This window comes from Rattus norvegicus, chromosome 18 (genome assembly GCF_021556685.1).
Source record: "Rattus norvegicus strain SHRSP/BbbUtx chromosome 18, alternate assembly SHRSP_T2T, whole genome shotgun sequence".
NCBI classification, from domain to species: Eukaryota; Metazoa; Chordata; class Mammalia; order Rodentia; family Muridae; genus Rattus; species Rattus norvegicus.
Window position 1 is genome coordinate 78817365 of NC_141551.1, and position 144179 is coordinate 78961543.

Here is a 144179-nt window from a genome sequence, read left to right on the forward strand (position 1 = left end):
TCATGGAAAGCTTATGGCCACGTGGGGACATCACAGGTTATTTTCTTTCTTCAACCTAACCTTCTGCTTTTTCACATGTTCCCTGCCAATCTGGATGGTTTGAAAACAGCCTTGTGTTCACTTATTGTATGACAACTACCCCCCCCCGCCCCCGGGAAGGCCACCTGCTTGTCATGCTCACCCAGCTACCAGTGACTCACCGTCTTCCAATTGCCACCGCCAGCTTTCCTGTTTGTTTAATGATCCCGTCTTATTTATACTTCCCTGCTCCTAACAACCCTGGAAGATGATACGAAGGAGCGAGGGTGACCAGAGTGAGCCTGCAGCAGACATCCAGGGCGGTCCTCCAGAAGCACAGCACAGCATCCAGGGCAGTCCTCCAGAAGCACACACTTGCCCTTCTGCCTCTTAGAACCCACAGACTAAGGGACACGTTAGAGAGTCTAGGAACTGGCTCCTATTGAATAAATACTACATGGTGATGGCAGCAAGCAGGAGGAAAGTAAGTATGGTGACAATGACAGTCACAGTGGTCTATCGGAGACTGGGCTATGCCCTGTCTATCAAACTCCCCCACAGCAGCCATCTTCCCGGGAGACCTGAAGGAACAGCCTTGAGCTGTGAGGTGACAAGCCTCCTTTTTGTAGCCTAACTGCTTATGTGGCCCTGGCACAGACCACCAGCAGATTCCTTGTCCACTTTCACATCCTACCTTCTAAGAATCGCGACTCTTCGTCACAGCATGGATAATGACACAACAGCATTTCTTGGGAATCTAAAATATGCCCAGGAGCTCCTAACAGCTTGGGTACCTTTTCCCCTGAGCCATTTTGTACCACATTTGTTTTCTTGTCCATATACAGATTGGAGAAGTCATAATTCTCTGTATTATATATTTTATCCAGTAAGTTTTTTTTAAATATTCCATCTCCCACTAAATTGAAACAGATACACTTCAAAACCGCGAGTATTTCTACTTCCTGCAGCAGTCTTCCTAGTTACCTGTCTGACTGAAGGAATGGCTCTGACTCTTCTTTGAAATCTCCTAACTAGGTACTGTAAATATATTTTATACCTGATACATGTTCCCTGAGAGACACAATGAAAAAAATGAATCACTTCCATTTTCGATTCTCTGAGATATAGAGCAAGTGCTTGTAAATGAGGAGTTCGTGAGGACTGAAAATAAATAACCCCCAAACACGTAAAGTTGTTATTTTTAAAGCTTAAAATAATATATATATATATATATATATATAAAACTTTCCCGTTCTATGTGTATGGATGGACAACTGTGATTGCAGTGCCCAATGTGCCCAGGAGAGGGCTCCCTAACCCCTGGGACTAAAGGTTTGGAGCCTCCATGTGGGCGTTGCAAATCAAACGTAGGTCCTCTGGAAAGACAATCCGTGCTCCTAACCACTGAGCGTCTTTCTGGCCTCAGGCTTAAGGCAGATAATTAATCACGTCAGTGAGTAAACCTTTGCGTCTGAACAGGATGGTGAATTCCTTGCCGAGGGCTGGCATCTGAGTTAGCCTGCGTCTCTGACTGCACGGCACCCAGCCATTTTTCGGTGTGCAGCTTTTCTGAGGGGGATCCCGGATCTCAGAGCGGTGTCCTTCAGTCACCGCCTTTGCCCAGAATGTCAAGCCTTCCTTGAGTTAAGCACAGCTCCCTCCTTCTATGGTGAACATTTGAGATCACATATTTACAGTGTGGTTGCTGGCTGGTGGCCTGACTCCTCCACCTTGGAGAGCACATCTTTCTCTTTGATGAATCCTGCCTCCCAGAGCCAGGACACTGATTGTGTGCTCGATAAATTCACGAAATGGGTGCTGTGTAACGAATGAGCAAACCCCCCACCTCCTCATGGCTGTGAGATGGTAGGTAACATGCCAATACAACAAAAGCCTACAGGACCTCGCCCCTGTCATCCTTGTCTTACTCAGGATAAGGAAGCATGGAGAGGAGATCGAGTCTCTGAGCTGAGGTGTATCTCGTAGGGGAGAGAAAGAAGTTAGCTCAGGCCTGTTTTCCTGTGTTGAGGGAAAGTCTGGTTCTCTATTTGACACCCAGAGAATAGTCAGAATCAAGGGACCCAGCCAAAGCCTGGAGGCAAAAGCCAAGCCATGCAAGGTGTATGCCTGGCCATCAGGGGGCGCTCCCTGGGCAGAAGCCGTGGTTGCTAGGCAGCAGGAGGCTGTTAGTGTTTTGACACTGCATTGTATCCGGAGCCTGATGTGTATCTTAGGTTAAAAAGCAAAAGCTGACTCCCCCGAACAGCATCTAAGAAACGTGACTCGCTAGCTCATTTGCTCTTCGCTTTGGGACTCGTTAGTATTTGGTTTGTGCTACTAACCATAAGCACGAGATCCAGAGGCTCCCTTTGATGCTTTGATGATTTTGGCAACACCAGACATTTCTTCACCCGGTCGCCTATTTCACCGCAACGTCCTCCCTCACCAGGAAGATTTACCTCAACTTCAAGAGAACTGTATATAATTCCCGTTGCCTTGAGGAACTATGCAAAAGTATTTGTTTTCCCGAGAAATCAATTTTTAATTTCTTTTTCTTTCCCCTTCTACAGAACATTTTCAAGGCTAGAGACTAGGGCCCCTGTGAGGAGTCAAATGCAGGATTTTCGAGGCTTATAAAACCGAGGAGCCCTGAAGAAGGCCATTGAGTTTTAGCTGTGGAAAGTACCTAATAAGCACGATCTGGGGGGATGTTTTTTCATAATATTTTTATCTTTATGGTGAGTGACAGTGACGGCATGTCCAAAGAAAGTGTGGAAGTGGCGGGATGTCAGCGGCGCGGTGTCAGGGAGAAGTCTCTCTTTGTCAGAGGAAGCGGTTCGGGCGCCTGCATTAGACCTGTTATGATGTCAATGCAAATGCGAGTCCCATTACAGTCGACGTGAGACGTCTCCCCTTGCTCTTGTCAGTTTCAATTAGATGCTTGATGTTACCATAATGCAGTGTCTTCCCCTCCCCCACACTTAATGTACTTAAATCCGAAAGTTTCCACTTTAAGAACCGTGCTATTTCCTAATGGCACTCCACAATGAACCCATATTAAAAAGTAATACATTTTCCATATAGAAAGGAATATAAAGTAAGTTCCATAAAAGTACACCACACTTAGATTTTAAAGTATATAACATTAAATATATTAAAAGCACATTGTGTCATGCTATATATATTAAATATCATGAAAAAAAGCCGGCCTTGCAATTTATTTTAAGTACATGGGAACTGCATTTAATAAAATGTTTAAAATATAATTTATTACTGTAACAATTTATTAATAATGATAACTAAATGCTATTGAAGAGGTTATTCGTTTAAGAATGGTTTGTCAAAAGAAAAGATTTTTCTACTCGAAAGATAAGGGCAAATAGTTGGAAAGGTGTGCATTTTGCCCTTCTCGGTAATTTAACAATTCTAAAAGAAGTGAGCGCATTAAAAAACCTTTCCCATAACTGCATTTTTTAAACCACCCTGACACCAGTGGAATCTTATTCCATACATAAACCCATCCATTTATTGTACTGAGCACCCTGTGCCTACATAGAGTGGCCCAGATAACGTCACTTGTCTTCGCGGTGAGCAGGGCTTCCTGAGGTAAGTGATAGTCAGTTTGCGCTGGAGCCAAGGTATAAATATTTTGCATATTGCATAGCATAAACAGCATTACACTTCCTCCCGTGGGGGTGCCGCTGCTCGCCGAGTGTTTGTCAGAGCTCAAAGCCACGGTGCGGATGTCAGATCTGGAACATGTCACTTTGAGCTCACACTTGTGTTTACTCCACCCAGACTGGTCTATAGAAAGTCCCGTAAGCTGAGTGCAACACACACAGAAGGTAATTTGTGTCTGACAAATGACAGATCTGTGCTCCAAAGCCAGGCAAATGTTACATACATTAAAGGGGACTTAAAAAAAAAACCTGGGAGAGAAATAACATACGCATTGACAAATAGATTCTCAGGCTCTTTCAAGAAACAGGTACTTAAACCAGAGCAAGGCCATGGTGAGTGGTTTCCTCCAGATAAACTGGAACCGGCTAGAACATTCTAGGAGCGGAGCACAGTTATCATGTGAGCGATGGACTGAGCTCTCTCGTGACCGCTTTGTCTGTTGAGGAGAGTTCCTGTCTCTACAGGCATTCTCTACAGTGTAATGGTCAGACTCAAATGGTGCTCTCGGGCCAAACGATGTGAACATTTCATAGCCTGGGTTGCCGTTCTTCTTCACAGCTCTCTCGGTCCCATGTGTGAGAACAGAGAGGGGCTGAGAGAAGGCTGCACTCAGTAGGAGGAATTGGGATAGAACTGGACTGTCTGATCGGCAGCTTGCTTGGCTGGGCTTTCCTGGGGTGTAATGAGCACTTACTAGCAAGAAGCAAGGGGCTGGTGTGCCAGGACGAACACACTCTGGGCTCTTCAGTTGAAGAAGGGCAGCTTTGCCACGGTCACTCCATAGGAGCGGGAAAGCCTCATGCCCTGGAGCAAAGATGTTTCCACAGAGAAACTCCACATTTTAGTAGGTGGTTTACTGGCTCTCCGGGGTAGGATGGGAGCTTGATGTGAAAATACATGCCATGATTTAATTTGAAGAGCATTCTTATCCGGGGAATTTTTTTTTTTTATATTTTAAAAATTTGTCTGTTTGATCGATTGACTGACTGATTGATTGACTGGCTGACTGATTGATTGATTGGTTGAGACAGGGTCTCAGGAAGTTGTTCAGGCTTTCCTATACTCTCTATGTAACCCACAGTAGCTTGGAACTCTTGAGAATACACTTCAATCTCCAAGTGCTGAAAATCCAAACACACATCACCACCTTCAGGTTCATGAATATTTTTTAATGAAATATTCATTTACTTACTTTTATTTCTCTCTCTCTTTTTCTCTCTCTCCCTCCCTCCCTCTCTCCCTCTCCCTCTCTCTCTCTCTCTCTCTCTCTCTCTCTCTCTCTCTCTCTCTCTCTTTCTCTGTGTGTGTGTGTGTTTGTGTGTGTGTGTGTGTGTGTGTGTGTGTGAAGGCCAGGGCCTGGGTGTGATGATCAGAGGACCATGAGTTATTTCTCCCTTTCCACTATGTCCTGGGATTAACAAGGGTCTTTAGGATAGCAGCCCTCACCTCTGACTCACTAAGCCCCTGTATTAGCCCTGCAGATCTGTTTTCTTCCCTTCACTAGCAAGTCAATAAGGAGTGGATAAAGACATACAATGCAATGTTATTTGTGATGAAAAGACTGGAGGTGTAGCTGGAGAGACAGCTCAGTGAGTCAGAGGACTTGTTTGGCAAGCATAAGGATCTGAGTTTGGGTCCCCAGTACTCACAGAAAGAGTCCTGTGACTGTGCATGCCCGAGTATGGAGAAAGCGGATCCTTTAGGGCTTGCTGACTAGCCAGACTGGCTCAAAACCAGCAAGCGCAGGCTCAGCGAGAGACCCAGTCTCAAGTAAGTGAGGCAGAGAGCAATAGAGGAAGACACCAGGAGTCCTCTTTTGGCAAGAATGGATGTGCACGCCTGTGCACACATGTACAGGGAATGTAGCTGAGACATGCTGCAACCCATATGGTACTTGGAAACCTGATTTTTAATATTGATAATAAGTGTCACTCACAGAAGACCAGATACTGAGCAGACCTATAGCTAAGGAAGAAGCAGAGACGGGCGGGACTTCCTGGGGTTAAGGCCAGGAGGATGAAGACCTCTAGGTATATTTCATCTTAAATTTGTGGGATCGATGCCACACAGTACATCTGAACTGAGTATTTATGAATTCTAGCCCAATAGAGGCTTTGTGTGCATCTCTAGGTGTGTTTTATTTTAAGCAATTTTGGAAAATTAACCTGTTAGGATTAAAGTAACAGCTGGCTCAAGTGAAAGTGTAAGTTCTTTGGGTCAAATTGATTCAAAAGGCTAGCAGGTAGAAATCACTATAGGCACACCTAGACCTCAGGCCAGACACTGCCCACATCGTCTCTCGATTCACTCTCCCTCACACAGGTCTGTGTGGATTCTTCTGGAAACGTTTTATAACATGCAGTTCATGAGCAATAGCCTCCTTCTGGGGCTGAGGAGGCAGCTCAGTGGGTGAAGTGCTGGCCTTGGAACCTAACAACCTGAATTTAATCCCCAGCACCCGCAGAAAAACCCTAGAGCTGAGGAGGAGACACACAGGTCTAGGAGCTTGCTGTTCTGCTTTCAAACTTCATGGTGAGCCTTGGGTCCCAGGGAGATGCCCTGTCTCACAATAAGGTGACTTCTGAGGATATGAGAGTTTGACCCGTAGCCTACAGACATACACACACACACACACACACACACACACACACACACACACACACACACACACACACACCCTTTCCTCTCTCTTCTCCATCTACTCTCCCACTTTTCCCTCCCCTTGTCTTTCTCCTGCTTAGACTCCTCCCTTTCTTCCTTTGAACCTTCCTTTGACAGTTGGATCCAAACCATGAGTGTCAGTGTTTCCTCCCAAGGTGAACTGACTGCCTTCCTCACTGGGATCTGTCTGTCATCTGTCTGTCTGTCTGTCTGTCTGTCTGTCTGTCTGTCTGTGTCTCTCTGTCTCTCTGTGTCTGTCTGTCTGTCTCTGTCTCTGTCTCTCTGTCTCTCTGTGTCTGTCTGTCGGTCTGTCTTTGTGTCTGTCTGTATGACTCTGTGTGTTTGTGTGGGTTGGTTCCCATGGCTTTGTTTCTCATCCCTGTCAGAAGGAACACGGGACTTCTCTCTCCTATTTCCCAGCGGTCAGTAGTGAACCTCGTTCACATCCTGAGGTCTACTCATGTGTCTTGGGACAAGGGCGACACTACTATCACAGTGGTTATGCAACTCCTGAGAACAGAGAGTAAAGGGCTCCTGGATCCTGGTCACACAAACCACATCAAAGGAATATCAAAGTAATGAATGTGGATGGAATTTTATAGGCAGCCCAAAATAACGAACCTACTCGTGAGTAAAATTACCATCGGACTGAGCATGGGGTCTCCAGGGGAGGAGTTGGGGAAGGACTGAAGGAGCTGAAGGGAATGGCAACCCCATAGGAAGAACAACAATGTCAACCAACCAGACACCCCAGAGCTCCTAGGGACTAAACCACCAACCAAAGAGTACACAAAGAGGGACCCATGGCTCCAACCGCATATGTAGCAGAGGATGGCCTTGTTGGGCACCAATGGGAGGAGGGGCCCTTGGTTCTGTGAAGGCTCCATGCCCCAGTGTAGGGGAATGCCAGGGCGTGTGTGTAGGGGGGGAGTGGGTTGGAGTGGGGAGCACCCTCACAGAAGCAGGGGGAAGGAGAATGGGATAGGGTGTTTCTGGAGGGGAAACAGGTAATGGAGATAACATTTGAAATGTAAATAAAGAAAATATTCAATAAAAAATGCCTTTGGCTAACCCATGGACAGCAGCAAGTTACACAGAGCACTGCAAGAACATCATTCAGGTAGAGGAAGCACAGCCTCTCTGCGTCCTGTGACTAGGTGTGGCGTTTTCACAGGGCTTTCTCTACTCTTTGTGCTTACAGTGTAAATGTTCCCTCTGAATTCAAACACAACTCTGGGTGCTTATGAAATTGCTAAGGCTCAGAAATTTGCAAGATCCACTAATCACCCCACCCTGCCTCCCACATACCCCTGAGTTAAGAAATTCATGAATGATTACCAGGAAGAAGAGAGGGCCTTGCAGAGCTGCCTTCTAGTTGTTCACAGAGCTCTAGGGAGCCAGCTGTCAATCACCACGAGCGCTGGGCTTCCTGGTGATGCAGCTGCCTCTTCACAGATGCGTCAGTGAGGCATTTCAATAGACCGGCCATTTCACTACCCGGGGCTGGTTGGAACTGTTACATGGTCTGTAACTAGTGCGCTCTCTGCGTTGCAGGGACATATCTGTGGAACTGTGAAAGGCAGCCTGGTTCCTGGTTGAGCTAAGGCTAGAAACTCCAGTGACCCTGAAGGGATGGTAGGCGTTTCGCCTGTCTCCTGGGAAACCAGGCCCCATCACTAGCCGCAGCCCTCCATAGATTTGTGGCCATTACTCATGTAAGGGCAACACCCCAAGCCCCTCCACAGGTAGAGGACCGGACTACAGGTTGCATAGGCTCAAGACAGATCTCCAATATAATGAGGCACCTAAAAGCCTGGAGGCTTAGCCAATGACCTTTTCCTCCCAGACACTCCTCCGTGTAAAAGGTATTTAATTACCCTGAGAAGTGGGGTACAGTTTTACTCATCTACTTTCTGCCATGACAATGTATGTTTTAAAATCATGAACTGGTTCTTTTCATCGGGTTCTGCCATGGGGAGCCATAGAGAAAGCCTTCGCCTATAGAGCCGCCATCTTATCTCCCGTAGAAGACCTCTCCACGCTTCCAGCCACCTCCACCACCAAGCCTTCGGCCTACATTCATCAAGCCAAGGACTCCCCCGCTAATGGGACCAGCTGGAGATTCCCCTTTTCCCCCTTCACCCAGGGCTAGATCCCCACTCCTTTCTCAGTTCTTTCACGACTTCCCACAGCCCGACACCTGCCCGGCCAATGGTGTGGGGCAAGCGCGGTGAAACTTCCCGTGTCTGGCCTACAGTGGCCGTGTCCTGTGGCGGAGTGGACGTGGGACCCCAATCATCCTACACATATCCTCCCAGGAAAGGTAACACAACGGCGTTTGTTTCTGTGCTTTTCACAGTGATTCCTCATTACCTGGTCCCATGCCACTGCTTGGAGATTCGTCACTGGGGCTCACAGTGACTGTGACCTTAACCATACCAGGCGCTCTGGCTCTGTGACTGCTCCCCTTCAGCGGTCTTTAGAATCAGGTGAGCTGCCCTTCCCCACCATTGAGCTCTGACCTAAAAGTACACAGAGAAGGGTTACTCAGGAGGAAATAGAAAAGTGCTGTTTTCTCTCCTGCCTCAGTAAAAGTCACTATAAAAGCTTAGCTGCTTAACCCATCGCTCAGAATCCCACAGCTCCGACGGTCAGATGCCTAGGTGGGTGCTTCTCTCTGCACCCAGTCTTGCCAGGTACTGGCTAGCCAGGGCTCCAAGCTGAATCTTTGAAAATACACCTCAGGATCCTTTGGTTTGCCCCAGGGTGGAGACATCCGTCTCCTTGCCAGGTAGTTGTTGGAGCCACCTCTGTTGGTCAGTTGGCTGTCCCTTCAATAGCACTGTACCCTCTCAACCTACCAGGTTAACTTGTCTTTCCATTATCTCTGTGCCTCAAGATACTGAAACTTCATGTAGTTAAGAACTCACAATGGATAGATGGATGGATGGATGGATGGATGGATGAATGAATGAATGAATGAATGAATGAGTAATAAATTTTAGTTAAAATAAAGCAGTTACATGGTTGGATACCTTGGATGATACAACACAGTATTTTTATTTTGGGGTATATCACCAAAATCATGTTTTATAAGCCCCTTCGCCGGACGAAACATTGAGTTTCCAGGGATTATGATGTGGAAATCTCCTGGGGATTGCTCTGCTTACTGCAGGATGCTCGAAGCAATAAACAGTATCCCCGAGAGACATTTAGGTTACTTATTTTAGGGAAGAATTATATATTAATGGAAAAGCTTGGTAACGTTCAAAGCTACTAAGTTACCTTGTACAAACAGCTTTCTAAGAATGGATACATAGAACACCCCCGTGGTAACACAGATAGGTCGATCTAAAGCAAGGGATTTGATAAGCTGTTTTTGATCCAGTGGTTGAGCATTACAGACCATGAATGAAGCCACATCTACTCAGGCACACTACAGGCCATGTAGTCTCTCTGAGACAGTTCCCATGAATTCTCAGACTTCCTCAGCTACCCTCTCCTTTATTTAACCCGGCTACGGCTGGTTTGAGGACACTGATATTGTTGTTGCCTATTCATTAGACTAAACGTTTTGACTTTCTCAGGAGTGTGTGTGTGTGTGTGTGTGTGTGTGTGTGTGTCCTGTTGGTATGTAGTTGGTATATTATGCAGAATGTTGATACGTGGCCATTTTGGATGTGTCACTAGGGCCCAGACCTTCGAAGCCTGCTCTGTTGTTGGCTTGGGTGGTCATTCTGCACAATAAGGCATCTACGTCCATCTTCCTGGCTGCAGTCACTTATTTGCTTCCTCTTCAGTGGGTTGAGGAAAGTTCTCTTCAGAGTCTACCAGGGCTCCCAGAGGTCATCAGGGTATTCTGAGGTGTGCTTTACATGTTTCACAGGGAGCATCCTCAGGACTTCATAAACAGCAGGTGAGGTGCACACCTGCAGAGAGCTCTTGATATGCGTTTCCATATACATATTTATAAGAGCATCAGGAGGGAGGGATGAATACACAGCTCCTCTTCTTAAATGCAAAAATGTGGCACTCAATCTACATATGAAAAAAGTTCTAATTATAAAGCGCTACTAAGGTTTATATACTTTCCTAGGAGAAAATTTTCTTCATGGAAAGTAAATTAGGAGGAGACTTGGGGCATTTCAAACCTCACAGAACATGGCAACCATCACCTTGACAAGTGTGTAACTGATAACATTTTGCTGTTTTGGAAGAAATAGCTGGGCATAGGGGAAGGCATGATGAAATTGTTTGAAATCTTTGTAAGTTAATTAGTTTTATCACAAGGTACACATAGTGAGAGAGGCTCAGAACACAGCAGTCTTAGATTTCCATTCTGTGACATGATATATTTGAGGGCTTAGGACACAGCAATTTCATGTTACTCTGAACTGATTTTGATACAGCTATCCTGACAGCAAGTATTTATCAGGTTTTCAATTTAAAATGTCCAAAAAAAAAAAAAACAACACAAAACATTATTTTGAGGGTGTGGATTTGACATGCTAAAACAGTCACAGACATTAATAGAATTATGGACTCAAAGAAGCCTGCCCAGACACCATTAGGGCAGTTAGGGACTTCAAGACCAGACACCACAGGGACAGAGAGAGCGGACAAGTTTCTCCCTGTTTCCCAAGCGTTCCTTACCAGGGGCCTTGACACCACGCTTCTTTCCAGACAATGATGGAAGAACGACAGAAACTCTTGACCACGCAAAAGCTAACCGTGTAAAAGAACATAGCAAACTTAAGGGATATTTGAGTCATACAACTTACGAAGAAAAGAAACACAGTTTCTCTGTCAATGCTGTTTGTCACAATGCGTCCGGTGCTCTGAGTTTTGATGGCTTCCAGTGCTGTTCTGTTTCTGAGATTTATACCTTTGAAATAAAATTTCAGTGTACTAAAGTACAGTAAGTTTCATGTCATGTGTGTGTGTGTGTGTGTATATGTGTGTGTGTGTGTGTGTATGCTCACATGATGTGCTTATGTACTTATGTAATTATACAGATATATAGATGGTCTGAAAATAGGAGCAAAACTGTCTAGGGGAATAATAGACACAAGGTTGAGAGTGAGGAGCAAAAATGGAGAAGGTAGCAAGAGCAGTATAGTGTATTCTGTTCGAAGGACTTTAGTTACCTGCATGAACATGGCTTGATGCTTGTAACCCTGCTTAGTGAAACAGGAAAGTAATGGGATGGTAAGTATGCAACATGCAATAGCAAACACACACACATGCACACATACATGCACACACACATACATACATGTACACACACATATATATACATACACACATACACACATACACACACATATATACACATACACATACACAAACATATATATACACATACACACATATGTGCACACATACATACATGCACACGTATACACACATACACACATATATACACATACACATACATATACACACATACACACACGTACACACGTACACACATATACACACATCCACAGGCATATACACATACATATACAAACATACACACACATATACACATGCATATACAAACATACACACACATACATATACACATATACACACATACACATAAATATACATGCACACACACATACATATATACACACATATACACACATACACACATATACACATACATATACACACATCCACACATATACGCACATACACACATATACACACATCCACACATATACGCACATACACACATATACACACATCCATACACATACACACACACACACACACACACACACAGACACACACACACACATGCAATGCTATCTCAGCATTTAAAAGTAGATTGCTCCCTGCCTTGAAGAAAGGTGCACACATGACCGGGCCATCCGAGGATCTGCATTAGCTAATGCCCATGAAAAGTGATGGTGGCTCTATTGCACCCCTGCAGGACACATACAGCCCCAGCACACAGGTCCTGAGAACCTAGGTCTGTGCTCTCTCATACCGAGCTGCACTGTAGCATGGCTGTCACTGGGCATTTGTACTTTTGTGGAAATCGAGCAGCTAACGCTGAAGGATGAAGGAATTTGCTACCAGGCACAGGCCCTTTGCTTTGTTCTAACTTCAGGTTCCTTTCCGTGCTTAATTTATCCACTGACTCGTAGGATCATGTTTTCCTCTTCTCCTTTATCCTGTTTACCCTACCTCTGAAACACAGTTCCTTTTAAGTTTCCCTTCCCACATGCTGTAGATCAGCGATGACCAGGAAGGCACTGTACTGATCTAGTCCTGGAACCCTGAGGTGGTCCATCCAGCCATCCCTGTTAACTAGTCGTACTGTCTGGTTTTGTGTCAACTTGACACAGGCTAGACTCATCTGAGAGGAAGGAGCCTCAGTCGAGGAAATGCCTCCATGAGATCCAGCTGTAAGGCATTTTTTTTTTCAATTAGTGATCACAATGGTCTCTGCATCAGCTCCTGCCTCCATGTTCCTGCCCTGTCTGAGTTCCTGTCCTGACTTCCTTCCTTTGAGGATGTGCTGTGGAAGTGTAAGCAAAAATGAACTCTTTCCTCCCCAGGTTGCTTTTTCCTGGTATTAGTCACAGCAATAGAGCCCCTACCATGTACTACATGCAAACCTGGTCCCCCGAAATGTCATAAGAAGGCATCAGGTGCCAGGGACTGGAGTTTCAGATGGTTGTGTGCCACCACGTGGTTCTGGAGCTCAAAGAGGGCACCTCTGTAAGAATAAGTGTTCTTAAGCCAATACTCCAGCTGCGTGTGTAGATTTTGACACAGGTCTCCTTATGTCGGTTGGAACTCATGAAGCCAGGGCTAGTCTTGAACTTGCAATGATTCTCCTGCTTTTCTTCCTGAGTGCTAGGCTCTGGCCATTTTTGCTCATTTGGAACAACAGCTTATGTCACACAGCCCACCCGACTCCTGTCTTTGGCTCTGAACACCCTTTGCTCAGGTTGGGAAATCTCATGTTCCTTCAGATCAAACGACACCAAGACTGACTTGGCACAGCTGCAATCCACCCACGTGTTTTCTAGAGCAGGCTCTCCCTCTTCAGAAGGCACAGAATTGTGACAGCTGTCACTGACATACATACATAATGGCATTATTATATAAGGTGGAGAGTCACATTTATGTCCCCCCATACCTCCCCACAGCTCTGCCCAAGCCTGAGTCAGTTGGCACCAGTTGGTACCTCCTCAACACTGTTCCTCTTTACAGGAGACCTGCATGTCTTTTACCCTCTTCTCACGAGTCTAGTTCTCAAGGACTCTGATAAGATTGGTTCTGTGAATGTCTTCTTGAACTGCTCTGTAAATTATAAACAGAGATGAACAGAGTGAGAGTCAGGCCTTCTGAAAAACGTTTGCTTAAACGGCTTATGGGTGAATGACTCCCGCCACCCTAAATAAAACTCCTCAGTGTCACCAACATAGAATCCTCCACTGCCTAAGTTACTTTTCTAGTCACTGTGACTGAATACCTGACAAACACAGCTTAAGGAAGGAAGGTTTATCTGGACTCCCAGTTTGTAAGGGTACAGTCCCTCACCACAGGGAAGCATGGTGGCAGGGGCGTGTAGAGCGGTTAGTCACATTACATCTTCATTTAGGAACCAGAGAGAAGTGAAGGGCTCACCCGTCTTCCCTCTTTCCCTTCTCCATTGTATTCAACCTGGTCCACCTAGGGATGGAATGGTGCCAAGCATTTCAGCGTGGTCCTTCCCTCTGCCATTGATCTTCTTTGGTAACCTGTTACCTCAGACCCAGAGCTGTGTCTCCTAGGTGATTTTAAGTCTAACCGAGTGGAAAATGAGGACTAGCTGCCGTGCCCGTGCTGCTCACAGACGCTGGGTCAGAAAGGCTGTTTAAGAGCTGGATTGAGCCTCAGAGGAAAAAAATGTGTGGCAGGTGTTTTGTCTAAAATTGGTGTTCCAGAAACGGGGAAAGGAGATCCAACATTAGGAGCTAATATTCAAATAGATGTCTCTCTGCTTGGAGCACTGCTTGTTTGGGTTGTGGGGGAGGTGTTGGTTTTTCTTACTTATTTCAACTCTCTAAGGCTCATAATTGAGATTCTCTCTCTCTCTCTCTCTCTCTCTCTCTCTCTCTCTCTCTCTCTCTCTCTCTCTCTCTCTCTCTCCCTCCCTCCCTCCCTCCCTTCCCCCTCCCCCATCACATCATGCATATTCAGTTCAACATGAAGAAGCAAAGGGAAGCCAACTCTACCTCCTTTATTTCACTCATCTTCCCACAAAACACATACTCAGGAGGACACTAGAATGGGAAACAGATTCTTAGTGCTTCCTCTGCCCACACACATCAGATTTCCGTGTCTCTGCCTTCACGTTCTTATTTTTTAATTTCTACAAACTTATGCTCTTTCCCAGCCTGCTCCTTAATGATCTGGTCTGATTTCTAGTTCTTTATGGCCTCCTAATTTGCATTTCAGATCTCTGATGGGTCTACCCTAATTAAGAATCCTCTAAGGGAACTTAGCAACTCCTACTGTAAAAGTGTCCCAGGGTGAGCCGGGTCAGAGGCAGGCGCCTACGAGATGCCAATTACTTACTCCATGAGAATCTTTATTAGGCCCAGAAAGCAGCATTTGAGAAATCACAAAAACCTAAGCTCCTGGGATTAACGAGACTATAAAATGGGAATAAAGGCCGGGGATCACCCTTGGAATGGCTGGTGCTCTCTGTCCATTGGTCTGGTCATCAGGGCCAGCACTCCCTCCACCCTCAGGGGAAAGACTATCATCCGATGGGAGAGCCACTTGTTGTGGTGGACTCCCAGAAGCCTCTTGGCTCGCACCAAGGACTATGTCAGGAATAATGAGTCCCTTGGTGCCGACGAACAAAGTGACAGCAGCTAATGAGGCAGAACAGGGGATGTGATGAAGCAATGACATTTTTTTTGAAGTCAGCAATCTGAGGCGGGGGATCAATAAGTGCTTTCCAGGGTTAATTCACCGGCCACACCACTGACATGCTATTAGGGCTAGGGATGAGCTCGGGGCTCGAGATGGGGGCTTCATCTAGATAAGTGTCCAGAGTGTGAGATACTTATTTCAATAATCCCAAGCATCAAGGCATTCATCCTAACTGCCTCCACGGGGGACCCGGCACCCTTCCATCAATTAACTTTGCCCAGCCTGCAGCCACCTGAAACATCTCCCGGCTTGGATGCTTGGATTCTCTTCTCCCCGGCTGCAACGACAGCAGCTTTTATCCACCTGCGGTTATGCGGGCTTCAGGGTTGGGTGGTTTCTATTTCTATTTGTTTGGGGAAATGGCAGCCAGGAGACTCATTCAAGCCTATAATGGATATTGTATTATATCATAGGGTCGGGCCGAGAGCAAATCAGATAAAACTTAGAACAACTGGGCTTTTTCTTTTTTTTCTTTTCCAGAGAATCACATCCTCGTGACATTTAGTCTCTGACCCTTATTGTGCCTCAGTTTATCTATCCGTCATGGTCTCAGCGAAAGCTCTGACAGTCATCTTACTCACCGAACCCTGGACGCTAACGTAGGCGTCGTCAGTTAAAGCACATGACACCCAAGGTAATTGGGCTAGAGTAGATTGGGTTCTGTTTTCTGCTCAGACCCTTTGTAACCCCCCTACTCTTTGATCTCCTAATGATTCCTGTGGCCTCAGAGACTCATTGTAGTACTTGCTACAACATCTTTAAGTGTTGGGATAACCGGCGACATCCCCAACTATAACATACAGGTGGTGGGATGACTAATCTTAATCATAAACTTGATCACATCTGAAATCAACTACATCTAAGCAGCCAGGCACACCTCCGGCTATTCTTCAGCTGCTCATTTGAGGTCGGAAGAGCTACCAAGAGTCTGAGTCACACCTGCTGGTAGCAGCCCACGTAAAAGGTCTCGGAAGGAGGAAGTTGAATTTTGCCTGCTCACCTTCACTCTAACTGACAAGTTCATCTATCCTGCAGCTGGAGCACTCCTTCACTGGTGGTCCTGGACCTGCCTCTTTGTGATTCCAACTTATACTGAAGACGAGCTGAGACACGCGGCCTCACGTACTACTGAGCCACAATTAAATTCTTGGCTTTTCTGTCTGGAGAGCTATTGTTGGACTAACTGGATGACAGCCTATAAGTTGCTTTAATAAACAATATATATATATATATATCTGTAAAATTATATTAAAAATGCTGTCTTTTACCCTGCACTATGTTTGGCATGGCAGTGCCCCAAGACATCTGTTGGAGTCTTCATCTCAGTCAGCAAAGCGTCTCACCCACTAAGCTCCAACTCATATCACACTGCCTCTAGCTACTCTCTGAGCCTGGCAACAATCTCTCTACCCATCTAGTTCCCAAGGCAGGTTGCCACCATGCCAGACAAATACATCCTAATTCCGTGGCGGCCCAGTGTCTCCAACTACCACACACTCTCTTGAATTCAATTAAATCGCCACATGAAAGAACACACAACACAATAACCTCTGATCCAATTGATAAGATAGAATTGCCCACCTAGACATACAAAGCCCTGTACACATCCATCCCTTAAGAATATTCATAACAACCTGTAAATGTGCAGAGAGGAATCTTAACATCCACCTCCATGTTCTCTTGGCTGCTCCTCTCCCCTTTTGGTCCAATCTCCTCCTCCTCTCTAAAACTTTTCTCCCGCCCATCCTTCCTTCTCAACCAATGACAGACTTCATCCTATCTTGTACCTGCCTTCTCCTGTATAATGGCATCATCCTACATATATACATAATTTATATTCATTTTATGAGTTCTGTTTGCCTAAAGAACCCCAACTAATAACATAAGTGGCAACATAACATTGCATAGAGGAATCTAGGTTTAAATGGTTTAAAAATGGTTTAGATTTAGTCTTACAACACACACTGTGATCCTTCAAGCTTGTGAGACACCGGGGAAGGGTGAGGAGAGTTCTGTAAGAGAAAAATTAAACCTACCACCTGACTTCGAGAATAAGAGAAAAATACCTGGCATCCTACACAGACTTTCTGAGCCACTCAAGAGTAAGACGTATATTGAAAGCCGTCAAAAATGGAGATTAATAATAGGCATCTTTACTCCTTTAGAACAATAATTCACTGAACTTTAAGAGTAAAAAGAGAGGGGAAACACTCTGTCTCAAGCTAGCCAGCACTTTCAATGACTGTGACATTTCCTGCAAGCAAGCACTGAGAGGGGCCGGTGGAGAAGTCTGCTTGTCAACACAGGCAGACAAACAGGGAGGTTGTTCTAAACAGAGGGATTTTTAAAAGAAGCATCAAGTCTCTTATCCAAGTTTATTGAGTTAAAAAACCTTAAATATGTAATTTATATCTACATATATCTCTATCCCTATATAATTATAGGTATAGACATATGGAGAGAGAGAGACAGACAGACACACACACAGGGAGTGGGTAGAGAATAGCTTAGTTACAAATTAAACTATTTAAAGAACTATCAACTATTATTTTTATATCTTCACAGATGCATGGGAAGCCATTATGCTTGATCAGATAGTTGTACTGCTCCAGGATATGAATGAACACCCTGTGACAATTCTTTTGGAACTAAGGCTATGTTGGGCCCAAGTTAGATGATTCGTTTTCATCAGCTTTTCCCGAACATCCACAGTCAAATCGCTTTCAACTCATCAGAACTATCACTGGGTGGAGACGTAAGGCTTTGAGGGTGAGCAGGAGGTGAAAATTCGAGACTTCCCGACTTAGACTTGCAATAGGGTAACAGTTTTGTCTGGTCAGGCACAGAAGCGGACAGCCCTGATGACAACAGCTGGACTTTAAAGAATGGTTATGAACCCGTAGGGTCATAGACCTAAACAGCTATAACTAAAAACATTGCAAAACACTATTAGAATTGTTAGAAAAATAAGTACCTAGGAGAATTTAAAAAAAAAGGTAAAAATTATTTCATTACATAGCCTACCTATAAAGCAAGGTGGTTATAGTATACAAAGAATGGCCAGCAATGGAAGCTGGAGGGGTTATTAGTTATGGTACTTTTGTAAAAATGGATTAATGGAGCCAAAGTAGAGTCAAACACATTCATCCAATGGCCATGTTCAAATAAACATGAGGAAGACGAGTTGTCCTTTCTCGTGGGGTGTGTGTCAAAGGCTGTGATGGCCGTCTGGTGTCCTCCTGACCTTTAGTGTGTCTGCATGGTGGTGTATTTGCCAGGCAAGGCCAGCGTACGATGGTAATGCCATCTGGTGCCATGGAGCTACGAGTCAGAAGAATCCATTCGATAGATCATAAGGGAAAGGCTGTTGGAATTACACACCACTGCTGGGAGCCTTAAAACGAGCCTGAGCAGGACTGGGTTTGATAAAGAGCGAATTGTGCCTGGGAAAAGAGCATCGATGAGATTTGCAGAAACTGCTTCCATGGAAGCAAATCCACCAGACTCTTCTACAGGGTCACCTTTATAACCATGGGAAATAGACACAGTTCCTGGCTTTCAAGGGGCGGTGTGGTTATTATGGGATGGCCCGTACTGAAATCTGTTCAAAAGTCGGATGTCAGTCAGGACTCAGTGAGCCTGGATCCATGGCTGGGCTGAGTTAACCGAGAGTGTTCAGATCCGTAAGAGGGGGTCCCTGAGATGCTTCTTACTTGGGGTTACGAGGGCCTGGAAGGGTGGAGTGCTGCTTTCTATCTGTAACAAGTGTTAAGTCTTCTGACTGCATTCTGTGTAAAGGAATAAAGCGTTTAGAAATGCAGATTTAATGGCGCATTCCCAGGGACTTGGGGGAGGGGGTTATCTGAGCTGGTAAACAGACAAAAGGTCTCTGGCTTCGAGGTTGATAAGAAGGCTAAGCGTTGGGCCTGGTATTCACCCTCACACCCAGACCTCCTGCCATTCTGCTGAGGGGGGATCTGGCTGCACTGCAGACACAGCCTTCCAGACCCTTCCAAACATTCCTAAATCACTGCCTGCCACAGTTACCATCCTCAAGGGCCGAATTTCATCCTGAAAATTGGTACCAGGCCACCTTGGCTGATGAGCTTGAGGGGTATCCAGGCAACCATTGTATACTGTGATAGCACGGATACGCAGAAAGGATGTGCTCACACTGCCTAGAGCTCAGGGCCCTGCCATAGGCCAGAGTCCAGAAAAGTCTCACCTCAAATTGACAGATTCTATCTGAAGATAATCTCTCTCACCATGTCTGATTAGCACTGTTTGGTGGGACCTCATCTGATCTGCTGGATCGAGCTGGGCCTGCGATCTGTGAGCCCAGGCTTGGGGCAAGGAGCAGGGCTTGTCCGTACATTACAATGAAAACCATTCTTTCAGTCCAGTGTCTGCCAGCTCCTCTCCTGCTCCGGTCGCTTGTCCAAATGCTTGCTTCGTACCAGCAGAGCAGTGAGCTCAGCATCGATGTGAAGTGCACAGGCTGGCCTACTTCCTCCTGCCGGTGGGCGGTTGAGAGCGAGTCACGGCATTCATCGGGAATACCCTGGGTGGTGGCACTGAACTGGGGTCCTCTCGAAACTTTCGAGGTGGCATCCTAACCCGTGGTGGCCCTTCGATGGAGACAAGGTTGTTGTAGAGGAGAAGTTAAAAGGAAACGGCCCTCAAGGCCGTTGCGTTAGTAATGTGCCACAATGCTTAAAACAGATTTGGACATGACTCGTAGTAGAGACATGGAGACCAGGCAATCTGCAAGTCAGAATGCCCGAGAAAGCCTGTGACTCCTAAATGAAGGTGTAGCATTTCTTATTCACAGGCTCAGAGGGGTTTACTACACCCATACCTCAACAACAGACCAAGGCTCCAGGATCAGAACACGCACGGTCCTGATATTTAGGGGTTTCTGGGTATAGACTCAAGAAAGGGATATAACATAGCAAATGCTATGGGTGGGATTGTGGTTAGCAAAGTTCTAAGGCTGAAAACCTGGTTCCTAACGCTGCAGAAAGAGACCTGCTTTGGTTAAGCATAGGCTTCTACTTCAAGGGAAGACGGTGGGCACGCAGGTCTCGGGGGCCAGAAAAGAGACATCGCTTTGCCTTAAATTATGATTGTGTGCTGTGTTGTGGATGAGTTTTCAGAGAGAAGAGAGAGAGGGAGTAGAGGGAGAGAGGGGAGAGGGGGAGGGGGAGGGGCAGAAGGAGAGAGAGATAAGTTGGTAGCACAAAGGCTATGGCAAAGCTGGGTAGGTCAGATGGAGCTAACAGCTGTGGAAATGGTGGAAGGGGCTCTCGCTGTACATGAATGGACCAGAGAGTTTCCTAAGTCACACAGGGTCCTAGAGAGGAAAAGGTCCTAAGGTCTGAATCCAGATCATTTGACAGATGGGGGTGAGGGGGTGCCACTGTGGGAGCCAAGGAAGGCTGTGGGTGACAGTTTCCATGGGGAAACCTCCATGGCAGAGTCAGCAGTGCTGGGCCAGGGGCATCCGAGGAGGAGGAGGTGCTGACTGGAAGCTGCCCGTATAGGCTTAGAGCCAGAGAGAGAGGCTTGTGAGTCACCACACAGCGTCGGACAGAACGTTGTGGAGTGACAGGCAGAGAAGACAAGCTGTCTCTATCACTCTTGAGGGTTGAAGGGACTGTAGCAAGGCATATTAGGTCCCAGTCTCCTGTTCTTTTCCTACTTCAAATGCGAAGATTCTGCCTGACCGCCACTCCCAGTACTTACTAAGGCTCTGAGACTTTGGGGCCTCTTTGATAGATTCTGGGGTATTACCCAGTGGCAAGAGTGGCCCAAGCATTCCTTGATGTTCAGGAGCAACTCCAAACCCTTTTTAGAATACCAACTGGGCCTTCTAGACTCATACAATCTCAGTGGAATTTCCAAAAACAACCGTGCAGGCAGCCTGTGAATGCAGAACCACTTCTGGGTAGTTCCCATGGATGTGCCCGCTCCTGTCCATACAGCAAAGGGACTAGTCCCACACTGGCAGGGTCTCTACATGGCCTGGACTTCTACTGGTAGAAGGAGGTGCAAAGGCAGGTCAGGCTGTGCCTCTTGGGCTCTAGGGATCCTCCCTAGGGACACTCAAGGCCCTGCTTATTCAAATGCAGAGTTTCATTCCTGCAACTCCTGAGGGCTGTGCAACCTTGCAGAACCGGGGAGAAGGCACTTAGCATATTTCGTATTTATAGAGAGCCTCTCCACCAACAGGCTTGCTTCACGGGGTCTCATTTCATTAATCCTCACAGCAGGGTGTGGATGGTGGGTAAGAATTGTCAATTTTACCTAATGTGGGGGCAGAGCTGCAAGAGGCTAAAAGACTTGCCTAAGGCTGTTGGATGAGTCAGTTTCCCCATGCCTAGGCGGCCCTGATTTCCTGACTCCTGCCCACCACCTCACACTTCCCTTCAGAAATAACATCGTAAAAAGTGTACTAAATCTGAGCCGGAGATCAAATCGTCGTGATGCTCAGCACACCACTTAACCTTTCCCTGCCCCGATGTCTGAATCCATAAAATGGGGCTAATAATCCCTGCCTTCTACCTTGTCATCGGAATATTATGAATATTAATCTCAGTGATCAAAGTCCTTGGGAAGAGCTGCCACATAAATTCAAGGTTCGGGTTAAGATCAACTACTTGTATATTATTCAATGATTAGAGAAACACACCGGTTTCATATCACAGGAGAGAGCTCTGACAACAGGAGTAAGATTTTTTGTGTCTACATTTTATATATCCATGTGGAATTTTTTTCTTCTTATGTGCAAGTACATGTAAGTGTGTGTGTGTGTGTATGTGTGTATATGTGTATGTGTATATGTGTGTATGTATGTATGTGTGTATGTATGTGTATATGTATGTATGTGTGTACGTATGTATGTGTGTATGTAGGCATGCATGCATGTATGTGTATATGTATGTGTAATGTATGTATGTATGTGTGTGTACGTATGTATGTGTGTATGCATGCATGCATGCATGTATGTATGTGTGTATGTATGTGTGTATGTATGTGTATATGTATGTATGTGTGTGTACGTATGTATGCATGCATGTATGTATGTATGTGTGTATGTATGTGTATATGTATGTATGTGTGTATGTATGTGTATATGTATGTATGTGTGTATGTATGTGTGTATGTATGTGTATATGTATGTATGTGTGTACGTATGTATGTATGTATGCATGTATGTATGTGTATATGTATGTATGTGTGTATGTATGTGTATATGTATGTATGTATGTACGTATGTATGTGTGTATGTATGCATGTATATATGTATGCGTGTATGTATGTGTGTATGTATGTGTATATGTATGTATGTATGTATGTATGTACGTATGTATGTGTGTATGTATGCATGTATATATGTATGCGTGTATGTATGTGTGTATGTATGTGTATATGTATGTATGTATGTATGTATGTATGTATGTGTATGCACCTGTGTGTGTGTGGGGCACTTGTGTATGTTAGAGGACAACTTACAGTGTGGTTTGTAGGCGCTGTTGATCTTGGTTTGTTTGTTTGGTTTTGGTTTTGGACAGGGTCTCTCACCAGGCTGGAACTTTAAAATAACCTAGGCCACCAGGCTTGTCTGATTGCAAGTGAGCTCCCACGCCTGTTTTTATTTTAGATTTTAACACGGACACTGAGGACAAGCACTTTACAGCTGAGCCTCCTCCCCGGGTGCGACATGGTGCTAACTTCCTATAATTGTATGTAGGCATGTTAAAACGTAAAAACGTATGTATTTATGTTTTTAAATGCCCAACAGTTTTCTAAAGGTGTCTTTCCAAGCCTTTTCTTTCCTGCAGATGATGGCAACTCTTTAAGATGCTCTCGCACTTATGAGAAGATGGAAAGGCCTTGCGGTTTCGTTCTCCTGTGCTTGGCATTTCTGTTCAAAGTCCAATATCCCCCGGACCCACAGAAATGGTGCTGAGACTCGGATTTATTTCCTCTTCCCAATCTGGTTTAGCTCTCCACATGACTAAGAACAGTATACCCCAGAGTTAATAGTGTCTGAGGTGGGGTGTTTGCCACTTCTGTTTGAAATCAAATGTCTGATCTTATCTGCTGTGACAGCTTTAGTGCCCCTCTTCTCTGACAAATTTTTCAGTTGGGAGGAATGCAAACACTGGCCTTGGTGCAGTTACAGGAAGGGCTAATCCAAGCAAGCTCATATTGGCAGCTTGATTTTTAACGAACTGCAGAGCCCTAAAGTAGCCACTTGCTAGGAGGAGGGGAAAAAAACAGAATAAACAAATCTCTATGGACTCTTCCAGCACTTCCTTATCTGTCCTGGGACCTGGCATAGGAGAGGCACAGAGAAATTTTAGTCTAGCAGCATCACCACTGACCTGGGCATTGAGCGTATGTGTGGCAGTGGGTAAGCAGGAGAGAGAGCTGAATTATAAGCATCCCTGCAACTTAATTTGAGTTACCTGGGCTGGAGATTATTTCCAGTATTTGCAAAGGCTGGATTCTATGCTCCTTTCTGGGAACACAGTGCTGTGAAGACATGTTTGCTTAGCATTTGTGTATAGGCCTTATGCACAATGATATTCATTGACTTGAGATGCACTGAGCACCTGACCATCCACTCTCTAAGACAGTGGTCGGTTCTCTCAACCTGTGAGTCAGGACTCCATTGGGGGTTGAATGACCCTTTCACAGGGTTTACGTGAGACCATCAGAAAACACAGATATTTATATTATGATATATAACAATAGCAAAATTACAGCTATGAAGTAGAAACGAAAATAATTTTACAGTTGGGGTCACCACAGCCTGAGGGACTGTGTTAAAGGGTCACCGCATTGGAGAGGTTAAGAACCAGTGCTCCAAGGAAAAGCAGAGCATAAATCACTGTAGAGTTAGAAGGAGTAGCCTACACAAAGACCAGACCTATATGGTAAAAAGTATGGGATTATATTGTATCTGTAGACTGGAATAGTTTAAACTGATTCCTTTAAAAGGTTATCATTATTCTATTTTATGTACATGAGTGTTTTGCCTGCATGCCTATCAGTGTGCTGTAGTGTCATAGAATCCAGATAGTGTGGCAGACTTACTAGAACTGGAGCTACATACTGTTGTGGTCTACCATGTAGGTGACAGACAGTTGTGAGCTACCATGTAGGTTCTGAGATCCAAACTTGGGTCCTCTGAGCAACAGCCTTGCTCATAACTACTGAGTCATCTGTCCAGCCCCTAAGCTGACTCTCTTTTGGTTGAGGTAAAAATTTGTATGTATAGAGAAAATTGGAAAAAAAAATACGTCACAGAAACTTCTGAGTGTGACTTATGCAGTAGGGAAAATTGAAATTCTCCCCAGATAGTATGAAAGTTTCTAGTTGAGCATAATCTTTAGTGAACTGTAAATACTGTAAATATTAAATGAAACTTTGAAAACAAAGTTGTCTGTGGGCTGAAATATTAAAGCTCCCTGATGACGTTCGCTCTCTTGGTAGTGTGATTTACTTCATGAGTGGCCAAATTACTGGCTCAGTACCTGCAAAGCCAACTGTTTGATTTCTTTGGGAAGGAGACACGGTAGGTGAGTCATGGGTGGCTCACTCTCTCTGTGGATCCCAGTCTCTAACTGACCTTCCTTTTCTTGGTAGGGACATCTGGTAGACCTGAGAGTCTTGAGATTTTATTTCCAACAGATAAGCTTTTTTCCTCCTTTTGTGTCAGTGACTTTGGCAGCTTGTCCCTTCTTGAAAACTCTTGGTTAAAGTAATGAGTAAATTCCAAAGTCCTTGATTATTTTTTAATGGCTGCAAAATGACTCTCTTCCTCTAATTGAATCACATCCCATGTCAGACTAATTGGGAACTAGTCCTCTCCCGCTTGTCATCCTTACCGGCCAGCAGAGTTAGGCTGCTGCAGTCTGCTCTGCCCTCTTTACTGCTCCCACTCAGACCCTCACTTCTGCCATCACTTAGAGTCCATTGCCTCAAACTCTGGGTCTGTGGTCTCTTTGGAAAGGTCAGGCATTGGCCTCAAAGGAGGCTCTCCCTGGCTCCTTTCACACGCAGCCAGCTCAGATGGACCTCCCTGAGAAGTACATCATGCTTAGTTGATCCTTGGTTTGCTAGTAAACAAATCCATTAAGCTACCCAATAGTTGGGAGTGTTTCAGGAGCCAAGAGGCTCCCTTCTTGTGTGTGTGTGTGTGTGTGTGTGTGTGTGTGTGTGTGTGTGTGTGTGTAAGAAACCATTGATTAGTGGGCTTTTAGATTTATACTTTTTATAAAATGGTGGCTTCATAGTGAGATTTTTTTAACTAGAACATGTACTCCAAACATGTTAACTCCCCTTTGACCATCTCCTGTTCCTCTCCCACCCCAAATATCCTCTCTTCATCCTAAATAGTCCCACTTTTATTTTCATTGCATTTACATGTGTGCGTGTGTACTCAGGCGTGTGTGTGTGTGTGTGTGTGTATGTGTGTACTCAGGTGTGTGTGTGTGTGTGTGTGTGTGTGTGTTATCTAGGTTTCCCATATGCAAATGTGTTTGCCTTTCCCAGTCTGGCTTATGTGTGTGATGCTCTCCAGTTCCATGCATTTCTGACTTAGTTTCACTCTTTGCTGCTGAATAAAACTCCGTTGTGTATAGAAGCAATATTTTTTTTATTCATTTGTTGTTGATAGTCACCTTCGGTGATTCCATAGCTTGCCTATTGTGGCCACTGATTAATAAATAAAGTAAACTGGTGTCCGGATGCCTCAGATTCTTTGGGTATTTTCCCAGGAATGGATTAGCCAGGTCATTCAGTGGAACTACTTTTAGCTTTCTGAAGAGCTTCCATTCTGATTTGCATATTGGCTTAACCCATTTACATTCCCACCAGCAACTTAGAAGCGTTCTCTTTCCCACGACCTCAGGAGCGGTTCTTAATGCCTTCCTCCCCCACCATAGGTAGAGCAGAAGGAGGGCTGTCCATCTGTTGAGAATTTCCAGTGTCTCCTGGTGCGGATCCACCCAAACTCCAAGATCTGGTGCTCCTACCATGCAGGTCCTGGGATGGATCTCAGGTCCCCAGGCCTGGCCGCATCGCAGAGGTAAATCACCACCAACCCTTTATATTGACTCTTTGCTCAACTATTAGTATCCTGATGGCTTCCTTGCCTTGACTAAGAGATTTTGTTTGGCAGGATCCTAGTTCTTAATGCCCCTCCTGAGATCTCCCCAGCACAACCCTCATCTCCACAGTCTTTTGCCAGCCTTGCACCAGGGTGTTTCATCCTTGACTTAGAGATTTTATTTGTCAGGATCCTAGTTCCCCAATGGCCCTCCTGAGATCTCCTCAGCACTACCCTTATCTCCACGGTCTCTCGCCAGCCTTGCACCAGGGTGTTTCATCCTCAATTCAACCTCTCCAAGCTTAGATGCCAAATATTTTGTAAGACTCATCAGTACCCTTGCTTCCTTTTCTCTCAGAAACCTGGTTAGCTTGAGCCTCTGTCACACTCATTCCTGGCGATGAGTCATCTGGCCACGCAAACTCTGGTTAAAGCCACAGTAAACTTGAGGGGAGGGCTCACAACTCCATATGATCCCTGTTCCCCAATGTCGCTTTCACAATTTAAACCTCCCTATATCTCTTGTACCCCACATCATGGCCCTGCCTCACAGATCAGAGAGAAAAGAGGGATTTTTGTGGGTAAGTGACTGGGTCTCCCTGTAACAAATGTTCATTCATTGCTGAGGTACTTTTTGCGTAAGAGGGGACTGAACCGAGTCCATCTGCACCTGTGTTTTTCCTTCTCTCCCAAGACCTCTTTTCCTCTGTAGGTCCTCTTTTCTTCATTGCTATCTCCTTCTTCACAGGCAAGACTTCTTTACAAGGTAGAGCCTTCCCTTGACAACCTGTCTCCTTCACCCTTCCTCTGGCTCACATACCTCCCTAGTCAGTATCACTGCATCTGGTTCTAGACTCCACTTTCCCTTCAGCCTATACCATGAAGACTTTTATCCTCACACTGTGCAAACTCACCACCTTACAGAAAGCTTGAGCTCCTCTTTAGTTCTCAGAGCACATGGCCCTTCAGCCGTACTTAGTGGGGCTGACCATCTAGAGATGCCCATTCTTCCCTTGAGCTTCCAGACACCTCACTCTTTGGATCACCCCCATGTCTGTGATCTCAGCTCCTGCTATCACTATGCTTGGATCTCACTGCCTTGCAGACCGCTCACTCATACCACAGGTTCTCGGGTTTCTTTTGGATCACTTCTGCTTTTTCATCTGTGTACGTAGGATGGCATCCTAGTCCACCTTTAACTCCTGACTCCCAACATTATATCTCAAGCCACAGTGGCCGATCTGTTCTCCAAACAGTGGAGGGGCTCTGTAGCTTCACCAGAGCCTCTGTGTGATCCTTGCCTAAGCCCTCACCACACTCATATTCTGACTCCATCCATTCTGTGACTATATCTTCATCATCTTTTGTTTTTGACCAGCAGTCAAAGGATCAGTCATATGATAGCAGTGTCTATACCTTCAAGTGGCTCCCTAGGGTGAAGGGAACAACTGTGAGGCTTCATCTACCCCTCAGCGAGTCACTTGAGCTGTAATGTTCATGGATCTGTAGACACATGGCCTCTGGTATTTCTTTCCACTGTTTCAAATGGCTCCTCTACCAGCTGTGCTTGCTTGTTCGTTTTTCCTTCTCCTGAGGAGATCCTACCCCCAGGTCTTCCTTCTACAGGTGGTGCATGTAATGCCCCCAGCTTGAATTATCCACCACCTCCCATCCTATCAGTCCATTCTGTGTCTCCTTAGCCACTTTCTGAAGCTGTAGCTTGATTGGGTATCCATTAATCACCCCTTTCACTAATATGTAGCTTCTCGCAGGGTGGGTCTCTGTTGCTTTGCTCACTTGCAAACTACATCCTTGAAGCCTGATACAGTACCTGGCATTGGTTAGGGACACAACAGTACACATTAACCCATGCACCGTCTCCTCTTTCTGATGAGGACATTGGGTTTGGAGACACCTGGAAGGTTTTGTGTATTAATGGATCTTGTCTAATCATTAAACATGGGCATTCTTCTGAGGTCAGCAGAAATAACATCTTTAGGCGACAACACGAACAGCAGTTAAAACTTCCAAACAGAACTTAATCTAGAGACGGTGTTCAATTCCTCATATCTGTGCTGGAAATGTTTATATTTTGTATTTAGATAGCAGCTCTGCAATATAGATTAGGAGGACTAACATAGAGCTCTGGGAATACCACGTCTCCACAATCACTCCAGGTTTTGAAGTTAGTTTTGACTCTAGGTCTTATTTTGCTATTTTGGAAGCTGAACTAAGTCATGTCTTGTCAGTCTTTCCCCGACTGCCTTGTCCTATCAGCAACTGTATTATTTACTTACAAAAACAGCTTGCAACACTCTCCTGTCAGTCTAACACTATAGAGGGAACTCTGGAATTGAACAACAAATTCAGCAGAATGTTGCAAACTAAAGGCACTGACTTAGAAATGCCATTTTGTGGTAGGATTAGCCCTTCTGGTTTTAGCTAATTTTGTAACATTTGGTAAATTTCCAAGTTATTCTGTATCAGAACACCTACCTACAAACTGAAAAAGTATGTAAAAATAAATATTTATATACCAGAGAGGGCAGTGCTCTAATTGATCTGTAGAGTTGTAATACTACTTTGGTAATAATACTTTTGGTAACTATTGTTATCTTCATTGACTTTTATGTTTTGATAGGGCTTACTGCTGAATGAGTAGCATGATTCTTTCTTATGTTTTTTAAAAATATATTATAAGTTTAGATAGATTTGAATAGCTACTGAGTTTTCTAAAATAGGGTTTAGTTCCAGTGTGTGATATGTAGAAAAACCTTACAGGGTAAAAATTTGTCTGTGTTGAGATTTATGTGGTCAGACACTCCCAAGTGACTTCTGAGAAAGGGGTTGAGGGCAGCTTACGCAACGTATCTCATTCTTCTGAGCTCTTGGTATATGGCCATTTTTGTAGCCCCATCACTACCTATGTTTCTCTCTGCACCAAAAAGTAAAGTCTTTTGTAAAAATTTATTTTGTGTATGTGTGTATATCTGAAGTGTTTGCCATTTGGGTTCAGGTACCCATGGTTGGCAGAAGAGGGCATAGTACCCTCTGGAGCAAGAGTTGCAGGCTAAGGGCTGCTTTACTTGTGCTCAGAACTGAACTAAGTTCCTCTGTAAGAGCTGCAAGTGTTCTAACTGCTGAGGCTTTTCTCCAGCTCCAAACAGAAATCTTTTTAAGGTAGGCATATTGCTCTTGTTAAAATATACGTAAAACATATATTTTATTGTTTGCTTTATTTATATGATTGTTTTTAGCTGTAAGCGTAGTGGCCATTTAGAATTGTATACCCACCACTATCAACCAAGTGAGGAACTTCTTACCCCTGCAAACAGACACTCTATCCATTCCATACCAACCGCTTGCTGCCCCCGGCATCCTGCCTCCTCCCTCCATCTGGAGACCTCATGGTGATGGACTCTCACAGCACAGCTCAGTGTGTGGCTGACATCACTGGTGTCTTCCTGGCTGACCTGCTCTGTGGAGGTGTTTGTTTTTGTTGCTACATTAAGAAGATTACGAGTGAAAGGAGAACACAGAGTAAAGACTCACAGAGAACCCAAGTCCCCATAGGATTTGTTAAGGACTGTTCACAGTTCTTCCTTGTGTGAGACACACATCAGGACACACTCTAACTGAAGTCTCTGTTCCTCAGAACCTTCTTGAAAACTCCTGGATGCTGTCAAGTGGCTTCACACAGCCCTTCGGCCTGCAGGATTTCAAGTGCTGGCTACATCTGCTATGCTGTTTGAAGGCTGGCTGTGAGCGTGAGGTAGCCGCGGAGATCCTGGAAGCACAGCACCTTCAGGGCTTCTAGACTCCATACCAGTCGCAGAGGTGTATTGTAGAACTCTGTCCCTTCAGTAGGTGTCTTAGGGTTTTACTGCTGTGAGCAGACACCGTGACCAAGGCAACTCTTATAAGGACAACATTTAACTGGGGCTGGCTTACAGGATCAGAGGCTCAGTCCATTATCAGCAGGGCAGGAACATGGCAGCATCCAGACAGGCATGGTGCAGGAGGAGCTGAGAGTTCTACATCGTCATCTGAAGGCTGCTAGCAGGATACTGACTTCCAGGCAGCTAGGACTAGGATATTATAGCCCATGCCCACTGTGACACAGCTACTCCAAAGGGGCCACACCTTCTAATAGTGCCACTCCCTAGGTCAAGCATACATGAACCATCATAGTGGGTGATTGGACACACAGCTCAGAATGATCATGACCAAACTCCCTGCACCACCTCTGCGTGGTCAGCATGTACATGTCACTATCCTGAGCCAGCTGGCAGGGCCATTTTTGTGTTTTTTTTTGGTTGTTTTTTGTTTTTTGGGTTTTTTTTTTGTTTTTGTTTTTTTTTTTGTTTTGTTTTTTTTTTCTTTTGTTTTTTGCCTCTGCTGATACCAACTCTCCAGGTGAACCTTCTCTTACTTGGCTCCTCTGGAGGCAGGCATGCAGGACTCTGGACTTCTACCCTCTGTAAGTAACACATGCCTTTTCTTTCTGTGTGAGGCTCAAGTTCTTTATCCTTCCCCAGTTTCAAAACCTGGAGAAATGGGAGGTTTATATCAATCTGTTATTGTGATAAAGCATCAAGACCATGGCAACTTACAAAAGGGATTGTTTTCTTGGCTCACTGTCACGGTGGAGAGGCATGGCAGCAAGTGGCAGCAGGCAAGAGAGCCTGAGCAGAGAGTGGAGAGCCCACACATCTTGACTCCTAAGCAGGAACTGGAGAGAGCTGGTATGACATGAGTCTTAGTGTTCTCAAAGCTCTCTAGTGACAGGCTTCCTCCAGGAAGGACCTCAAACAACTGAGGACCAAATGTTCAAGGGCCAAGACTAGGGGATATTTTGCATCAGCACATTACAAGGCTCCTCCTTCCTTCCTTTAGTGAATGAGTCAGAAGCCACCTCCAGACTGTCTTCCATCTGTACTTTCTGAAGAGGACTACAGTCACTACAGGGTGACCAGATTTGTTGTTGAGGCTGACAGGATAGACTCCATTCCTCCGCGGTCTGCCAAGCCCTTGGGTTCCCATGTTCAGACTTTTTAAAAACTAAACCATGTCCAGACTGCCTGTAAGGGAACTCTCTAGAAATATCCCCTAGCATCACAGGCAGGGTAGATAAAGAAACCGGCTGACGGACGGATCAGACCCAGAAACATGGTCAGCAGCAGGCAGGTTGCGGGAGTGCTGGACCACAGGGTTCCAAACAATTCCTCTCTGTTGGTGAGTTTTCAGAATTGATCTACAGAGCAATGCTGACAGTAGATTTTCTGCCAGCAATAAAGGTGGCTTGATTCACAGAATAATTACTGTATGCAAATGAGTGTGATTCTCCTCTGCCCTTTTATGGATGACTCTGCCCTGCCATTCATCAGGGCCACAAATTTCACTTGGGAGGAGATGGATTTAAAGAGACAGGCGCCCCTGGAGCTTTGTGGTGAACTTACTAAATCCACGCTAAGTGTCTTCATAAATAGAAGCACATATGCCGAGACGAGCTCCTGGGCTTTGACATTTTTATCTACGTATTGTTGCTTGGAAAATGGGGAGGTACTCTCCCCTGAGCCCGATGCTGGAGCAGACTATCGGGTCCTATGAACCCAGGGGGCTTCACTCTTCAGGGGCACCTCTCGATAAAAGAAAGTCAAGAGAAAGAGTTCTTTCTAACAGGACTGCGATCCGGACACAAAAGAATACAGGGAGTCTGAAATAAAGTGAGCTGTGCTTGAAGCTAAAATGTTGCGATGGAAAGCACAATGAAGCCAGGAGTGGAAACAAATCGTTAAAGCGCTGGCCTGACTGACAGGGCTGGGGAGATAGCTCAGCGGAGAGGATTACTCGCTGCCTTTGCGGAGAACCAGGGTTCAGTTCACAGCACCCACATCGATCAGTTTACTGATCGCTGCCCCTGTAGCTCCAGTCCCAAGAGATCCGGGGCCCTCTCTTGCAATTACTAGACACCCATGTGCAAGTGTGTATACTCACACACATAAATAATAAAAAAATTTTTTTCTAAAACAAAACAGAAACTATCCCCTGTTTCATATAGTTGGCCTTGATGCTCCGAGACCTCGGGATGATGCACCAGGCAGATTTCCCACATGGGTAGGTCTGTGTGCCGTATGCCTTCTGCGTGCTTCGCCGTCCTTAGAAACCGAGCATACCGTTAGACCTGAGAGACTGCAGCATGAGAGCCCTTAAGAACCTGCAGTACACGGCATGTTGCTACTTCCCAGCAGCTTTTGCCTTTGCTCCCCACATGCAATGTTTATCCACACACATCTCTCATGAGGTGGGGGTGAAGAGGGAATGCAACAGCCTCATCTGTCGCTGCTGTCTTGTTACTCATGTTGTAACAGTGTATTGATGTCAGGACATGCCAAAACCACGGTCTTTCCCTGTCAACCCCAGAATAAAGAAGACACAGCAATGTTCTCATGTCCACACAGAGCATACACCACTGGAGGCCCTCACTCCCTTTCTCAAACAAAGGCCAATTAGTATTTAAATGTTCTCAAAGTACCAAACTAGTGAGCTGGATTTCTAGGATTTCCTCATGTCCCTGATACTTCACTTCTTCCCAGCGACTGACTTGAAGAACTTGGGTTGCTTTGAGATCAAAGAAAACGTGACAATGTTTCAATCTGGCACAGTCCCCAGTTATATCCTTCAAAGTAAAAAGAGTCTTTCTATCCTTCAGAAATTAGAAGACTGAGTAACGTAACTAGGTGGCCATTTATTTTTATCTGCAACTTCTCAAACCCATTGTGATATGACACAAAAGCCAGAATGTTCAAAGGAGATGCATTGTATGACTCCAGGATCAGTGCAGTTTCAAGCTTGTGTGTGGCAATGGTCACCTATATGCACGGTGGATGGATGAGCGAATGAGTGAGCGCCCCATACTCCCTTTAAGAACTACCATCAAGGGGCTGGCAAGATGGTTCAGCAAGTAAAGGTGTCTGACCACCAGAGTGCGATCCCTGGGACCCACAGGCGGGAAGAAAGCATCAACTCTGTCAAGCCCTGCAACCTCCACACATGGCTGTGACACATGCATGTGCACACACAAACACAAATAAAAGTGTAATAAACAAATTTAAGGAGGCATTCTCAAGAAAGCTCTTGTTCAGTGGCAGACATTCCAAATGGCATTTGCACGATGTTCTTCCTGTTCATCGTGAAAAGACAAATGTGTACTTCCTGTTTAGTTGCGAGAGACTAAATGAAGTCTAAGGCAGTAAAGGTGCAGTTGGCTGCAGGGGGTCGCAGGACTTCTGTCCAGATGACAGTCGTTACTCCAGCTGGCAAGAATGGTCTGTGAAGCATGAGGGTCAGAGCTCTGATCCCTGGAAGCCATGCAAACACAGAGAGGGTAGGGGTGGCTTACCTGTAATTCCAATCTCAGAAGGTGGAGAGAGAGGATCTCCAGGGCAAGCTGGCTAGCACGAGGAGCCATATCTGTGAGTTCTGGCTTTCACTGAGAGACCCTGACTCAATGCATAAGGTAGACAAGCAATCAAGGTTGTTTCCTGGAATCAGCCCCCAGTGTCCACAAATAGGCACACATATGTGCGTGTGCATTTAAAGTCATGTATGCCCGCACAACTGCACATATGCACAGATATATATATATACATATATATATATATATCCTCTACACACATAAAGAAAATAAATCCTAAGAGTTAGCATTGCTAAAGTGCACAAGGACGTAACCCAAAGCAGTTGAAGAGGAGGCAGTGTCCAGGCAAGGTGACATAAACAGCATTAATTCTCCACGTGTCCATTATTTTAACTTTTGAAAATGTCTGCTTTGTTTTTTATGGGCTGAATTTTTCTTGTCTACCTTATCATATCACTAGAAAATTAATTTGATTTTTAGCGTTTCTGAGTAATAAAAGGGTATTTTGAGTGATGCCTGTTAAATCTCAACACTGTGAGGAGAAATAATGAATCCACAGTTGTCCAGTTAAAGCAAGTTTTATTTAATATTGGCTAAGTAGATGGACACTGGCCAGGTCCTTATGCAGGATTCCCAGAGAATGGCACCAAGCTAGGTCAGTCAGGTCTCTGTAAAGGCCAAACCCAGAAAGCTTCCCACCTTTCACATTCGTCCAGTTGGGGGCAATCCAGACCTCCTTCCTGCCTACACATCTCCTGCCTACCTGTGATCAAGCACATCCTATGCAACTGGGGATTAATTGCAGGGAAAACACACAGCTTGTTATCTTATGTGAACGATGGTCCCCAGCATGCCAGGAGGTTATCTGCCCTTGGGCTTGCAGGTTAACTTTAGCCTTTACACACCTAAGTCAACATCATAGACTGAAGAAGAGTCTGAGTGAGCACCTCAGGGATTGACAAGGGCATCCTGGGAAAGTTTTCACTAGACTGGAGAACAGCATGGTAGGGTTCAACAGGTGGCCAAAGACATAGGAATTCTACACTTTGTTTACTTTTATAAATATTTGTGTGAGAGAGCATGCATGCTCATGTGTCTGAATGTCATTATACACTTGTCACTGCGTGTGGACACCAGAGAACCACCTTACAGTTTATAAACGTTGAACTTGTGTTTGTTCTGGGGACTAGGTCTCCCACTAGCCTGGAAATCACCAAGTAGTCTAGGGTGACTGGCTAGAAATGTCCGCGAATCCTCACATCTCCATTTCCTTAGGCAGCTTTCTTAAAGGGATGCTTGGCTTTGTTGCAAAGCAAAAATGTTACCAACCGAGCCCTCTTCCTGGCTACAGTAACTTTTTAAAATACACTCACTGGAGCCTGTGACATTATTATCCTTCATGCTTGGTCAGAGTTGTTATGAGTACAAAGTCCGGCCTTTTGCTTGCTCACTTTCTCTTCTCTCACCCCCAAAGGTAGCCTTGCCTGTAGTGAGTGTTTGCAAACCAAGCTTACCACAGTATCCCTCAGCTAGCACAAGAAGCATACAGAGGCTCAACTTGAAGATTAAGCTGGCATTCATGGAGATGGCCAAAAATATGAGACTAAATTGCCACAACTTCTGCAGATATCAGGAGGAGGATTATAGCATGGAGGATATCTGGCTGGTGGCCTGGAGGATAGTTTCTAAGAAGCCAGCATGAATCAGTCCTAAGTCTGGTAAAGGTAGGCTTCCAGATGGGCTGGCAGCAAGAAGGAATGTGTAATTCTTTTCACCCTTGGAGAGCCAATCACATGACCTAATGACTTCATCTCACTGGTTCATGAGCCCACACCTAAGTCACCCCATTTAGGTTCTGTCAATCAGAGGATCTGATTAGAGACTCTAGGGAAGTTTTTAACTGTATGCTCTTCACAGTTAAAGATCCAAGAGCTCAGCTTCCTCTCTCAGACAACAGGTAGAGGTACCATCCATGTTGTTGCCCACCCTTCACATCCAACGATCACGTTTGACACTCTTGGGTGTATATGACCTAAGACCCCTGGTGGCATATGCAAGAGAATTCAGCTTAGCACAAAATCATAAATGTAGTTAAAGAATTATAGATGTGTATTTATATTTGTTTATTTAATCAACTGTATGATTCTACAGTGTACACTTTGCAGGTGACAGGATCAAATCACAAAGTCATGAGGTTAGACACTACTGTTAGATACCACATTCCCATCTACCTGGCTTCTCTGTTACTTCTTATAGAAAATAACAACACATGTCTATCTCTTGATAGTTGCTTTCACCAAGTGACTTGCTTTACCCAGTGAGCTGTGCAGAGGCAGTGGGCTTCATATTGTCCCAGCCCTTCAGCAGCCAGCTACATTGCAAACACCAGCACCTAATCCACTAGAAAGGCACCGTGAAGTCATTAAGGCAGTGCACTTGACAGTCTAGTGTGCACTAAATAACAGACTCCTCTGTCCCTCAGTGTCACCCACTTCCTGACAGGATCTGTTGACTTGAATCCAAAACCTGTCTAGACTCTACCTATCTCCCTTTATTACTCCCAGCTCAGCCAATATACCAGTATATCCCTCACTATACCAATGTATCTCTCAATATACCAGCATGTCCCTCAATATAGCAACGTATCTCTCAATATACCAGTGTATTCCTAATATCTAGTGTGTCCTCAATATACCAGTGTATTCCTCAATATTCCAGTGTATCCCTCAATATAGAATTGTATCCCTCAGTATATCAGTGTATCCCCCAATATACCAGTGTATCCCTCAACATACTAGTGTGTTCCTCAACATACCAGTATATTCCTCAGTATACCAATGTATCCTTGTACTATACAAGTAGCCCTTGCCCACAGCCCGCATCTTTGTTTTAGTTTGTGCCTCTTAATAATTTTATGCACATAGATGCTGGAATGATTATGTTAAAATTCAAATCAAGTCCAATCATCTTGGTGCCCTCCTGTGGTTTCCTATTAAACTTAGAAGAAGATTCAAACTTCTGCCCATGGTGCCTGCCACCCCACGTGATCCCTTCTGCCCACCTGTCTCAGCTTCCCATGTGCACTTTGACCTCACTCACTGCCCTCTAGAAATGCCAGCCTCGGTGTCAAGTCCCCAAGCTGTCACCTCAACCTTTCATCCTCTGGATCTGGAGGTTCAAATATCTCCTCCTCTGAGAGACTCTTTCTGACCAACTAGCTAAAGGGACTTCCTAGTCATCAACATACTGTCACTGTGTGCAGCGTCTCACCTGCTTTTGATCTTTCAAATATTGATGTTTTACTCACTTTTATACACACTTTTAGTCGCTAGCAAACATCCCAGTGAGGCAAAGAGGCCCAGGCCGTTGTTGGACAGCATCAAATCCTACAAACTCAAGTTCCTTTGGGTCAATTTAACATAGCATGAATTTAGTGTTTCCACCTTAAATTCACAGCTCCCTTTTCTTTACATTTGGAATGGCTTGATATTTCATAATATTTCTTATTGGCCTTGGATTTTGCCACCACAGGATTTTACCTGCTGTCGAAATTATGTCTAAAAAGAAGGCAAAGAAGTCACTCACTCTCTTACCAAGGCAAACCTTCCAGCAAGTTCCAGACAAGGGAGTCTGCTGTAGAATGATCAGAAGTTTCCAGCTAGTCTGGGCTCCACAGTAAGTTTCAGGTCTGCTGGGAGAATAAAATAAGACAAATAAGATGGGAGAGGGGGGCTTTAAAATAAAATCTTTCAGTAAGTTTGAAATTGGAGGCTATTAGCATGGAGAAAGATACTGCCAACGATATCATAGGAGAAACTGGTTCATTGCCCCTCCGCCGTTCGTAGGCTGGCAATGCGTTTTACAAGCTACACAGAGACGGAAGGCTATGAGGTATGCACCGAGGTAATCATAAAACTTGCCAATTAAATGAAGCTTGATCCCTCTCAAGGTCATTAAAAGTGATCACTTCCTACCTTGACAGAAAACTGTCAGGAAATTTATTAGACCCCCGAGACTGTCAGCATTCTACAAAGGTGGCAGATCTAGGCATTGGAAGGGATGTGTCAGAAGTGAATGGGTGGGGCAGGCCCCGCTCTCACGTCCAGGTCCACAGGGCTGTGCTCACAGGCGGTCTTCTGGCCAGGTGGTCTAGCTTTTTAGCTTGTTTTGCTTTGTATTTTTGGTTTTGTTTTTAATAGCAATTTGAACTGGAATGGCTGCTGTTTGCCTGAAAGTTTCAGGCAAACTGCCAGTGTTTTTCTTCACAAATTAGAATTGGCAAAAGCCAGAAGCCTGCTGGTTCTGCTTGGTCCTAACTCATATCTCCTCTCACAGATCTACCGTTCTCCCTGCCTGATCTTTTGTCTTCATCCTGTATAGTGCATGTATTAAAGTCCCAGGACTTTGCACTGTATACATAAGCAAGGACTTCTAGTAGTGATGCGATTCCAAAGAATTCCAGGAATCAGAGGTAGGAGATCCAGGATAACTCTGTACAATCCATGAAATTCCAGTGCTGGAGAACATCCCAGATAGAGGCTTTCTCCCTATCTCAGATCATCTGTCCACGCTGCCTCTGCCTTTGCCCCCTCCCAGTCAAGAAGCTTCAATTCTGAGCCAGAGATTCAGTGTTTCCAAAGATTCCCACTGTTCCTTAAAATGGTCAAAGGATTTCAAATAAACAAACTGAGACATAGCACCCGAGAAGAGCTAAAAGGAAACAGAATATCCCTTCAGTCAAAATCTCCTGCAGTATCTTGCACAAGGCTTCACGACACATGACAGGTAGGAGTTGGCATGCCTTATAGCTAGTCAAAAATAAAATCTGCACTGTGTGAACCGCCTTTGGAGAGGAAGAGCACGCGCACACACACACACACACACACACACACACACACACACACACACACACACACAGACAGACAATAGCAATGTCTGCTGCAGACCCACTGGATCTGGGATCCCTAAGACAGTACTGATTAGGAGTGGGAAGGGAGTGAGTCTTGGTGGCAGCAATTGCTATTAGAGATGTTAAAAAAGGGAAACGTTACAAAGGGGGACATATCTTTGTGCTAAACATAGTTTAGCACATTGTATCATTTGCTACATTGTAACTTCTCCTTGGTGGGGTTGGGGGGCGGGTGCATGAGATTTCCATTGGACAGATTATTTTGCTTCATTAGGTAGATTACAGGAAGATGTTTATGAGTTGGATGACATTGATGAACGTATGCCAGCAGACAAATCATGTCCACTCAGCTAGTGGTGTCATCAGAGCAGGACATGAAGTTATCAGTAAAGAACACTATGTTGAAATGATGGCCACTGCTTGAAAGCAGGAAGTTCTAGGGATTGAAATAACCACTGCGTTCCTTAGTCCTCATCACTCCTTTAGTAATAATCTTAACGTGTCATTTTTCTGTTTGCTCCTTGACTTCCCTACACACACACACACACACACACACACACACACACACACACACACACACACCACCTAATTTTTAGTTTTGCTTTTTTTTCTTTTGTAAAGAAGTTGCCCCGAAAGAAACAGTGTCAACTTGAGTTGGTGCCTGTCACTGCCTCCCCTCGCATGCCTGGTAATTAAACTGTGACTGATTTATTGACTGACAGCCAACAAATCCCAACCCGGTTTTTATGATATACACACTTCTTAGGGCTAAATTCACTCAACCAGCAACCCAGTCAGAAGGTGGGAACCAGCCATGAGGGGAGGGGAGCAGGGCAAAGCAGGATGAAAATACTCAGGGAGGTCATCCTTAGGAGAAGAGCACAGAAAGAAAAAGAGTGTGAAGGGCAGAAGGGACAGGAGAAAGGGAAGGGCGAGAGACGGGGGCAGGGTGGAAGCAGGGATGGGAAAAACTCAGGGCAACATCTTTTTCAGATCTAGAGTTCTGGGCAGGCAGTAGAGCTGGTAAACGTCATTTCTTCAGCTCTCCTCCCAGATTCATTGGAAGCGCCTCACGTACAAAAGCGCTCTGAAGGGGAACATGAGGCGATCTTGCAGCTAATATTACAGTCGAGTTGCAATTTTACCTAAGGGAAAGCAGCTTTATTAAAAGTCATGACTGAATTGCATGACAGGTGCCAATATTCTGCACCCTGACAGATGTGTCAGCTGGCGAATGCCGCTTCCTGTCAGCCGTCCCTGGATGGAGCTCCCAGCAGCACCATTTGTCTCTCTTCCAGGGAGATCACACATGCCCTCCGTTTGCCTCCAAGCTGCATCGAGCTGCTTGATATGTGGAATCTTCACAATGAGACTTATTAAAAGACAGTCCATTATTTTTATTTAGAGCATTTCCAAAACAAGCAGAGCGCGCACACAGATAATTTAAAAACCTCATGGCAGGTCATCTCCAGGCCAGTGTGGCTCAATTGGAAATGCATAAAACTGTGGCGTCTCCTGTCTTCTCACCCACAGATACCCACAGACACACACACACACACACACACACACACACACACACACAGAAACACACACATACACACAGACACACACACAGACACAGACACAGGCACCCACAGACACAGACAAATATATACACACACAAACAGACACACACAGACACAAACAGACACAAATACACAGACAGACAGACATGCATACACACACATACAGTCACACAGAGACAGACAGATATACACACAGACACAGACACAGACAAACAGACACACACACATGCATAAACACACACAGAGACACAGACAGACAGACACAAATACACACAAACGCGCAGAGACAGACACATACATGCATACATACACATACAGACACACAAATACACACAGACACACATACATACACCCACAGACACAGACAGACAGACACAAATAGACAGACACAAATACACACAGAGAGAGACAGACACACACATGCATACACAGAGAGAGAGAGAGATGCATACACACACAGATACAGACAGACAGACACAGTGACAGACAGACACACACACGCATACAAGCATACACGCATACACACACACGCCACAGTGCATAGGGACAGGGTCTGAGTGCCATTTAACCCTTAACCAATAACCCTGACAGTCAGCACACTGGTGTTTCAATAAAACATGACTCTTTTCAACATGAAAGATTAACCCTGCTCCTTTCTCCCTAACTCTTTTTTCCTTTCTTCTCCTTCTCCCCACCTTATTTTTTGCATCCTTCTGTTTCCTTGCAGGTGGGCTTTCTCCCTGCAACCGTAGATGTAAACATGACTGGCTGTATTTATGGGGCCTTTTTTAGCCTCCTGTTGGTTTCAAATACAAAGAAAAATGGTCTCTCTTGCTTGTGCCTTGTCTGATCAGCCAGAGAAGCCATAGACTATCGCTGAACTCTGAGGGAAGATGATTTCCTGTGGATATAGGAGAGTTCTGGTTGAAAAGGGGTCTTGAGCATTGTGACAGGTGGTGGTTTCTGTCAACAGGACCTGAGAGGCTCCAGGGAGGGCAGCACAGACAGGCCAGCACTTGGGTTGTCAGACTACACGCCATGGTGGTAGTGGTCTCCTGGTGTTCATGTGTTCAGGCAGGCCAGGAAGTTTTCCCCTTGTGGTTTTAGCATATAGAATGGTGTAACAGTGAAGTCCTACCATGGAGTTCCATGCCTTATCCCAGTGTACATGGAGGAGCTTATCCTTCCCAAGCCAGAGGTGATGTTCGGTAGGTAGACATAGCCAGTGTACTTGGTTCTGGAGAACACAGTGTATTGGAGAAATAATATTTCTAGTCAACCCAGACCTTGTACACACACCTCTGCAGAACCCAGCAGGGTGGCCAGAGAAAACTCCCCATGGCACGGAATTCTGTCTTTCTGGAGCCACTAGTCGGTTGCTCCACGGGCCTTCTATCAAGCTACCACATGACCGTAATATTATAGCAGTGAAGAACAGGAAGACCCTCTGGCCTAGGGCTCTCATCATAAAACAGCACATGACCCTGAGGGTAGCTGTCAGGAGCAGTAGTGAAGTAGCCCACCCCGTGACCAGGCGCCTCGCCGTACTGCGTACTTACTGAGTGTTTCCTGTGATGGAGCGCTAAGGCACTCGCAGCCTCCAAAAGGGCACCAAGATTTTTAAACCAAATAAGTGTATTTTTTGACACAGGGACTAACCTTCATCATGAACTGGACTCATACAGGAAGAGCAACTCTCATCTGAAGAACTGACCTTCATCGGGGAGGATGTCTGGGAGAGCATTTTCTCAATTGCTAATTGTCATCAAGGGCCCAGCCCAGTATTGGCACCCAGCCCTCTAGGCCTAGGTCTGTATAAGACATGTACCTGAACAGAAGTCCAAGAGCAAGTCGGCAAGCATTATTCCTGTATGGTTTCTGCTTCGGCTCTTGCTTGAGTGCCTGCCCTGACTTCCATCAGTGCTAGGGGGTAGCCTGGGATTATATGAGGCAAACAAACCCTTTCTTTCTTTCTTTCTTTCTTTCTTTCTTTTTTTTTTTTTTTTTTTTTTTGGTCTGGTGTTTATGACAGCAACAGTGAGTAAGCTGAAATATCCTCCATTGTTTTTCTTAATAGTTACTCGATTTACATACAGCTTCTGCCAGGCCTGTTACATAACTGCTCCATATTTATTCTGCCAGGGAGTCTGTTCTGCAGCTCTTCTCATCGCTCTCCCTGCGCAGCCATGATGAATACGTTTGCTACTTTCGGTCTGGCCAATTACCGAAGCTTCTCGTTATCCCTCCACTCTCCCCTACCTGTTGCTTCAGTTTCGTGGACAGTTTATAGGAAGCGAGGCCACTCTGGGAGCTCTGCTGGCTGGGAATGGCGTCTTCGTTGTGTTTGGTGTAATGATGTGACCAGCTAGAGTGAGGTCATCCTGTGTGATGTCACCAGAGAAGGAAACAACACAAGCGCCGATGCCCATTCCCTCAGCCTTGTGAGGAACGACCACCATGTATATGTCCTCCTCACGATTGCGGCTCCTCTTGCCTGACTTTCCAGGTCACCACGCTGGCCTTTGCTGTGGTGACCTTCACCAGGTCTCTGCACCATGCTCTGTTATCCAATGTTCTGCCTTGCACACTAACTACACTGAATAGCTTTCTTCTGTTCTGCTCCAATAGAAAGCTCCCAGGGAAAGGCTCATATCTTCTTTTGTTATTTTTTAACATATTTTAAAAAATATGTTAAAGACCTTAGTGAACCTTTGTCAATATTCCCCAATACAGCAGACTCTCTTGCCTCCACACCCCTCCAAGCATAAAGTCCACAGTGACACAACGACGTCTGAGTGAACTCTCATACGCTGGAGGCATAATAGCAATTCTGTAGAACTTGTTCTCTGAGTGGAAAGCTCACTTGCTTTGGTAGACTCCCCGCTCCCCGCAGTCCTCTAAGTATATCCAAGCCTTTCTTCTTCTTTAAAAAGACATCTATTTTTACTTTATGTTATAAGTGTTTGTACATATGTATGTGCACCGGGTGCCTGTCTGATTCTTGTCAAGGTCAGAAGAGGGCATCAGTTACCTTCAAACTGGAGTTAAAGGTGGTTGGGACAGGTCCTGTAGATGTTGGAAACCAAACCTGGCTTTTCTGTGAGAGCAGCCAGAGCTCTTGAGCTCTGAGTCATCTCTCTAACCCCAAGCCTTTTCTTCTTAAGATCTTTATTCCTCTTTTTACCACAGTGTTGCCTTCTTCATAATAAAGTTGAATGGGTACATTCTCCATTGTGCTACTAGATATGAAAGACTGGAAGGTACGAGCTGGCATTTCTAACTCTATCTCTCTTGGATCACATATCAGCAACACAAGGCCTAACTGAAGGTGGCTATACCACATATACTAACGGATGAGAAGACGTGTCAATCAACCATGCCATTGAAAACAGGCTTGTAGCATCCCACAGCAGGTAGGATTGCATTCCTCTCCAATTAAATCCAACTCTTGGAGAAAAGAGAAGCTAGAGGTAAAAGTTCTTAATTCATTCTTTGTAGCACCTTTCCTGGACTTTCAATAGATACAACATTTAATTACTCCCAAGTTCCTTCTTTGAGAGACCGTGAGCACCTGGACCATCAGAGCTTTTACAGCTGAACATTCTGTAAAACATCCAGTCCAGAAGAGTACTGAGGAAAAGAACCCCTGAGCAAACAGAGGTGGACACTGAGTGCAGCCCTGTGGGCTCATTACAAGGGGGTTGTCAAGCTAAGACTGTCTGAAAAGCGTGTGGGCCTCTGTGACAGGCAGGAAGTGTGTGAGGACTTATGCCCAGTTTAGCTCACTCAAGCCAACAGCACGATTTGTTAGACAGGCGCCGGGGACCCCAGAACACCGTGGCTCAAAGTGAATGATTAACACGTTTTTCTTGAGTTCCTTCAGGAAGTCATTTTATTCATATTTCAAGAACAACCAGGCGTTCCACAATCCACATTCTCTTCTTTCTCTAAGATTTATTCCTTGGCTCTATTTTTAAGTCACCTAAAATACTTTTAAGTGCTGAAAGCATTTCTTTTCGGGTCAGTCACAGAACCGCACTGATCCGAAGTTGCTTTGAGAGTGCCAGCATCTCCCACTCCTTCAACTGCATTTCCCTTCCACATCCTCCTTCAGAATTGTGAGGAGTCAGTTCTCTTTATTGTCTTAAAACTGAGAATCCCCATCTATGCCTCTGTCACAGATGGTCAGGAGGAAGAATCAGGAAATGGATAAACTTATCTTAAAAGGGAAAAGGTTCTTTCCCCTCTGATTAGGTGAGACTTGTATTCACACTCTAGTTCCTAGATATCTCACAGTGTTTATAACATCCTGTGTCAAAAGGTTGGACAAGAAAGAGGGCATGGGGGGAGGGCAGGAGAAAGAAGGGGAAGGGAGAGGGAGCAGAGGGGGAGGCAGAGAGAGGCAGAGAAAGAGCGTATCTTCCCAGACTCACAAGGCATTCTTGAGGTCAAGACCCTCCTACTGACTGGTGATCTAGGATCAGTGATGCAAATGCAGCTGTGTCTCCTAGGTCAGGCAAATGCAACTGTGTCTCCTAGGTCAGGCAAATGCAGCTGTGTCTCCTAGGTCAGGCAAATGCAACTATGTCTGCTAGGTCTAGTAGGAAATCCCCACACAGTACAGCAAGTTCCTCAGCTATGCCTTTACAACAATGTATCAGCAGTTGTTGAAGAAGACACACCAGAGTACTAAGTTACGGCTAAGAGCAGACTCTACCACTCACTATCAACCAAACCATTCCATTGCTGAGCTGTTCGTTCTTAGAGGTCCTGGTTATGACCCCAAAGTCAGTGAAAAGAACCAGCTTTGGCCATATCATTATTCCCCTGAACTTCTGCACATGTTGGCAAACATCCTGTAGCATCAATACTGTAAAGCAAAGTTGCAACAGACCCGGCATTGTGTTTGCAAACAAAGTTGGAAAAAAAAATCTGAACCCTGAATAATTCTAACAGCTACTTTTCAAAGTGGAAAGTTTAATGCACACCCCTATCCCCGAAGGCCACAGTCCTGTGCTCACTGTGATTTATTCCTCTTTTGTTTGGAAAGTTTAGCTGATGTTCATGCCCCCACCTCCCCCATTCCTGGAGATTTCATAAAGGGCACAGCTTTGTAAACTGTGGATTGCAAAGGCCAAAGGGGTTACATAACCGAATATGGGGGTGTTTACACATTGGCAAACACTGAAAGATTTCTGAATTAATTCACATTCAAATGCATAATGAAGCTGATATCTATCAATCAATCAATCTATCTATCTATCTATCTATCTATCTATCTATCTATCTATCTACCTATCATCTATCTAGATATATCACAACCTTACTGCTGCCTTGCGTCTAAACACTCAATGTGATCGTTTAGCACTGTGCGTGCCACTATAACAGTCAATGCCAGTAAAGCCTTCCTGAAATGCCTAGGCTCAGAATCAAGACTCCTGTGTGTCATGAATATGTGCCGTGCACACAGTTTCCTGTGCTTCTAGAAGCATGATGTTCTAGTTGCCAAAATGAAAACAATGACAATATTTTATCATTTCTCAGCACACTAGCATCAAATTGGACTGTGTTCAAATGTTTGATTTTTTAAGGGTTGCCGTTTCAATCTTTAATTTTATTTTTGAAAGTTAAGTGGAGTTAGCCTTGGGATTAGGCCAATATTTCCAACAGCTTCTGAAAGGATACTAAACATACTCCTGCCATTTCGTGAAGTGTCAATCCCAGCATCGAGACTTATAAGATAAAATATTGATCAAGAAGCTGGAGAGACGACTTCACTGCTCTTGCAAAGGACCTGGGGTCAGTTATCAGCACTTACACAAGTGTTCGCAGTCACCTATAACTTCCAACCCCCTCTTCTGTCCTCCTACGACTCGTGCACACATGTAGTTTAGATATACTTAATGCAGTTTCATATTCACATACATATAAATAAAAACATCAATAATAAAAAGAAAATACTGATTAACTCTGGGAAAGGGTGCGCTGCATTTTTCAGCATCAGATAGTCAGCCAAAACTTAATTCTTCGTAAGGAAATATACAAGTACGTCCATCTTTTTAATATGATTCTTAGTTTGATTTCTATCGCTGTGTTAAAGGCCATGACCAGAAGCATCCTGGGAAGGAAAGGCTCTACCTCACTTGACAGGTTACAGTCTCTCAGACCAGAACCTCAGAGTAGGAACCAAAGGCAGGAACTGAAGCAGAGACTAAGGCAGTGTGCTACTTACTGGCTCTTTTCCCATGGCTGGCTCAATGTGCTTCTCTATACAACAGGCTCTGGGTCGTATACTGAAGAAGAGGAAGTGTTTGTTGAGAGCTTGACCCTCCCACACCAGTTATTAATTAATAAAATGCCCCCACAGACTTGCCTACACGATAATCTGATGCACACTCTTTTTTAAGTTGAGGTTCCCTAATCTCAGATGGCCTTAGCTTGTGTCAAGTTGACAAAAAAACAAACAAAAAAAAAACAACAACAACAACAAAAAAAACCAAAACCAAAAACAAACAAACAAAAAATCCCCTAACCAACACAACATACAAATTAGGTTTTTTATTAGTAAGTGATGGAATTTAAGTGTATATTTGTGCTAGCTAGTTTAACAACTTGATACAAGCTAGAGTCATCTGAAAGAAGAGAATCTCAATTGAACAGTGCCTCTATAAGAGCCGGCTGCAGGGAATTTTATTAATTAGTAATCAATGGGGTGGGCCCAATCCATTGTGGGTGGTGTCATCTCTGGGCTGGAGGTCCTGGATTCTAAGAAAGCAGGCTGAGCAAGCCTTGGGGAATAAGCCAGTAGGTAGCACCCCTCCATAGTTTCTGCGTCAGCTCCTGTCTCCAGGTTTCTGTCCTGTTTGGGTTCCTGTCCTGACTTCCTCCAATGAAAAACAACAATGTGAAAGTGTATGCTGAATAAAATCCTACTTTTTTTGCAACCTGCTTTTGGTCATGGAATTTCATTAGAATAATAGTAACCCTAACTAGGACAGTGCCAAGGGATTACTTTAAAACACATTTCTTTACAATTTATTATCAGACGTTTTTATTTGCTTACCTAGTTTTTATACCTTTACTCCTGGGGTCATGTGAAATCCTCTGGGATGAATAGGAGTTGTGACTGAAAAGGACTATGACATCCAAGATTCTCAAGACAGGAATGGAGGGCTTCCGTGTGTGGTCTCAATCTGTCTTGTGGGTAAATCAAACGTTAAGTCTATGCTGAACTTCGCTACTTTTCCATCCCAGTAGAAACTAAGTCTGAGTCTATCATGAATACATGTGGTGGGGGAAATCCATATAGCTTCATGGTGCCTCCAATAGTAGAACAATTTTCCTATTTAATAATCATGGAGCCTACGTAAGCCAGTCCACATGGGTGTGTACTCAAATTCTGTCTCATGTGCACACATGTTTTGAAGCTGTGGTTTCTCCTGTGCATAGGAAACGCCGTCCGTCCATGTTATGGTGACTAACTCAGAGCCTAGCAGCATTGGCTGGTAGAGTGCAGTCACCATACCCTCAAATGAAGACACCTTCAGTTCACAGCTGTCTTAGGGTTTTACTGCTATGAGGAGACACCATGACCAAGGCAACTCTTATAAGGACAGCATGTAATTGGAGTTGGCTCACAGGTTCAGAGGTTCAATCCATAATCATCAAAGCAGGAGCATGGAAACATCCAGGCCGGCATGGTGTAGGCAGAGGTGAGAGTTCTACATCCTCATCTAAAGGCTGCTATGAGGAGGCTCACTTCTAGGCAGTCAGGATGAAGGTATTAAAGACCACACCCACAGTGACACACCTACTCCAACAAGGCTACACCTCCTAATAGTGCCACTTCCTGGGCCAAGCATATACAAACCATCACAACGGCCCCGCAAGGACAGGTGACCCCTCTGCAGTCCGACGTGAAGTGTTTTGCAGTTTCTTTTGGAAGAGCTCGTGGAGGGAGACTACATTTTCTTCTCTGATAGCTATTTCCCCTGAAAAGCCCATCGGAGAGGCTGTGAAGTCTACAGTGCAGAGTCCCAAGAAGGAAGTGGGACTGTTCACGTGTGGCAAAGTAGACAGTATAAGACCAATGTTCTTCCTAGGGGGTCATAGTCCCTGTAACTAAGTGTGATGCCCGGGTCTTCAGAGATGTGACACAATAGGATCTGAGAAGCCCTCAATCCTCCATGGAGACAGTGCAGAGCCAACTGAACTGCACAGTTAGCTCAGAGTCTAAGTTTCATTTGAGCTAAACTGATGCTCTCCAGGTACCCAAGAATGTCAGGGGTGGGTAGTATGTATGCTAAGGTTAAAAACGAACTGCGTTATTGGGTGAGGGCTCCTGTTACCCTTCCCAGCTGTATCTCTTATGGTCTTCCAGGCTATCGGAGTCCTAAGGCGCATGCAGAGATTATTATAAGACCACAGGTTCTATCTCACCGAGGGAAAACAATAAGCTTTTATTGCCTGGGCTACCGAATCTTGTTTAAATGGGATAATTAAAATGTATGCATGTTTCCATGTAGTTTGGAGCCTGGGAAAGAAGATATCTTTCTTTCTAGATCAATTTCCATAGATGGAACTGATTAGCGTGACCATAGTGACATTGACATTGTGGTCTGTTCCACTCTCTATCTCCCTCCCCTCGAAGCCCTTTAGAAAGGATCCTGTTTAGTGATACACACAGGCACCCATCGTACCCTCTCACACGTTCATTATGGTTTAGGGGTCTAACTCAGGCCATCTGCTCTTTCATGAAAAGTGATAGCTTTTAGATTCCTTTAATGTAGCTACTTATGAAGGATCATAGGTCTGTATAATAATTAGTCTTTTCCTACTAATTGGTGACAACTTGAATCCCCTTTTAACTGAGCATCAAAATGTTTTAAATATTAACTAGGCTTCACAGCCTCTCACTGTGATTTGTGCCATGTATTTGTGGAAGAAACGGGTCAACTGGTCAACCGAAGCAGAGCCCGAGAGGAGATTGTGCAGGATTATGGGACCTGTCACTGCCAGCCACGTACACAGGTCACCAGTGCCCAGACCCAAGGCCAATAGAAAGTGGCTGTTCCTAAACTTCAGTATTGTGTTCTATGGGAAAAACGCCTTGACTCTAAACACGGAGAGTGCTGCCTTTGATTCTTAAAAGTCAATTCATTTAAGCAGCTCGTTTGGCATTTTGCTGGTTGGATCCTCCAGTGGTCGGCAGTGAGTAAACCACTTCAGTGCTGGAACAGTGTTGAATACACCTACGTCATGTGCTTAGTTTAAATTTGAAATGAGGTACGTACCAGTTGGGGAAATTTGTCAATACATATATCCATCTCATTGCCTGTAGTAGTTATCGTCTTAATAGAACGTACCCATGTGCTTATTATTATATTTATACTTGATTACCGTAACAAGTTATATTAAAACAATTGTTTAAATTAGTGAAATTTAAATATTGTAATTATTAAAATCACATGCAATGAGCATGCAATTTCTATACAATTGTTAGTTGATATAACACAAATTTTAACATGAGGTCACTGTTAGCTTAGTGTTTTGTTACATTACTTGATTTCTCTCTGGCTCATGGACTTGGGTGAGTCAATGCTAATCATGAGCCACTTTAGGGAAACCCAGAAATCAGTCTGAGAGGCTCCACAGAGCTTACGGGTGACACGCAAAGACCCTGTGTCATGTGTAGTGGGAATGCTGCTGCTAACAGGCATGTCAGGACACTGTGCCCTTCTCTCTGTACCATTTCAAGGCAATGAAATGTTTGTCTAACTGGTCTTGGGGTAGCTATGGGATGGGTTGGGTAGTGCCCTGAGAGGTAGTGTTTCCTGCTTCTTCTTTTAGATAGATAGATAGATAGATAGATAGATAGATAGATAGATAGATAGATAGATAGATAACAGTAGGTCTGCTTGCTGGTCACTTCCAAGGTGAAACTGGCCTTGAGTTGGGTTTTGAATAGATATGCAGGGATGTGCAAGTGTGGTGTGAGGGTTCAATCTGACCGACTGAATCATCCTCCTTGGTCCACACTCAGTCTGTGAGGTGAGCAAATCCCAGAGCACGACTGAAAGGAGCCAGGAGAAGCAAGCATTCCTGGGTAGCAGGGGTCAGGACAGACGAAAGCCTGAGTTTCCAAGGAGGAATGTCATAGTCAAATGCAGGGAGTCAAGAGACCTCAAAAAAGCAGGACCACAGTCAGCATAGAAAACAGCCCCCATTCCCCATGCTGTTGTTCTCACTGTGGAGTGACTGGGACACTGGGCTGCAGCCCGCCACTTCTTGAATACATACTTACAAAGCTGGACTCTGATATATTTCAAGGGGCAGGTGTCCTTAGCATTGTGTCAGTGGTTCAAGTCACCTGACCTGACCACTGGAAAACAGAATCTCCAGGTCTCTTACACCTGGCAAAGACAGGAAAGCAAAAGGCACTGACAGAGAACTCAGACCCATGAGTGACAGGAGTCCCCACCTGGTCAACATCACTGTCTTATGACACATTGGTCATGGATAAAGTCACTTGATGCCAATCCTGATAATATGAGTTTGGTTCCCAGGACCTACCTGATAAGAGGAGAAAACTGGATCCTGCAAATTGTCCTCTGACATGTATGTAAACTATGGTTCGCATGGATAAGCGCACAAAAGTGTATGCATGCACACATGCTCACACATAAGTAGATAGATAGACAGACAGACAGACAGACATTTCAAGATATTAGGGGGGGAGAGAGAGGAGACGGAGAGAGGGGAGAAGCCATGGCAGGTGATGTTAAGATTCTGCTCTGTGTATTTACAGGTTGTTATCAATGTTCCTAAGGGATGGATGGTACCGGGCTTTGTACATTTAAGTGGGCAATTATATCTTACCAATTGGGTCAAAAAAAAAGATATTAGGGAAAAGACCTCCCCTGCTCAGAGCACTCTAAATTTAGGTCACTTTGTCTATATTTTCATTTAAAAGCATATTTCCCTATGAAGCCTGCTCCTTTCTCTTCGTGGCTATCAGTTAAAATTTCTTTTTAAAAAGTTCCTTCCACCCTATAAGCCACCACTTCTGTCTGGCTACAGTTTGCCTTTTATGTCTTCTGTTTTGTATTTCTCAGGAGAGAGACATGTCTTCATGGGCAGTTCATCCTTAGCCATGAATTCTTTTAGCACTGCCAATTTACACCTAACTGAAGTCAGACAGCAAACAGTGGCAGCAGCGTGTCCAAGAGGAAGACTCCCAGGTCGAGACCTGTGGTTTTGGATTTCACCTCCCTGCCTATCTCTGGGCTTGGGTTTCTGCGGGCCTTACAGTAAAGGTAATAGTACTATTTACAGGCTTTATAAAATGTAAATCAGCAAATGTATCTAACATATCAGTGTCTGACTCCGATAACCACATAGTCAGAGAATCCTGAGCCTCAAAAAGATAATGGCTGAAAAGCTGGAGATAGTGTGAGATGGAAATGAGACATTTTTAGACTGAATAAGGGAGAATGCGTTGTTGAAGAAGCAAGTTATTATTGTTTTGAATGAGAATATATTTGTCCACATAACTGTATTCTTATCCAACTCCAAACTTCCATAGCTTTATTAAAATCTTTAAGACATCACTCCCAGACATGGCAGCAAAAACAGAAGGAGAGATGGACTCAGATAGGGCTTTGGCACAAGAAAAAGAAGATTCTTTTCAGCTCACAGGGGCCAAGAGGACTCTGATGGCTCCTCAAATATCTAAGGGAGAGAAAGACTTAGGAAAGCAAAGGTACAATGGTCAATTCTAAGTGTTGGTCATCACTGCCGCGATCTCCACAGTGATAAGGTACGGTCTGTGTGAGGTCCCTGCTGCAACTGTAACAAATTAACTGTGAATGCACTGGGTTAAGCAGTACATAGCCTATCTTAGTTAGGTTTCTACTGTGCTAAAACACCATGACCACCAGCGAGCTGGGGAAGAAATGGCTTATTTCACCTCAAAACACACAGGTCATATTCTATCACTGAGGAAAGTCAGGCCAGGTATTCAAGGCAGGAGCCTAGAGACAGGAACTGAAGCAAAGACCATGGGTAGGTTCTCTTACAGACTTACCAGCCTGCTTTCTTTCTTTTTTTTTTTTTTGAAAAGAGATTATAATATTTATTTCTTTTTTTTTTTATTAACTTGAGTATTTCTTATATACATTTCGAGTGTTATTCCCTTTCCCGGTTTCCGGGCAAACATTACCCTCCCCCTTCCCCTTCCTTATGGGTGTTCCCCTCCCCACCCTCCCCCCATTGCCGCCCTCCCCCCAACAGTCTAGTTCACTGGGGGTTCAGTCTTAGCAGGACCCAGGGCTTCCCCCTACACTGGTGATCTTACTAGGATATTCATTGCAATCTATGAGGTCAGAGTCCAGGGTCAGTCCATGTATAGTCTTTAGGTAGTGGCTTAGTCCCTGGAAGCTCTGGTTGCTTGACATTGTTGTACATATGGGGTCTCGAACCCCTTCAAGCTCTTCCAGTTCTTTCTCTGATTCCTTCACCGGGGGTCCTATTCTCAGTTCAGTAGTTTGCTGCTGGCATTTGCCTCTGTATTTGCTGTATTCTGGCTGTGTCTCTCAGGAGAGATCTACATCCGGCTCCTGTCGGTCTGCACTTCTTTGCTTCATCCATCTTGTCTAATTGGGTGGCTGTATATGTATGGGCCACATGTGGGGCAGGCTCTGAAGGTGTTCCTTCAGTCTCTGTTTTAATCTTTGCCTCTCTATTCCCTGCCAAGGGTATTCTTGTTCCCCTTTTAAAGAAGGAGTGAAGCATTCACATTTTGATCATCCGTCTTGAGTTTCATTTGTTCTAGGGATCTAGGGTAGTTCAAGCATTTGGGCTAATAGCCACTTATCAATGAGTGCATACCATGTGTGTCTTTCTGTGATTGGGTTAGCTCACTCAGGATGATATTTTCCAGTTCCAACCATTTGCCTACGAATTTCATAAAGTCATTGTTTTTGATAGCTGAGTAATATTCCATTGTGTAGATGTACCACATTTTCTGTATCCATTCCTCTGTTGAAGGGCATCTGGGTTATTTCCAGCTTCTGGCTATTATAAATAAGGCTGCGATGAACATAGTGGAGAACATGTCTTTTTTATATGTTGGGGCATCTTTTGGGTATATGCCCAAGAGAGGTATAGCTGGATCCTCAGGCAGTTCAATGTCCAATTTTCTGAGGAACCTCCAGACTGATTTCCAGAATGGTTGTATCAGTCTGCAACCCTACCAAAAGTGGAGGAGTGTTCCTCGTTCTCCACATCCTCTCCAGCATCTGCTGTCACCTGAGTTTTTGATCTTAGCCATTCTCACTGGTGTGAGGTGAAATCTCAGGGTTGTTTTGATTTGCATTTCCCTTATGACTAAAGATGTTGAACATTTCTTTAGGTGTTTCTCTGCCATTCGGCATTCCTCAGCTGTGAATTCTTTGTTTAGCTCTGAGCCCCATTTTTTAATAGGGTTATTTGCCTCCCTGCGATCTAACTTCTTGAGTTCTTTGTATATTTTGGATATAAGGCCTCTATCTGTTGTAGGATTGGTAAAGATCTTTTCCCAATCTGTTGGTTGCCGTTTTGTCCTAACCACCGTGTCCTTTGCCTTACAGAAGCTTTGCAGTTTTATGAGATTCCATTTGTCGATTTTTTTTTTTATTAACTTGAGTATTTCTTATATACATTTCGAGTGTTATTCCCTTTCCCGGTTTCCGGGCAAACATCCCCCTCCCCCCTCCCCTTCCTTATGGGTGTTCCCCTCCCAACCCTCCCCCCATTGCCGCCCTCCCCCCATAGACTAGTTCACTGTGGGTTCAGTCTTAGCAGGACCCAGGGCTTCCCCTTCCACTGGTGCTCTTACTAGGATATTCATTGCTACCTATGGGGTCAGAGTCCAGGGTCAGTCCATGTATAGTCTTTAGGTAGTGGCTTAGTCCCTGGAAGCTCTGGTTGCTTGGCATTGTTGTACTTTTGGGGTCTCGAGCCCCTTCAAGCTCTTCCAGTTCTTTCTCTGATTCCTTCAATAGGGGACCTATTCTCAGTTCAGTGGTTTGCTGCTGGCATTCGCCTCTATATTTGCTGTATTCTGGCTGTGTCTCTCAGGAGCGATCTACATCCGGCTCCTGTCGGTCTGCATTTCTTTGCTTCATCCATCTTGTCTAATTGGGTGGCTGTATATGTATGGGCCACATGTGGGGCAGGCTCTGAATGGGTGTTCCTTCAGTCTCTGTTTTAATCTTTGCCTCTCCCTTCCCTGCCAAGGGTATTCTTTTTCCTCATTTAAAGAAGGAGTGAAGCATTCACATTTTGATCATCCATCTTGAGTTTCGTTTGTTCTAGGGATCTAGGGTAATTCAAGCATTTGGGCTAATAGCCACTTATCAATGAGTGCATACCATGTATGTCTTTCTGTGATTGGGTTAGCTCACTCAGGATGATATTTTCCAGTTCCAACCATTTGCCTACGAATTTCATAAACTCGTTGATTTTGATAGCTGAGTAATATTCCATTGTGTAGATGTACCACATTTTCTGTATCCATTCCTCTGTTGAAGGGCATCTGGGTTATTTCCAGCTTCTGGCTATTATAAATAAGGCTGCGATGAACATAGTGGAGCACGTGTCTCTTTTATATGTTGAGGCATCTTTTGGGTATATGCCCAAGAGAGGTATAGCTGGATCATCAGGCAGTTCAATGTCCAATTTTCTGAGGAACCTCCAGACTGATTTCCAGAATGGTTTTACCAGTCTGCAATCCCACCAACAATGGAGGAGTGTTCCTCTTTCTCCACATCCTCGCCAGCATCTGCTGTCACCTGAGTTTTTGATCTTAGCCAATCGCACTGGTGTGAGGTGAAATCTCAGGGTTGTTTTGATTTGCATTTCCCTTATGACTAAAGATGTTGAACATTTCTTTAGGTGTTTCTCAGCCATTCGGCATTCCTCAGCTGTGAATTCTTTGTTTAGCTCTGAACCCCATTTTTTAATAGGGTTATTTGTTTCCCTGCGGTCTAACTTCTTGAGTTCTTTGTATATTTTGGAAATAAGGCCTCTATCTGTTGTAGGATTGGTAAAGATCTTTTCCCAATCTGTTGGTTGCCGTTTTGTCCTAACCACAGTGTCCTTTGCCTTACAGAAGCTTTGCAGTTTTATGAGATCCCATTTGTCGATTCTTGATCTTAGAGCATAAGCCATTGGTGTTTTGTTCAGGAAATTTTTTCCAGTGCCCATGTGTTCCAGATGCTTCCCTAGTTTTTCTTCTATTAGTTTGAGTGTGTCTGGTTTGATGTGGAGGTCCTTGATCCACTTGGACTTAAGCTTTGTACAGGGTGATAAGGATGGATCGATCTGCATTCTTCTACATGTTGCCCTCCAGTTGAACCAGCACCATTTGCTGAAAATACTATCTTTTTTCCATTGGATGGTTTTGGCTCCTTTGTCAAAAATCAAGTGACCATAGGTGTGTGGGTTCATTTCTGGGTCTTCAATTCTATTCCATTGGTCTATCTGTCTGTCTCTGTACCAATACCATGCAGTTTTTATCACTATTGCTCTGTAATACTGCTTGAGTTCAGGGATAGTGATTCCCCCTGAAGTCCTTTTATTGTTGAGGATAGCTTTAGCTATCCTGGGTTTTTTGTTATTCCAGATGAATTTGCAAATTGTTCTGTCTAACTCTTTGAAGAATTGGATTGGTATTTTGATGGGGATTGCATTGAATCTGTAGATTGCTTTTGGTAAAATGGCCATTTTTATCATATTAATCCTGCCAATCCATGAGCATGGGAGATCTTTCCATCTTCTGAGGTCTTCTTCAATTTCTTTCCTCAGTGTCTTGAAGTTCTTATTGTACAGATCTTTTACTTGCTTGGTTAAAGTCACACCGAGGTACTTTATATTATTTGGGTCTATTATGAAGGGTGTCGTTTCCCTAATTTCTTTCTCGGCTTGTTTCTCTTTTGTATAGAGGAAGGCAACTGATTTATTTGAGTTAATTTTATACCCAGCCACTTTGCTGAAGTTGTTTATCAGCTTTAGTAGTTCTCTGGTGGAGCTTTTGGGATCACTTAAATATACTATCATGTCATCTGCAAATAGTGATATTTTGACTTCTTCTTTTCCGATCTGTATCCCTTTGATCTCCTTTTATTGTCTGATTGCTCTGGCTAGAACTTCAAGAACTATATTGAATAAGTAGGGAGAGAGTGGGCAGCCTTGTCTAGTCCCTGATTTTAGTGGGATTGCTTCAAGTTTCTCTCCATTTAGTTTAATGTTAGCAACTGGTTTGCTGTATATGGCTTTTACTATGTTTAGGTATGGGCCTTGAATTCCTATTCTTTCCAGGACTTTTATCATGAAGGGGTGTTGAATTTTGTCAAATGCTTTCTCAGCATCTAATGAAATGATCATGTGGTTCTGTTCTTTCAGTTTGTTTATATAATGGATCACGTTGATGGTTTTCCTTATATTAAACCATCCCTGCATGCCTGGGATGAAGCCTACTTGATCATGGTGGATGATTGTTTTGATGTGCTCTTGAATTCGGTTTGCCAGAATTTTATTGAGTATTTTTGCGTCGATATTCATAAGGGAAATTGGTCTGAAGTTCTCTTTCTTTGTTGTGTCTTTGTGTGGTTTAGGTATAAGAGTAATTGTGGCTTCATAGAAGGAATTCGGTAGGGCTCCATCTGTTTCAATTTTGTGGAATAGTTTGGATAATATTGGTATGAGGTCTTCTATGAAGGTTTGATAGAATTCTGCACTAAACCCGTCTGGACCTGGGCTCTTTTTGGTTGGGAGACCTTTAATGACTGCTTCTATTTCCTTAGGAGTTATGGGGTTGTTTAACTGGTTTATCTGTTCCTGATTTAACTTCGATACCTGGTATCTGTCTAGGAAATTGTCCATTTCCTGAAGATTTTCAAATTTTGTTGAATATAGGTTTTTATAGTAAGATCTGATGATTTTTTGAATTTCCTCCGAATCTGCAGTTATGTCTCCCTTTTCATTTCTGATTTTGTTAATTTGGACACACTCTCTGTGTCCTCTCGTTAGTCTGGCTAAGGGTTTATCTATCTTGTTGATTTTCTCAAAGAACCAACTTTTGGTTCTGTTGATTCTTTCTATGGTCCTTTTTGTTTCTACTTGGTTGATTTCAGCTCTGAGTTTGATTATTTCCTGCCTTCTACTCCTCCTGGGTGTATTTGCTTCTTTTTGTTCTAGAGCTTTTAGGTGTGCTGTCAAGCTGCTGACATATGCTCTTTCCTGTTTCTTTCTGCAGGCACTCAGCGCTATGAGTTTTCCTCTTAGCACAGCTTTCATTGTGTCCCATAAGTTTGAGTATGTTGTATCTTCATTTTCATTAAATTCTAAAAAGTTTTTAATTTCTTTCTTTATTTCTTCCTTGACCAGGTTATCATTGAGTAGAGCATTGTTCAATTTCCACGTATATGTGGGCATTCTTCCCTTATTGTTATTGAAGACCAGTTTTAGGCCGTGGTGGTCCGATAGCACGCATGGGATTATTTCTATCTTTCTGTACCTGTTGAGGCCCGTTTTTTGACCAATTATATGGTCAATTTTGGAGAAAGTACCATGAGGAGCTGAGAAGAAGGTATATCCTTTTGCTTTAGGATAGAATGTTCTATAAATATCCGTTAAGTCCATTTGGCTCATGACTTCTCTTAGTCTGTCTACATCACTGTTTAATTTCTGTTTCCATGATCTGTCCATTGATGAGAGTGGGGTGTTGACATCTCCCACTATTATTGTGTGAGGTGCAATGTGTGTTTTGAGCTTTAGTAAGGTTTCTTTTACATATGTAGGTGCCCTTGTATTTGGGGCATAGATATTTAGGATTGAGAGTTCATCTTGGTGGATTTTTCCTTTGATGAATATGAAGTGTCCTTCCTTATCTTTTTTGATGACTTTTAGTTGGAAATTGATTTTATTTGATATTAGAATGGCTACTCCAGCTTGCTTCTTCTGACCATTTGCTTGGAAAGTTGTTTTCCAGCCTTTCACTCTGAGGTAGTGTCTGTCTTTGTCTCTGAGGTGTGTTTCCTGTAGGCAGCAGAATGCAGGGTCCTCGTTGCGTATCCAGTTTGTTAATCTATGTCTTTTTATTGGGGAGTTGAGGCCATTGATATTGAGAGATATTAAGGAATAGTGATTATTGCTTCCCGTTATATTCATATTTGATGTGAGGTTATGTTTGTGTGCTTTCATTCTCTTTGTTTTGTTGCCAAGACGATTAGTTTCTTGCTTCTTCTAGGGTATAGCTTGCCTCCTTATGTTGGGCTTTACCATTTATTATCCTTTGTAGTGCTGGATTTGTAGAAAGATATTGTGTAAATTTGGTTTTGTCATGGAATATCTTGGTTTCTCCATCAATGTTAATTGAGAGTTTTGCTGGATACAGTAATCTGGGCTGGCATTTGTGTTCTCTTAGGGTCTGTATAACATCAGTCCAGGATCTTCTGGCCTTCATAGTTTCTGGCGAGAAGTCTGGTGTGATTCTGATAGGTCTCCCTTTATATGTTACTTGACCTTTTTCCCTTACTGCTTTTAATATTCTTTCTTTATTTTGTGCGTTTGGTGTTTTGACAATTATGTGACGGGAGGTGTTTCTTTTCTGGTCCAATCTATTTGGAGTTCTGTAGGCTTCCTGTATGTCTATGGGTATCTCTTTTTTTAGGTTAGGGAAGTTTTCTTCTATGATTTTGTTGAAGATATTTACTGGTCCTTTGAGCTGGGAGTCTTCACTCTCTTCTATACCTATTATCCTTAGGTTTGATCTTCTCATTGAGTCCTGGATTTCCTGTATGTTTTGGACCAGTAGCTTTTTCCGCTTTACATTATCTTTGACAGTTGAGTCAATGATTTCTATGGAATCTTCTGCTCCTGAGATTCTCTCTTCCATCTCTTGTATTCTGTTGGTGAAGCTTGTATCTACAGCTCCTTGTCTCTTCTTTTGGTTTTCTATATCCAGGGTTGTTTCCATGTGTTCTTTCTTGATTGCTTCTATTTCCATTTTTAATTCCTTCAACTGTTTGATTGTGTTTTCCTGGAATTCTTTCAGGGATTTTTGCGATTCCTCTCTGTAGGCTTTTACTTGTTTATTAATGTTTTCCTGTGCTTCCCTAAGTGTGTTCAGGTCTTTCCTGAAGTCCTCCAGCATCATGATCAAATATGATTTTGAAACTAGATCTTGCTTTTCTGGTGTGTTTGGATATTCCATGTTTGTTTTGGTGGGAGAATTGGGCTCCGATGATGGCATGTAGTCTTGGTTTCTGTTGCTTGGGTTCCTGCGCTTGCCTCTCGCCATCAGAGTATCTCTAGTGTTACTTTGTTCTGCTATTTCTGACAGTGGCTAGACTGTCCTATAAGCCTGTGTGTCAGGAGTGCTGTAGACCTGTTTTCCTCTCTTTCAGTCAGTTATGGGGACAGAGTGTTCTGCTTTCGGGCGTGTAGTTTTTCCTCTCTACAGGTCTTCAGCTGTTCCTGTGGGCCTGTGTCTTGAGTTCACCAGGCAGCTTTCTTGCAGCAGAAAATTTGGTCTTACCTGTGGTCCCGAGGCTCAGGTTTGCTCGCGGGGTGCTGTCCAGGGGCTCTCTGCAGCGGCAGCAACCAGGAAGACATGTGCCGCCCCTTCCGGGAGCTTCAGTGCACCAGGGTTCCAGATGGTCTTTGGCTTTTTCCTCTGGCGTCCGAGATGTGTGTGCAGGGAGCAGTCTCTTCTGGTTTCCCAGGCCTGTCTGCCTCTCTGAAGGTTTAGCTCTCCCTCCCACGGGATTTGGGTGCAGAGAACTGTTTATCCGGTCTGTTTCCTTCAGGGTCCGGCGGTGTCTCCGGCAGGGGTCCTGCCGCTCCTGGGCCCTCCCCCACGGGAGCCCAGCGGCCTTATACAGTTTCCTCTTGGGCCAGGGATGTGGGCAGGGGTGAGCAGTGTTGGTGGTCTCTTCCGCTCTGCAGCCTCAGGAGTGCCCACCTGACCAGGCGGTTGGGTCTCTCTCTCACCGGGTCTGGGAGCAGAGAGCTGCTGCGGGCCGGGATCCGCGGGTGTGGGACTTCCGGTAAACACAGAACGTGCCCGGTTCTAGAGAAATTCTGCTTCCGTGTGTCCCAAGCTCACCAGGCAGCTTTCTTGCAGCAGAAAATTTGGTCTTACCTGTGGTCCCGAGGCTCAAGTTCGCTCGTGGGGTGCTGCCCAGGGGCTCTCTGCAGCGGCAGCAACCAGGAAGCCATTTGTCGATTCTTGATCTTAGAGCATAAGCCATTGGTGTTTTGTTCAGGAAATTTTTTCCAGTGCCCATGTGTTCCAGATGCTTCCCTAGTTTTTCTTCTATTAGTTTGAGTGTTTCTGGTTTGATGTGGAGGTCCTTGATCCACTTGGACTTAAGCTTTGTACAGGGTGATAAGCATGGATCGATCTGCATTCTTCTACATGTTGCCCTCCAGTTGAACCAGCACCACTTGCTGAAAATGCTATCTTTTTTCCATTGGATGGTTTTGGCTCCTTTGTCAAAAATCAAGTGACCATAGGTGTGTGGGTTCATTTCTGGGTCTTCAATTCTATTCCATTGGTCTATCTGTCTGTCTCTGTACCAATACCATGCAGTTTTTATCACTATTGTTCTGTAATACTGCTTGAGTTCAGGGATAGTGATTCCCCCTGAAGTCCTTTTATTGTTGAGGATAGTTTTAGCTATCCTGGGTTTTTTGTTATTCCAGATGAATTTGCAAATTGTTCTGTCTAACTCTTTGAAGAATTGGATTGGTATTTTGATGGGGATTGCATTGAATCTGTAGATCGCTTTTGGTAAAATGGCCATTTTTACTATATTAATCCTGCCAATCCATGAGCATGGGAGATCTTTCCATCTTCTGAGGTCTTCTTCAATTTCTTTCTTCAGCGTCTTGAAGTTCTTATTGTACAAATCTTTTACTTGCTTGGTTAAAGTCACACCGAGGTACTTTATATTATTTGGGTCTATTATGAAGGGTGTCGTTTCCCTAATTTCTTTCTCGGCTTGTTTCTCTTTTGTGTAGAGGAAGGCTACTGATTTATTTGAGTTAATTTTATACCCAGCCACTTTGCTGAAGTTGTTTATCAGCTTTAGTAGTTCTCTGGTGGAACTTTTGGGATCACTTAAATATACTATCATATCATCTGCAAATAGTGATATTTTGACTTCTTCTTTTCCGATCTGTATCCCCTTGACTTCCTTTTGTTGTCTGATTGCTCTGGCTAGAACTTCAAGAACTATATTGAATAAGTAGGGAGAGAGTGGGCAGCCTTGTCTAGTCCCTGATTTTAGTGGGATTGCTTCAAGTTTCTCTCCATTTAGTTTAATGTTAGCAACTGGTTTGCTGTATATGGCTTTTACTATGTTTAGGTATGGGCCTTGAATTCCTATTCTTTCCAGGACTTTTACCATGAAGGGGTGTTGAATTTTGTCAAATGCTTTCTCAGCATCTAATGAAATGATCATGTGGTTTTGTTCTTTCAGTTTGTTTATATAATGGATCACGTTGATGGTTTTCTGTATATTAAACCATCCCTGCATGCCTGGGATGAAGCCTACTTGATCATGGTGGATGATTGTTTTGATGTGCTCTTGGATTCGGTTTGCCAGAATTTTCTTGAGTATTTTTGCGTCGATATTCATAAGGGAAATTGGTCTGAAGTTCTCTTTCTTTGTTGGGTCTTTGTGTGGTTTAGGTATAAGAGTAATTGTGGCTTCATAGAAGGAATTCGGTAGTACCAGCCTGCTTTCTTATACTACCCAGGACCCACTTGTCCAGGGATGGCCAGCTGAGCCCTCCGATTAATCACGGAAATGCCTGTAGTTTAGCTACAGGTCAATTTGATAGAGGTGATTACTCAATTGAGGTTCCCTCTTGACAGATGTGTTTCAGTTTCTGTCAACTTGAGAAAAGGCAGCCATTGACATACAGCTTTATGCTGCGAGGGCATAGATTCCTCTGTCATTGTCCTGATTCTTGAGCTTCTAAAACCACAGATACTCCTGATCCATGTCTCTCTTGCATCTTGAATGCCAGCAGAATAATTCCTCCAATTCTCTCTCTTTATTCTTTCTTCTTTATCCCTTGACTGACTGTCTGTCTGTCCTTCTGTTCCTCTGTCTGTCTTTCTGTCTGCTTGTCTGTCTGTCTCTGTCTCTCTCTCTCTCTACTTCTCTGTCTCTCTCTCCTTTGTGATGATAATGGTGCCATACACCTGATTCAGTGTGCTCTTCCCATCATGAAGTCTTAATCACTCTATATTCTTTGGCCACACGAGATGACGCGCAGGGGTCAAGGGGTCCTATGGTGCTCCTTGGGGTATTATTCTGACTACCACTTGGTAGATAACTTGGCATAGAGGTACAGTGTAAAAAGAGGGCACTCATGGAGCCTACAGGGAGCCAGTAAGACTCTGAGAAACCCATTAAAGCATTATACCATAGAGTAGGAATGTAGAAGGCAAAGAGGAGAGGGGAGAAGGACAAGAAGAAAGGGGAGGAGGAGTTGGAGTAGGTTCCTTTAAGAGTAGAGGCAACTTCCTGTCAAGGCTGCTGAACGTACTGCAAGACATACTGAGATGCCCCTATAGAGATAAGGTGATAAGAAGACTAATTTCAGGACTTACCTCGAACCTGGGGTCTCTTAGGCAGCCTCTAAGATGTCAGTATATGAGGATCTGAGACACAGTGCAGACGGTGGAAACATATTTCCATAGGTTTATTATACTTGTGTGTCTCTGTGTGTGTGTGTGTGTGTGTGTGTGTGTGTGTGTGTGCACGAATGCACTCTTATGTTCACGTGAACGTGGGTATCCTCAGAGGCCAAGAGAAAACATTACTTTTCTGGGAACTGGTGATTTTAGCTGTGCACTGTAGGTCTAGAAACAGAAATGTGTCTTCCGAACTGTGTCTGGTGAAACAAGAAACAGTATGGTCTATAGTTTCCAATACACAGGACAGATCTCTCAGTTGCCTCCCAAGCTGCGGCATTTGGTGTGATAGCAAGAGGGGGTATAGGAGAGGTACACAAAGGAGCCAGCCATGGAAGGGAAGACTCTGCATGGCCTGGAGTAAGATATCTGCTGGAGGAGCTCACAGCTCACCGAAGGGGAGGATACCCTGTCTCATGAATGTCTCACAGCAGATTCCACTAGGACAAGTGTCTGACAGCCCAGGCCAAGGAGATAAGCTGTCAGTCCCGAACAAGCATGTTAGGGAGGCTGATGTAGGTGCTGGACCAACATGGAGACTTTGATGTACATTTGGCTTTCGCTGGCTCTCATACATAGAGAAATTCCTCTGCAAGAGAACCCATTTCCCTCTATGATTAACACAATGTTTCATATTGATAAAAATCCTTTGTAATAAAAACTAAAAAAAAACAAGAAATTTAAATGTCCTTAATCAGGAATTAATATGACTAATCAGAAAATTACATGTAATGTGACATGAAAATTACAACAAAAATGTCTTTAAAATATAAAAGGCTATGGGGTGTGTGGCTTCAATCACAGTATTTGTGAGGCAGAGGCAGGTGGATCTCTGGGAGGTAAAGGGCAGCCTGGTCTACATCGGGGGTTATAGGTCAAGGGCTCTACAGGGAGACTCTGTCTCAAAATATAACGTGACAAAATAAAATAAAGGGAAAGTTTATGGGAAGACATGAGGGACACATGATGTGAAATTAAAACAGAAAGGAAGATCACATTTGCAGCTTTGCTGAAGCTTAGTGGGTTTGATACTCAATAATTCAGCATTTGCAGAACCTTAAAGACCGTGACTACTGCAAGAAGTGGAAGGTACTGTGTATATTTACATACATGTGTGCACATGCAAATGCATAGATGTGTAATGTATGTGCATATATTGTGAAGAGACAGATTTAAATACATGTCTATTCATAAGTATATGTGCCTCTATATTTATGTGTGTGTATATGTATGTACATAAACAAGTATATGCATATATATGTGCACATATTAAATGTGTCTTTGCCTGTTTCCCATCAAACCACTGTTGCCGACATGGTGGTGCATATTTAATGTATATGATTTCACGGCCCATCACTTGCTCTTGGGTAATGATTAGGTGGTTCTTCTCTCCTGTCATTAGCTTTACCTGTAACTCTTTGTCTAGAGTTGAGGCCTCCATGAAATGTTCCCCCCTCAACATTAGCATGCCTATTGGTATTGTCCTTGTTCACATCATGTTGATGAGGCTTCATGGAGACAGCTCCTCTGACATTTCTAGGGGTGCAGATTTACAGCACTTCCTGTCCCTCTGTCTCTCAGTTTTTCCACCTCTTCTCCCACGATGCTCCCTGAGGCGTAGAAGCAAGAATTGTGCAGTGAATGTTGAAATCGGGTACCACATGGTCGCCTGCTCTCTGCATTGGATCCGTTGTATCTTTCAGGTTTGTTCTCCGTCCGCTGCAGGGAGATGCTCCTTTGATGAAGGGCAAGACCTATACTTATCTATGGGTACAAGAATAAATATTTAGAGTGTATAGTTATGAATTATGCTGACTTAGTACAGCGGTGGCTGTAGATCCTCCAAGATTTGTAACTTCACTAGCCCCGTGTGTCAGTTAGGTTTCCAGAACCAGACACGAGTTCCCTCCTGTCGAGCAGGCTTTAAGTGAAAGCTGTTGGTCATTATCAAAGAATGCCTGCCACCTTTACACCCTTAGGGTTATCCTGCTATCCTGGCCTTCATTGTAGTTTATAAGAGCTACAGCTGAAGTTCATAGAGCTGTGTTGCCCTCCTCTGTTGATTGCTCAAATGGTGTCTTCTGTTTCCTTAAGAGCTAGTCCTTAGGGAGGAGATTTCAGGTCAGACCTGGATCGTGTCCTCTGAGTCTCGTGCCCTTAAGTGCATGGCATCTTGAGCAACGGATTTCCCAATTTGGTGGATTACAGGTTTTTAAATTATGCTTTTATGATTTTCTGGAATTCCTCAGTGTCTGTTGTCATGTCCCATATCTTGTTTCTAATTTTTAATAATTTTGACCTTTACTCTCTCTTCTTTTAGTTAATCTAGCTAAGGGCTTATCAATCTTACTGACATTCTTTTTTTCTCTCAAAGAACCAACTCTTTATTATATTTTTTTTGTATTTTTTGTTCCTATTTGATTGATTTCAGCCATGAGTTTGTTAACTTTTTTCTGTCTAAGCCTTTTGCTATTATGTCTTCTTTCTGATCTAGACCTTTCGGGTGTGTTGTTAGGACACTAATATGGGATCTTTCTAGATCTTTAGGTAGGCATTTAGTGCTATGAACTCTTCTGTTAGAACCACCGCCATTGTGTCCTATGAGTTCGGGTATGTTATGTTTTCACTCAGTTCTAAAAAGTCTTAATTTCTGTCACCCGTTTTCCACTCAGTGGTGTATTGTTCTGCTCCCATGAGTTTGTAAGCTTTCCATTGTTGATATCCAGCTTTAATACATCATGGTCAGTGGTCAGATAGATCACTGGGTGTTATTTTCTTGTATCTGTTGCGACTTGTTCTGTGTCTAAGTAGGTGGTCTGTTTTGGAGAAAGTTCCATGAGGTGCTGAGTTGAATTCTTTTGTGTTTTGATTTAGAACGTCATTTGGCTCCAGCATTTCTCTGTCAAATTTTTGTCTGTCTGATCTTTCTATTGGCAAGGTGAGGTACTGAAGTTGCCCACTATGTGTGTGGGCAAGCATGTGATTTTTAGCTGTCGTGGTGCTGTTTCTTTTATGAACTTGGATGTCCTTGTGTTTGGTACCGAGATGTTTAGAATTGTAATATCCTCTTGGATTTTTCTGTTGGTGATTATGCAGTATTCTGCCCCATATGTTCTGAATTGTTGAAATCTTTCTATTCGCTTGTTTTTTAGTTGTTTGTCTGTTTTGTTTTTTGTTTTTCTTTTGTTTTCGGTTTGTTTTGGTTTGGTTTTCAAACAGCATTTCTCTATGTAGCCTAGGTTATCCTGGAGCTTACTCTGTAGATCAGGCTGACTTTCAACTCAGAGATATGCCTCTTCTGCCTCCTGAGTGCTGTGATTAAAGACATATGCCAGCCCCACCTGGCTTGGTTTGAAATCTATTTTCTCAGATATTAAAACGGATACACCAACTTGTTTCTCGGGTGTATGAACTTGAAATATCTTGTTCCAGCTTTTACTCCGAGGTGCTGTCCTCCCTTTATGTTAAGAAGTGGTTTGGGGGGTACAGTGGAAGGATGAATTGTGTTTTCAAATCTGATCTGTTTAGTCAGTGTTTTTGCTGGGTTATCGAGACCACAGATGCCAAGAGATATCAATGGGCAGTATTGACTGATTCCTGTTACTTTGTTGATGTGGTATGTGTACTGTGTGCAGGCTGGGCTGGCATCTGGCTAGAGTCTCCACTGAGAAGCTGGTTGTTGTTTAATGCCTCTGTGTTTAGCTATCTCTTGGTCTTTTTCCCTAGTTGGTTTTAATAGTCTTTCTTCGTTCTGTATGTTTAGTCGTTTGACTATTAGATGCTGAGCGGGCTTTCTTTTCTAGTCTAGTCAATTTGGTGTACTGTATGCCTCTTGTACCTTGATCGTCATCTCCTTCTTTAGGTGAGGGAGATTTTCTTCCTTCAATTTAGTTGAAAATATTTTCTGTACCTTTGACCTGGGTTTCTTCTCCTTTCTCTATTCCTATTATTTTTAGATCTGGTCTTGGTTTTTTGAAAGTTTAACATTTCTTTTGACCGAGATATCCATTTCCTCTGCTTTGTCTTTGATGCCAGAGATTCTGGCTCCCATGTTTGTGCCCTGTCGGCGAGGCTTACCTCTGAGGTTTTGTTTGACTTTTCTAAAGTTTCCTTTCTAGTTTTATCTCAGCTTGAGTTTTCTTTAGTGATTTCATTTCTTCTTTATGTCTTGAGCTTATTTTTTTTTAAATCATTCCACTCCACTGTTTGTTTGTGTTTTCCTAGAGACTATTATGGGGTCATTAGTGAATTGATTCACATCCCCTTTAAGGTCCTTGAGCATACGATATAGCTATTTCGAAGTCCTCGTCTCATGTTTTAGCTGTATCACACACCGTGGGGCCTGCTATGGTAGAGTTGATGGGTTTTGGTGTAGACATATTGACTTGGTGTTAATGATTATCTTCTCGAGCTTCTGCCTGGGCATCTGGGTTTGGGCTGCTTGTGATGGAAGTTTTGGCATCTGGCCCTATGTCTGTTGGGAGAGCCCTCTCTTTCTTGGTTTCTGTTGCCCTCTCTGGATATTAGGAATGCATGCTGGCTGTGGGTTGCCTGTAGAAAATGCTCTAAGTCCTTCGCCAGGTGTGGTCAGTCACTGGGGCTCCCAGGTAGAAGGTGTGGCTAGGTACTGGGGGCTGACAAGAAGGAAGAGGGGTGGACTAGAGGGGTGAAATGAGAAAATCATCAGGTGGGAGGTAAGCTGGTTCCACCGTCTGGTTTGACAGAGTTCCCAGGCAATGGAGGTGGGGGCGGGCATGGGACAGAGCCCTGCAATCGGTCTGCTGCTGACAGAACTGAGACTGGGAAATTCACGGAGGAAGACAGGAAGCAGAGTCAAGGATTCCTACCTGAGTCCCAGGCTGGCGTGGCCTGTGGAATGTGCCTCTGCGTGCTGGCAGCTGAGACCCAGGATGGAGTTGAGGAGGAGAGCTGGCCTTGCTGTGAGGTTTAGCAACGTCTTCAGGAATGGAACCAGAAAGGGAAGAGAGACCCTGAAAGTGGTCTCCTACACGGCTGAGGATGAGACGGGGGAATTTGGAGAGGATGGCAGGTGAGAGTGAAGACACCCCATCTGATTCTCAGGCCTGCACATCCAGTGGGTACCCAGGTAGAGAGCGCCTCTTGCTGTTGGCTACTAACAGGGTAGAAGAGGAATGGGCTTGGAGTCCGATGAGCGGGTCCTCAGGAAAGAGGAAACCCGGATCCGCCTGAAGGATAGGGAGACTTCCCAGGGAATGTAGGCAGACACAGGACAGGCACCTGCGGGTGGTCTGCTGCACAGCCAGGGGCGAGACTCGGGCTGTTTTTGTCTTTTCTGACTCTGTATGAATTTAAGGACAGTTTTTTTCCTATTTCTGCAAAGAATGTGACTGGGTATTTTGACTGGGGATTGCACTGCTAATTCTCCAAGCCACGAGCGTATGATGTCTTTCTATTTCCTTGTGCCTTTCTTCAGAGATGTGAAGCTTTCACTACAGAGGTCTTTCACCTCCTTGGTTAGGGCTCCTCCTAGCTATTTGTTTTCCTTGAGGCTGTTGTGAGTGGGAGTGTGTCCATCACCTCCTTCTCGGTGTTTGTTGGTGATCTGCAGCAAAGCTAGTGATTGGTGCAAGGTGACTCTGGGTCCTGCCATATTGGTTTTGCTGGAGTGGTTGGTCATCTCTAGCAAGCCTAGTAGAAGTTTTAGAATCTCTTATCTATAACATCGTGTCACCTGCAAATAGAGTTAGGTTGACGACGTCTTTTCCTCGTAGTGACCCTTTAACTTCCCTCTCCTGACATACTGTTCCAGCTACTGCTTCAAGCAAATGGTTTGAGAGGAATGGGATGGTCGACAGCCCTGCCTTGTTTCTGGTTTGAGGGAGATTGCTTCAAGTTCTTCCAGTTAGTAGGGTGTTGGCTGTGTGTTTCTTGTACATAGCTTTTATTAGTTAAGGCAGGTCCCCTCTAGACCTATTCTCTCTAGTACTTTTAGCATAGAGGCATGCTAGATTTTGTAAACGTTGTTTCTATGCATCTATTGAGATGACTGTTTTCTGTCTTTCAGTCCACTTATGTGATTTGCTATATTTACTGCCTTGTATATGTTGAACTATCCCTGCATTTCCAGTATAACCTCAACTTATTCATGGTGAATAATATTTTATACATGAATGTACTTGGTTTTCAATTATCTTATTGAGGGTTTAAAAAAAGATCTATGTTCATTGGTGATACTGACCTGTACCTTTCTATAGAACCAGTGGATTCTGGAGACAAATACTGCCTTGATCTTTCATGTTATTTGTATTTTTGTAATAGGATCTGGGTAGGTGAGATTTTGGTTCTATATCTGATATTAATACAGGAGGGTGGGGTAGAACACAGGATGTGTGGGCTAGGTTAGGCCTGAAGGCTGTATATGGCTTGGGTGGAATAAAGGCAGTTGGACACAAGGCCTGGGGTAGCCTGTAAGGCATGCATCCTGGTCCAAAGCTGTAGTCTAAGATGTACATGAAGGTCAAGGAGGCAGTGTGAGGGGCAGGTTAAGCAGAGTCACCTAGCTAGGTCCTAAAGGTGTCTTTGCAGGATATGGCTGTGCTGAGAGGTAGGATGGATGTGGCAAGGGGTAGGTTAGGAGTAGGCTCTGTTTGTGCTGGCTGGAACCTGGGTTGGCAGTGGAATAAACAGGGGTGGCAGGATGTGGTGAGGGCACTGGTCATGGAACCTGGTTTTAATGCAGAGGTTTGGTGAGTGTCTTAGTCAGGTTTCTATTCCTGCACAAAACATCATGACCAAGAAGCAAGTTGGGGAGGAAAGGGTTTATTCAGCTTACACTTCCACACTGCTGTTCATCACCAAAGGAAGTCAGGACTGGAACTCAAGCAGGTCTGGAAGCAGGAGCTGATGCAGAGGCCATGGAGGGTGTTACTTACTGGCTTGCTTCCCCTGGCTTGCTCAGCTTGCTCTCTTATAGAACCCAAGACCACCAGTCCAGGGATGGCCCTACCCACAATGAGCTGGGCCCTCCCCTCCCCTTGTCATTAATTGAGAAAATGCCTTATAGCTGAATCTCATGGAGGCATTTCCTCAAGGGAGGCTCCTTTCTCTGTGACAACTCCAGCTTGTATCAAGTTGACACACAAAACCAGCCAGGATGCATAGAAGAGTGGATTAGACAGATTCACTCAGCTATACCCCAGTGAAGGACTCCCAGGATCTACCTGGGTAGAAAAGTCAGATGTGGTATTGGCAGCCTTTTCAAAAAGAGTGTCTCACTCATCTCTTCAGAACACCATGGAGGGCTCATTTTCTACTGTTATACCTAATCAGAGTTTGAACAGAGGCTAAGTTAAATATAGTAGAAGTCCTCTTTATAAACTTTTGTTTCTTTATGAGATTTCACTTGAGAAACCTTGAGAGGTTTACTCAATGTAGTTTGCAATATATTAGTTTTACTCATGTGTATTTATCAACACATAACCTGCATGTCATACAAGTAAAAATCTCCAACATCTTAGCAGTAGGTGTTATAACCCATGAATCATTGTTCTATGCAGCCAAAGAGAAAGCAGATTCCAGCTCAGAAGAGGATGCAGGAAGAGGTGGTGAGATGGCTCAGCAGATGATGGTCACTGCCACCAACCATGGGGATCTGAGTTCAAATCCTGGGAATCACAAGTTGGAATGGGAAAACTGACTTCTGAAGGTTGTCCTCTGACTTTCAAACATACATGTGGCACACACATGCCCAGGCATGCACACGTGTACACGCAGGCACAAATGTAGATTAGGTAACATAATCAAGATTGCAAAGAGAAACAGGACGATCTTCCTACAGGGGAGGGTTAGTCTCACTGGAGGCTCTCCTTAATGTAGGCAGGACGGCCATGCTTTCCAAGATTAGTGCTAATGCTCTGCTTGCTGGAGTCGTGCCATTGCTAGCTGTGACACATGTGAAGGTTTGCCTGTCGAGCATTAGTCTGGGGTCCATCTTTCCTACCAGCTTGTGTCTTCATGGTCTTTTCCTTTCTACCCTCTGTCTCCAGGGCTTAGTTCCTTGCCAGTGCTCTTTGGGTTCTCTCTCTCTCTCTCTCTCTCTCTCTCTCTCTCTCTCTCTCTCTCTCTCTGAACAGTTGCTTACCACTCCCTAGGTATAGGAGCAATCTTGGGGCACAGGAGCAAACACCCAGGGCTCCCTCAATAGCAGTCCTCAATAGCAGAAGGGAGACCCTCAATAGCTGAGAGGACTAAGTCAACGTGAACTGTCAGCTGTAGCTGGAGTCTATGGAAAGAGTAAAGCCTGGTTATGTGGAGGATGGATGGGAGGGCTGTTTAGACCGAATGGGTATGACAGACCATGTAAAGACATGGCATTTACAGCCACTTGTTTTTTAAAAAAATGTTTAATTTTATCCACCTTGTGCTTTTCATGTTCATTTATTCTTAGAGCTGTATCTCATTTAGTTTACAGATACTTGGAGATTACGAATGCTTCCACAATACTGCTATGTCTTCCACATTTGGATAGCACTATATTTAGTGTGGATTGAACTACGGTAGACTTGCTAAGAATTTCAAAATAGAAATATCGTCTATCTTAGAAAATATTCTGCATGCAATTTAAAATAATGTATATTTTTCTGTTTGGAGGTAAAGTGTATAATAATCGTTAGTTTTCCTAGATGGGTCAATAGTGCTGTTCAAGAATTCTGTATTTTTACTGATTTTCAGACTCATTATATTAACTATTAATATATCTGTATATATTCAATATATATTTTATGTATTATATACATATATTTCAATGATATGTGTGTTTGTATATATTCTCTCTCTATATATGATATATGTGTGAGTGTGTTAAAATCTGTGCATGATTTTGAGTTGAGTATTTTCTTTAAATACTCTAAGCAAAATCAATCCCTTGTTATTACAAATTTCCCTTGTTCATTATTGGTGATATGCTTTGACTGAGATTGAATTTTTCTAATAATATGGCCTCAACTATTTTGTTTTCTTATTTTTTAAAGTGTTTTATTTTCTACCACATCTTTTTACTTTTAGCGTATTGGCACCTTTTTACATAAAGGGCACTTCAGTTTTAAAAACTGTATTTCTTTTAAGTAGCATGCAGTTAGGTCTTCTTTTTTAATTCAATATGATAGATAGCATCTGCTTTTTAAAAATGTATTTAGGGCAGCTCTCTGCTCCCAAACCCCGTGGGAGAGAGACCTCACCGCCTGATCAGGTGGGCACTCCTGAGGCTGCAGAGCGGAGGGGACCACCGACGCTGCCCACCCCTGCCCACATCCCTGGCCCAAGAGGCAGCTGTGTGGGGCCTCTGGGTTCCCGTAGGGGAGGGCCCGGGAGCGGCAGGACCCCTGCGCCTGGGACACTGCCGGAGCCTGAAGGAGGCAGACCGGGTGGACAGTTCTCTGCACCCGGATCCCGTGGGAGGGAGAGCTGAACCTTCAGGGAGGCGGACACGCCTGGGAGACCAGAAGAGACTGCACTCTGTGCACATCCAGGCGCCAGAGGAGGGCACCAAACGCCATCTGGAACCCTGGTGCACGGAGGCTCCTGGAAAGAGCGGCGCAGATCTTCCCGGTTGCTGCCACAGCGGAGAGGACTTAGGCAGTACCCCACGAGCAAACTTGAGCCTTGGAACTGCAGGTAGGACCAACTTTTCCCCTGCAAGAAACCTGCCTGGTGAACTCAGGACACACAGAGGCAAAATTCCTCTAAGGCCGGGCACTTCCTGTGTTTACCGGAAGTCCCACACCGGCGGATCCCGGACCGCAGCAGCTCTCTGCTCCCAAACCCCGTGGGAGAGAGACCTCACCGCCTGATCAGGTGGGCACTCCTGAGGCTGCAGAGCGGAGGAGACCACCAACACTGCCCACCCCTGCCCACATCCCTGGCCCAAGAGGCAACTGTATAAGGCCTCTGGGTTCCCGTAGGGGAGGGCCCGGGAGCGGCAGGACCCCTGCGCCTGAGACACCGCCGGAACCTGAAGGAAACAGACCGGATAAACAGTTCTCTGCACCCAAATCCCGTGGGAGGGAGAGCTGAACCTTCAGACAGGCAGACACGCCTGGGAGACCAGAGGAGACTGCGCTCTGTGCACATCCGGGCGCCAGAGGAGGACACCGGACGTCATCTGGAGCCCTGGTGCACGGAGGCTCCCGGAAGGAGCGGCGCAGATTTTCCCGGTTGCTGCCACAGCGGAGAGGACTTGGGCAGTGCCCCACGAGCAGGCTTGAGCCTTGGAGCCACAGGTGGGACCGGCTTTTCCCCTGCAGGAGACCTGCCTGGTGAACTCAAGACACAGGCCCACAGGAACAGCTGAAGACCTGTAGAGAGGAAAAACTACACGCCCGAAAGCAGAACACTCTGTCCCCATAACTGGCTGAAAGAAAACAGGAAAACAGGTCTACAGCACTCCTGACACACAGGTTATAGGACAGTCTAGCCACTGTCAGAAATAGCAGAACAAAGTAACACTAGAGATAATCTGATGGCGAGAGGCAAGCGCAGGAACCCAAGCAACAGAAACCAAGACTACATGGCATCATCGGAGCCCAATTCTCCCACCAAAGCAAACACGGAATATCCAAACACACCAGAAAAGCAAGACCTAGTTTCAAAATCATATTTGATCATGATGCTGGAGGACTTCAAGAAAGACATAAAGAACTCCCTTAGAGAACAAGTAGAAGCCTACAGAGAGGAATCGCAAAAATCCCTGAAAGAATTCCAGGAAAACACAATCAAACAGTTGAAGGAATTAAAAATGGAAATAGAAGCAATCAAGAAAGAACACATGGAAACAACCCTGGACATAGAAAATCAAAAGAAAAGACAAGGAGCTGTAGATACAAGCTTCACCAACAGAATTCAAGAGATGGAAGAGAGAATCTCGGGAGCAGAAGATTCCATAGAAATCATTGACTCAACTGTCAAAGATAATGTAAAGCGGAAAAAGCTACTGGTCCAAAACATACAGGAAATCCAGGACTCAATGAGAAGATCAAACCTAAGGATAATAGGTATAGAAGAGAGTGAAGACTCCCAGCTCAAAGGACCAGTAAATATCTTCAACAAAATCATAGAAGAAAACTTCCCTAACCTAAAAAAAGAGATACCCATAGGCATACAAGAAGCCTACAGAACTCCAAATAGATTGGACCAGAAAAGAAACACCTCCCGTCACATAATTGTCAAAACACCAAACGCACAAAATAAAGAAAGAATATTAAAAGCAGTAAGGGAAAAAGGTCAAGTAACATATAAAGGCAGACCTATCAGAATCACACCAGACTTTTCGCCAGAAACTATGAAGGCCAGAAGATCCTGGACAGATGTCATACAGACCCTAAGAGAACACAAATGCCAGCCCAGGTTACTGTATCCTGCAAAACTCTCAATTAACATAGATGGAGAAACCAAGATATTCCATGACAAAACCAAATTTACACAATATCTTTCTACAAGTCCAGCACTACAAAGGATAATAAAGGGTAAAGCCCAACATAAGGAGGCAAGCTATACCCTAGAAGCAAGAAACTAATCATCTTGGCAAGAAAACAAAGAGAATGAAAGCACACAAACATAACCTCACTTCCAAATATGAATATAACGGGAAGCAATAATCACTATTCCTTAATATCTCTCAATATCAATGGCCTCAACTCCCCAATAAAAAGACATAGATTAACAAACTGGATACGCAACGAGGACCCTGCATTCTGCTGCCTACAGGAAACACACCTCAGAGACAAAGACAGACATTACCTCAGAGTGAAAGGCTGGAAAACAATTTTCCAAGCAAATGGTCAGAAGAAGCAAGCTGGAGTAGCCATTCTAATATCAAATAAAATCAATTTTCAACTAAAAGTCATCAAAAAAGATAAGGAAGGACACTTCATATTCATCAAAGGAAAAATCCACCAAGATGAACTCTCAATCCTAAATATCTATGCCCCAAATACAAGGGCACCTACATATGTAAAAGAAACCTTACTAAAGCTCAAAACACACATTGCACCTCACACAATAATAGTGGGAGATTTCAACACCCCACTCTCATCAATGGACAGATCATGGAAACAGAAATTAAACAGAGATGTAGACAGACTAAGAGAAGTCATGAGCCAAATGGACTTAACGGATATTTATAGAACATTCTATCCTAAAGCAAAAGGATATACCTTCTTCTCAGCTCCTCATGGTACTTTCTCCAAAATTGACCATATAATTGGTCAAAAAACGGGCCTCAACAGGTACAGAAAGATAGAAATAATCCCATGCGTGCTATCGGACCACCACGGCCTAAAACTGGTCTTCAATAACAATAAGGGAAGAATGCCCACATATACGTGGAAATTGAACAATGCTCTACTCAATGATAACCTGGTCAAGGAAGAAATAAAGAAAGAAATTAAAAACTTTTTAGAATTTAATGAAAATGAAGGTACAACATACCCAAACTTATGGGACACAATGAAAGCTGTGCTAAGAGGAAAACTCATAGCGCTGAGTGCCTGCAGAAAGAAACAGGAAAGAGCATATGTCAGCAGCTTGACAGCACACCTAAAAGCTCTAGAACAAAAAGAAGCAAATACACCCAGGAGGAGTAGAAGGCAGGAAATAATCAAACTCAGAGCTGAAATCAACCAAGTAGAAACAAAAAGGACCATAGAAAGAATCAACAGAACCAAAAGTTGGTTCTTTGAGAAAATCAACAAGATAGATAAACCCTTAGCCAGACTAACGAGAGGACACAGAGAGTGCGTCCAAATTAACAAAATCAGAAATGAAAAGGGAGACATAACTACAGATTCAGAGGAAATTCAAAAAATCATCAGATCTTACTATAAAAACCTATATTCAACAAAACTTGAAAATCTTCAAGAAATGGACAATTTCCTAGACAGATACCAGGTATCGAAGTTAAATCAGGAACAGATAAACCAGTTAAACAACCCCATAACTCCTAAGGAAATAGAAGCAGTCATTAAAGGTCTCCCAACCAAAAAGAGCCCAGGTCCAGACGGGTTTAGTGCAGTATTCTATCAAACCTTCATAGAAGACCTTATACCAATATTATCCAAACTATTCCACAAAATTGAAACAGATGGAGCCCTACCGAATTCCTTCTATGAAGCCACAATTATTCTTATACCTAAACCACACAAAGACCCAACAAAGAAAGAGAACTTCAGACCAATTTCCCTTATGAATATCGACGCAAAAATACTCAATAAAATTCTGGCAAACCGAATTCAAGAGCACATCAAAACAATCATCCACCATGATCAAGTAGGCTTCATCCCAGGCATGCAGGGATGGTTTAATATAAGGAAAACCATCAACGTGATCCATCATATAAACAAACTGAAAGAACAGAACCACATGATCATTTCATTAGATGCTGAGAAAGCATTTGACAAAATTCAACACCCCTTCATGATAAAAGTCCTGGAAAGAATAGGTATTCAAGGCCCATACCTAAACATAGTAAAAGCCATATACAGCAAACCAGTTGCTAACATTAAACTAAATGGAGAGAAACTTGAAGCAATCCCACTAAAATCAGGGACTAGACAAGGCTGCCCACTCTCTCCCTACTTATTCAATATAGTTCTTGAAGTTCTAGCCAGAGCAATCAGACAACAAAAAGAGATCAAGGGGATACAGATCGGAAAAGAAGAGGTCAAAATATCACTATTTGCAGACGACATGATAGTATATTTAAGTGATCCCAAAAGTTCCACCAGAGAACTACTAAAGCTGATAAACAACTTCAGCAAAGTGGCTGGGTATAAAATTAACTCAAATAAATCAGTTGCCTTCCTCTATACAAAAGAGAAACAAGCCGAGAAAGAAATTAGGGAAACGACACCCTTCATAATAGACCCAAATAATATAAAGTACCTCGGTGTGACTTTAACCAAGCAAGTAAAAGATCTGTACAATAAGAACTCCAAGACACTGAGGAAAGAAATTGAAGAAGACCTCAGAAGATGGAAAGATCTCCCATGCTCATGGATTGGCAGGATTAATATAGTAAAAATGGCCATTTTACCAAAAGCAATCTACAGATTCAATGCAATCCCCATCAAAATACCAATCCAATTCTTCAAAGAGTTAGACAGAACAATTTGCAAATTCATCTGGAATAACAAAAAACCCAGGATAGCTAAAGCTATCCTCAACAATAAGAGGACTTCAGGGGGAATCACTATCCCTGAACTCAAGCAGTATTACAGAGCAATAGTGATAAAAACTGCATGGTATTGGTACAGAGACAGACAGATAGACCAATGGAATAGAATTGAAGACCCAGAAATGAACCCACACACCTATGGTCACTTGATTTTTGACAAAGGAGCCAAAACCATCCAATGGAAAAAAGATAGCATTTTCAGCAAATGGTGCTGGTTCAACTGGAGGGCAACATGTAGAAGAATGCAGATCGATCCATGCTTATCACCCTGTACAAAGCTTAAGTCCAAGTGGATCAAGGACCTCCACATCAAACCAGACACACTCAAACTAATAGAAGAAAAACTAGGGAAGCATCTGGAACACATGGGCACTGGAAAAAATTTCCTGAACAAAACACCAATGGCTTATGCTCTAAGATCAAGAATCGACAAATGGGATCTCATAAAACTGCAAAGCTTCTGTAAGGCAAAGGACACTGTGGTTAGGACAAAACGACAACCAACAGATTGGGAAAAGATCTTTACCAATCCTATAACAGATAGAGGCCTTATATCCAAAATATACAAAGAACTCAAGAAGTTAGACCGCAGGGAAACAAATAACCCTATTAAAAAATGGGGTTCAGAGCTGAACAAAGAATTCACAGCTGAGGAATGCCGAATGGCTGAGAAACACCTAAAGAAATGTTCAACATCTTTAGTCATAAGGGAAATGCAAATCAAAACAACCCTGAGATTTCACCTCACACCAGTGAGAATGGCTAAGATCAAAAACTCAGGTGACAGCAGATGCTGGCGAGGATGTGGAGAAAGAGGAACACTCCTCCATTGTTGGTGGGATTGCAGACTGGTAAAACCATTCTGGAAATCAGTCTGGAGGTTCCTCAGAAAATTGGACATTGAACTGCCTGAGGATCCAGCCATACCTCTCTTGGGCATATACCCAAAAGATGCCTCAACATATAAAAGAGACACGTGCTCCCCTATGTTCATCGCAGCCTTATTTATAATAGCCAGAAACTGGAAAGAACCCAGATGCCCTTCAACAGAGGAATGGATACAGAAAATGTGGTACATCTACACAATGGAATATTACTCAGCTATCAAAAACAACGAGTTTATGAAATTCGTAGGCAAATGGTTGGAACTGGAAAATATCATCCTGAGTGAGCTAACCCACTCACAGAAAGACATACATGGTATGCACTCATTGATAAGTGGCTATTAGCCCAAATGCTTGAATTACCCTAGATCCCTAGAACAAAGGAAACTCAAGACAGATGATCAAAATGTGAATGCTTCACTCCTTCTTTAAATGAGGAAAAAGAATACCCTTGGCAGGGAAGGGAGAGGCAAAGATTAAAACAGAGACTGAAGGAACACCCATTCAGAGCCTGCCCCACAGGTGGCCCATACATATACAGCCACCCAATTAGACAAGATGGATGAAGCAAAGAAGTGCAGACCGACAGGAGCCGGATGTAGATCGCTCCTGAGAGACACAGCCAGAATACAGCAAATACAGAGGCGAATGCCAGCAGCAAACCACTGAACTGAGAATAGGTCCCCCGTTGAAGGAATCAGAGAAAGAACTGGAAGAGCTTGAAGGTGCTCGAGACCCCAAAAGTACAACAATGTCAAGCAACCAGAGCTTCCAGGGACTAAGCCACTACCTAAAGACTATACATGGACTGACCCTGGACTCTGTCCCCATAGGTAGCAATGAATATCCTAGTAAGAGCACCAGTGGAAGGGGAAGCCCTGGGTCCTGCTAAGACTGAACCCCCAGTGAACTAGACTATGCGGGGAGGGTGGCAATGGGGGGAGGTTTGGGAGGGGAACACCCACAAGGAAGGGGAGGGGGGAGGGTGATGTCTGTCCGGAAACCGGGAAAGGGAATAACACTTGAAATGTATATAAGAAATACTCAAGATAATAAAAAAAAATAAAATAAAAAAAATAAAAAAAAGAAATATATTTTAGGATCTTAGATGAATGGTCTCAGTGGAATAGTGAGTTTATATTTTCAATATGATTTATAAACTGCATAATGATAATGTTAGGATTTAACTTTTTTTTTCATTTCTTGACTAAGTAGGTGGCTGTAAGATATCCAAGTAGTGATGAAGAAAGAAGGGTTGAGCTAAATTCCCCCAAATAAACAAGCCAAAAATTTGTAAAAAAAAAAAAATGTATTTAGGCCATCTATATTTATTTTTTATTAGAACAATTAGGCTTAAGTTAATCATCTTATAAGTTTTAAAAACTTAATTCTGTTTCTGTTTATATTTTTCTATCTTATTTGAAGTTAAGTATATTTTTAAAAAATTATTTATTATTTATTTAATGTATATGAGTACACCATAGCTGTCTTCAGACACACCAGAAGAGGGCATCAGATCCCATTACAGATGGTTGTGAGCCACCATGTAGTTGCTGGGAATTGAACTCAGGACCTCTGGAAGAGCAGTCAGTGCTCTTAACTGCTGAGCCATCTCTCCATTATATCCTTCTTGTTGTCTATCTTCCTTTGTCACCATTTGTCAAAATGACATTGCACTTTATGTCTCTCCATTCAAACTGTGCTAAGCTTTCCTCCTGGAAACCTCATTTCCTGCTCAGTTTTCCTAAAGTGGATCTACCCACGACACAGCACTCTGTCACAGTACTGGTGTTCTGTTGGAAACAGCCTTGGGCAGTCTGAAAAAACGTTTTCTTCTGTCTTCTCTTTGAAAGACATGTTATCACTGGCTATGAAAATCTTGGTTGATAATATGGAGTTTTTCTCTAGTGTCTCATTTGCATAATTTTGTGTATTTGTTTCTCACATGTCCTCTCCCTCTGGCTGGTTATAACATGCTCTACTAGGAAATGGTTTTGAGTAATGATGCTGTAACTTGGGGTAATTTTCTTCATGGTTCTTTGCTTGGAATTCTTTGAGTTCCTTATAATTGTAGATGGGTAGAGTTGCTTCGTTTACCTTTTGAAAAATTTCCACCAGCAAATTATTCCACAGTTCATGCATACATTTCCCTTTTGAACTAAATATATTTCCCCAATTTTTAAATTTTAATTTCCCTTTCCTTCCAGTTCCCATCCAGTTACTTTTCCATGCACAGAATGCTGTTGGCACACCCAGCGTATCTCCTTTTATCTTACACAGTAGCCTCCTTTTCTGAAAGCATCGCTTTTACATTCCTCATTCCTCTGCTTTCAAAACTGAAGAATTTATTATTTTTATTTTTAAATTCTGTTTGTGCATTTGTGTGTAGCCATGTAAGAGAACGTCCCTGCAGAGGACAGAAGAAAGTGCTAGGTCAACTGGTGCTGTAATTACAGGAAATCGTAGACTGCTAGACATGGAAATAGAACTCTAATCCACTGTAAGAGCAACGTGAGCTCTTAGCCACCAAGTCACCTTAACCTCTTATTGTTTAGGTGTTGTTGCTGGGGCAGGGTATGTATTCAATGGTCTATATGTGGAGGTCAGAAGACAACTTTGTGGAGTCAGTTTTCCCCTTTCCCCTTACGTGGGCTCTCACAATCAAGCTCAGTTCACTGACTTCATGTAGTAAACACTTTACCCACTGACTCGTGCTTTTTTAACTTAAAATATATATAGAAAACATAGTTGGGGAGAAGGCTCTATAGTTAAGAATGTATACTGCTCTTGCAGAAGACCAGAATTCAGTTCTCAGCACCCACATTAGTAGACTTGAAACCTCCTGCTACTCCAGCTCCAATGGATCTGATACCTTGGCCTTTGTGGACACATGCCACCCACAGATGCATATATAAACACGTGGTTAAAATTAGAGTAAATCACAACCTCCTGTCTGAGGACTAGCTTTCAGGGTATCAAAAGGCGCCATGCAAGCTTCCAAAGGAAGGAAACAAACCACAGTCTTCCACAGTTCTGACACTTATGAAGCACAACAATAACATTATAACCCTAAAGGTGCAATGGTGGCACACATATGTTTGTGGTAACTGTCAGCTCTTTAATTGGACTTAAGACCTGCTTGACAAGAGGGAAATCATGGCTGGCTCTGGAAATTTAACCAACTACTTGGAACTAGTCATGGATCTTGAAAGAAGCAGTCACCACTTTACCTAGCCTGCATAATCCATAACTACAGTCTAAATAGTTATTTGTTGTTCTACCCACAGGTAAGTGTGGTCCTTACTCCTCATCAAGGAAACCTCTCTGTGCAATAAATGGAGATCATTACAGAAAACCCAAACCAGTCAAGGGATGTGAAGTCCATTTCCAGGGGATACATCTATAAAATGACTTCCACACTCAAAGCATGGGGATCATCTCAAAAGAGGAGGCAGTAAGACTGTAAGATCTAGAGGATTGGGAAGTTGGCTGGGATATTCTTATTTCCTGGTTATAGCAGAAACTCCATTCATAAACACTCACTAATAGAACTGTCTAAATTTGGACTGAACAAGAATAACAATAAACATACAACAGAGACAGGAGAAAGCCTAGGAGGCCTCAACCCTACACAAAGAACTACAGGCAACTAAAGACTGCTGAGAGTGGGAGAAATAGTCTTCCCCAGGAAAGAGCAGACCAATTGGTTCTCCAATACCAAAAGGTTTGCCCTTAAAACATACAAACAAGTAACAGTATACAAACTGAGATGGGTGTATTTGTGTATTTAGGTATATAGACACATATACATATAGGCATGTGACAGCATTAATCTAAAAAAGGTCACGAATTTGAAAGATAGCAAAGATACATATATGGGATGGTTTGAAGGGATAAAAAGGAAGGGGAAATTATTGTATTATAATCTCAAAAATTAAGAAAAAAATTAAAGAAATTATGCTGTGTTATAAAAAGCGATAATAAGCACTTAGTGTTGTCTGTATTCTACCATTTCTGGGTTTGTGTTGTTTTCAGGTAGCTGTTTTTAATCTTTATTTTATTGTGTGTATCCTACTTATTTTTCCTTTGGTGGTTTATTGATTGTCAAGGTAACAGGATCTAGGATCATTGAGGAGACTAGCGTATGGGCATGTAGTATATGGTGGGGGATTCTCTAGATTGAGTAGAGTGAAGGGAGGAGGCCCCTATATGTAGAGAGCATCATTCCACGGGCTGGGGTCATGCACTGGACAAGAAGGACCAAGCAGCCTGAACCTCAGCCTTTCTCCTCACTCTGCCTCTGACTGTGCAATCAGAGTGAGCAGCCACCTTACACCCCATCGTGATGTGCTGTACCATCCAGAGGGAGTAAGAACACTGCCTCCTGAATTGCCTGTGCCAGGCCTCTTGTCACAGCAACAGGAAAAGCAACAGGCACAGGCTGCTCATTGTTGACTGAGTTCTAGATACTATAGTGAATTTCGCCTTGTTTGGGGCTTTATGTCTTTCCACTTTTTAACATTTTTAAGCCTCCTCTTTCTGAGATGCAGTTAAGTTACATGTATCTTGAGTTTTTGGATGAAACTAGAGCGTCGTTTAAAATTGGACTAATTATCTCCATATTTCTGAGTCCAGACAATTGTGAATATCTCCCCTGTTCATGGGGCGGGGGGTGGTGCAGATAGGGGAAGGCTACCCTATTCTTCCTTGTATTATTGGAAGTGTTGTTGCCTAAATAATGTCCCAAGGTAGCAGGTATGGTCTGTCTGCTTTAACTGCAGAATGCAATGATATTTTGTGATTTTATCAGGTTCTGAAGTCATTCACATGTCAATTTTGGCCATTCCCTCAGAATATTTCCTTCTTATTTACCTGCTAAACGTCATTCTCCTGAGCCAGGCAGCTAATTAAATATTGCTAAGAACATTGGCTCATGCCTTTGCTGGAGTGTGTGATTCACAGCCCCTGGGTGAATACGGGTGGGTGGAATCAGTGTGTAGTGGTGCATGTCCTTGCTTCACTTTTAAAGAAACTGCCAAAGAGTTTCCCAGCGTGGAGTGAGTCTCACAGCACCACACGTGAGTCCTGCCTCTTTAGACCTTTGTCAGTGACTGTAGGCTTTGATTTTTAAACCTACTTAACTTATGGTTCCTACATGCTTCAACCTCCCTGCTAGCTCATCACCCACCAGTGGTAAGGGAAAGAAAGGTTACTAGGAATCGGGTTTAGTGAACCTGTTCAGAAATAAGTCTCTGGGTGATTCCAGTCTTCGTTGTCAGCAGTGCAATCCACTAGCAAAACACCAAACATGAATCGGTAGCAGTGGCTCCATCCAGAAGAAACTGCGAGGCTCCCTGGATTGGCATGAACCCGAGAAGTGGCAAGAAGCAGCGGGATACCACCAGAAGGTCTTTGGTGAATTTCTCTTTACAAAGCTAAAACAAGTGAAGATTAAGCAAGATGAGCTAATGCAAGAATGTTGTCGGCGAAGTACAGCCTCAGTGAGGCCAAGCGAAGACCAGTAAAGAGTGGCAAGTCAACCAAGGCAAGAGCATCATTCACTGTCAGTTGGGTTCTATTTATACTCTTTCCAAACATCACGTGACCTCTCAAGCATCTGCTCCAGCAAAACGTCACATGCCCTTTCACCAGGCAACTTCCAGAAAACAGCACATGTCGGCTTCAGCAAAAACATCCTCTCTGAAAAACATCACATGACAACTGAGTCTCCAATAAAACTAGAAATTCCCACTTCAAACGACTTTATCATAAGACTTCTGGTTGCAGCCCTTATAGAGGGTGTAATGTTTATATAGTGTGGTTTAGTTTGCATTTCCTTAATGCAACACTGATCACCTTTTCATACACCGATCAGCCTCTCACGCATCTATTCTGTGAAATATCCGTAGAAATCTATTGTCTGTTTATTAGTAGGCTCTTGGTCTGAATGTTGTTGATGAATAAGGGGCTTTGTCTGTGTAGCCTTCCTGCCAGCCTTTTTCTTATCACAGATGTATCTTGGACAGGCTTCCCCTTAGTCTCTTTCTTTTTTACACTGCAGCAATGGTGTCATATAAAGGAAAGAATGTTGAGATCTTTATGAGCTTCAATGTATGCACTATCATGTTTCCAATGACACGCACCTTCACCAAGCTCAACTTGTCTCCTCACCTGTACAGACTGACAAACACTTCAGAGGTCTCCAGGTCTTTCTACACTAAGCTTTAGTCTCCCCAAATCTGCTAGCAATTCTGGCTGCCTTTGCCCCACTGAACGTCATCTTGTGTCCCCCACCCAGGGCATTTCATTCTCTTGGTTTCTGCTCCTTATTATGTCCTGGAAACTCTCTCGGCAAAAATCCAGAGCTGCCCCAGAGAGATTGGTTCCCAGGTTTGTATCTCTCAGGGAACTGTTCTCAGAGATAGTCAGGTAGACCCTAATGTCTATTTTCTTTGAAGCTATTTTAGAGGTGTTCTATGACCTCTCATTGAATTTACTTTTTTCATTATTGCATGTGAGAAGACAAATCAGGTCTCTGTAACTTCATTGCAGGCTGAAGTGGAGTTGCCATCAAGGGCAGAGTGCTGGCTGAGAGCTAAAGACAGGAAGGAAGGTGTTACAGTCTGTGGAGCTCATGGGGGAGGCTTCTAAGAGGAGCTACCCTAGCTCCCCTATGCCTAGGAAGGCTTGACCTCTCTGAGGACCTGTGAGTTGTGCATAGTGTGCTGTGGTTCAGAAGCAGAGCAAAGCAATCCAGTCATGTGACCCTAGTGTGGAGGTTGTAAGAGTGGTGACGGCTGTGGTTGTGGTGGTGTTGGTGTGCTTAGGGCAAGAGAGCACACATTTCCGGATTGTGTGTTAAAGAGTTGGAACTTGCTGACTCTCTTAGATCGAAATGCTTGCATAGAACCCAGTGACTTGCTACCTGTTGCTTAACAAATCCCTGCGGCAGACAGGCTGCTTGTCCCCATATGAAGTACGAAGGGCACCATGACTCCTGCTCTCCAGCCATGCTTGACCTTGTTCTATTCCTGGTATTACAGGCCAATGGCTCCATCTTGGTCCTTTGACAATCTTCCCTAACCCTCAACCTCTCTCGCCTCACCTCTGTGTGTTGCTCCTACTCCCCAGATGACACAAGATTCTGTAATGCACAGGCATTAATAAACAAAGGGAGCCAGTGGGTAATAAAATATATATCATCTTCATCCACACCGTCAGCCAAATGCATAGTATATCCCATGATGGTGTGGGGCACACATATGCACACCAATACACACTGTAGGTCATCCTCACTCACAACCAGATACACTATGTACCAGTGATGGGGTGGACACACGAATGCACACCGATACACACTGATGGGAAATCTAGATGTGGGTTAAAGTAAAGGTCAAAATAATGTAGTAAATCTCTGCCCTCTCCAGAGAAACACTTCAATGGAGAGGCATAAATGCTGTGCTGATTGGGAGGTCCTAACAGGGACAGGGTTGCCTTTCCTCCCAGGACTTCCTAGAGCGCCACATGGCTAATTGGGCATTTGGAAATTTGTAAGAGGCTGAAAATATTTATAACCATAGGAATTATTATTATTGTTATTCTAATGCATGCCTTCTGTTACCTCTCCTGGGGAGAAAATTGGTAGGTACTCGGTCTGTGGAGCAGAAAGGAATGCACCCTGACAAGGTGTTTTTGTGAGTTTGTTTTCTTTGGTGTGCAATCACGAAGACTGCTCCTTAATGGTCTCCTGGTGGGTTACAAGATCCCAGGCTGTAATTGTGCCATTGCCGCTTGGAAAATTTTATCCCTGTCAATTTCGTCCCTTCGGTTATATTTTACTAATAAAAACGTCAATGCACAACACTCACTTTGCTGCCTTTTCCTTCTGTCCCTAGCTTGGATCTCATCACAGTTCACGATTGTCTGCTGGAGCTTTGAAACTTCCGGGCTGATCTCTGCTTCCCGTCTTCAGATGGGAATAGAAGCCAGTAAGGTAGGTCTTACTGATTAACAACTTCCTGGGGCTTACTGCAAGTCAAAGACAATGGAGACTTCTTACCTTCCCTACAACATCGCCAAACCCAAATGCCTGTCAATCTAGACATTGTTGGTTAGGTACCTAGTCTGCGGTAAACTCAGAAGGCTACAAGGTAATTTTTTCTTAGTCTGCGGTAAACTCAGAATGCTACAAGGTAATTTTTTCCAGCAGTGGGCAGGTCATGCTGAAGACCACCACATGCAGACCCACCTCCTTCTATGCCCTGTGCCTACTCTGCCCCTTAAGTACGATCAAGGGTTACACAGAGAAAGACCCAGCAGAGTCTGTGATTTAAGTGGTTCCATGAAACATGTTCATGAAGGCTGATGATGAGGTATGAGGGAAACAAAGAGAAGGAAAATGGAGGGAAAGAAAGGGAGAGAGAGAGAGAGAGAGAGAGAGAGAGAGAGAGAGAGAGAGAGAGAGAGATGATACTACAAACAGCGAGTCATCTAAACACTATGTAATCTAGTGGCTTGAGTTCACTGAGAGAAGCTGTAATTCTTATCTCTCTGGCCATGGGACACTCACTCCCTTTAGCAGTTTCTCTCCATTCAGTTTACCCAGGCTTGCCCATTTCAGTCCTTCCTCAATGACCAAGAGGAGTAGTGGGCAATTAAACAGTCATGAGCTGCCCCCCCCCCCCGTGGACCAAGTCTATGGGAAGCAAGTAGACACCTCTCAGGCTGAGGAACAAATGCTAATCTTGAAGGGGTCAGCATTACTCAAGGTGTTGAGTCCCACCTGGCCTTGTCAGCTATGGGCATGAAGTTCCCACACCTGCCTGTTCCATCCACACAGATTCAGCAATAAGGGCTTCCTTCAGGCTGAGCACACACTTTCCAACCTTCCTACCGGATGCCCGGAATTCTGCCCCTTGCTCTGTGTTGCCTGGACGCATCTCTTCCTACCTTAGATCTGTGCAAACCATATCCAGCCAGGCTTTCTCTGGCCCTGCCTGCCATTTATCCTCTTGGCTGTTATTCTGAAGTCTTCCTATACTACACAATACGTTGGTCAATGTCCCCCCACCCACCCAGTGACCAAAAGTGTCACTTCACCTATATAGAGCAAGGCGGACTTTGCAAATGTCCCGAAGGCCTTGAGATGGGGAGATTACTCTGGACCGTCTACACTGGCACCATCTAACCTTTATGTGAGGAAGGCAGGTTAAAGGTCAGGTCAAAGGTCCAGGTCAAAGTCAGGCATGTAACAATAGAAGCAAGAAAGGTGGGGGTGGGGTGCAGCCTCCAAGGAGGGGTGGGAGGAGGGAGGGAGAAGAGAAGATGTGGAGCTGCTGGCCTTGAAGACAATGGTTTCCAAGCAGCACTGCTAACAGCCTGAGCTTTGGTTCAGGACTCCAGCTCTTCAGCACAGCCTTGCAGTCCACGTGTGCATTTTTTGTCCATGGTAAGATTTACATTTGCCATAGAAAACAAGCTCAAACTTCACATTCTCTGTTCTCTGCTTTCATCCTGAGGAAAATCCCTGGTCTTCCTAGACCCAGCTTTTATCCGAAGTTCTAGTCTGGAGTGGCCGACTCCCCTCAGAAGCATGTACATCTGGTATCGACTGCTTCTGACTGGCTAATTGAGAGCTAACCCTGCCCTTTCTCAACGCTGGTCCCTGAGAATTCCTTAAATCCAAGTTCTTCCAGCTTTTCCATGGTTCTGTGCTCGTCACCTGATTTCTGCCTCTGGGGACAGGAAAGGATGGATTCATGCTCCTTCCGTGTCCTGGGTACATCTTTCCCACACCTTCCCTGGACACGTCATGAAGCATGTCCCCTCACACAGTGGGACTATCAGCCTGGTACCCAGGCTTTCTCCCCAAGGCAGCTGACCAGCGAGCAGGGTGGGATTCACCCTGCTTGCCATGGCCCTCCCTCTGCACACTCAGGATCACCAGCAGGATCTTAAAGGACCCAGTTCTGAGTTGAGTTTTCTAGCCCTGTTTCTTTATTCCAGTGATTAATATTAATAAATCCTTAGTTTCCTTTCTGAGAAATCCTTAGCACTTTATTTGAAAGATAAAAAAAGCCTATTTTGTATGAAAGCTTGAAGTATACAATTTTCCGACCTCTTTTCTTTACTAAGGCTATGTCTGTCTGTGTGTGTGTGTGTGTGAGAGAGAGAGAGAGAGAGAGAGAGAGAGAGAGAGAGAGAGAGAGAGAGAGGAGGGAGGGAGGGGGAAAAGGGAAGGAGAGGGAACAAGGGGAGGGGGAAGGAGGGAGAGAGAGGAGAGAGTGGAAGAGAGAGGGGGAGAGAGGGAGAGACAGGGAGGGAGGAAGAGAGGAAGAGGAAGAAGAAGGGGGGGAGAGAGAGAGACCATGAAAATGTCCAACACTTCAAGCAGAAATCGAGGAGGAAGGATCATACTCTCGTCTGCAAATGTATTAAGAACTGAGCAGTTTAACTGACACAGGTGTTGAGCAGCGAACTTCCCACAGAAAGACCACAAAACCAGAACCACAGTCAGTTTAAAATAATTCAATTAAGTGAAAAAAATCACTCTATAAATACTCATACTGGAATGTCCAATGGCACCCCAGGGCTGTGATGAATTGAGTGTTTCCATATCAAAATTAACCCAGTTTTTAACATGTGCATTTATAGTATGGGCATGTCTGGGGTTCATGACGCTCATTTTTTAAAAAAAAACATATTAAATATATGTTCCATTAAACCAACTACTATGCATACACAAGTCTCTGTAGTAATATAATTTATATAGGGGCGAGCATAAAAACACATGTCCTTTTAAGATTATGGTGATTTAAAAAACTGTGTCTCCCCATCTCTACTCTGGACACATCCGTGTATGGACATAGAGATTTTCTTTGCTGTTATGGTTTTCACAGGCCCTACAACCTGCACGGGGTTTTCTGGAAACCAAGTGCAGGGTTTTGTGTGTTGTTTTATTTTTTTAAACTTCTTTCTTTGGGGTGGGGGTGGGCAGCAGTGTAGCTTGGGCTCCTGGCTTTGACAAGTTGCCGCTCTTACCCTGCAACAGCCAGGGCATCTCTTTTCTCTTTCCCAGCGGCTCTGAGGCTCCTCACTGGCCTTCAATAAGGACACTGTGTACCGTGGAGCAGCTGCGCAAGGCTTCACAAATGCTGGCTGACAAGAAGTGACAGCCCTGTATATCTCTCACTGGCATTGACAGCTGACAGATGGATACCACTCACACACAGAAGAAAAGCCCCCGGGACGGTTCGCCAGCATTACTCTCTGTTCACAGGGCCACATGTGATGGAGTGCTGCTCGGAATAATAAACCCGGAGGATGGCTGCAGCGTGGGCTTCTCATACAGCACACAGGACTTGTCCCCGCTCTAAAACACGAACAAATAGATACACAGAAGCTCTGTCTTGTGGGTTATTTTGTCTGTTTTTGTTTAGAAATGAAAATGAAAAGCGACGAGAGGCAGAAGAAAGGAGGGAAGGCCAGCATTTGTGAGGAGACTTGTCCAGGGAGTGTGGGACACAATCCATGGAGCAGCCCACGCCCCGCGTGGGCTTTGCTCGATACCGCCAGCGCCCCTCCGATCTGTTTGTTATTATCCTTGCGCTGTTGTTATTTTCCTTCAGAAACCAGGCCATTTTTTAAAGTATGGCTGTTTGGTTTGTTGGAAGATGGTGTCATAAAACTGGATGGGAGGCTCCCTGATACAACGCAGGGAGGCGTGTGGGAGGGGAAAGAGGAAGGGGATGAGAAACCAGGATTGTCCATCTGAACAGAAAGGTGATGAGGACCAGGGGAAGAAGAGGAGAGGGCAGCCTGGGTACAGAACTGCAGACATCAGAAAATATCGGTAAGAGTTTCTGGGTTCGAAGTGGGCCATCGCTCAGTGTTTGCCGTGGCTGTCTGCTGCGCGGCCCCGCGGATGCATTTGCTCTGGAGTGTGGAGGTCTGCAGGAGCTGTTCCTCCAGTGTGAGGGCATCCCTTTCAACTGCCAGATCAGGTTGTCTCTAGAAGGATGGAGAATTTGAAGACAGCCCCAAGCACACAGCATCTGCCATCACCTCTTACCTGAATGACCCAGAGCATGGGGCAAATTTGAACTTTGAGTTTTAGGCAAATTGAGCAGAAGCTTGCAAGAGTATTCAAGTGATTCAGTCCCACTGGCAGCATCACGTGGTAACCCTTGGTCCCTACTGAGGTTCAAGCACCATCTTAGCTAGCTCCCAGGGTCCCCGGCTGGCTTGGGAGAGATCCCGTCTCCCAGCATGTTGTCCTTGGTGATCATACAATTGCTCCATCTCTATGTTTGGCCACCTGAAGTTCTGATAGGGAATCAGCAGGGGTGCGGAAGATGACTTACAATAGTGCCTTCTGTGGTTACTATGGAAACCTCAGGTGAGGCTCCCCAGGACTCTGCCTTGCCCTAGTTCCTAGTTCCTGGGGATGAGGAAAACTGATGGGAAACCTTGTTTGTAGGTGAGTAGAGAAAGAGGCTGGCACCATGTCAGTCGTAGGCGACTGAGCATGATGGGAAAACTAGGAAAAGAGGGCTGCTCAGGTCAGGACAAATGAACGATCCCAACACAGATGGGGTTTTCTTCGGCCTCTCCACAGCTCGTCTCTCCTTCCTTGTGCTGGCCCTGCACACTGTGTCAGCTTGGAGGTCCTTAGTTGATGCAGTGGTCAGGGTGGCCAACTTTGCAAACATAAAGGAATGTTTATATTTTAAACCTCTGCAATCAGTTAGTTCAGCATGTCCTACAAGTGCCTAGGGGAAGGCTATGGAGTCACAAGCGTGATTGTGCAAGTGGGACACCAGGGACACCATCTTCTCCCATAATGCACCGCTTCCTTCCACTCTTGCAGCATGGAGCCTGGTGTCCCTACACAGACCAAGTTACGCTGTAACTTGAGTGGGTGTGTGTCTGCTGTCAGCTGCATGGGGGCCTCACCACACTGCCTGTTCTAGAATGACCCCTTTGATTGAGGATCTGTAAGCGTTTCCCAAAGTCCCGACTAAGGAAGTTTTGCAGCATTCATGAGTCATGGTATTTATTACTCAAGGTCTGTGTTATGCTCTTCAAAGCAGCAAATACAACATTCACTTATTCAAATCACCTCATTTGTCTCTTGCAACTTCATAAAATGTTCCTGGAATGGAAATTTCCCAAGTGGGTCTTGGCCAGAGGAAGTTTCCAGCAGGAATAAGCAAGGAAAACAAAGAAAGGGGGTGGGGGGCTCGCTCTCACTTTACGGCTTCTTTTCCTTTTAATTAAATAAAAGCAACGGACTGCACAGAGCTGGATTTCTGCCATGTTAATCAACCCGAGGAGAGAATGGCACAGAGCGGCAAAAATCCAAAACCACAAAGGGCGGATCATTTAGAAGCTGGGTCTGCGTCCTCATATATAGAATTTCATTTCTATAATTCCTCTGAATGGAGCTGTGAAACACACTCAGCCTGTGGAATGTGGACCCACACTGAAAATGGCTGACAAGGAAGCTCAGCTGAGCTGGGCCCATTGAGTGAGTACTAAAGCTGCTCAGCCCTCTAATAAGGTGTTTCCAGAAGGTTTCGTGTACAAAGATCTCTGCCCAAAGGCACGGCACTCTAGGACCGTTGTGAAGAGTATGAGTCACTCTGAGGGCCCACAAGGCAATGACTACTGTTGTCTCCTGGTTTGGAAATGATGAAACCGAGGCAAAGAGAAACTTCTTTCCCAGGACTAATGGGAAATAGAGAGGCATATAGAGTCTTTGTTTCTGTATTAGGCTGGGTTCTTAGTGGAACTGAATCAAAAGAGGAAAAGCAAAGCTATATGGTTCGGGAGGTTTTACTGTAATGGCTTGAAGCATGTAGGGGTTAAGTCATGCAGTGATGGCTGACAGCACGCTGGAGAGGCATCGAGGCAGCAGCAGAAGCAGCAACAGGGTAGATGCACTCAGAAGCAAAGAGAACAGACAGACAAGTACACAGCACTGCTCTCTCAAGCGTCTTTGTCTCTGGGCCATCCAAGAGAAGGTGCCACCCACTTGTACTTCCTGCCTTCCCAGACTCACTCGGAAGTATGTCTCTTGGTTTACTACCTGTCAGGACAACAATGAAGACTAACCATGACAGTTCCCTGGCAGACAGCTCTGGGCCGCCATCAGAGCAGCTCCATCAAACAGAACAGATTTTTGAATATGATCATTCATTAGTTTTCCAAGTTCTTTTTCACTGCCAAGTCTTTACGTGTAGCCCAGGCTGGCCTGAAACTCATGATTGTCCTGCTTCAACCTCACAAGTACCAGGAATACAGCCGTGTGCCACCACCCTGGCCCTCACTGAAATACTTAAGGGAGTATATGGGTTTTTCTCAGCATAACGACTGGTAATAGAGTTCCAGGAGAAGACAGGACATGGAAGGGTACAGGGCAGAAGAGTTAAGCCTGGCCTTCACACAGAGAAAGCTTGAAAACAGAGGGACAAAATGATACAAGGTGGAAATGAGCCCCTTACTGGACTGAGGCTCAGGGAAAACCTCTGGGGAGAGAGAGGTTACTGGTCATTAGAAGAAACTCTCCCACTGTACTGGCTCCTCTGGTCTTGTGGTGTGTCAACATGGGCCTTGTGGAAATCTGGGTGTCACTGGGATACATCTTGGGAGAAGCAGAGGAGAGTCTTGGAGGCAGAACTTACTTCCCTAGGGAAGAGTAAGTGCATCCTGGGCAGGAATAGACCAAGATTCATTTTCTACCTCACGCATGTGTCATCTCCACCCTATCCCAACAGTTCTAATGGTCACAGACAAGCCTTGAAGAGTGTGTTCAACTTAAGTTTATGGGAAGTGCAATTAAACCCAAATTTCTTCAAGAAACGGCTGTGTTAGGAGGGCATATTGCTCTGAATTGAAGCAGCTAAGTAAAAACAAAATGGCTGTAGGGAAAGGGCATGTTTGTCTGTCAATCTCTGGGTACTGTAGAAATCACAGTTTTGTGTTTATAAGAGACCAGAGAAGAGAATACAGGGAAGAGGAATAGGAGTAATTTCTATTTATCAGGCAACTTTCTACTCAGTTCTCTGTAGAGATCCAATACTACTGAAGACACACACCATAGAGTTTTGATGAGTTGCATGCCCATTTTGCAGTTGGGATAATCAAGTTCAGACAGACACATGCCAGCAATCAGCTAATATGGGACTTTACCTGCTTCCCCTAAATGTGAGGACTTTGCTCGTCTCCCATGTGCTGCTCAGTGCAGTCAGGGATGCACTTGCCTCTGTGGATCACAAGCTGCCATCTCTGCTTGACCTCTTCTAACTGCCTCTTCCAGGAAAGACCTCTACGTCAGCCAGTGAGAAGTGCACAGAAAACCTATCCCCTATGCTGCTGCCACAGCAGATCAAAGCCTGAGACACCAGCCCCCCCAAATCTGGGGAAGCAAGAGGTCACCTAGTCCCCATCTTAAGAGTGGGGAACCTACGGCTGTTAGCAGTGTGAGTGAGACAGGGGATAGGTATTGGGGTGTGTCTGAAGACAGGGCCTCAGAAGCCAAGATGCAGGTCTTCTTCTTTGATACCACACTGCGAAACTTTGGAATTTTATAGACTAAAGGCGTGAGTATGAAATTGTGAGCACAAAACAAGAAAGGATGTCATGGTCTATTTTCCTTTTGCTGGGGTAAAAATTACTCTGATACAAGCAAACTAAAGGAGAAAGATTTGTTTCAGCCTACAGTGCATTCACACAGTAGATTGTGGTAGGGCAGTCAAGGTGTCAGGAAGTGGAAGCAACTGGTCACGTGGCACTTGCAACTTCATTTCTCCATTTACTGCTCCAGGATCCTAGCTAGGGAATGGTGCCGCCCAGAGTGGACTTACATTCTTAAGCACAATACAGTAAAGATAATCCCTCACAGAAGCCAGAAGCCTGTCTTCCACGTGATTCTAGATTCTGTCAGGTTGATAATATTTGCCACCATAGCAATGGGGTAATAACATGTAATTGGAGTTCATATACTTAAGTTCTGTGAAATAGTTTGCATTTTAAACTGAATGGCACGAGAAATTGAAATAAAGCGATACATACTTTGCATAATTTGTTCCTACTTAATATGGATTGAAATGCTCAAAGCAGCTTCCAAAAAGTAATGATGGCACCTGAGAAGGGAGACCTCTCGAGTTCCACATTCTAATGTCTTCTTGTGTGCCATATTGGATGGCACTGTATCCAAATTAAGGGCCACGCATCTCTGGTGTTTCCAATGGTCCCATCTTTGTTTCAGGCCCTCTGCTTGCAGGCAGTGGTGGCTCGAGAATTCGCCTCCAAAAGTTGGCACGAAAAATTTCAGTGACTAATTGTGTGTTCAACTTCCTCTTTGAATGGGGACTGTGTCATTCATGAGAGGAGAGAGGAGCATCCTGAAGCTTTTATCTCCCGTGTCTGTGGTGAAATTAAGTGAACTAAAATTAGGCTGTGTGTGGGAAAGTTCTTTGGAGATGGGAAGACTATGCAAATACCATTATAAGTGGTATTCGCTGTGTTTCTTTAAAAAGAATGCTCCAGAAAAGAAAAAGACCCTTGTTCTCTTCTGTGAGATCCCTAATGGCCAGAAGAGTGTTTGTAGATAATCATGGATTAATTGTAAACATAAAGAAAGATGTTTAAAAAATATATCAAAGCTGCTGCTGCAGGGCAAACTCAATACCATGAAAGCCGCGATGTTTTCTTTTATCTGAGATGCTTTCCTGGCACCTGAAATTATTTCTTTCATGTCTGATACAGGAGAGTGAAGAAGCAGGGCTCCCTGGAGAGGAGTCTTCTCTACTGCAGTTCAAACCATTGGCAGCCAGTGCGGTTTCAGGTTACCTCTATCACTCGCAAGGTGTGATGCTACCTGCCGATGCAATTGCCCAGCTCTGGCTCCTTCTTCCCTGTCTACTTGGCTCTGGATGTGTCCCTCCAACCATCCCAAAGCAGGTGGAGCCATACCTGCTGGGAGTTGTCCCTATCTAGGTGTGCAAGGCAAACTCCAGGGCAGATGGCAGCTTGGGAGAAAGGTAGCTGGTTATGTGGTTGCCCCTTGGAACACTTTCGGCTGCACAAACATCCTTTCTGCCAAAGTGAACTTCATTCTACTAGGTGGGAGATTGAGAAACAGATACTTTCTTGGATCTAGAGCATGCATACACCAAAGTTAGCCAAGAGACTGAGAAACCCGCCAGGCTTTCTGTTACTACAAAAGGATGTGTGTGGTGTACAGCAGGGTCCATGGGTAGGGACTAGAGTCTGCTTGGCCCTGTGCAGCAGAGGGAACATTCCAGAAGAGTCTGATCTTCCACCATAATTTGCTCCATCATCATTATTGGGATGGGGAGCAGGGGTGTGCTAGGTTAGAACTCTCCTGCTAAGCTGCATACTCAGACATGCCCAGCCTTCCCTTAATATGGTTATGAATTGATATGAAGTTATCATATCAATTTAACACAATCACTGCACTCTGACACTTCTAAGAGGTTTGTCCCATCCGAATCTTCTTCCTCATTCTACTTGAAGTGTAGGTCTGTCTGACTCCTAGATAGAGGCTCCTCACCGCTTAGGCTCAGACCATACCTCTCCTTCACCCTTGACCCAGGTCCTAGGGACTTGAGATTTATGTTCTCTGTGTACTGCCATTTTCCTGGAGACTGCAACTTCAGGGGTATCCCAACATCCAGTCTCTCTAAAATAGCTCATAGCTTATTTGGGATCCACAAAAAGGATGGTCAGTATGCAGTGAGTGCTACTGTTCACAAACTTGGTGTGTGTGTGTGTGTGTGTGTGTGTGTGTGTGTATGAGTGTGTGTGAGTGTGTGAGTGTGTGTGAGTATGATTGTATGTGAGTGTGTGTGTGAGTATGTGAGTGTGTGTGAGTGTAAGTGTGTGTGAGTGTGCGTGAGTGTGTGTGTGAGTGTGTGTGAGTGTGAGTGTGTGTGAGTGTGTGTGAGTGTGTGAGTGTGTGAGTGTGTGAGTGTGTGAGTGTGTGAGTGTGTGTGAGTGTGTGTGAGTGTGTGAGTGTGTGAGTGTGTGTGAGTGTGTGAGTGTGTGTGAGTGTGAGTGTGTGAGTGTGTGAGTGTGTGTGTGAGTGTGTGTGTGAGTGTGTGAGAGTGTGAGTGTGTGAGTGTGTGAGTGTGTGTGAGTGTGTGAGTGTGTGTGAGTGTGTGTGAGTGTGTGAGTGTGTGTGAGTGTGTGTGAGTGTGTGAGTGTGTGTGAGTGTGTGAGTGTGTGTGAGTGTGAGTGTGTGAGTGTGTGAGTGTGTGTGTGTGTGTGTGTGTGTGTGTGTGTGTGTGTGTTGGGGAAAAATCCAGTGTAGATACAAACAGGAGAGAAGGGCAGGAAGGAGGGAGAGATGAAGGAAAGGAGGGAAAGAGAAGGAAGGGAAGGATAAAAGGGAGAAACCACCTTTAAAAACAATTTTTAATTAAAATACAACCACATGCTTTTCCATCTTACCTTCTTCTCTTCAGCCCCTCCCAGCTCATCCCCCCGCATCGATAGCGTCCTCTTACTTAACCATTATTGTTCCATATGCATTCATATGAGTGTGCAAATCTACGACATGCTGAGTCCATTTGTTGTCTATAGGACTTCAGGGCTGACCACGGACACCATCTGTATTATATGTGACTAACCGTATCAGTCATTCATAGTTTTCTCCATGGCTCCTTTAAGCTCCATGTTGATCCTGGAGAATGAGGTGTTTTTATTCCAAACTTATAGAAGAAAAGAGCTTTTCACATATCCAGTAAATAATAGAGTTGGTTTGTAGAAATGAAAGTCTTTAGTCCCAAAACTTAGGTCCCTTTGTCTTGCATCTGATTAGTGCGAGACCAGCCTACTTGGGGAGGTGAAACTTGGAAAGCAGCACACATTGCTGCCCTTCTTGGGTGGCTGTACACTACGGTGGCTCATAGGCCCCGTTTTTCCATGTCTCTCAATCACTTTGAACCGTCGGTCTTCCAAGGGCTGTAGTCTGGGCTGTAGTCTCACACCATCACTTCTGACAGGACGTTCCTAGAATGTCTATCCTGTTGACCTGGTTAGGCTGGACAGACACTCCTCCCTTACCCTGGTGCACTCCCGGAACATCAGTGCTCAGAGACCATGAGTTTGGTGGCTTGGACCCAGCTGATAAGTGTGTGCCCAGATCTGACCCAGGGATGGCTACTCCATCTCTTTCCTTTGCACTGGAGCTGTAGCTTTGGGCAGGCCATACTTAGAGGAAACAGAAAAGAATCTGTATTAGCTACATCCCTATTGCCTGACAAAACGCAATGACAGAGGCAAGCTGGAAAGACTGATTGGGCTTCCAGTTTCAGAGGTTGAGAGTTCACTGTGACAGAGCAAAGGCATGGGGTTAGGAGCAGCTGAAAACTTTCATCTTGATCTGCAGGCAGGAGGCCTCAATAACGCACTGAGGGTGGTGTGAGTCCTTTTGAAACCTTAATGACTGCTCCCAGTGACACACCACCTTCAACGTGGCCATGCCTCCTAATCCTTTCCATATAGTTCCACATCCTAGGAATGAACTATTCAAGCATGTGAGCCTATGGGGGTCATTCTCTTTCAAGCCACCATAGAAGTGATCACACAATGACCTCAAAGAGGTAGCTTTACTCACCCTTGTGCCTGCCCTGTGACTTTCACATCAGACCTTTGCTTTCCCTTGATAAGCATGTTGAATGTTGATATGGACAGGATTTTACCCCATATGGAGTTGAGTATTTCCCAGGGACTGGAAGGATACTCATCGTGTTCTATGGGACAGATAACAAAGAAGAAAAAACAGTAAGAACCCTGATACCAAAGGAGCTGTTGTTCTTGGCTGCTCTGTAATGGGTTGGATATTACAGCTTCTGCTGCAGGGGCCAGACCTGGAGCAGCTTTGCATGTGTAAAGTAAATCTGTGCCCATAGATGTTCTTGGGGCAAGGTTGAAGGTTGAGGTCCAGCCTCCAACAGATATGAACCAAATTCAGCATCTCTGGGCTAGGACATATGAGGAATTTCAGAAAGTTAATCATCAGGTTGAATTCCTGAGCTGATCTCAAAATAGTATTTCCTCAAAACAGTGTCTCCCTTCATCTCTTAAGTGTGTAAATGAATCGCTTTATTGAAGCATGTGTCCATTTTTATAAGCTGATTTATGGTGACCGTAATGGGATTCACCCTGTCACCCTGTAAATAAAGGCACCACTTCATTAAACAAGGTAATCAAATTTAAGCAGCTCCACTTCCCTGTTAATAGCAGGGACTTTCGTGCCTATTGCTCTCGAGATCCGCCTACTATAATGAATGGGGATTCCAGGAGGGAAGTGGCCCACTACTAAGGATGGGTTGGGCGGAGGGGTGGTTGCTGCTTGTGCACGCAACCCACAGCCGCTTTAATAACAAGCAGCCATTTGCTGTAATGAAGTGTCTTAATGCATGGACTTTCTTGGGTAGGAGGAACATCACTTGGTTCAATAGATCCAGAGTGTTGGGGCATGCTGGGATATCAGTAACTAGGCGAACAGAACACTTCCAAAGGGTGCTTTCAAGAGGATATTTTTCATGCCATTTCTTTTTTTGTCTTTCCCATCTGGAGTGACACCAGATGCTGGCAAACAAAAGATGAATAAGGGATAGACATTTCCATCACATCATTTTAGTTATGGGCTCCTCTGGGAATGTGCATGGGCCTTGGAACATCACTCAGAGAGCTGTGGTTATCCCAGCCATGACCTCTTCAGCTGGTTCAAACACTTGCTGAGCTGTTGGGAGGCTGCTTGACTGTGGACCTAGGAAATGCCTCTGGGATAATGCCTATGGCAGGTACAAGCACCACTCAAGCTGTGTCCAGGAGTCACTCGAGGGAAGTTCACCTTCAGTGAACTACGGCAGGCAAGGTGATAGGTTTTGATCTGATGAGGTCTTGAGATCAAGTCTCCTTGCACCACAACATATGGGCAGCCACATCAGGGAGCTCACTGTCCCCTCCAACTAAAACTGCAGGAGATCCAACACTCTCTATTGGCTTCTGGTTTATTGCAGGTAACCTGTGTGTTTGACATAGCCTGTTGTACAGTGTGTAGCGCGAGCTGGTAAACCAGGGTAGTTTAGGATCCAGTGGTGGAGAGGAGGCATGAGGCACATAAGGGCGTGGCATCCACTGCCACCTTGGGTACTTGAGAAATTAGTATGGGGTGTCCAAGTTCTAAGTTCAACTCTCTCCCGTGATTACACACATGGTCCCTTAAGGAGTATCATCTGCACATCAGGATTTTAACAAGCATTTTTTATTATAAATGTCATGCATTATTTTAGAATATTACGCAAAGATATGCTAAAATGAGAGCAAAGGACTCTAGGTTCTAGCATCCTGAGATCTGCTTTGCCAACTGTTTGGAGTTCTCTCTTTTTCTAGAAACATGCATGCACTGTCTACATTAACATATCGTGTACAGCTACTCACAGTGTTCAATTTTAATATTATTTTGTATTCAGAAGCATTGCTACTTCTTTTAGTCAGGTTTTACCATAACTTTTATTCATTAATCACCATTTGTGAAACACATTGAATGGGTAGACTTCTTGGACAACCACATCTTTGCACTGAAGATCCAAGTTAGAACCCATTATCTATATGGGGCTACAAGATTTGACCTTTCTCCTTTCCATTCAAAAAGCAATAGGGATTAATTTTATTCACAAATGCAAAGGCGTGAATATTGAATTTATCTTCAACCTTCATAGGCTCAATATCCTCTGACCCCCAGACCAGAATATATCCCTGGACAGGTGCTACAGTATTATAATTAGGAATTAAAAACAAACATTATTTGAATTGTTTTCTTTTTAAAATAAGATTTTTTAAAGTTGCAGTATCACAATGCACTTAACCAATTCTCTCTGGCTGAACCCTTAATCTCATTAAGGAACATGTTTTTGACAATTCCCAAGTAGACAGATTTGATACTGCCACAGGGGGAATTCTGCTTTTGCCCAGAGCAAAAGAGGCTGATGTGCTACAGCAAAAGTAGAAACGGTCACATTTCCTGTTTCCTGTCCCCAAAATCAAACTAGACTTGAAGCTGGGTGCGAATCACTGTCAAATCCCTTCTTGAACCCCTTTGATTAAGACTACGATTTGCTTACCCTTTCGGATCTATCTTAAATAGATTTGGTAGGTAGCAGTCTATTATATGCCCAGAATAAGATAAAGAAGAAATTGCGATTGTATGTAACAATGAATCTTTTAATTTTCCCCTGGGTAAATTAATAAAACGGATGGGAGCCCGCGATTCTAGCTGCGCGCACGCGCTTGCACTCCTCTCCTGGTGGTTGAATGCTCTTCCAGTTTCGCTAATTTGAGAAGCTATTTTTATCACACATCACTCTCCCTGCACTGTCGCATGTAGAATTGCTTGCATGGTTTCATCTATAGCCAGCTCTCCGAGCTGCTCTGAGTGCACACTGCCACCTACGCGGGAGCACAAGAAAATGGGGAGTGTGCCTGCCCGATCACTGTTTACTATAAAGGCCACGGGCTGAAGGGCTCTTTAGAGAGCAGTGGAAGCCTTTAGGGTCGTAACGGCTACCAGCCAGAGATATGTCGAAATGACAAACGCAAAGTCAAAGAAGAGAATCCTCTGAGGCGGGGTCTCTAGGCCCCTGATACGGGGTCTCTAGGCCCCTGACGCACGGTCTGTAGGCCTCTCAGGAGATTCTTACGTACATGGGAATCTACAACAAGGGTGAAATCGTAGACATAAAAGAATAGGACACTGTTCAAAAAGAAACACACACACACACACACACACACACACACACACACACACACACACACATATGCAAACCGGAAGAAGCAACAACATCACTCTGCATGGGGCATTTTGCTGTAAACATGCAAGTTAAGGTTAAGAGTCTCGCTCAGGGAGTTAGTGTTCTGCGCTAGGTAGTTTTATGTCAACTTGACACAGACTAGAGTCATCGGGAAGAGGGGACTTCAACTGAGAAAATGCATCTACCAACCGAGAAATCTTAACCACCTGCTCAGGGCTTTTTCACCTCGGTAGTTCTAGATCCTGTGAAGATGATGATCATCTTTAACCACCACAGAGAACTGATAGATTGCTGTCTGGGGAACAGGAAGTCTGTCTGTCCAGTCCCCGCCACAACTTACTTCATGCGATAGTCTCTAAAGGCCAAGGAAATCACCAGCTTCGGGCACCTCACTTCCCTGATGTCCTGCGGATGCATCACAAACCTGGTTTTTAATTTCCCATTCAATGCCGTAGTCTCTGCTCCCTGACAGGAGCTCGAGAAGTGTCAGTTTGAGCCTTTGGGAATTTTAACTGTTCTACTTGAGTTCCCTGCGTTCTTTGAACGAACCCCGTTGCTTATGAGTCTTGCGGGTCGGGGTAAATATTTCTGTTGGTAAACTATTTGCTACACAGCAGGACCTGTGTCACTAATACCCGTCTGTGAAAGCTATGCCTACAGGTGTACGGCATTGATCCCAGAGCTGCAGAGACAGAGGCAAGAGGACCAGTGGGAGTTGCTAGTGAGTTCCAGGATCAGCGAGAGACTCTGTCTCAAGAAATGAGAAGGAGCTACTGAGGATGACTGTCATACACACACACACACACACACACACACACACACATGTGCACATGTGCAGTTCATCTACATGTTGGCATACACATACATGTGTAGACACAGGCACATGCAAGAATGATTCTTTTTCTTTTTTCTTTTTTTTTTTCGGAGCTGGGGACCGAACCCAGGGCCTTGTGGTTGCTAAGCAACCGCTCTACCACTGAGCTAAATCCCCAACCCCAAGAATGATTCTTATAGAGGACTATTACTTGTTTCATATTGAAGGGTCAAGTGAGAAGTTCAGTCTGTATATATGAGTATGAAATTATTTCTTTCCCACTTTTAAATCTACAAACTGCTTGATTTGAATTATATTTCATATTTAGGAGAGAAATTGAGTATCTCTCCTGTTTACCTAGGATACATAAGAATAAACCATAGTTATTCGTTTATTAATGGCTTGAAAAGCCTTGCTGGTGAACCTTTGTGTGTAAAGCTTGACTTTGCTTAGCTAATATTTTAGCCCATGCTTTCAGAAACTTTGTTTTCCTTTTTAAGATTATAAGTCATTTAAAATGACTTGCGTTTCTCAAATATACTGCTGTACTTGGCGTGTGTGTGTGTGTGTGTGTGTGTGTGTGTGTGTGTGTGTGTGTGTGGTGGGTATTGGATGGTTTTTTTATTATTTATCTTTCTTGTTTTTCTCACACTTGGCTTATAGCCTGATAAGTTTAGAATCCTGGGTGGGAAGGACTTTCCCTCAGAAAAATTTGGAAATATTTGCTCGTTAGTTTTAGTGGCCTGAGACACTGCGGGATGCTTCCACTCTTAGCGTTCTGTGTGGTTGGCCTTCTGTGACTGAGTGGCGTTCTCCCATTGTGCCCATTTCTCTGAAAGCCAGGATACCTTATCTTGCCGTAATGTTACTTCTGTTCATTGTGGCGGGAAATAATGGGCCATTTAATCTTTGATCCACAGCAACAGCGAATTTTTTTTATTATATCTTTGCTTATTTTCTTCTCAGTGTTTAAGGGTTTTTTTTTATTATTATTTCCTCTTTTTTTTTTTATCTTTTGAACTTCCATTCAATAACCCAGGAAGATTTCTTGGGATATTGGAGCTTCTGAAATAGTCGTCTGTCTTCATGTTCCTTAATTAAAGGACTGCGTGTTTGTTCTGCTGCTTTCAGAATTCTGATGCTGTTTTAACCCGGTTGATAATTTCTGAATGATCACATTGCACTTTCGGCTGTCCATGGGCTGACCTCGGCACTCCCCATCCTCACTGCACCTGCTCAGGGTAAGACACAGCACCCTATTCCATCTCCAAGGACACCAATAAGTGTTTTAAACTTCTTTCAACCTTAATCTCCGTTTTCAGGGTTATTTTAGCCGTTTGCCCGTATCAGATGGTTTCCTTCCTACTGAATGCTTTCTTCGAGTTTTTGCTGATTATTGCCTTGATTGAAGAATGGAGACCCGGTGCCTTAGAGCCCTTCTGAGACCTGCAAACAGAGACAGTGTCTGCTCAGCAGGGTTTTCCCAGGCGTGTCCTTGCTGGTTCCTTGTTTAGTGCTTTTATTGTTATTTTAAATTATTCTTCTTTTCTGGCTTAGCTAGGCCTCTTATCGCCTCTGAGGCTTTTCCCATTCTTGGTTTCCCCCTATGACTTCCCTTCTTGAAGCATCTGGCTGTCAACTCTGACCTAATGTAGAACTGTCATCCTCACACTGAGATTCGGATGGACAAGAAGCCCAAAGGTCCTTACGTGTATTTGTTTTCCTGGTTAAAAAAAAAATACCGTAGCACCTGCTGTTTCTCTTCCTATTCACGGCATTCCTCTTCTCTCCTGAAAGCGCGCAAGCCGGCGGCCACACACTTCCACAACACTCATCACAAAGCAATGAGCCCATTCTACTACATACCCCATTAGTACCTGTGACCATCTGGGTGTGAGTCCTTGTCCTTAGCTTTGGCACCGCCACTTGAAACTTTATCAATTGTGTTTACCCATCAGCGGGTCCTTTAACCCTGTTTCAATTCCGGAGCAGCCAGCAAAGTCCCACCGGACGCCTCCCAGGGAGCTGTGCAGAGAGGGCTCTGCTCCTGCGAAGAGTCTGAATGTTCACGCTGTTCCCATCTCCTTGGACCTTTAGTGGGAGCGTAGGGGCTGCTGTGCCAGGAAATTTTAACAGATGCCACTTGCAACCAATGCTGAGTAGGACTTTCCCTGCCACAAGTCTGCCTCTTAATTTTCCCAAAGTCCACTGTTTTGTAAGGTCTGCCGCAGTGCCCCTCAGTTCTCAATTTCTCAAGAAAACCACTTGTACATTTGCCCTTCTCCACCGATTAAACACATTCACGTGTGACTTCCACACTTGGCTTTGTGCTCGGTAATCCAGGGATTGGCTCTGTTCCACGTCTCCCTGATGATGAGAAATGCGGTCCTAGGCTGACGGAGTGCATGCTGCTGGGAGCCGCTCGGCGGCATTGGTACTGCCATTAGTTATTATTTACATATCTAACGACCTTATTGATATTATGTGCTGTTAGCACTACTAATTATAACACAATAAACATAATTTATAAACACGGCGCATGGCGAGGTACACAATCAAGTACGATCAACAGTACCTGGAGCAGCTGCGCTCTCCCCATCGGGGAGGATGGTCCTGTGAGGGCGAGCGATTGGCTCGCTGAAAGCCTTTAAAGCAAAATAAAAATATTTTAATGAATTAGAAACAGATTGTGGATAACATGTGTGGTGCTGCCTCGAAATAAATCCAAATGATCATTTTATGAGAGCGGCGTGCTTCCCTGTCCTTGGGACTTCACGAAACGTTCAGGGATCTCCCAGGCTAACTTTGCGTGAGATTTACCTTGCAGGTCACCTTAAGGGGATGGAGGATCGCAGGAAAATGGCATGGTCCTAAAGAAGAGGGTGAAACTTGTAACTCCACTTGTCCTTGAAATCTGGAAAGTGTGGCACTAGGACATAAGAACACGTTTGTCTAAATCTAGACACAGAGAATCCGGTCAAAGTTGGATGAGGAAAGAGACAAGCCTGCAAAGACCACATTTCAGGCCCTCCACGCAAAGGAGTGAAAGGATTTTGACCTGCTCCTCCTCAATCTCTAAGAATTCAGAGAGGTGACAGAATTTGTCAACAGAAGAAGATGCCCTGACTCTCTTTATTACAGATGCTCATGATGTGTGAAAAATATTCATAACTCAATAATATCACCAAGGTGTTGATGATATCAATAAAATGCTATTCATGTTTTCAACCTAGCAGGCTTTTAAGTAATGTTGATTCTCAATTGCTAATCAACCACTTTAATATAACTAATATTATTTTGCATATTATAGATATCATCTAGAATGATGTCTACTGTTCATCCAGTCACTTCATCTAATTAGGCCTCTTAATGGTTTCACCTCAGGGTACCTGTGTATCAAGAAGACAAACAGCTATGCCCACTCTTGCTCCAGCTGTTGTGATGGTTAATTATCATTGTCAACTTGACTAGATTTAGAACTCCTAGGAAAGACTCTGAGTGTGCCTTTCAGGTAGGATTAATAGACTCCGTGAATATGGGTGGCACCAGAGTCCTGGACTGAATAAAAAGGGAAAACAGAAAAATCCAACTGAACATTAGCATTCTCCTTTCGTTGCTTCCTGATGTACGCAGATGTAAGCAAGTACCTGCTGACACAGACCCAGACCCAGACCCAGACCCAGACACAGCCATAGCCATAGCCATAGACACAGACACAGCCACAGCCATAGACACAGACACAGACACAGACACAGACACAACCATAGACACAGACACAACCATAGACACAGACACAGACACAGACACAACCATAGACACAGACACAACCATAGACACAGACCCAGACCCAGACCCAGACACAGACACAGACACAGCCATAGACACAGACACAGCCACAGCCATAGCCATAGACACAGACACAGACACAGCCACAGCCATAGCCATAGACACAGACACAGACACAGACACAGCCATAGCCATAGACACAGACACAGACACAGACACAGCCATAGCCATAGACACAGACACAGACACAGACACAGCCATAGCCATAGACACAGACACAGACACAGCCACAGCCATAGCCATAGACACAGACACAGACACAGCCACAGCCATAGCCATAGACACAGACACAGACACAGACACAGCCATAGACACAGACACAACCATAGACACAGACACAGACACAGCCATAGACACAGCCATAGACACAGACACAGCCACAGCCATAGCCATAGACACAGACACAGACACAGACACAACCATAGACACAGACACAACCATAGACACAGACACAGACACAGACACAACCATAGACACAGACACAACCATAGACACAGACCCAGACCCAGACCCAGACACAGACACAGACACAGCCATAGACACAGACACAGACACAGACACAGCCATAGACACAGCCATAGACACAGACACAGCCACAGCCATAGCCATAGACACAGACACAGCCATAGCCATAGCCATAGCCACAGACACAGCCACAGCCATAGCCATAGACACAGACACAGACACAGACACAACCATAGACACAGACACAACCATAGACACAGACACAGCCACAGCCATAGCCATAGCCATAGACACAGACACAGCCACAGCCATAGCCATAGCCATAGACACAGACACAGACACAGCCATAGCCATAGCCATAGACACAGACACAGCCACAGCCATAGCCATAGCCATAGACACAGACACAGCCACAGCCATAGCCATAGCCATAGACACAGACACAGCCACAGCCACAGCCATAGCCATAGACACAGACACAGCCACAGCCATAGCCATAGACACAGACACAGACACAGACACAACCATAGACACAGACACAGCCACAGCCATAGCCATAGCCATAGACACAGACACAGCCACAGCCATAGCCATAGCCATAGACACAGACACAGCCACAGCCATAGCCATAGCCATAGACACAGACACAGCCACAGCCACAGCCATAGCCATAGACACAGACACAGCCACAGCCATAGCCATAGACACAGACACAGACACAGACACAACCATAGACACAGACACAACCATAGACACAGACACAGACACAGACAGACACAGACACAGACACAGCCATAGACACAGCCATAGACACAGACACAGCCACAGCCATAGCCATAGACACAGACACAGACACAGACACAACCATAGACACAGACACAACCATAGACACAGACACAGACACAGACAGACACAGACACAGACACAGCCATAGACACAGCCATAGACACAGACACAGCCACAGCCATAGCCATAGACACAGACACAGACACAACCATAGACACAGACACAACCATAGACACAGACACAGACACAGACAGACCCAGACCCAGACACAGACACAGCCATAGCCATAGACACAGACACAGCCACAGCCATAGCCATAGCCATAGACACAGACACAGCCACAGCCATAGCCATAGACACAGACACAGACACAGACACAGACACAGCCATAGCCATAGACACAGACACAGCCACAGCCATAGCCATAGACACAGCCACAGCCATAGACACAGACACAACCATAGACACAGACACAGACACAGACAGACACAGACACAGACACAGCCATAGACACAGCCATAGACACAGACACAGACACAGACAGACAGACACAGCCACAGCCATAGCCATAGACACAGACACAACCATAGACAGAGACACAGACACAGACAGACACAGCCACAGCCATAGACACAGACACAGACACAGCCACGGCCACAGCCATAGCCATAGACACAGACACAACCATAGACACAGACACAGATGCAGACACAGACAGAAACAGACACAGTCATAGACACAGACACAGACACAGCCATAGACACAGCCATAGACACAGACACAGACATAGACACAGTCACAGACACAGACAGACACAGACACAGACACAGATGACACAGACATAGACACAAACACAGACAGACACAGACAGACACAGACACAGACACAGACAGACACTGACAGACACAGACACAGATGACACAGACATAGACATAGACACAGCCACAGACAAAAATGCAGCCGCAGATGCAGCCACAACCACAGTGTTGCTGCCTGTGCCTTTCCCATCATGGGACTGCTTCCCCAAACTATGAGTTGCCACTCTCCCCCAAAGAAAACCACCACAAAACAAACAAAGCCCCCTCCATCCTTCCTTAAGAGGAAAATAACTAGCACAGCTGTCCGATGCTGTAAATTTCTGGTTGTGCTCTTCTAAGTCCTGTGCACACACACTAGACCGTCTTAGGTGTTTTTCTTTTTCCTCACCTCTAGGATCCTTCCTTTCCACCAGAGATCCCCTCTCCTCATTTGCTGCTCTCTCCCTTTACAACTCCTCACGATCACTTCTCAACGGCCTGAATAGCGTTAATGCGGTTTCTATCTGAGACCCATTTCTCTCCCAGAAAGCATTCTCTTGCTAGAAGAGTGTGACAGTTCCCTCAATCCACATATACCTGTGAGCTCGGCTCTCTGTTTACTAATCTTACAAATGCGTTCTTATTTTACTTTGTAATTCTCCACTCGAAGAGTATTTGCTCAGCTAAATTGCCTCTTTGCTAAGGAGAATGTCTGTTCTTTAAGGTTTCAAATCTCTATGTGTGTTTATCTCCATGTGTGTATGTGCACCCTATAAGCAGAGGCCTGTGGAAGCAGAAGAGAGTTTCTGATCTCCTAGAACACCCATGATGGGCTTAATCTTGCAATCCTCCTGCATCAGCTTCCTGAATGGCAGTGGGTGGGGGGGTCCTTAGATTAGTACAACTCAAACAGGTTTGAATTTGACTCCATTCATTTGTCAATTTGTACTCTTATTTCCTGAGCTGTTGGGATCTTATTCAGAAAATCAAATTACCTATGTTTATAGATTATATGATTCTGTACAGAAAAGACCTGAAAGAGTCTACTTGAAGAAGACTTTGTAATCTGATGAACATTTTCAGTCAAGTAGCAGGATAAACTATCAGCACACAAAAATCAGTAGCTTTTCTGTACACCCCTAACAAATCTGCTAGGAAAGAAATCAGGGAGAAAAAAAATCCCATTCCTAATAACTTCATTAAAAAAATAAAGTATCTAGCAAAAAAAAAAAACTAACCTAATTGAGTAGATTCAAGATCTGTACAGTGAAAATCACAGAACACTGAAGAAGGGATAATAGACTACACCACAATATACAAAGACCTAACATGGTCATAACTGGCAGAATGAGTGTAGCGAAATGTTCATAGCACTAGATATTACCATCTTGATGGGCCACTTTGATGTGATTCTGGTCCACATTCCAATGACACCCTTCACAGACAAACCAAAGCAACTCTGAGTGTGAGTACAAATGCTGGGGGGAATCACCACACCCAACCTCAAACTATACTGCAGAGCTATAATGAAGGAAACAGTTTGGTACAGGCACAACCAGTGGGATAGAACAGAGAGCACAGGAACACATCTATGTAGGTGCAGCTACCTAATCTTTGACAAAAGACTCCAAGCCTTCAGTGGGGGAGGGAGAAGACCCCTTCACAAGTGTCACTGAGTATCCACGTGTAGAAGGGTAAAATTACATCCTTGTCTTTCACTCGGTACCTAAGTCAACTCGACATGCATCATAACTCTTAATGTAAGAGCTGAAACTTTGATGCTACCATAGGAAACCAGATATACCCCAAACACCCATTGAGTCCATCCAATACAACTTTACCCCACTAGGCCCTGGAATCTCTAGGATTCACCAACAGAATGAGAACACGACACCCCGATACAAACATCCTCACCCGACCTCGTCATGGGCTGTTACGACGTCACGACTCTTCCCAGAATCAGCAAGCAAACGTCATACAAGTATGCTTGCTTCTCCTCTCTACACTCTTCACATGTGCAGACACGAGCATGTGGAAGAATCCGTTCACCGCATTTCACTATTCTCTTAATTTGAAAAGGGGGAAAGATGTACTTTGTTTTAATGACTAAATCTTCATGAGCTGAATTAGACATCTGGGGTAAAAAAAAGTCTCTTAAGAAGCAACTTCCCGCTAGACTGGTCAAAATCTAAGATGCCAGTCTACAAAGTGCATGACGCTGGTGGTACTGCCCTCTCGTTGGCAGACATTTTCCGTAGTATCTGTGGAAAGTTCCCTATGGGTAAGGCACTAGCATGTTTCCAAGTAGCAGGCAGCACGGTGTAGAACTGCTAACATCGGGTAATATTGTTCACACACACACACACACACACACACACACACACACACACACACACAAAAGGCAGTTTTATATGGCTTCGTCTAATATCAAAACATTACTGGGGCTTTCTAGACACAGTAAATTTTATTGCACACACCTAAGCAAATAGGAAGTGGTGGATGACCAGTTAAGTGGTTTAAATAGCAGACCAGTTTTTTCTTTCTTCCTTTTGGCTCTCTGAAATACTGGTCTTCCTACCCAGAGAAGGGAATGCAGTCCCTGGCAGCAAAGCCAGGCAGCACTAAATAAGACACAGGCGGAAGAAGCCCAGTGCTTGTACTAAGCAGCTATTACTCACTGGCCCCATCTCTGAGCAGTGACCCGAAGACATTTGGAAGTTACAACGCAGCTCAGGATGTACTTTACACGCCTTTATTTCAGGTCACTTCCCATAGCTAAAAGCTGAAAGAGATGGCTGCTGCAGGATCAGGAAATGGAACCAACCAAATGTGCAGAAGATAGATTACTTTTTATGGACCCCAGAGAATCGCATTGACAATGTATTAAAATGAAATTATCTTTAAAATGAGCATGATTAATAACAATATGTAAAGTGAGCTAGGATGTCTATGGTGTAAGGAAACTGCCAAGACTCTGCCTGGGTTGGAGTTGGTCTCCTGATACCCACATGGTCAGATTATTACCTCCTGGGTGACCTGGTGAGGGAGAATAGAATTTGTCATGAGACTGGCTCAAGTTCCTCAAGTATAGTTCAGTAAGCAGTGCAATGAGAGAGTTGAAATATTCGTGGGATAATGTTTCTTATTCCTTGTCTTTATGGATTGTCATGCCCAGGGCATAATGACGTGTTTTCTTGGATTCAGAACTGGAGGTCTGTGTGGTTGGGCATGTGAATGGCTGTGTGCTGACACAGAAAGGCTCACCAACACCAGAACCTTCTGTGTTCTTGGATTTCCTTCACACACTAAAGTATCTTAAAACATGAACTTTCACCTAAGCCACACTTTCTCCAGATATAACCGCAGAGCACCAACTAACGCTCACACTGATTTATGGTAAGAACATGCAGAGATGCATCTCCATGGGTGGAAGGTGACAGCTGACAGGGTACTTACTTAAGGCCAAAGATCTGAATAACTGAAAATTGCTGTTTTGGCATCGTGTAGGTCTAGCACTTTTGTGAAACAAAATTGAGGCTATGAGAAGCAAGTTGTTCCTCTAAGCACAGCATCCTGGTGGTTGTGTAACTTACAGCTGCAGACCCTTCATTTTCCTAGATTAAGTCTATGTACAAATTGTACTTGGTGCCAGAGCTACAATCACAGAGAGAGGGATCCAGTGAAATGAGACAGTGCATGGTATAGCAGTGGGTGAACCCAAGAGCTGGTCTCTCAGCAGATTTTCAACATCTTATTGTCTATACCCAAAGTAAGGAAACTGCCTAATATTATTTGTGATAAATTTAACAGAATATGTGATCCCTAAAAAGGTAGGCATTCAAACAACCATGTTGGATATGAGGACTTAACACTTGCCCTACGTGAGAGGAAGCAGATGCAGAGGCTGTGAGTAGACACATCTTCAGAGTAGGCACAGCAATGGGCAGCCTGGATAGACAAAGATGCTCTAGTCAGTGATAATAAGGGAAACACAGATCAAAGCTATTACACAGGCTCACCACTTAACGATGAGGATGGCTGGATCCAAAAGGTCAGCAGATTACATGTTGTCAAAGGCCTGGGAAGAAAAAATCATTGCAAGCCATCAGTGTGAATGTGAATTGGAACAGTCATTTTGAAAAACTATGAGAAATTTAAAGCAAAAATACACACATACATGTCTGTGCACACAAGTATGTATGTATATATTCATATACATAAATACATGTATACATAAATACATACACATATATATTTGATTTCATTAACATGAAATAGATAGAGAAGAGAAAGAGGAGACAAAATATGAAATAACAACTTAAAGCACAGGAAAGGAAGAAGAGACCCCACAAATAAAAGGAAATGAGCCAAACATTGTTTAAAGAATGTTTGGAAAGAGAAACAGGGAGAAGGCGCACAGGAAGGGAGAGGCAGACATCCAAGTCAAGCTGATACAGCTCCCTGGGACTCAGAGGACCCACCCTTGCCCTTTCTGTGAGCAGAGGCAGCCAGCAGAGTCTCACAGCACCTTGTATAGCCGCTCACAGCTCTAAGTGGCCGTTAGAATGGCCTGAGACTGAGCCTACAACTGTCATCCAACACTTATCTCAGGTCATCTGACTGAAGCAAAGCAAATGACCTGTGTTGCCTCGTCCCTTGAAAGAGTGTGTCCTGTCCAGCACTGTCTGTATGGGGCTTGGCACGTTTGCCTCCCCCTCTTTTGTCAGTCTTATATTTTGCCCTCTTCACCCTTTAGATACATGGGTCATTTGTGACTCTACGTGGAGCATTCTTCCTGGATCACTCCAGACCTGGCGTCACTTCCTTGATATCCACCACAGTCACTAAGTGTCCAGCTTTGTGTAACAATGAGAGTACTGAAACATTGTAGCACATAGACCTCAGCTTGCTCAGTCCAATGTGCAAACAAACCAGTGTGAGAGGTTCATTTCTGTGGCGTAAAAAGTCAAAGAATTAGATCAAAAATTAATTGTCAGAGACAAAAATTACTGAGACGTGATGGAGTTAGAATCAGATGGTTTCTCTGAACTAGTGTAGTTCCAGTATCCTAACTCTTCCCGGCATAATTTTAAAGATTAACACTCTTGCCCCTCCCCGCCCCCAACGAGAGCTGATCACTTACAGAGATTTATGTCCATCATCTTCAGGAGCAGCTCCGAGTCAGGGTGGATATTTTTTACATAAGTGTAATTATATGTAAGTGCTATAATTTAATTACCACGATTCCATCCCTATTGATTTCAGATACTCACTTAGAGCCCACAGACATGGCTGTGTGGGGCTGACAGACAGGATCATCTGTTCCAAGGCTCCCAGTTGCAGATGGGAAATGGGAAAGACCACTGGTTAAAGAACCTCGGTGGGGGGTGGTTCACTCAGGAGATGCTAAGGTAGCGTATTTTAAATTAAGGGCTGGTTTTCAGGTAAAGAGGACAAAATGTAGAACAATTGCAGAAGGTCGAAGGCAACGTTTGAGCCAAATAGAAGTAGAAAGTTAAATACACTGATACAAATTAAATATCAAGATGCAATAAACACAAAAACCCTTAGCACTGGAGAAAAGCATTCTAGGAGTAGCCTCTCAAGACTACAGGTATTGGTGTGGAAGAAATGAAGACTGGGAATTTCAGGGTGAGCTTACAGGTTCCTCCTGCCTCCAAAGGCAGGTCCTTGGAGAGGAGCTGAACCTCACATTGTCTTTCAGTTGGAGAAAGTGGCCCTGGGAGCAACTCCTCCAAGAGAAAGTCCTCCTCCACAACTGTGGGGTGTTCTTGAGACCTAGATGGCATCTGAAAGGGCATCTCTCAGGTTCTGCATGCTTTGAGACCATTCTTGTTTTGCTTGGAATGTATCCCAGCCTTGGGCAGGCTCTTGTACAAGATACAAACACTGCTTGTGTAGGGTGCACTGAGTGCAATGATTCTGTCTGCCATTTCCATTGCTGAAGCCACAAGGTCAAAATAAAATATATTGCTGGGTATGATGGCACATGCCTTTAATCTTAACACTTGTGAGGCAGAACTTGTAGGCTTGAGGGCAGCCTGCTCTACACAGTGAGCTCCATGACAACCAGAGCGTACCCCTCAATAGATAGATAGATAGATGGATAGATAGATAGATAGATAGATAGATAGATAGATAGACAGACAAATGTATAGACAGAGAGAAGACATACACACACACATACAGACACACACACAGGCTAATACTGGTACTACTATTTAATCACTTTCTGAAAAAGCATATAAAACTTATGATAAAGGTACAGATGGGAAAAACATTTCAAAAATTGCTACAAATATCTTTATATACTCCTTAATATAGAAGATTTAATAGAATAGGAATTCCATATAGAAAAATCAAAAGGTGAGTTGATAAAAGAAAATTAGAGGCACAACATATAGCCCTTGGTCAGCATTTCTGTATCTATGCTGGAACTGTAAGTGTAATACAAAATGGTTTTCTATACATTGTCCACCAACTCATACCAGTTCTATCCAGTCAACAGCTGTTCAGGCTTCGGATTGATTAATAGCAATGAATTTTGGTGTGTGTGTGTGTGTGTGTGTTGGAAGATGTTCTCAAAAGTGTAATATTAATTAAAGTAGTAAAACATTCGTTCAAAATTGATGGCTTTATTGTTAGACTACTGGTGGGGTTTTTAATTCATATTTATTAATTATATCTTGAACTCCCCCACGAGGCATCCTGGACCCTGGACAGATTTCTGATTAAACGTTTCGAGTAAGTAATGAATGTGTTCCACCCCTTCCCTCTAGTGTTTCCTGCCAGGTTGACATGATGGGAAACCATGGAGTCATTCCTGTACACAGTCCAATACCCGCAAGCCGTGTGTGGGTAAGTTCTATGCACTGACTGGGCTACTGCATCAGGCAGTATAAACAGGAGTGTTGCTTCCTGTGGGTCTGATGGCACCTCTGAGCCACTGACTCCAATAACAAGAGCGCCCTGTGTGATCCAGGTGGGCTCCGTGGAATCAGAAATGAGCTTCACAGGGGAAGAGGGGATTCCACACAAGTGGACTGCAATGTCAGCTAGTGGTGTTTAGCACTAGCCTCTTGTCTAGCTCTGATGGACGTGAATTCTCTCACTGAGCATGGAGTGAGAGAATAGCAAATGTCAGAAGACATTAAGCATCTGTGGAGCTGAGTGGCCGTAGATGCTAGAAGCATTATTATTAAGGAACATTCAGAAAAGCCAAATGACCTGAACAGGTGACTGGTAGAAAGGAGGTCTTAATGATTCTTTTCTTGAGTGCTGGGGGAGAAATGGGAACCTCGTCTTAGTTACTGTTCTATTTCTGTGAAGAGATGCCATGGCCAAGGCAACAGTTATAAAAGAAAGCATTTACTTGGGAGCTGAGCTGTGTTATAGTTTGAGAGGGTGAGTCATCAGGAAGCAGACAGGCATGGTGCTGGAGCAGTAGTCCACAGGCAGCAGGCAGAGAGGAGAGAACAGTACGGGATTTGAAACCTCAAAGGCCCCTCCTCCAACAAGGACATGCCTGTTAATGCTTCCCAAACAGTTCACCAAGAAGGGACCAAGAATGCAAACATTAAAACCTATGGGGCATTGCCATCCACAACGTCACAGATGTAATGCAGAAAAGTGCCTCTGCCTTCTCTTCCAGTCTGTTCTTTGTGCCCTCCATCCTTTCTTCCTTCCTGCCCTCTGTCCCTCCCTCTTTTCTTTTCCTCCTCCCCTTTCCCTTCTCTTCCTTCCTTTCTTCATTACATTCTTCCGTTCTTCCCCTTTTCTTTTCTACTCTTCTCCCTGACTTCTAACCTTCCTTCCTCACTTTCCTCCCTCCCCTCCATCTTCTCATTCTTCTTTCTTTCCACCTGCTTTCACTCCTCATCCCCAGCTATTGTTTCTCCTTTTCATCTTCCTTCCTTCCTTTCTTCCTTCTATGTTTTCTGTGATGCATCCCAGTTGGCCATGAACTGGCCATCTTTATCGTCTTGCCTTGTTCTTCAGAGTGCTAGAACCACAAGCTGGGCATGTCTATGATCAGATTTCCTTCTCAAAGCTTAGGACCAGATGGCATCATCTCTCTGCACCACCCTCAACACCCATCTCCTAGTAGCTGCTTGCCCCTCTGGAGAAAAGCCCGGGTCCTTCTCCTGGCCTGACGAGCCCACAAGAACTCCCCTTTGCAAGTTAAACCTCACGTATCCCCTTCTTACTCTTCCTCCATTTTCAAATTACAGATGGATAGAGATAAGAACCAGAACCAGAAAATATTCTGCTGTGACAGATAAGGGGTGCATGCTACTCATCCTATCAGCCAGGTCCCCTAAATCCAGACCGAATGATTCGTCTAGAAGGCCACACAAATTTTGGATTTTATGACCTTCAGATGTGTCCAATACCCTGGGTGTTATTCACCCTTCTAGACCCTAGAGCACTAACTCTTGGTCTCCTCTAAGGACATTAGAGGCAATTTACTGTTTTTTATAGACAAAGCCCTTAATGAGACAAATGCCAATGGATCAGATGCTCCTGGTAGGTAAACAATGTTAGAAGGCCAGGAGTTTCCAGGGATAGGGAATGCAGGCATGAGTTACTTTCTTAAATTACTAAACACTCATATGGGTAATAAAACATTAGGTGATTTTTTTTATAAAACTGAAATCATACAAAATGTTTTCTCTGGTTACTTTGAGCCAGACTGAAAAATTAATAACAACAATTTACACGAAAATCCCTAAGCATTTGAAAATTAAGTAATATACATCAGAATAATGTAGAGACCAAAGAATAAGATATAAAGTAAATTAGGGAAATACTTTAACCAAGCTGAATAAAATCCAGTTTTTCAAAAATCTGTGGGATGTATTCAAAATAGTGTTTTGAGTAAATTTCCTCTCATTAAATACTTAACATTAGTAAATAAATTCTCAGCCCTGGCAGCAGCAGCACACATCTTTAATCCTAGCACTTGGGCGTCAAAGGCAGGTGGATCTCTGAGTTTGAGGCCAGCCTGGTCTACAGAGTGAATTATAGGACAGCCAAGGCTACACAGAGAAACCTTGTCGCACAAAACTCAAATCAATCAATCAATCAATGAATAAAATAAAGCCTCAAATCAATTATCTAAATATTAAAGGTGTGAAAGAGTCAAAGAGGAGGTGACTCGTTCCTATTACTGGAAGTTTTGTTTGCTAGAGTCTGATGTCAAGTTGGGTCACTGTCTTTCCCATCATGTGGTGACTCCTTTAATATCCCTATAGGGATATTTTAGGAAGCTTCTACCGTAGAAGGTTTCTAAAAGGCCTTCGTTTAGTTATCACTCCCTCTAGTTACTCCTCTACCCCACTGTCCCATCACATCCCCATTTAACCCTTCATCCCACTCCCCTGTATTACTTTATAAGAGTATATTCTATTTTCTCTTGTATATAAGATCCTCTCCTCCATCCTGGTCCCTTACTAGCTACCTAACCTCTGTGGTTACTTGAACTGTAACATACACATTTAAAACTTAAAAGATAACGTGCTCTTAGATAACTCTTGTTGTCTCTCTGGTCATGGGTTACCTTACTCGGTATGACGGTTTCTGGCTTTATCCACGAATCCTACACATTGCCTTTTTTAACAGCTGATTGACATTCCACTGTGTAAATGTACCACATTCTCACTGCCCGGTCATTGGGTGATGCTCATTTGGACTGTTTTTAATTTCTGGCTGTGGAATAGAGCGCATGAACCATGGAAGAGCAAGTGCCTCTGCAGTAAGATGGAGAGCCCTTGATGCGTAATGCTGGGTCTTACGGTAGATTTAGCTTCAGCTGTTTTGAGGATCAGTCACAGTGATTTCAACAGTGGCCGTGCCAGTTTGCACTCCCAACACCAAGGAGTAACTATTCCCCTCTCCTTACACCCTGGCCAGAATCTGCTGTCATCTGTTTTATTAATCTTGTCTCTTCTGACTGGATGCAAGATGGGATCTCAAGTTAGTTTTAATTTGCATTTCTCTAATGGCTAACGAATTGAATATCTTTTGGAGTCATTAACCAAAGGGGGTCCTGTAGAGCCCGTGCTCACCACCAAACGTTGCTATTGTATTGACAATGACATTGCATACCCTCCATAGCCTGAAGGTAAGACACCATTGCTAAAGATACCACATACTTATGCCATCAAACATGGAGAAATGGAGCCGGTGCTCACCTGGACCTATGCTCCTATTCACAATGTGAGAAGTTACTGTACTATGTACCTTACTGAGGGAACAAAGTAGTCGTTTGCCCAGTTACGAATAAAAGCTACAACAGTGACTTGCTTGCAAGACATAAACACTAGTCAAACGGTGGCACAAATGTTAGGAGAGTATCAACCGCTTTTTGATTGAATTTAAGACTCACTCTATGAGATAGACACATGGTCCAGTAGCAGGTCTCTGTGTGACATAAAGCTTCTCTAATGAGGGCTGGATGATCTATGGGTAAATGACAATATGTCATTTAGAATTGTTTTGTATGTGAGATGAGCAGATAATAGTAGCAGAGTTCCTTCCGGGGTCAATGACCTCTCTACTCTCAGGTTCTTGACTTCATTGCTAAGTACAGGTCTATCTCACAGAGTGAGGCATTCCATTTAGAACTGAGTGTTCTGTAGTCTCTCATGTCTTCACCATACTCATCCTCCTCAAGGCTCACGGATCTCTGTGGAAGACGAGGCAAAGAAGACCACAGAAGCCAAGGGTGATGAATGACTCCCAGAAGTCTGCACATAACACTGCTGATACATACATGAACCTCCAGAGACTGTGACAGTTGTGTGAAGGACCCATGCAGGTCTGAGCCAGAAGCGATCCCGGTAGGGAGGAGGGGAATCCACACAGAATCTAGCCACTAACCAAGAAGCTATTTTCATTGCTAGATGCTGGGAGACGGAAGATTAGTTTTCTTCAACAGAGTGATACCAGGAATATCAACTGCACTCTGCAGTGGGCCACAGACTCAGGAATAGTAGGTCAACACAATACAAAATGGACTACATGGTGTGTCTGTCTGTCTGTCTGTGTGTGTATATGTCTGTCTCTGTGTATATTGTTGTTGTAGTTTGGTTTGGTTTTCCTGTTTTTTAAGAGAGAGAAAGAACGTGGAATAGGAAGGGTGTGAGGGAGGAGAAAGACTTAGGTCAAAATATATTGTATGAAAAGTTATATATAAAAGGCATGTTGGCTCACTTCTAGAATAGCAGCACTTGGGTGACTGAGTTTAGGCCAATGAGTATTTGCAAGATAAAAACAAACCAACCCAAAGCAGCTGGCAAGCCAGGTGTGAGGGCTACGAGTTTAATTCCAACACTTGGGAGACAGGGGCAAGTGAATCTCTGCGAGTTTGAAGCTAGTTTGCTCTTCATAACCAGTTCCATGCCAGCCGGAACTACGTAATCAGAGTCTGTTTCATAAAACGAAAACCATACAAATGAACAAAAACATAAAAAAGCACCTTCCCAAACCAACAATCACGACGACCAAAAACCCCATCAAGAGAAAAGATACTGTGTGTGAGATGCTCCTGAGATAAGCATGAGTTCAAGTTCTGAGCAGCGTGCAAAAGCTGGGCATATTGACCACGTATTTGTCCCTGACCAGGTTTGTGTCAGGGACAAGCAGATCCCCAAATCTCACTGTCAGCTAGGCTAGCAGAAATGGCCACTGATGGTTCAGAGAGATACTCTGTCTCAAGGCAGTAAGGTGGGGGAAGATAGAGAAGAGACAGTGGATGTGTCCTGCATGTACACTTGGGTACACACACCCACACACTCACTTTCCACACAGTCCTCGAGTCAGCTTGACACAAATGCCTGAGAGTCAGCAGTGGAGGATTGCAACTCCGTATAACATAATCCCAGAAGAAGAGGAGAGAGAATGGGGAGGAAACGTAACTAAGGAAAAATTGGCCAAGAATTCTCAAGGATTAATGTAGACACTAAACCAGAAATGCTGATGACATTAAACATAACTGCCCCAAGTCATTCACAGTAAAACTCACACGCACATGCACACACACATGCACACACACAAATAAATAAATAAATAAATGAAAGGTAAATATGAATAGAAATATTAAAGGATGTTTTTCTGATCAAATAAATATATTTCATGAAAACAAACCAACAAACCTGGGCCTTAGAAAGAGGAGAATTAGGAATGAATTTTTCTGTTGCTAGATTTTTTATAATGGATCATGGCTATACAAAGCAGAAAGCAATGGACTTATAACATAAATAATAATCAGGAGGTCTGACCAATACCGCAAATATGGCGGAGGTGACCTGAAACACACTGTTGTGAGGGTGTCGCACTTCAGATGAAGTGATGAAATATTTGAAAATACAAGCTGATAAAGTGAGCACTTCCTAAGAAAAAAATGAGACATAAAAATAAATCAACATGGAAAGCTAAAAATAAAAAGTCATGAGATCTGTATTTAACCTATGAATAGGATCATACCCATGGACAGCATCAAGTGAAGACAGGAAAACAGCCGGGGCGGACAGCCTCTGACTCGGTATCAACCCTTGGGTTTAATGTCTAGCATAGACAAGATGGCAGACCTGGCTTTGTTCTCTGCCCAGCAGAAACAAGAGGAGGTTGGAAACTGTGCGAGATACAACAAAGGCCCCTGAAATGGGGGAAGCAAAGATAGTCAGTCAGGGGCCTGTGACCTGTGTAAGCTGTGTGTCAGCAGGATCTCTCCAAGTCCTCTCACCAAGCAGATGATCACCCAAGACCAGCACTTCCCACATCCAATATGGCAAAAGAAGGTATCCAAAGTAAGTCTTCCCACTTCTGCTCAAGTGGGAGTCCTTGATAGACGTTGATCAGGAGGCTGAACTGTGGACACAGAAGTGAAGACTCCATTGTATCCTGTAAGACAGAGACATGGAATGGATAGAGGACTCTTAGAACACACCATTCTAAAAACCAAACGGATAAACAAAACAAAAGGATTAGGAAATGGGCAAGGCGCTCGTGAAGATTTTATGGAGAAGGGTGTGCAGATGGTAAAAAAGCGTGTGGAAAGATGTTCAGCGTCATTAGCCGTTAGGGAGAGGCAAATCGAAAGGACAGTGAGCTAGCTCTCCACACCTATCAAAATGAGTTCCACAAGAGGTTGTGACATTTCCAACTGTTGGCAAGGCTGCAAGGAGACCAAATCGCTCCATGCCGCGGCGGAAGGTATAAAAATGGTGTGACCGCCGTTGAGAAGAGGTTTGGCCATTTCTCATGAGACTCAAAAGTTTTTGCCGCACCACACAGAAATTGAACTCTTGGTGATGAATTTCAGAAAACGAAAACCCACATTCCTGCAAAAAGAAAAAAAAAATCTGCACGGGTTTGTGCCTTAAAGCTGTGACATTCAGTGGGAGAGTGTACACAGGAGTGTGGCTTACGGCTAGGACGTTCCAAGGGACAGTGTGCACAGCAGTGTGGCTTACGGCTAGGACATTCCATGGGACAGTGTGCACAGCAGTGTGGCTTACAGCTGTCGCATTTTACAGATGTGACACTCAGTGGGAGAGAGCTAAGCGGGACCAGCATAGAGCATTGTCGAGTGATCAGGTGGAAGGAGCTTTTGATACCCATAAAGCAGACCCCAGAAGAGTCTACCTAGGGTAGAAAACCGTCATGTGACCTGTAAGTGTCTGTGTCTGTGGGCAGTGCTTCCCACCAGTTCATAGCGTCAGTCAGGCAAATGTTCATGTGCTAAGGCTTATGACTTGTGGACAATTCAGGCTTAAATTAGGATTCATTTTTTTTCCTCAGGAACCAAAGGGATTCGTGAGTCAGTCACCATTGACCTCTGAAGTTCATCGGTTAGGAATTGTGAGTGTTTCAGGTTGTCGTGAAGATACTATGGGACGGGGGAGGGGGGGGAAGCAAGGAGTGTACCGTAAACCAACCGCCCTGTCATGGGCTTCGGTACAGCTTTGTCTAGAAGCCAAAAGGGGCTGGAGAGCTAGAGACGTCGGAAGAGCTGTACAGGGGTCGGTCCAGACTGACACAACACCTCACACATTCTGGGCCTTGCTTTGTGAATGAGACAAGTAGACATCTTGCTGTGGTTCTGGGGAACAATTTTTCAGAAATGGATGCAGGCACCTATATTTAGGACAATCTGAAATTTTATTTGTTCGCTTCCCGCTTTCCAGGAGTTTCCCTCGCCTTTTCCTTCATTCACGTATCTTGCTTTGGGTCTGTACGTTGTTGTCAGCCATCTCAACAAAGATCAAAATAAATCTCCTTAGCTTCTCAAGGACCCCGATATAACGTAAGGGACTCTAGGTTGCGAAATCAACCATGATTATGGACAAGAGCTAAGGGTATCATTTTATAAAACGATTTACAGTAGACCTTAACTCCAAAGCAAAATGCAGCGAGCTTTCACACAGACATTTCAAACTTGGCCATTCTGCTTGTCTTTCCGACATTGCAGTGTGCTTATGGCCAGTGACTTGCAATGGCTTACACATGTGTATCTAAGTGAATATCGGAAACATGAGGGAAGTTCCAAAATGTCATCACCAAAGCAATTCTGTCATAATCAGCCTCGTCCTCACAAGCATTGGCATTCTCGGACCACTGCGACTGCTTACATGAACTCACACAGAGTCAGTTGTATAATTATTAGATTTAATGACAAATATAAAACACATGGTTGGTAAACTTATATAAATAAAAATAATTGGTGGAAAGGACTTGGGACTGAGATTCAGGACATTTGCTCTTTTTTCAGAAGAGTCAATGACCAACAAGTAAGTAAAATAGTTATTTACTTCTGTTCCCTCCCTGGTAAAAATGCTTATAAAAGTCATGATAAGGGTCTGCTGGTAGATATCAAATCCTGATTGCTTGGAGTTTTTCCCCCCTTAGAGATACACAGAAATGAAAATAAGGTGATTGCTTTTTGCAAATATTTTATTACATCCATTTGCTGTATGTGTGAGCATCGAGTAAGAGGACAATGCCCTAGAGCTGGTTCTCTCCTTCCACCACGCTGGTTCCAGGGACCTGACCCAAGCTGTCTTCACCTGATGAGCCGTCTTCAAGAGCTTGAGTACTGCAGGCTTTGTCTTGAAGACACTACATGACCAGGGAGGAAGCAAAACAACCGCCGGGCATGGGCTTCGGTTCAGCTTTGTCTAGAAGCCAAGAGGGGCAGGAGAGCTGGAGACGTCGGAAGAGCTGTTCAGGGGTCGGTCCAGACTGACACAACACCTCACACAGTTCTGTGCCTTGCTTTGTGAATGAGAAAAGTAGATTCAGGAAAGTGAAACTGGACAGTCACGGCCACTCAGACCCTAACGTTGAAGAGTGGAAACCGGAAGATTTCTGTGTCAGGACTGCTGAGCCTCCCACTCTCTCAGACGGTGGAACGCCCTCCCCATTCTTTGACCTCATGCTTTGTAGGGGGTGCCGTGTGAGCTGAACCCCAAAGATAGTAAAGCCACGAAGACTTTAAGAGTCCCTGGAGTTCAGGGACTCAAAACTCAGTGGAGGCTGGAGTAGGGGTGGGTGGAAACTGGGAATCTCCAGGAAGATGTGGGGAAGACTGGACAACAGGGGTGGGAGAGGGGATCAGGAGAGGAGGAGGCATTTTTGATGTCTTGGTAAGAAAGCCCTGTGGAGTCCTAAAGCCATTCATTTGTGCGAACAGCTTAATCTGAGTGTTGCAGACAGGTCTATTGCTGCACCTCCTCGAGTGCAAGCGATCTGGTCCACCTGTCCTGGCTGGAATTTCTAAAGTAGAGTTCGGGAACACCTTGCAGCCTGGGCACTGGCGCCCAGGGTGTGTTTCCTCAGATTTTGTGGTTTTCTAGTGCAACAGGCTGAAGCTGTTTACACTGGAGATCGTTTCCTTCGCCGCCTGTCTGAATCGCGCTACCGCCATCTTTTCACGCGAGTCTTCGGAGCCAGTTTCAGACGGCAGAAATCATGGCTTTATTTTATGTTTTAAATTGCATCTAGCCCTTCGGAGTCCATCGAAGTGATAAAACTGAAATAGAATGTGCCCCGCTGATGGCCCTTTGTCGCTAATGCAGTGGGGAATGGCCAGGAAGAATAAGCCCCATCCGAGACAGATGCATTCGTGTTCTGAGGCAATAAAGTGTAGCAAAAACCGGAAATGGACAGCCTGTAATAAAACCTGAGGGAATCCCAGCAATTTGGTCCTTTTCTTGTACTAAGAAATCACTTTAGCTCACGGTTGTTTTTTTGAAGCTGTGTAGTTTTTCCCCCCACCCCCTTCAATTTGATTTGCTTGTAGCTACTGCAGTGTTTTACCACATGAAGTATGGGCATTTCAAGAAATGACCCACCTCGGTATTATATTTATTACCTCATAATGTGGCTATTGAAGTTCTGATGTTTGCACTCTAAAGAGCTCTCTGGGAAGATTTCTGCCTGCACTAGAAATACGCCCTGACCAAAGCTATCCACAGGAACCCAGCCAAGGCAGGCTCCAAGACTCAGCACATGGTACAACAGATGTCTTTGGATCTTATGAAATTCCTTAAGCCAGGTCTGGAATACTTTTACAATGTGATGCTTTGTCCACAAACTTTCTTTAGCCCGTGGCTGGTGGTTCTAGGAGTGACATGGGCAGCTCAGCTTGGGAGTGCTTAGTACCCTGGGTAGCTGAAGTCTTGCAGGCTGTCTCCGAGTCCTCGCTAGAGGCAGGAGCTGGTTACTTGATTGCTAGTCCCACTCTGCATTGGTCCAAGCCCTGAGGTGAGAACCCAGTGCAATCCAGCTCCATGAAGCTCCTGTGGATTTAGAACTATGAACAAAAGTCCCTAATCGAGTTGTTGACAAAGGGACCCATGGGAACCCATGCTATGGCCAAGATTATTGGTTGCTCCCCTTGATAGTAAGGCCCTATGGCTGAAGACAATACCTGCTCAACTCCGTGAACATGGAGAAGTTGAGCTAGTGCCTACCTAGAGCCTTCACCCTACTCACAGTTCGTGGAACCAGAAGGTGCTCCCCACATTAAAAAGAAAAAGAAAGATAAACAACAGCCCAGCTACGAACCTTTAGTCTACAAGGGTGACATCCTGTATTCAATAGTGGCACAGAGCTTGTGGGACTAACCAAGCAATGTCCAACTGGGTTTAAGGCCCAATCTATTTGATGGAACACATACATCCCTGACACTTTGGAGGCCAAGAGCCTGAGATTAAAGAGGCCAGCGACATGGCAAAAGAACTGAAGATTACTGTTCTGTTAAAGTAATGAAGCAACAACGAGATTCCTGGTGACATGGTGCTATACTCATAGATCAGCGTCTTGCTCAGCCATCATCAGAGAAGCTTCCTCTCACAGTAGGTAAAAATAAACACAGAGACTCACATCAGCACACCGTGCAGAGAGTGAGAGACCTGGAACACTCAGTCCTAAACGGGAGGTCCCTACTAATCCCCTCCCTTCCCAGTTCAGGTCATCTTGCGGAAAATAAGGCAGAAAGATTGCACGAGCCAGAGGGTGTGGTGAACACCAGGGAGACTGGAGCTTTGATACAGAGCAGAACCAGTGCACATAAAAACCCACGGAGACTGCACAGCAGGACCAGTGCACATAAAAACCCACGGAGACTGCACAGCAGGACCAGTGCACACATGAACCCAGAGACTCTGCACAGCAGAACCAGTGCACATAAAAACTCACAGAGACTGCACAGCAGGACCAGTGCACACACGGAAACCCACAGAGACTGCGCAGGTCTGGGCCTGATGGGGTCCCAGTACTGAGAGTGGAAGTGGACACATGCCTGCATCCTTGACTGAAGCTCTCTCCAATTAATAACCACTCACAAATGAAATACTAGTTTTCTCCAGAGGAGTCTCACTGGGTATTCAAACCAGGCCCCATGCCCAGCAATAGATGCCAACATGAACTCAACGGCATTTGGGGAGGTCTTTCCTTCCTTCCTTCCTTCCTTCCTTCCTTCCTTCCTTCCTTCCTTTCTTGTTTTGCACTTTGCTTTTTTTCTTATAATTTATGCCTTCCGACTTTGTGATTTTAGGGGAGTTCTATTTGTGCCGATAGGCATGTACCTATGAACGTATTTCTCGTACTTTTTCTTTTGCTCTTTCTTTTTCGGCTTGTTTGTTTTGTCCTATTCAGGTTTCGTTTTACTTTTGTTTGTTTGGTTTTTTTTAATCTTATTTTATTATTTTCCCCTGTCTTTCTTAGATGCCCGTCAGCTTTCTAATGAGCAAAAGCAAAGGAGGACGTAGATTTGGTAGATCCTATTTTCAATTAAAGAGAAGAAAGAGTGAAAAAGGCGAAATCTGGGACAAGAAAAAAAATTTCCTGGAAAGCACTCCCTTTCTCTGTTCTGCCAGGCTGATTAGCTGATAGAATCTTAATGGTAGGGAAGAGGCTGGAATACCACAAATCCAGAGCCAGATTCTTGGATCAATCTTAAGCCCCCTTAATAGCCATTTATTATCCCTTCTGTATGTGAGCTAGCATCTTTGTGACCATTAGGTAAATCCTTTGGAATGTACAAACAGACCCCCTAGTTCCCGTCACCCTAAAGACTCAGAATGCTGGTCAGATAGCATCTGAGGTCTGTAGCTGAGATTTCCCAGGCCTCATACGACCTGTCTACTTCATGTTTCCACCGATGTATTTGCAAAGGGCCTTGATTCATGATTTTCTTTGTTCTGTTCTTAGGAAGTTCTGGTCGGAACGTGGAATGTGAGGCCACCTGAGTCTGAGTTCCGGGCCACAGGGACTCAGATTGCCCAGGAAAGCCTCTAGATAGTTCCTGAGGCGAAGATTGTGTCTTTCCATTAAGCAAACAAACCATGGCATCAACGGGTTGATGGTAAGGTGCTCACCTGGAAATGCCTGGTACAAATGGCTAACTTCAAGTTGGCTGAAAAGTGAGATTTTAAAATGGTGGCCCTTGCAAGTAGACCCTGCCTGTGTTCAAGTGCATGAAAGTGGCAGCCTGTGTTGAATAGCCTTCGGCAGTCATCTGTACAGACACTGGTTTTCTTGGTCATTCATTTTCTACTGTGCCCACTGAGAGGGAGAGAGCAAGAACTGAGGGAAAATGTCATTTGCAGCCAGAGTCCCCAGCAGGAGCCTGGGGCCCTTGCAAATGCTGAGTTGAGAGAAAGTCCACACAAGCCATTTCCCCTCTTGTTTATATCCATTGCCCTCCCTGGCAATGTTTGACCTTGGCCCCTTTCTCCTTATGCTTTTAAAGAACTGCTCCTGTTTTCCCCAGTAAGAAGGACAGGAAGCTCTCATATGGAGACAGTTTAAAGATCTCCTGGCTTCAAGCATCAAACATATATATGTTAAATTATGAATTCCAGAATTAGCTTGCTCCAGAACCGACTGGTTGAATAAGAAGCCTACAGACCCCAGAGCCCTCTCTGGAACCCACATGCTTCTGGAAATAGGTGGCCGTGCCAGTATCTGGGGCAGGGGCATAGTGCCATTCTTCTGGACCTTCACAGTTTGGCTCATTTCAGATTGTGCAGACACCTGATCTTGACCCAAAGTTGTCCTTGTTGTTTGGAAGTCAAAAAAGCTATTTACCTTACAAAGAAGTGAAGAGTTATTGGCTTAAAGGCCAACAAATTATTTTTAAAGCTATGCAACCCATCATGATTATTCAGATCCTGAATCGAAACAGCTACCAGATTTCCCCCTTAGGAATCATAAAAAACAACCTCTGTGTTTAAAGTTTTCTTATGTCTTAATTATGGTGATATTCTTATTTCTTTTTCTTTGTAAAGAGCTAAAGAGGTCTTTTTTATTTTTTTTAAAGCTTTAAGATAAAAACACTTGTTTGGAAACAAATGAAAATAACTTTTAAAATTGCATTTCCCAGTGGAAAGGCATAAAGGTCTTTTCTCCTTTTTGACCCGTCTAAGAGGCATGGAAACAGCCAGCTCAGCCATTTCCCGTCTTATCTCCTACCACCCGCATCACCCAGCCCCAGTCTAAAACAGCGCATGATCTTGGAGCAGAGGGCGTTACCTGCTCAGCGCAGGCAGGGTTCACAAAGCAGTGCGTTGGAAGCCCCTTTTGCTTGGCCTCCCACATAGACTAAAACCAAGACGAAAGTTGCCATCTCTGCCTACATTTTGTTAATTCTGCGTTTACGGCAAAGGCTAAGTCCTCACCCTTAACCTTTCCTCTTGAGTCATCTTGGCTCCCAGGAATAGACAACCCTATAGGTGGGGGAATTCTCCAAGGTCTATATCCTGGAGCCGGAGTGACCATCTCTCTAGAAGCACTCCCGTATCTCCAGAGAGGCCTGTGAAACTGTAGAACCCAGACTGACAACAACCACCAAGCAGAACACACAGTACCGGGACTTTTAAAGACGCAGACCTCTTGGCCTTTCCTTCGCCTGCACTTTCTCTAACGGAACACTAAGTTTGTGTGAGTGACTCAGAGATGGGACTCTTACTTGTTTATCTTCCCAACAAGACCACACTTAAGTCTCTTTCTCGCCGTTACTTTGATTGACATATCCGGTGCCTGAGCCTAGTCTGTTAAGGAGTCCTGGCGTTTATCCCCCAAACCCCCTTGCGTGCGGATGCTTAAACTAAAGCACTTTCTTAGGGTAACATATGAATACAGTAAAATAATTTCAACAATATGTTAATGTTACTCTATCCCTTGTCCCCAACTCTCGGGATAGTCCTTGAGGTTAGGAGGTAGGAAGGCTCAGAATCAACTACACAGACTCTGGGAGTTCAGTGAGAAGCAGCAGCAGACTTGTTTATTGCAGGATTGGGACATGCCTTAATACCCTCTACCTGTGCCCCATTGGTCCATAACTGCTCGCTCCATGTAGTTGGCACCGTCTGATTGGTTGTTTTGGTTACATGCTCTGTCGTCATTTGTCTCCGGGCGTCAGGCAGGTTTTAAGCTTGCAAATCGCGGATGCAGCTGTTGTGCATGCGTGGGCCATGCTGGGCCGCCCGTCAGGGGTATGCTGACTCATTCCTCCCACACATTAGTCATTTAGCTTTTAAAGATGGATATCTTCCCTTCGCTTCTCCCCATTCCCATTCAAAACCTCTTCTCTTCAGTTATATTGAATTTAATACTGCAATTTAAATCAGATATTGTTATAGAATTTGTGCTTGGATCTTATTCGCTGCTAATCCCTGAATCTGCTGTGTGTGGAGAGGGGATCCTTGAATGTAAATGAGGTCCAAAGCCGTGTGTGACCCGACGAAAGGATGACACATACATGGCGTTCATGCACAGCTTCCTTCCTTCCGTTTTGTTCGTCTAACTTATTTCTGCTTATTCTCCACTGGATGGAGTATAAGAAATATATATCAGAATCTGTCCCTCATGCCATCAACAACAGGAACTACCGACTTCTCACCAAGGGCCTGGAGAACAGAAGTTCTAAGTAACCCTGATTCTTTCTCTCCCAAAGCTGGCTCCCTCTGACCATATACTATTGGCTGTTGCAAAAAAACCAAGCCACGTTTCATTTCGTGGACATACGTCTAAGACACCAAACGCATGTCATTTAAAGAAATACAGATATGTTAACCCATTGGGTAATGCTGCTACCCTGACTTACAAAACAAACCACCATCAACAAAAGGACATGAAGAGGGGAGCAACTGAGTTATGGTTGCTTAGCTAAACAGGACAGCTCCAGTCCACTCGCAGGGCTTTAAATCTGTGCCTTTAAGCACGTGATAATATTGGTGCCATGGTTTTCTTGAATAGCCATTATTATTCCAGAGGTCAAGTTCTTTTAGATACTTTGGACAAAGGTAATACAATCAATTCTCTATTACTTCAGTAAGATCTTTGCAGACTCCTATATATGTGTATACAATTTATTTTAAATTTTATGTCTGTTGCTGTTACAGTGTCAGATCCTCTGAAACTGGAGTTACAGAGAGCTGTGAACTGGCATGATGGTGCTGGGAATTGAACCTGGGTCCTCAGCAAGAGCAGCCAGTGCTCTTAACTCTCCAGGCCCTCCTTTACAGATTTTAAATAGCTTCTTCTTTGACATTTTTACAATTATAAATAGCATTCTAATTACTCTTGCTTCCCACCCCTGGTGGTCCCTCTACCCCCTACCCCTCTCTTCCTTGCCAACTCCTTTCCCACACCCATGTCTTTTTAAATTTTCTTGTTCACTGAGCTTAATCAAGGCCACATGACCATTTGGTCTGGAACTATACGAAGGAGTTTAGAGTTTCACCAGTAGGTACACACACAGCTGAAGACAGTAGCTGCCTATTCTCCGAATCTCTCAGTAGCTCATTCTGGAGGAGTAGGGACCCTTAAACACCTCCTCCATCCACATGTGGCTACTCACAAGCCCAGTGCAACCATCCACGGCTGGTGAGAATCAACAGTTGCCTGGGTGTGTCTTGCCAAGAAGTTGGCACTGTAAATCCCACTGCCTACCTTCCAGCTTTTGGCGTTCTTTCAACCCTCTCATCCCTTCATATTCTCTTAGCTTTAATGGGCGACACAAATGTTCTGTTAGGGCTGAGATCTCAACTAACAAGTCTTGGAATCTTGGGCAGTTACATGTCTGTTTGCACTGTAAAGACAAGGTTCTTTACATAAGGCCGCGAGTGGCATTTGTCTGTCTGTCTAAACACAGGCATTTAGAAAGCAATTTGACACTGTGTCAATTAAGCTAAGCAGTGGTAAGTTTTTCCAAGAAAACCTATGACTTCCCAAGCCATATGTTTTGGTCCCAGTTTACAGTACTGCACATGAGTTCCTTCCTAGGGAGAGGGCCTCAGATCCAATCAGAGAGCAGTTGGAATCCCTATCATGGTCACGTCGTGAGTCGCACATCCTGCCTGGCTTGTTGGTATCGGAGTTGGTAGGGGTCACAGCTGCATCAGACTATTGATGTCTTGATGATGCCATCCTTTCTCCCAGCAGGCTGCCTGGCACCTTCTGCCACTGTGAGGCCCTGGGGAACAGGGAGAAAGTTTCCAACTCAGCTCCCATAGGTTTTGTTTTGTTTTGTTTTCTGGAGCCAACCATGATGTCCAGCGTCTTAGGCAATAGTTTCTTATCCTCCAGTTCTGGAGCAACTAAGAGAAATGGCCAGAGCCTTTATTTTGGAGGGCCTCTGAGGTCTTCCTGGCCAACATCTTAGAGAGAGGTACCTGACAATTTTGTTTATTCTAGAAGCAACATTATCTAGCAATAGAGAGTACCTCACTTCTAACTCCTTTTAAGAACAACGCATTTTAAACTGGCTTACCAGATGTAGATTTTCATAGGCTGTCTCATAAACCCTTTGTTCAGGTGAATCTCTTTCCACCCTTATCTCCTCCATTTTTACGGTTCCGTTCCCTGCCTTGCATAAACCTCTGATCTCCCAGCGTTCTCTTCTCTATTTCCATTGTTATCTGCGTTCTATTCTTTCTTCCCTAGGGAAATCGCCTTCCTCTGGTGGTGGACCATTTCTAGTTCCTGGTGCTACAGGTAGTCTGCGTAAACCCATGTAACTCAGGTAAAGTACAGGCAGTGTTCTTCTTTCGAGATCTAAGTTACCTCACTTGGTAAAAAAATTTTTTTCTAACTTTCAACCATTTGTTTGCAAATTTCCTAATTTCATTTTTCTTCTCTATCAATTCCACAATTGTATACAAATGTTCACAGTTGTGTGTGTATGAACCGTGTTTTGATTATCCAGTCATCAGTTGGTAGATGTAAGCTGGTCCCATTTCCTATATACCTCGAATAAATAATAAACAGCGGCAGTCAACGCAGATGTGCACACATCCCTACAGGAAAGTATAGACCTCTGGGTACCTGCCTGAGAGTGCTACAGCTGGGTCATACGGAGTTCTAGTCCTAATTTTTGGAGGAACCTCCAGATTATTTTCCAAAGTAACTGAGTTAGTTTTCTCTTCCAGCAGCCATGTTTAAGGCCCTTTACTTCCCCACTGTCACACCAGCATTTACTGTCATGAGCTTTGATGATGGATGAAATGGGATCTTAAAGTTCTTTTATAAGGTTACTTAGGTTTATGGGTTTACTCTGAAGAAATTTCCATCAGCTCCGCAAGACTCCCTCCTCTAGTTTGTACTGAAAGCTAACCGGGTTAAGGAAAGAAGGGGAATGTCTGCCAGGAAGATGGTCCAGTGAGAAGAGGCACCCGCACAGCAGCCTGCTGACGTGCATTCAAGTCCCAGATCCCAGGCGTGGTGGACCACAGGCTGCTGTTGGGAGAGAGAAGGAAAGCGGAACCCCCACTGCAGTCGGTGCTTCAGGCCAAACAGAAAGGCATTTCTGAATATACAGCTGCCTCGTTTTCAGCATGGTGTATGTAGAAGTGAAAATTTTCCCTTCCAAGAGACACCCTAGTGGTTAATGTCACTTCTTTCAACTGCCATCTTCCCACAGAAACAAAGAAGCTCTGCTTTGTAGAGGATGAGGGAGCCAAGGTGGTGGAGAGTAACTATGTATCCACTTAACTTAGATACAAAGAAGTGAGTAGAAGGAGTTTCACTCGTCAAGGAATTTCACCGGTCTAAGGACTAAACCCTCTGCACTGTTACATTGAAACCCTCTGCACTGTTACATCGCTTCCTAAATTAGAAGTAGAAAGTTTAAACTTATTACCAATCTAGAGATGAGAGCAGACCTAACATATTTGGCAAACAAGCTGTCTCACATTCATTTATTTAGCCTATAGTTACATTTGATTTTTAGATGCTAGATTTATATCTATGTTTTCAGTAGCAAAACATACCGTTCATTGCTCAGAAACAAATAGAATGCATGTTTGTTAGTCAGCCTTATAATTTATACTTATTAATTTTGGCCACCATTTTAGTATGTTGGGATTTTCTAACTAGGCTACCATCCGTTAATATAGAACACCTATGCAGTCATTCAATGTGTTCTATTTTTTGTTGTATTATCTTTTTCATTGTATTACCTCAGTGTAATGCTGACTGAAATGGTAGAAGTGGTCCTCTTGCTTGTGCACACACTTGAGGGAAATGGTCCTTTCCATCCTTACGATTTTATGTGTGGCTTTTTGTCCGTGGCCTTCAACAAGCTGAACTCCCTGTCCTGGTGGAGACTGACCTTGTCAGGAATGGGATGCTATGATTTAACTATGATGCTCTGTCATTTCTTCCTCATCTGGTAAATGGTACCCCCTGGATTTTGATTGTTGCCATTAAATATGCCCAGATTGAACCCCTTTATTAGTCACGAGGTATAATCTCTGTGTCTTGCTGGATTCAGCGTGTTGATCTTTCTTATTAGAGATTTCCCGTGTGTGTTCATGAGGTTATTGGACTACAGTTTTGTTTTAATTGCTTTTCAACCTTTGATACCAGGATAATGCGGGTCTCAAAAGGTAAATTGGAAAGTAATTCTGGATTTTTCTAGTTAGAATTTCTGAGGGACTTTTTTGTGCAATTGGTATTTTTCCCCTTAAGTGATTATTAGAATTTGCTAGTAAGAACACCTTTATTTGAGATTTTCTTTATGAGTTTAATTTCTTTGTAGCTTGCTTGATACAGAGCAACTGGTTTGCCATTGTTTCCTTGACCAGCCACGACTAGTTTACATCTTTGAAAGGATTCTCTTGCTTCTAACTCATTGAACCCTTGAAACAACTTGTCTTTTCTGCACATTTACTAATTATTAAATATTTGTGCATGTGTGAGTGTTTTTCTTTGATGTGTCTGAGTGTTTTATCTGCTTGTATGTGGGTGCTTCTTGTGCATGCCTGGTTCCCACATAGATTAGAAGAGGGGGCAGATCCCCCGGGCCTGGAGTTCCACATCATCACTAGCTACCACATGGGTGCCAAGAACAGAACAAACTCGGATTCTCTGCGAGCACAGCAACGACACAGCTGCTGATCCTCTCTCCAGTCCCACATTTATTTCAGCGACGCTCTGTGGATAGTGAATAATACTTCTTCCTGACATTAGGATAGTTTCCTTCCCACATTTTCCTCATGCTAAGCCCAACGAAAAGAGTGCCACTATTACAGATCCCCCCATCATCTTTTAGTTTTGATTATTTTCTTTACTGTTTCTAAACCTTCGATTCCGTACTTTCTCTTCTCAGTTTTGTAGCGTCCCTCATTATTGTTAAGTTTTAAAATGCCTGACTTAAAATTTCCTTCTCCTTCTATTTTCTAAACTGTGACCATAATCTGTGAACAAGTGGTAGGATTCTTATTTTAAAAGGCTTATCTGCTGTGATTTTCCTGGATTCCTTGGGAATTTGGCTTGACTCATTTTATAAGCACTGGGAAGTTCTTTTCAAATATCAAGAGGGTGAAAGGATCCTGACTCCAGCCTCTGGGGTCTCTTGTGTTCACACAGAACACTAGAAGCTTCCAGACACCGGCCACGACTTTCCAGCCGTGAGCTGACCTCACCATCCATGCCATCCAGTGGCTTCTTCTACAGGCAAGTCCGGGAGCTGGACTCACTTGCACAGAGTTTGGAAACTGAATTTTTACTGCTTTTTTTTTTTTTTTACATAATCAGTCCAAAAGAAAAAATGGACTCTCAGTTTGTTCGGCTTTTTGGCGCCGTAAAGTTGAGGGCAATGTCTGTAAAGTTCCCTAACCTGGCATCGAAAGCAGACGCTTAAGTTACGGTTTGGGGTTTTCTATGTCCGTGTTTATACTTTGGCCTCTAAACTTTTTTCAAATATTCATGATGAAGACCCTTTATGATATGCATACATTTTCTAGCTTGTTAGGTTTTTGATATTGCCTCTTTCATTATGAAATATTATATTCTATCCCAGCTCTGTTCCTATTTTGAGGTTTACTTAATTTGATAGTGTTACAGCCATGTTTCCGTCACATCAGACTGGAATGTTTCCTTACATTACTCTATCCTGTGTACCTCTATGTCACACAGAACACCTTGGGGTGTCTCATGGGGTCAAGGAAGATGATTCTCTCCTTTTACCCAGCTTGAGGATTTCTATCTCTGACTAGTGTTTGTGTTGGGTCCGCTCACATTTTATATGGTGTTAACATAATTGCTTCTGCTCACTTGGGGACTGAACTTGAAGCTCCTGCAGGAGGAGGCAATTCCTTTAACCACTGAGCCCTGGCTTCCATGCACCCCATGAAGGATCCAGTACCTTCCCTTCACTATCTCTACAATCCACCTTAAGCCTTGCATCCACATACACACAATCGTTTACCCTACCAATATTTAGGAAGAGAACATTCTAGCACCCTACATAGGCCCCTAATGTCCTGTTCCCATCAGTATCCCCTAAATTGACTTCTACTTAAATTTCTAGTGTCCTATTAATTTTATTTGCTACTAAACTCTATAAAGTTCCACTGTGTTGTGTTCACGACACAATGCGATAGTCTCTCATGTGTGCGCCTATCCCTCAGCCCCCCCATCTGTGATGTCAGCAGTGTTGTGACGTCAGCAGTGTTGTGACGTCAGCAGTGTCGTGATCAATATCCCAGGGGTGCTTTATATTACTGCATGCTGCTTCTTTGTGTACCACATCCTGGTTCTCTGGAAACCTTTGTAAATTTATTAGCAGACACTGTTACCTGCATCCCTGAGTTACAGCCACAAGAATGAACTTCCTGGGTGGGAGTGTAGGTCCATGTTTAATTTAGTGGATGTTGTCCAACAGCTCCCCAGAGTTGTCAAAATGATTTATATTCCCGAAGAAATACGTCAGAGCTTCACTTACCTGGCTTGGGTCTACCAGTGGTATCTCGTGGTTTGTTTGGGTTATTCCAATCAGGAAGCTTCTCGTAGGCTAATTTCAATGGCTCTATTGTGAAAGACCACTTGGCGGTTTTTTGGGGTTTTGTTTGTTTGGTTTTTTTTTTCCCTTTTAAAAACCGTGTTCTTTCACATGTGCATCGATTTTCTCTGTTCTAGATGTGTCCCCTTTTTGGAAACATGCATTACAAACATGGTTCCTCAGTCTCTGGCTTGCTTCATGGCTATAGAAACAACATTTGTTGCTCAATAGAAGTATTACCGTGAATTAACTTCCATTCATTGATCTTTTCCACTGATCTTGTGTCTGAAAAGATCATTGCTTTCCTCAAAAACATTGGACGAGGCCTCTTGCTTCCTTCTAGAAGTTGTATTTATACACCTCAGGCCCTGAAGTGGCTCGCTCCCTTTTCCATTTCTCACTGTTTTAAATGTCCTGATGAGCAAACAGGATTGTAGCATCTCTGCGAGTGTCCTTTGAATTGCGTAACGCATTACTTTTGAAAAAGATATTTGCTTCGAGATTAGCTACATATTTTATGACAGGGAGTTCAGGCTACGGTTTCAGACAACATGGAAACTGCATGGCTTCACTCCACCACCAGCACTTTTTAGAGTCGAAGCTTATTTTCTAATTCAATGCACATTAATTGCTTTTAGAGACCAAATCTTTAAATTTTCACACTTCCAAATTATTGCAAACTACTGGGGAAACTAACATGACTAAAATTCTGAATCAAATAGAAAATTAATTTCACACATTTGTAAGGCTTGAATATATGCTGTTTAATACAGAATGTCTAAATGACTTAAGTCTTTACTTTCCCAGTAGATATTGTGTAGGTATCCTGTGTCACCATTAAGCAAACAAATGTGATCCAATGGTGTATTGGATTAAAAACATAGCTGAGATTAAAAAAAACAAACAAGCCCAGAAGCAAGCTATGAACTACAATTTAGAATTCACAAGCCAGATAGGTTATGAAGGGAACAAGGTAGAAAGTCAATGTGCGTCTCTCTGTTGATCTATGCCCACAGCATTGTGCTTCACTCTGGAAAGCTCTTCTTAGGAAGGTGCCTGATGGACAGAGGGCATTTTCAATACCAGGAAGACAACGGGAGACTAAGTAGAGCTGTCATCACGAAATAAGGTTACTGAGGAAGACCTGACAGAGAAGACATACATGGTTATCCACAATAGCAGAAAAATGTGGGTGGTGACCCAGGCTGTGGGAGGCAGGACCTCAAAGTTCATTTCTGCTGCTTCTCATTGAAGATGATGGGGCTGGACCAGTGGCCCCACAGAGCACACTGGTAAAGAATTCCTATGTGGTGAATGCCCCTCCTTTTTCCAGAGCATAGACAAAGATACAAAGAAAACAGCTTAAGATATTTCTCTCAAAGGAGGGTGGAAATGCCCAAGATAGTATAGGTGGGAGGAAGGGAAGTGAGGAGAATATAGACCTGAGAAGTGACTTAGGCTCCCTGTCCTGTGAGCTGCCTGGCCCTTTCCCTCCTCTCGGTAGAAACCGGGTCAGGGAGACAGAGCATTTCTCCTTTCCATCGGTGCCATCGAAGCTCTCTGCACAGAACAGAGCAGGAAAAATGAGACCCAGAGCTGGAGATGTGGAACCGTGGGTTCGGAACACTCACTGACAGCTGCTATGACATCCCTGTTGTCTGAATCCTTTAAAGCCACACGGGAGACTTCCAGGGAGAACTGGAATGAAAAAAAAAATGCCACCACAATTAAGTCTCAGTAGACACCTAGTGCTTGGGCTCTGGGAATAGGAGGCCTTCCACCAGGCGAGTGAAAGACAAGCGGGGATCAGCTTACCAGCCTGCCACCCCCCATGGCTAATGAAGGCTCTGTCAGGGAGTGTGTTCAGAGGAGCCAGGCTCTTCCTGCATTCAGAGAACTGTGCTTTGGGCAATGTCAGAAGAAGCAACTTGAGAATTGTGGATGGGAATATTCCTGAGACTGATCTGAACTCTATACCACATCTCAAACTCCAAGAAGAGTATTTGTTCCACTCCAAAAAAAAAAAATCTAAGATATTTCAGCAATTAATTTTCAAGGATAAAGATGGAGTATGAAATTTTGGCTAAACTTTCACCTAACCCCTCTGCCCCTCCAAGTTAAGCAAACAAACATCAGGACAACTGTAGGCCTTCTTACTTTCCCCTCCCTTCGTCATGAATCAACTCCCTTGTATGAAACAAATCGCTACAACGACAAGGAGTGACAACCTGACAGCTTGGCTGGTTATTAATGGGAGTGACAGCCAGCAAATCAGAAATCATGGCAGTGCGTGTATGGGAACGACAATTTGTGCTTAGTTGAATAACCTGGAAACCCAGGATATCCGAGAGAAAGAGCAAGAGTAAAATCAAACAGAGACATTTCTATCCATCCCACACTACCCTCCCGTAATTGACAAGTTGAAGGACAGCGGCTTCCGGAACACTTACTGTGCTAACTTCTGTTCCGTGCTTGACACACCCAAGGGTTTAAAAATCAAACCAATAGAAAAGGCTTTCTAGTTCCCTCTCACAAGACTTGGTACATGGTGTGCTGCCCAGCTAATTATGTTCTGCCTGATTTCCTGGGAATTCCTGACTGCATATTATCCAGAGGATGAAAGAGAATTCAGATCAACTGGAAACACAACTTCTTAAAGTTTCGATATGATTCATATAAGCTGGGACATCCTGTTCTGTATACCTCAAGGGCTCGTTATCAATTCTCTTGTTCATTTTTATTATTTCAAAAAAAAAAAAAACCATAGCCTACATATCCTAGAGGAGAGTTGTCAGAGTAGGTATGCCCCTAAAACTAGCATATTCCCAGTCTCAGAAAGGAAATGTTGATGACCGAGTGATTAGTACGTGAGGCCTTGCTCACTGGATGCAGAACTTGACGTTGGGACTGCTTATGACTTCTGGGGGAGTCTGAGGTGACCTGTAAGGAAGCCTGAGACAGTTGGGAAGAGACACCAGCTTGTCTGTGCTGCTGTGTGGCTGAGGGGACCACAGAGTTAAACGGCAAACACGGTTTCTGTGAATCGCCTCTCACTGACGTGTCTCAGTCTGGGAAGGACACACACTGAAGTGAGGGGCTGAGGGACACAGACTTAAGAGAGGTACAGGCTCAGCTCTAGCAGGTAGCCCTGAAAGCCAGGTGTGTGCGGACATGACGGACGAGACCTGAAGAACCGATTCCATTTGCTTCTAGATTCTTCATGATGCTATTGATAAGTTTCCATGGACCAGAGGGCTACACTCACCTTCTGCTGAGCCCTGCCCTCAATGGGATGCAGGGCAGCATAAGAGGATGGGATGACTGGAGTCCTCTTCCTTTCCTAGCCCTTGCTCTCCTCCAGCCTCGTCTATCAGAGCTAGAAGAAAAGGTTTGACTTAGATGGAGAGAAAAAAAGAAGTCCATTAAAAAGGCAATGTGGATGAGAGAGGTGGTTCTGTTGGTACAATGTTTGTCCCTCATGCACAAGAACCTCCAATATCCAGATCTCATTTTAACCTTTTATTTATTTTTTAAGCCAGGTGTGGTAGCCACCAATTGTAACCAAAGCACTGAGGCTGCAGAGGCAAGGCAGTCAGACCTGGGGTAAGAGAGCACAGCCTGACCTGCTGCTCAAGTGCTAGGCCAGTGAGAGGCTTGAGTAAGAAGGTGGTGGTGTCTGAGGAAGAAGACGCCAAAGGCACTGCTTCCATCAGGTCCCCACATGCACACATCCGCGTGTACTCAAGCGCACACAGACAGGGACCCACAAACGTGTGAACCTTCGCACGCTCATGGCAACCGTGTGGCCGCCGTGAGCATGTTACCCTCCTGTCAAAAGGGGAAGTAACGGTGTCAGTGGAAATGGCGCATTCCATTTTGCAAGGAGGAATGGTTCTTCTGCGGCAAACGTAACACCCTGCACATTCAGGTTTCCCGTGAGTTCGGGACAGAGACAAGGAGCTCCCAGACTTTCTTTGAGGGGCTGAGGGCAGACACAACTCTGGCTTGAGGTGGTGCTTCCTTCGGTGGTGATGGAAGCTTTGCCAACACCCACCGAACCCAGAACTACTAATCATTTATGCTGACCAGAAGAAGGACAAAGGAGAGATATTTTAGGAACCTGGAACGTATTTTTGTTGACACTGCACGAGGGGTAAAAGATGTAAAAACCGCATGCTGCTATACTGGAAATGAAAGCCAGAGAGGGCACTTGCAGATCATTGTGGACACGTGTGAATGACAGATCCTGAGGCATCTGGCACTAGTGTGCCAGAGACTTCCCTTGGGGCAGTGATGGGGAATAGTATTTGCAGGAAGTAATAGCAAAGCTAAGGAAGGGCTAGGAGCGCACAGGCATAAAATGTAAGTTAAGCACATTTCGGCACGGGCTCACACGGCCGCTTATGGATTTTACATAAGCTGCTTCTGGTAACAGACTCATAATTTGAGGAAAACTAGTCACAGGAGAAGTTCCAGTCAAAGGGAAAGACCAGACTGCCATTGTGTCAATGCAGAAGCTCAGAGATGTGAGAAGTAGACAGGCTGATTGGCTTCCTAAGGTAACTCTTGGAGAGAGCTTGAGAGAAGGCTAGAGCTCTTCTTGACCCATTGTATATCAAGAGAAAGGTTCCATCGTCTCTGTGAGGCCATCACAGAACTGGTGGCTCTGATCCACACAGTTCTTGTGAGCAATAAAGTTATTAATGATCTCTAGCAACTGCAATGCCATCCTTCCAAATGTTTACAGCCTGTGAAGGCTCACCCACAAGATCTCCTACTGAGACTAGCTAACCCCTCCTCCCAGGCTTTATACAATGAATATCCAGATTGTGGTGGTGGTTGGCGAGGCTCCTTTAGAGCTCACACAGCCCAGCGACCCCAGCTTTTCTGTCTGGGTATCTGTGTTTGTCTTTTCTTCATCACCTCATTGTCCCCAGGTGGGTTTCCAGGACTGAGCCATGCTGAGTATGTCCGTTGGATAGTAGGGACTTCCCATTTATCCAAGAAGGTAAGTCGCCAGTGAATGCCGGGATGATGCTCAACATCTATCCTTGCTTACACTCACTTGGAACTCAACTCTAAGATACTGAGGAACCGGTGGCAGCGTATATTGTTTTGAAAAATGTCTCTGAGACTGGACTCCAAGACCTGCCTTTCTGAAACCAGACTATATGTCACCCCTAATCACGGTGACTTCGCAGAGCACTTGGAGAACTTGGACACAGCAGCCCTTCTCAGGTCTAAGAATGTAGTGTGCCCCCCTGAGGACAGTTTGGTCTCAGGGTATTGCCAGCATTCAGTGGGTCGTGGCATCATCTTTACTATAGCTGGGTACAAGAAGCACATGTACTGTCTTGAGCACTGGCCAGGATCTTCATAGAATCCCCTCCCTTGTCTGAATTACTCCCCCATATTCCTATCAGGATATTGGTCACCTTGATATTCAAATTTCCCAAATTCAAGATAGTTTGTTCAGATCATTAGTCTAAACTGGAAAGGTAGAAGGATAATCCCGGGAAATCTCATCGGCGTCTGTGGGACCCTTATTTACAAAATGTGACAGACCACTGGAGTGGGATGTCTAGGTATGGTGACTATTAGGTTTCAAGTCATTCCCCACACCTACCTGGAATGAGACCTTATTCGGATATAAGGTCTTCAGAAATGCAATTAATGTGCGTATCAAAATGGAGTCACTCTGCACTGGAGTGAGTTCTAAATCCAATGAGAATATGCAGAGGAGGACAGAAAAAGGACACAAGAGACAAAAACCAACAATTCTCTGACAGCAGAGGCAGAGATTGGAGCTCCTAAAAGCTGGACAGATGCTCCCAGGAGCCTTCAGAGAGAATGTACTCCTGACCACATCTTGATTTTGGTCTTCTGACTTCTAGACCTGTCAGACTTCTCGTCCACTGTTTCAGCCACATAATCTGTGATGCTTCGAGATGACAGCCCCAGGAAACATAGCCAGGGGCCAACTTGCTCTGGGAGTATTGTGTATAGGATGTCCAAGGCTGCCCGGTATTCTTTCACCCAAAATGCTCAAGACCAGGAGACTCTACAAGCGATCCCAATGTATCACTGCACCCCCACCCGACCCCATGCTCCCCCCTGCCTCCGCCGCCAGTTCTCAGCTGGCCAGACTCCCCCCAATGGATCTCTATTATCTATCAACCTTTTATCATTTTCTTTTTCCCTTCCGAGGTTATCGACCACATTGAACTTTTCTCAGTTTCCCTTTTTTTTTTTTTTTTTCCAGAGCTGGGGACCGAACCCAGGGCCTTGCGCTTGCTAGGCAAGCGCTCTACCACTGAGCTAAATCCCCAACCCCTCAGTTTCCCATTTTAACAGGTGTCCCCACCAAGAAGGTAGAAACATGAAGCTGGTATAACGAAATTTATTTTATTCTGCTGAGGGTCATCATGCAAAGATCACACTCTAATTTCCTAACTATGGTCCTAAACCATTCCCCCCTCACCCCCTCGGGATGCTCACCCGTGTGACATATCTTAGCGGAAGTTCAGTCAGGTCCAACAGCCATCTCTGAGATCCAGGGGAGACTCTCTGGCCACAGGACAGATCAAAGTCTCTCTAGATCTGCAGAGCAGAGCATTGATTGCTCTTGGATAGTTTGTGCACTGTCCAGTGGGTGTCCTGGGGCACTGGGTTCTGCTTACCCAGTGCAACCTTGGGTATAGGGAAGTTCCTGACTAAGCTACTCTCACATGTTTGACAGGCATCCTTTAACTGTGTCTATTACAGCATGCTTCTGTGTCCCCAAGTGTCTCAGTCAGCCATTCTCAGGCACTTTATTCTTTTTGTCACTTGGTTATGAATCCTAGACATCCTCTATATCTAGACTTATTTATTATCCAAGAAAGGCATTGTTGGGCCCTACACATGGTAGGTATAGCGTAAGACACCCAACTTCACTGTATTCCTTTCCATTCTTCTTCCAACACTCTCAGCATTCCACCATGAGAGGCTCGCTGTCACTTTACGAGCATCCAGCTCCTTAGCTCAGAGGGGCTGTGTCTGGGTCTTTAAGAAGGGATGGATGGGTCTGTCAGAGTTACTGCCTTGTCCCCAAGTTTATACTAAAGTCTTGTCTAATTCTCTGGCTCACCACCTGATTCTTACACCTTCTCTCAAACTAAACAGTAGTACTCTGCCTTCCAGCACAGCAGAGACGCCAACCACGTTCAAAAGAGTCTGAAGGTTCAAGGGTTCGTCCTCAGCAAGTGGACAAGCAGAAGCCAAAGAGTTCTGGTCTGACCCAGAACAAGGTCTCTTCATCCCAAAAAAGCAAAAGTTGACTCCAAAGATCCTTACAGCTGAGGAAGAACAAGATGACTGGAGCTGGAGAGTTCAGGACCCCATAACTCAGGGTAGCTTCAGTGTTCTGTTCATGGCTAACAGACACAGAATCATATAGGAAGACCACTGAGTGAGTTCTAAGTGCTTCCCCAAGGTGTTGGACAAAATCAGTCCCAGAGGTCACAGAGAGTTTTAGAGCAAAAATGGCTCCTCTCTTACAAAGAGTTTCTGAGTGGACACTTTTTGTCCTCGTTACAAAAGGAGACTCAGGAAACAGAGTTGACTTGCATCAGTCCATGGGACAAACCTTTCAGGAGATGATGGTTGATTTGTTTTTTTAAGATACAAAAGCCAAAGAATTTTGAGACAAGTTCACAAAGAGGCAATGTGCTGCTCATGACAAAGCTCATGGCTCCGTAGTGTAGGGCTATCAGAAATGTCAAAAGGGAACACACTATGTGACCATACCAAAATATAGTGCTGAAAAGGTTAGAGGTGTCCACGAGTTAGCATAGGGGTCAGAGGGAGACACAACATAAGTGTCCTTGTCCCTTGACAAAAAAAAAATTGTGGACCATGTTTTGACCACACAAATCTACACATGGAAACAAACTACCCAGGACTTGGTGCTTGTCTGTGCATCCACTCCAGCTATCAAAGCTAAACCAGTGGAATCTGAATCCAGCTGGTGGGTTAGATGGATGTTAATTTCCTCAAAATATTGTGCTATAGATTTGCAAGATGTTAGCACAGGGAGAACAGAGGTGACTATACCCAGAGTCTCTCTGTTTTATTTCTTAAACTTGCATATGATTTCATAAATAATTCAAAATAGAAAGTTTTTAAAATTAAAATTTAAAAACCTGGTGTTTGGGTGAAGAAAATAAAGGGGGGGGGTGTTGCTAGGGAAGAAGGCAGATAGAGAGTCTGAAGACCCATGGACACCAGCCAACTCTTTACCCCAGTCATGGAGCCACAGCTAAAAGGCATGAAAGAACATGTTTGGTACACACAAAACATCTTTGCTGTGGGTATGAGAGGGCAATTCTTCTCTTTATTCCAGGATTAAGATGGGGAAAAAAATCACCCTGTTGACAAACCAAACACATTTTGCTCAGGAGGCTGACTGTTGTCTCTCGAGAGGTGAAAACTGAAGGAAAGCTTAAAGATTTAATTCTGCATATAAGTAAATAAAACACAAAAGTAGATGGAGCCTCAGGAAATACTTACTCAACTTGCCAATGAACAAGAACCCGGGAAGAGAAGGAAATCACCTTCACATTATATCCAAACCTTACGAAGGTCTACATCTCCGCTATAAGAAACAGAACTGAAGTTCTAAA

The 144179-nt window shown here is 44.2% G+C and overlaps 1 long non-coding RNA gene across 3 annotated transcripts; it reads left to right on the top strand.

Moving 5' to 3' along the window:
- The first annotated feature begins 30623 nt into the window (after positions 1-30623).
- On the top strand, positions 30624-89552 carry LOC102552707 (uncharacterized). Of its 3 annotated transcripts, none has more exons than XR_015642722.1 (5): positions 30624-30890; positions 37359-37502; positions 51416-51616; positions 86043-86140; positions 89225-89552. It is a non-coding gene; the product is annotated as an uncharacterized LOC102552707 (long non-coding RNA). The 3 variants fall into 3 exon arrangements; XR_015642724.1 differs by having other exon boundaries at positions 89426-89552; XR_015642723.1 differs by lacking the exon at positions 37359-37502.
- The last annotated feature ends 54627 nt before the right edge of the window (positions 89553-144179 follow it).